General features: G+C 41.3%; 2 protein-coding genes across 4 annotated transcripts; one reads left to right on the forward strand and one right to left on the reverse strand.

Annotated features, from left to right (window-relative positions):
• Positions 1 to 25,893: 25,893 nt before the first annotated feature.
• Positions 25,894 to 38,337, forward strand: SMNDC1 (survival motor neuron domain containing 1). Its single transcript, XM_070432313.1, has 6 exons — positions 25,894 to 26,050; positions 27,711 to 27,830; positions 32,787 to 32,929; positions 33,539 to 33,700; positions 35,058 to 35,211; positions 35,658 to 38,337. Exons 2-6 carry the CDS (start codon positions 27,711 to 27,713, stop codon positions 35,793 to 35,795), a joined length of 717 nt encoding a protein of 238 aa, XP_070288414.1. The 5' UTR covers positions 25,894 to 26,050; the 3' UTR covers positions 35,796 to 38,337.
• Positions 38,338 to 42,173: 3,836 nt separating this feature from the next.
• On the reverse strand, positions 42,174 to 112,782 carry MXI1 (MAX interactor 1, dimerization protein). 3 transcript variants are annotated; one of them, XM_070432310.1, is made up of 6 exons: positions 112,313 to 112,781; positions 92,555 to 92,687; positions 79,033 to 79,062; positions 49,271 to 49,385; positions 48,500 to 48,671; positions 42,174 to 44,693 (listed from the first exon to the last, which is right to left on the reverse strand). In XM_070432310.1, exons 1-6 carry the CDS (start codon positions 112,572 to 112,574, stop codon positions 44,530 to 44,532), a joined length of 876 nt encoding a protein of 291 aa, XP_070288411.1. In that variant the 5' UTR covers positions 112,575 to 112,781; the 3' UTR covers positions 42,174 to 44,529. The 3 variants fall into 3 exon arrangements, with proteins under 3 accessions (XP_070288411.1, XP_070288413.1, XP_070288412.1); XM_070432312.1 differs by lacking the exon at positions 112,313 to 112,781 and adding an exon at positions 94,716 to 94,917; XM_070432311.1 differs by lacking the exon at positions 42,174 to 44,693 and adding an exon at positions 47,613 to 47,767 and having other exon boundaries at positions 112,313 to 112,782.
• Between the last annotated feature and the right edge of the window lie 9,114 nt (positions 112,783 to 121,896).

Genomic DNA, 121,896 nt, shown 5'->3' on the forward strand with positions numbered 1-121,896 from the left:
GTGGTTTTAACAGTCTTTTCCCTGGTGATAGTGAGGCTGAACACTCCTCACATGTTCACTGGACATTAGTATTCCTCATGTAAAATGTCTGTTCATGTTTTTTGCCCATTTTTATTTGAATTGATTCTTATAACTTTCTTAATAATTAATGTGCTGCAAACATTTTCCCCCCATTCTGTGGCTTTTCATCCTTGTATGCCTTTCCATGAATAGAATTTCTTGATTCTAATGTTGGCTACATCATTGCTTCTCAAATTATCTGTGGGTGATGAACCCTGCCCCCCCTTTTCCATCAGTGTCACACCAATATGTTCTAAAATAAGATTATGAATATACATTAAAAATTTGAAAGACCAAAAAGGTACTAAGACAAATTGTCAAGGGAATCTCTATGAATGACTTTTAATTCTCTATTAGGTTTTCTTCAAGTGAAGCACCTGTATTGAGCCAGACACATTTAGACACGCGACAGATGCTGTAGAGTCTCAAGTGGAGGATAAAGATATCCGGCTGGCCTGGAATGCTCAGAACAGAGCGTGACAGAAGAAAAGTTCGAGCTACCAGACATGAAAAAGAAGAAGACTAGTATAATGACAAAATGTTCTCAAGCAGAAAAGTCTGAAAAAAACCAGATTAAGAATGGAATACATCCGTTCCTAGCATATTTCTTGCCATATGAATGGTCTACCAGAATCAACAACAGGGAACACAGTGTTCTTACTCATTTACATGCCATCACTCAGAATGCTCTATGGGTTTATCGTTTTGAGGAAGAAGTCTGCTAGCATCAGAGTTGGGAAATGAAAGTCAATTAATTTTAGATGTAGCAACATCATCTATTCATGGCATTCTTCATTAAAGTTTTGGTTTCAAATCATCCAATGTCAATTAATTTGCCTGTGTGGTAACTGGAATATTCTCTAAACTTTCAAGCTTTGGGGGAGTAAATTCAGCGTGGCCTGTTTTAAGTAGGTCTTGAAAAGCCATAGTGCACATTCACTTTTTGTTGAGCTCAGTTCTAAATGGGTCAATCTTCTGGGCCAACTTTTCCATAATTAGATAGAGACAGAGACAGACAGAGGGGCAGAGACAGGAAAAGAGAATGCACTATGCCAGTTATGCGTGCACGCACAAGAATTACGTGCTCATTTTTCCTGATCTCCTTTCCTCCCAATTCTGATCTGGCGGATAAGTGGCATAAAATTAAAATTGAAAGTGGTGAATCTTTCCTCACTCACTTCAGTTTTCCACATGGTCTCACTGTCAGTTTGAAAGGCAAAGAAATGGGAAGTATCTCAGAGTCCACTAGTGTCATGAATGTTCAGATTGTGCGTGAATGTTGATGTGTTGAATGTGGGAGCTCAATGTGTGTGTGCTGAGTATGTGAGTGTGTGTGTCTTGTCCATGGTATCTGTTGGGTAGTATGTGTTGAGTATGTGTGGGGATTGAATGTGTGTGTCAGTTGACTATGGGTTAGGTGTGTTGAGGGTGTTTGTAGGTTGTATATGTTGAGTGTGTTGACTGTCTGTGTATTAAATGTCTCAGTGTTGAGTGTGTATGTGTGTTGAGTATATATGTTAAGTATGTATACTAGTATGTGTTGAGTGTATGTATGCCTACAGGTGTGCCCATGGTTAGGTCACAGGCGTTGCATCAGGAACTCAAAGGGCTGCTCCCAGAGTCTGCTTTCTTTTGTGTGCTGGGCAGCTCGGCACAGATGAAACCGCAGAGGCCAGCTATTATTTACTTGGAAGGGATTACTTTGAGTAATCTGGAAAATCAGAGAGGTCACCAGGGCTGGTTTCTGTCCTCAGCCCACACTGTGATCTCATGGTTGGGGTCTTAGTCATCTCTTTCTTCACTGGACTCACAGCCCACTTTTGTTGCCTTTCAAGTGAGAAACTAACCCTTAAATATCCAGAGAGAATCACTGGATCGGGCACATTTCACCAAGAACATGCATGGGGGGTAGAGGTTGGGGGAGGGCAATGACAGCAAATTGACTACCGAGACATCGGCTCACAGGCTCTTGCCCAGCAACCCACGTAATGGATGTAAGACGCTTGACTAGAAGGAAAGCTCTTCAAGGCCTGGGATTTTCTCAGCCCGCTTCCCACCTCTCCCACACTGGGCACTATTAACAATGACAATAGCTAACACCGGGCACCTGCTCTGTGCCAGGCCCAGTGCTGAAGCTTCACACCAGTGGACCAGGTGCCATGTGATGAGGCCCCTGCTGACCTCAGCCTTCTCGGCTCTTACCCCCCACCTTCTGTGCTCTAACCACACCAGCCTTTTCTTCTGTTTCTATCTCAGGGGCTTTGTGCTTGCAGTTCCCTCTGCCTGGAAGGCTCTCCCTCCAACTCTCAGCATGGTCAGCTCTGTCAAATGCTGCTGAAAGGCCAACTGAGTTCAGGATAGAGCAGTCAGCACTGGACTGGGGCCATGCAGACATTATTGGTCGGCTGGACAGGTGTGGTCTCAGTGGCTCAGGGACACAGAAGCCCAACCGCAGAGCGGAGAGGAAACAACTCGGAGTGAATAAGCAGAGACAATAATTACAAAAACTTTTCTGGGAAGGTAAGCAGAAAAATGAGGTGATGGCAGGAGAGAGATGTGGGGTCACGGCGGGATTCTGTTTGTTTGCTTGCTTCCTTTTAAGGTGAGAGATAAGAGCCTGTGGATGGAAATGACACAGGCCGCTGGCTCAGGGCCCAGATGCAGGGGAGAGACGGGATAATTTCTTGGAAGACACGTTTTGGAGAGGAGTAAAGTGAAAACAGGATTTGACAGGAAAATTGCAGATTGCCAGGTCCTATTGAATTTTCTCAACAAATTTAATGCTCACAAAATCCTGTGAGGTAGATATTGTTATTCTTTTCATTGTATAGATGAGAACTGTAAAGGCCAGAGGTAAAAAGTAACTCGCCCAAGTTCACACCACAGGAAAGTGGAGGAGTTGGGGTTTGAAGCGAAATTCTGACTCTTGGTTAATTACAGGATCCAAGGGCAGGGTATGAAGGGTGAAAAGTTAGCTCAAGTCAGAAAGAAGCCCGAGAGTGTGAGAGATACACCCAAAGCCCAAGGCTTGCCATTCAGACGCTAGATCAGCCGTGGGCAAACTACGGCCCGCGGGCCGGATCCGGCCCGTTTGAAATGAATAAAACTAAAAAAAAAAAAGACCGTACCCTTTTATGTAATGATGTTTACTTTGAATTTATATTAGTTCACACAAACACTCCATCCATGCTTTTGTTCCGGCCCTCTGGTCCAGTTTAAGAACCCATTGTGGCCCTCGAGTCAAAAAGTTTGCCCACCCCTGCGCTAGAGCAACAGAATAGTTCCCATCGCTTGTCAATAGGGAAATGTTCAAGATTCTGTTTAGTTGCCAAAAAATGCACCTGTTGGCAATGTTCCCTTTCTCAGCCGGGAGGTGGACACTGGATGTTGCTCTGAGCTGCATTTCTGCTTTGTGTGCTTTTCTGTATGTTACGCTTCACAACCAAAGGTGGGGAAGTGAGCCTGAGCTGCCTTATCGATGGTAGATGACATGTGATCACTTCCCCTCAGAATGTGGCCCAGCTCTTCAGTTCCCAAACTTGACCAGTCATCAGAACCACCTGGGGGAACTTCTACCATGAAGAGTCCTACCCAAGAGCAGGGACTCAGAATTCCCTGGCACAGAGCCCAGAACTCGCATCACACCAAAGAGCTCCCTGTGACTCTAATGCTTGGCCCAAACTTGAGAACTGCAGGCCTCAAGCACGCCCATTCCGTTAAAATCAATGTTTTCTGCAATGTTGTTTCCTATAGCCTTTGGAGATGCTCAAAACATGACTCATGCCAGACAGAAGCCAGTTAATTCAACAATGTCCTACATTCTGCCCCACACGCTGAACTTGACCCTATGCTTTACCTTCCTTCTGATCTTTCTCTTGCTGTGTACCATGGAAATAAGAAAATATATGCAAGTACAAGGTGTTATTAAACAAATCCTTTAGCTTACACAACAGACCGTCATAAAAATGATGGCATCTCTTCCTTCTCTTTAGCATTCCCCTCTCTTGACACCTCCTGGGGAAGGACCCCATGCCACCCTGAAAAGAGAACTCTGTACAGATGTTATAGGTGGAGGCACTTACACTCATGTGGGAACTGACCAGCCTCCTCACTGAAACGAATGGAGCATCAGTCGGTGCTACCCCTGCGGAGAAGGCCAGAGCAGGGTGCTGGTGGTTAAGGAGCTCTCCACACTCATCCTTAAGCTAGAGTCACTGAGAAACCATAGTGGCCGTGGCCACTCCTGGGAGGGAAGGCAGATAGGCTCAGATGGGGGTTGATGTCTCAGAAGGCGAGAGCTGAGGCTGCAAGAACCAGCCTGTGTTCATGATCAAGGCTCCCAAAGGCCCCGAAGAAGCCAGCTCTGGGAGTATCACTTTCCCTCATTCTCTAGCCTAGAAAGAATACAATCAAAACACAGTTCCAGTCGCCGCCCTTCCCCGAAAAGGAGGAAGAAAGGAGCGTGAGCTCAGGACTTGCTTTGTGATTTGAATCTCGGGAATGCATAAGAAACAGCGGTGCCTCCTGAGCAGGGATGCGCTATTGAAACTTGACTCATCCTTGGCAGTTTACTGTGCTTCTCCCCCTCTCCTTCCTTGTGACACAGAGGAGTGAGGTGAGTAATGCAGCGAGAGAAAAATAGATCCCCGAAAGCCTTCCATTATGCTGAAAGCCTGTGTCACCAGCGGTGGCGGCAGGGGGTGTGGTCACCATCCATTATGGGGAAGAGTCAGAACTTCGGACTCCCTCTCCAGGGCTATTTGCAGTTCTGAAAGCCCAACAAGCAGGGCCTCAGAACTGATAAGCACAGAGACGTCTCCAGGCCCTGCCGGGGGTCTTGTGGACACCACAGCGGCCGAGAGCCCCTGCATGCAGGAGTCCCCAAGGCCACAACGAGGGAAACAGTCATCCACTGTCTGCTGCCTGCCTTTGCCCTCCCCGCAGGCCGAGGAACTACCTCTTCTCCCCCGAGTAAAAACAGCAAATACTTACCGAGGGCCTGTTACATGTCAGGCACCGAGCAAAGCATTTTCCATGGATTATGTAAACAAATTCATGTGTGTGTGCGGCGCACATATGTACTCAAAGACATACGCACACACCCTGGGGTGGGTACTAGTAATACCTTCTTTTACAGATAAGGAAACTAAGGCTCAGGACATTTCAGTAACTGGCCAAGAGTCACCTGGCTAGTGCAGGCCCCAGACCAAGCAGCCTTCAGAAGGAAGCTCTAAACCAGTGATGGCGAACCTATGACACGCGAACTCATTTTTTTGGTTGATTTTTCTTTGTTAAATGGCATTTAAATATATAAAATAAATATCAAAAATATAAATCTTTGTTTTACCATGATTGCAAATATCAAAAAATTTCTATATGTGACACGGCACCAGAGTTAAGTTAGGAGTTTTTCAAAATGCTGACACGCCGAGCTCAAAAGGTTCATCATCACTGCTCTAAACCAACAGCCATATTGTAGTGCTTATCTAAGTATAGTTATTTGCACAATGAACAAGAGGAATATAGGAACACGTTTCTGTTGCTTCATTGACTTGTGTCATAGCCTCCCAGGTCTTATCCTAGAGACAGGAGCACGGGTGGGTCCAGGACCCCGGTGTCCTGGAAGCACGTTTTGTTCCCTGAGGCCTCTACAGGGAAGAAGTGGCGGGTCATTGCCTGAGCGAGGGGCTTGCTAACAAGGCAGCAGCGGCTCTGAGTCACAGGCAATGATGTGAAGCTTCTTTCTCCATCACAGAAACTTCAAAATAAGATGAAAAGATGAAAGCCTCCGACCTTCTCCTATGCAGGTGTAAAAATATATATTAAGTTCCACTATTTCAGAAACACATTTTCCCCTCCTGGAAAGAATTGACCACAGTATCCTCTTACCCAGCGGGAACCAAGCTAGGGGGAAGAAATAGATGTCTGTCTCAATGGCATTTTCTTATTCAGCTAATTGATTTTTTAAAATAACAGGAATGCCTGAACATCCAGCCGCTAATTACCGGCAGCTTTTTATTTGCACTACCATTAACTTCACAGCTGCCTCGCCGGTGACAAGTGGCACCACAGAGACGTCAGCTGCAACCGTTAGTTTCTGAAAGGAAGGACGTGAAAAAGGCCGGACTCCCCCTCTGCCAAGGTCAGCGAGGGCTTCGGGCTATTTCTGCAGCACAGGTGCCCGACTTCAAACGGAGGAAACCGCGCGTGGAACCATGTTGGGTGGAAGGGAGCTTGGAGGGCATGTGGCTCAATCGCCTCCATTTACAGATGAGGGAACTTGAGGCCCAGAGAGGTTTAGTGGCTTGCCTACAATCACACAGCTGGTGGCCTCCAGTGCTGGAATAGAAGCCCGGGCCTCCTCATTTTAAATTGAATAATACAGAAAAATGTATGTAACTGTACGGCTTGAATAATTAAGTGAACACACTTATGTAACTACCACCCAGGTCAAGAAATAGACCATTTTTAACATCCCAGAAGGCCCCCAATGCTCTCCTTCCATTCACTACACAGTCTCCTCTTTTCTCTGTTCACAGGTAACCATGGCCCTGACTTCTAACAATAGACTACTTTGGCTTAGCTCATGTTCTTTCAATAAAGAGCTGTTTTATGTGAAGTTTAGCTATTTGGACCTAAAATATAAGCCTTCCATTTTTTTGGAGTGTATTAGATAGTGCATTAAGAAAGTATATCCCAGCCCTAGCCGGTTTGGCTCAGTGGATAAAGTGTCGGCCTGCAGACTGAAGGATCCCTGGTTTGACTCTGGTCAAGAGCACATGCCCTGGTTGTGGGCTCGATCCCCAGTAGGGGGTGTGCAGGAGGCAGCCGCTCAATTATTTTCTCTTATCATTGATGCCTCTCTCTCCCTCTCCCTTCCTCTCTGAAATCAATAAAAAAAATATTTTATTTTAAAAAGAAAGTATATCCCAAAAGTAAACTCCACACCCATTAAAGAGTATGGGGTCCCCCCTGGGAGTGAGGAAAATGTTTGGCAACTAGATAGAGGCCAAGATTGGACGACATTGGGATGTACTAAATGCTACTGAATTGTTCACTTTAAAATGGTTAATTGTATGTTATGTGAATTTTACCTCAATAAAAAAAAACTCATCACTTAAGATATGTGCATTTCATTGTATGTAAATTAAACTAAAAATAAGCTGTAAAAATATTCAACTAAAAAAAGAGCATATCCCTACATTGCCACCTGGGTGTCTTCCTCTGACTCCCTTCTCATTGCACTGCCACACGGCTTTTGTCCTTACCCCTCCACTGAAAGGTCCCTATCAGGGCTATCGTGCCAAAGTCAATGGTGATTCTCTGTCCTCATCTCATTCACCCTCTGGGTAGCATGTGACCTAGATGATGACGCTCTTGTTCTTGAAGCACTAGTCTAGGTTTCCGTGACGTCATGTTTGTCTGGTGTTCTTACCTCACTGGCCCTTCCTCATTCTCCTTTGCTCCGTCTCCCCTTCTCTGAATGGTGCAGAGCCCAGGCCTTTGTTTTTGACCACTTTTCTTCTCTTCTCCAGCTGGGTGACCTCATCCAGTCCATCTGTATGTCTATGACGTGCAAATAAGTCTCTCCAACCTACACATCTCCCTGAGCTCCAGGTGTAGCTAACCGTCTGCCCACGTGACATCTCTGCGTGGATGTCTCACATAGCTGAGACAGAAATAGAAATTCTTTCCTACCCCGTTTGCTCCCCAACTCGGCTTCCTCATTTTTGTAAATGGCACCATCATCCATCTAGCTGCTCAAGTTAAAACTTAGTCATTGGGCCTGCACTATCTCTTTTCCTCACACCTCACTTCTAACCTATCAGTGCATCCTATTGGCTCTGACTCCTCAATCCCACCACTTTCTTCTATTTCCATCTCTGCTGCGTCAACTGTGGTCCAGAGCCCCTCCATCATCTCTTGTTTGGACTATTTAATTAGCTCCTAATGGGTCTTTCTTACTTCCCTCTAGTCTTCCTTTAGTCCAACCTTCACCCAACAGTGGGAATGCTGTTTTTGAAAGGTAAGTCAGGACCTGCTAACACTGCAGTGAGTGTCCGTTGCATTCAGAATAAAACCCAAACTCTCCCAAGGTCCAGGGGTCTGCCCCAGCTTACCTGTCCTTTCACCTCCCTCCACGGTTCCCTAACTCAGGATACTCCAGCCATACTCACCTTATTTCTGTCTCCTGAACAGGCCAGTCTTTTTCCTGGCTCCCAGCCTTTACATTTGCTCTTCTTTCTTCTGAGAGCATTCTTCCCCAATCTTTGAACAGCTGCCTCTTCTTACCATTATGACCTCTTCATTATGACCTCAACTTAAATGTCACCTCGTCCTCTGATAGACCATTCCCTGGCTACCCTCACTAAAAACAGCCTCTCCAGCTCATGATCCTATTTAATCTTCTTGATATCTTGTATCTATAGCTAAACTTAGGTATGGTTGACTGGTTGAGTGGCTGTCTCATCCTTCTAGAATGTAAGTTCTTTGAGAGCAAGGACTCTTTTATTCATGGCTGCATCCCCAGTGCTTAGAACTGCCATTGGCAATAGAGGACGCTACATAAACATTAGTTGACTGGCTGGACCTCATCAACTCATCTGAGAAGATGGGAAAGCAAAGTTATTATCATAAGGTGCTCTCCATTATTTATTGTTTCAGGATGCCAAGTTGCAAGTAACAGAAACCAAATCCAGGTTTTGTTAAACAATGGTAACAGAAAGCCAGGAGTAGCCCTGTCTTCAAGTACAGCTGGCATTAGATATTCAAATTATACCACCAGACGATTGTCTTTCAATTTCTCCTTTTTGTTCTCTCTTAGTTCTGCTTTCCTCTGGATTGGTTGCATTTGCTGGCAAGCCCTTTCCATGCAGTGGCTCCTGTCAGCTCTGTGCTCACATTCTACATTGTACAGTTCAGCAACCCCAGCAGGAAGAAAGCTGTCTCTTCCTGGTTGTTCCAGCAAAAATCTCAGAATTGACTTTCATTGGACCAACCTGGACTGTGTCTAGAGGGATGGAATATGCTAATTAGTCAAGTCAAGTCACCCATTCCTAGATGGAAGAGCATGACTGGGAGTGGCATCACCTGAGTCACATGGTTTTGGAGCAGAGGAGTGGTCTTCCAAAAACAAAACAAAACAAAAAAACTGCAATGCTATCATCAGGGAAAGAGATGAAAGTTGGGGTGGCGGGAGGGGGAGGTTTGAGGGGGGAAGATGTCCTATCATGATTGTCTTTTAGTTTCAGGGAACTGAAGATTTTGCCAGTTCCAGAAGAACCTGTAATTTTAGAGCTTAAGAGTGAAGAACTATCTGATTGCTGACATCTTACAGGGCAGCCTGATGAACTAATTCGGCCACTCAACATTTAACACAGTACTGACTACGTACCTTATCTCACAAGGCCTATGGGAAAGCTCCTACCCTAGAAGGAGTAGTGCTTTGTTAGTCTCCTGTCTCTCAGCTGGTGTTGAGTTTTATTACGAAGGCCCAACTTCAAGACCTTACAGTCAATGTAACTGACTCTAGTTTCTTTGATGTCAAGCTTCAAAGTTCCTAAGCTCTGCTCCATGAAGCCCCATCTCTCTAGGTCTAGAGGGTTTACCTTGGTTTTGCATGATAGTTAATCTTCCTGAAAAATATATATATATATAATTTCAGAGAAGGAGAGGGAGAGAGAGATAGAAACATCAATGAGAGAGAATCACTGTTTGGTTGCCTCCTGCACACCCCACGTTGGGGATTGAGCCTGCAACCCAGGCATATGCCCTGACCAGGAATCAAACCATAACCTCCTGGTTCATAGGTCAATCAATGCTCAACCACTGAGCCAGGCAAGCCAGGCTTAATCTTCCTGATTTTGCCCCTCACTTCATTTTGCTGGACTGCTCCTTCCTACCTCATCTGTTGAATTTGCTTTCTGACCACCAAGAATTTGTTTTCTGAATCACTAGGCCTATCACTACCTAAAATCTGTCTTCACCTCAGTCATTTCTCTCACCAGGTAATTCCTTCCTTCATCTTCAGTGATGGGTCTACTCACTCTCACTAGTGTTCGCTTCCTTAGAAAAATAATGAGACCATCCCATCACGTGCACAAAGAATTCATGTAAGGCAGTCTTAAATGAGTCTATCCTTTACTAAAATCTCTCTAAGGAAGGCCATTTTCCAGGTTAAGTTGGCACTGGGCAATCTTTAAGGGGATGCTTTCATGCAGAGGGGAGACCTGGAGATGGTCTGATCACTACCTCATGTGATTACCTTTCACATAGTCAGACTGACACTCAGTAAATCAAGTGCTCCTAACCCTTTCAGATTGCTACTCCCCATCTGGTCCTCTGCAATTACCTGTCTCAGGCTCTGGGGCTGAGATATGGTGATAACAGCACTGCAGTTTTCCCTTTGAATCATAAACTTGGAGATAAAGTATTCTTCATGATCTCACTTGTCATTTCCTTTTCCTTTAACTGCAGAAGTCACTCTGGTGCTCAGGTGAATTCCTAAGCACTGATCCTTTGGCACAGGTGCTCCCATTCTAACTACTTATGTTGGGTGAACCATCTCCTTTCTGTACAAGGAGAAACATAAAGCTTATTTCCCCAGAGAAGCTGCTAACCTGACCTGCAAGTGCAGTGATATTCCCACCACAATATAAAGTCAAGAGGACAGGGACTTTGTTTAGTTACTACTTTGTCTCTAGTACTTGGCATATGTAGGCACTCAATGACTACGAATTCATTCATTCATTCAACAAATGCTTATTTACTAAAGAGGGCATTTTGCCAGGTGGTACTTGGGATTGAAGAAATAAGAACAAGTGTATCTGGGAGGATATTTCAGTCACAAGTAATAGAACTGCCTTAAACAATTAGGCCCTTATTAGTACACATAAATGGAAGTCTAAATTTAGATCAATTCAGGCTTGCTTGATCCACCATTAAAGATCTAGGATTTTTTTCACAGCTTCCTCTTAAGACTCGTTCCCTCTGAGGAAGGGAGAGAGGGGAGGGAGACAGATCATAGGTGGCTGCCAGTGACAACCAGGGTAACAGCAAGAAAAACAGTAAACCTTCCTACAAGAGGAAGACCCTTCCCAGAAGTCTCCCCCACTCCTCTTAACCTCTCAGAGGCCAGAATTGGGTCACACACCCATTCCTGAATCATGGATTTAAGCTCAGACCACCCAGTCTCTCACCCAACCTCACCCTGGGGGTGGAAGAGCTTCCCCTGAAGCAAGGGGACTGTGTTGAGGAAGGGCAGCCTGCTGAACACATGCAAGTTTTAGAAAGACAGGGAGTAGGAACTGGGGAGCTAGGGGTGGGGTTAGGGGTAGCATTCACATTCATTACAAGACACAGTGAGCATTTCTAATTAAAGTCTATAGTTTAAAAAAGTGTCTGTCTCTATATTAGCTCATGTAACCCTTACAGTAACAGCAAAGTGGTAGTTCTCATCCCGGGATAAGTCAGAATCATCCAAGTAGTGATTCTGATTTGGAAGGTCTGTTGTGGGGCCTGCACAGGGCTGACTCTGATGCCCAGCCCGCACTGCACACCAGGGCAATAAGCTAAGTACCACCAGGTATGCCAATAAGATTTCAGCTCAGTCTCTGCCCTGGGAAGCCTACACTAAATGTCAATTAAGAGATTGAACTCTGTGCCAGAGGAGATGGGGAGGGAGAGGGGGGAGGACTCCCTCTAAGCCAGTGAGTTGGGGATGAATAAGGCTTGAACAGAGAACCCGGGGGGAGCAATGTATCCAGAAGGGCCCAGCATAAGCCGGTGGAATAAGATGGAACACTTGTCAAATTCATCAGCCATAGTTGTCAGAGGACAGACTGCTCTCTGGTTTGTTGTCATATCAGTGCACGAGAAAGGGAAGTTTTCTCATCTTGAATGTGGATTGGGGAAATTGAGGTCTGTTTCTAGGACTGGGGGAATCAGCGTTATCTGATATTCCCGATACTTTGCTGGAAGTATCTGCCAAGCTTCCTCTTTGAGCACAAAGGGGATTTTAAGAGACAACGATTGGGGCTTTCACATATTTATGTTTTAAAAACTAGACTCCTTGGGTGGAAAAACCCTATGAGATCACCTCTCTGCTCTACCTGACCTGTGCCAGGGGTGGAAGGGTGAGAGGACTGGGAGGCGGGGACGGGTAACACAATGATCTTAGAAAAGGAGGCATTTAACTCCTCCTCAAAGCAAACTTAAATAAGCCTGATTAGATCTAGCCAGGCTGCAAAGTGATTAGGAGGAAGCTGAGAAACAACCAAGAGAATATGGAGGAAGTTCGTAAATTGGATTACATTTAAAAATTCAATTAGTGATAGATGCAGAATAGTTTCCTTTCATGAGTATTAACTCTCAGGCAAGAGGCTGGTGTTTCGCTGATAGCACAGAAAGTGAGTCATGCAGCACTGGCTCAGCCAGGCAGGGACAAATGTCACCCACTCACTTTGATGGACTCACCCCATGCATAGAAATATGCAGACAGATATTGATTTTTTAAGAACTCTACAATTACTCATTGTTCTTGACAACTTGTTTTCCTTCTTTGGTATACCTTTGTTGTTACTACTTCTGCTGCATCTAAAATGAACTCTCAAGGGGTCTCACACATGTTAAAGGAGTGTCTCAGAGGTAGAAAGGGAATCGGCAACAGACTCCACTGGACACTCTGCTGGAATATTGCCTCTCCCAGGTTTCAAGAGCCCTGCCCAAGTTTATGTATTAAGTGGGTTCAGGGTGAGAACTCTGGGGAGGTCAAGAGATAGCTACAGAAAGTACAAATGTGGTAATCAGATCCAGCAATTTAAAAAAAAGTGCACACTTTTAAAGTAGAGGGTCATCTATAAACTTTCTAAGAGGCTGGTTATTGTCTGGGAACCCTATAAAGAAAACATCAGGCCACAAAGAAGAGGACTGGCATAGGCTGGTGAAGGCAGAGGTAAGAGCTGGCTGGTTCCAGGCCCTGTACCCAACCAGCTTTGGAAGACAGAAGATGGAGTAGAAGCAAGAGCAGGCATGTGTAAGAGGGAAGCTGATGGGGATGGGGGGTTGGGTGATGCCATGGCAGAGGCCTCCCTACAAAGTTAAAGATGACTCTACTTGTTCAGCTGGGAGATCAAACCTGTCTGTGGTCCATCTTTCCTGGTCTGAGCTGGTCTCTAGGTTCAGAGAGAATCATTTCCCTAGTGTCAACTCTGTAGTCTCTCTTCATGGTGGATCTCACAAACTGACAAGCTGAACATACTGAGAACAATAGGTAATATTTTGAAAAAAATTGGGCCTTGTTTTGGCAAGTGAGTTGCTTAAACCCATTCCAGATAGACTTCTAAATATAAGTTAGAAGCAAAGACCCCAAGAATATGAATGATGGGCATGAGAACTATTCCATAAGAAGTAGAATAAAAAGCAAATGAAGGTAGTCTATCACCTATGGCTGGGAAAAATACCAAAAACAAGTTTCACTCAAAAAGATGGCTCCCCCAGTGTAAGCCAGCTGGTCTACCCATGTCATGCTCATGATCATAAGAGGTGATCACCTATGGAGGTGAACCATTTAGCCCTCTTGGTGGGAAAATAAGCCCAGTATGCTTCACTCCCCTCAGGTCTCCTTGCCTAGGCATGTGTACAAAATTCCTCTCAGGCCTTTGCCACAGGTTCTTGTCTGCTTTTCTCACATGGATATTTTCATCTTGGTAACGTTTAGGGCAAGTGTATCAAGATCTTAATGAATAAGATTTAGATAAGATCCATATACTAGTAGGTATTCAAATCATACTCTATTTCATTCAGGCATTCATCAATTCATTCATTCAACAAACATCAAGCACCTACTGTATGCCATATTCTGGAGACCTACAGGCAAGTAAGACTTGACTCTAAAGGTACATCAATGATGAAAGCACAGTGGAACACTAGATACAACAGAGGTAAGTTAGCACAGGATGCCATGACATCAAAAGGAGAAGCATGGGGACATCCAATTCCACCTGGAGAAAGGGGTCAGGAAACTCTTCCAAGAAAAGATGATCCTTGAGCTGAGGATTGAAGGATGAGTACAGGTTAGCCAGGGAAATGAGAGAAGAAACTTCCACACAAAAAACCAAGATTGACAAGGCCTACATCAAACTAACAAGTGTTTGCACAGCAAAGGAAACCATCAACGAAATGAAGACAACCCACTGAAAGGAAGAACACATTCGCCAATGATACAGCTGATAAGGGGTTAATATCCAAATTTATAAAGAACTCAAACAACTCAATATCAAGAAAACAAACAATGGGCCAAGGACCTAAAAAGACAGATGGCCAACAGACATATGAAAAGATGTCACTAATCATCAGAGAAATGCAAATTAAAACCACAAGATATCACCTAACACCTGTCAGCATGGCTATCATCAATAAATCAACAAACAAGTGCTGGCGAGGATGTGGAGTAAAGGGAACTCGGATGCACTGTTGATGGGAATGCAGATTGGTGCAGCCATTGTGGAAAGCAATATGGAGTTACCTCAAAAAATTAAACATGGAATTCCTCTTTGGAGAATATATCCAAAGAAACCCAAAACACTAATTCGAAAAAATATATGCACCCCTATATTCACTGCAGCGTTATTTACAATAGCCAAGATTTGGAAGTAGCCCAAATCAGTAGATGAGTGGATAAAAAAACTGGTACATTTACACAATAGAATACTACTCAGCTGTAAAAAATAAGGAAAGTTTACCCTTTGTGACAGAATGGATGGACCTGGAGAGTACTATGCTAAGTGAAATAAGCCAATCAGAGAAAGACAAGTACCATATGATTTCACTCATAGGTAGAATCTAATGAACAAAATTAACTAACAAACAAAATAGAAACTCATAGATCAGCGGTTCTCAACCTGTGGGTCGCAACCCCTTTGGGGGTCGAATGACCCTTTCTCAGGGGTCGTCTAAGACCATCGGAAAACACATATATAATTACATATTGTTTTTGTGATTAATCGCTATGCTTTAATTTTGTTCTATTTGTAACAATGAAATTGGGGGTCACCAAAACATGAGGAACTGTAATAAAGGGTCGCGGCATTAGGAAGGTTGAGAACCACTGTCATAGATAGAGAAGACTGACAGCTGTCAGAGAGGAGTGGGGTGTGGTGCTGGGTGAAAAAGGTGAGGGTATTAAGCAAAAAAACAAAACAAACAAAAACAAACAAAAAACACCAAACCCACCAATAAACACAACTTGCAGATACAGACAACAGTGTGGTGATTACCAGAGGGAAAGGAGGGTGGGGAAGATAAAAGAGAGTATGGGGGATAAATGGTGATGGAAGGAGACTTGACTTGGGGTGGTGAAAACACAATATGCAATGTAATATAGAATTGTACACTTGAAACCTACGTAATTTTATTAACCAATGTTATCCCAATAAATTTAATAAAAACATTTTTTAAAAGAAAAAAAAAAGAGCCCTCAGGAGATTCAGTGATGTGATTTTCAGCTTTCACCTTCTATTGTAAGATTCAATTTTCTTTGATCTAAAACAATGTTTATTACTTAAAAAAAAAAAGATTGGCAAAGCCACCGAGGTGTGAACCCATGGCTCATTTAGAAACCTGCGAGTGATTTGGTATGACTAAGGCTCGAGGTTTCGCAGGACCCAGATCTTGAAGGACCTTCTAGGTCATGCTAAGCTACAGAAGCTACTTCCAATGGAATGGAAAACCACTGGAAGATTAAAAACTGGAAAGTGGCATGATAAAAGAATGATTCTGGCAGCTGAGAGAGTAGGGTGACAATTTAGGAGGTTTTCAGGCAATTTGCTTTTTTGGACTGAATTACTATTTTTGAGTTTTATCCATGTTGATACATGTACCTTGAGTTCATTCACTTTTATTAATTTTGTGAATATTCATTCATTTATGGACTTAAATGCACTGCATTTTTTCCCCTCTATTTTTCGGTTGGTGGACATTCAGGTTGTGATTTTTAAGTTTTTGTTTTTTAAAATCAAAGCTATAATAAATGTAATGTGTCTCCCTTATTACAAAAGCAAGAGCCTCTCTCAGAGTAGAGCTGCTGGTTTGTGAGGGGAGCCCACCTTCAACTTAATAGAATGCCAACTTGCTCTCTACTGTGGACATAACGATATGGACTCCCATCAGTTGTGCATGAGTGTTACCGTTTTCTGGGGGTTATTTTTCAGACTTTTACATTTTCTTCCATTTGATGGGTTATAGTTTTTGTTGATACAGCCCTGATTATTTATAACTTTGAGTATTTTTGAACCCATTTTTAAAAATCCTCACCTGAGGATATTTTCCCATTGATTTTTAGAGAGAGAGTGGAAGAGAGAGGGAAAGAGAGAGAGAAACATTTAGGTGGGAGAAGCACATGGATTGGTTGCCTCCTGCAGGAGCCCTGACCAGGGCCAGGGCCGGGGAGGAGCCTATAACCAAGGTCTGAGCCCTTGACCAGAATCGAAACCAGGATCCTTTGGTCCGCAGGCCGATGCTCTATCCACTGAGCAAAAAACAGCTAGGACTTGAGTATTTTTAGATATTTATTGGCCATTTGGGGTTCTTTCTTACGTAAACTGTTTCTTCATATCTTCTCCTCCTCTGACTTGTTGTGTGTGTTAACTTTTCCATTGGGTTATTTACCTGTTTTCTTAATGATATATAGGATTTTAAAAAAGTATTCTGGTTACTAGTTCTTTATTGCAAATATCTTCTCATGGTCTGTGGCATGTCTTTACCTTTTTAATGATGCTTTGGTTGTATACATGATTTAAATTTTAACAGTCATTTTTAAAACCTTTCCAAGGATGAATCAACACAAATCATTTTTAGGTGCGTGTGCTGGAGGGGGGAATTATCAAAGGAAGTTGTTGCCAAGTGACCTTTCTTTCCCTGTAAAGTAAAAGGAGAAGTCAGCTCTCAAGAGATAGCTTCCTCCTTTAGCGAACATGTGTTGAGTCTACAATGAACACCTAGATCTTGGAGTTGGCCTGCGTGGGATGGGGAGAGATGGGATTAGATGGAATTTCATACATAGAAATCCCTTATTAGAGCTTACCATTAGAGGACGAATATGGGCCAGTCTCACAGCTAGCGAGAGGCAGAATCCTCACTAGAACTACAGTTCCCAGGTCCAGCGTGCTGTTCCACAGGTAGTCAAGCATGTTGACATGTCTTCCTTTGATCATAAGATAGAGATCTGAGAGCAATGCAGAATAAAAACAGTAAGACAAGACAGAATGTCACTTACAACTAAAAAAGCCCATGACCATTTAATCTAGGCTCACAAACTGTTAGAAGCAGGTATTATAGTCACATTAATTTGTTTGTCTTATGAGACAGGGAAATATCCTCTTTTTTTTTTTCAGACAGAAAAAGTAACATGACTACCCTAGCCACTTTTCAAGTGATAGCAAAGAGAGTAAATGAACATGGGCTTTGTGTTCAATACTCTTCATAAACCACAAGACAAATGGTCACACAGATCTATAAATTGTAGCCACTTTCTTGTCTCATTTGCTTGAGTTTTATTCTTCCATTGACTGTTGGGTTGACTGGTTCTACTTCACTCTGCCTGTGGAGAAAGCATCAAATTAGGTAGCTAATCAGAAACAAACTAACAAACAAACAAACCAAAAAACCAGAGATAACACTGATTCAATTGCTCATAATCAAGCTATTACAATCCTGTTTTTTCTGTATATATATCCTTACCAGCAAACACACATGTCAACTGCCTGGAAAGAGAGGCACTGTTAATTAGGATCAATCAAAAGTTCTCCCCACCAAGAAAATGCTTCAAAACATTAACGCCTTGCATCTCACTACAGTAAGAACCTACGAAGAAACTGATATCATGTGCCCATGTGTCAGAGAAATATAATTACAAGAAATCTTTAGAATATTCTCCAAAGTCAAATACAATGTTCACTGCTATCAAAAGTTGGCTTCTCCCATGTTTTCAATTCTACTAGTGCCAGGCACACCTTGCCAAGTGTTGAAGATGCAACAAAGAACAAGATGTCATCCCAGCCCTTTGGATATAATGCCTAGAGGAACTCTGTTCTAAACCCCAATAGTCCAGGGTGCTCTTACTGGATGTAAAAATACTGAAGGAGAGAGAAGCAAGGTGTTTCGCCTGTGAATGCTGGTGAGCAGTATCAATGTTTAATGGGAACTGACCCGCCGTTAAAGATATTCTTTCAGACAGGGAAGTGGGGAAAAGAATGAGAGGCCAACCAGTAAGGCGAGAAAGAGCAGGGCAGGTTTGTACACGGAGTATGTATGTGGTCAGCGCTCAGGCCGGAAAGCGGACTGTGGCCATACCATTAATGGCCTTCTATGGTGGGCTAACAAGTTGAGATTTTTAACAGGTAGGTGTAGCAGGCATATTTCGTGTTTCCAGAAGATCAATTTGGCAGCCACATGTAGAAGATGCGTCTCTGAGGAGGAATCCCATTCTTAGTCTATTGCATCAAGCAGGTGAGAACTGATGACGGCCTGTTTGCAGCAGGGGGAAGAGGGAATACATCCATCCAGAAGACTCCGAGGTGGTAGAGTTAGTCAAATGGCTACAGTATAAGGGGGAAAGTGATTCCTGAAGCTGAAACGGGCAGAAAGTGCCTCAGAGTCACAGAATACAAAAGGCAACAAAGTCAGGCAAAAATATAAATTTGAAAACTTCTAATAGTCAATTATGCATTTTCTTCCTGCAATTAGGCTATTTTCAGAAAATATGATTTATTTCTCTTTAAAAATACATAAAATGCACTCTAATGGCTTTTGATGTGTTGGAATAAATAATCACCAAATTGTGCCCAAAATTTTTGGAGCATTCTTCAACAGAGGAAATGCTTAGTCTTTGTACCTGAGATGCTCATGCCTCAGTGAGCTCGACACCATAAAATATATATATATCAGAAATCAATTTGAAACAAACATGATATCATCTGCAGGAAGTGCAGAGGTATTTTTCCATTAGCTTTTAATGCGAGGAAAACAAGATTGAGAAGGTGACATTGTTTCAGAGTTTCTAATATGGGTAGCTTCTGCAAGACAGGCAGCATCAGAGATGCCAAAAATAGGGGATGCTGTGGTACCCTGCCCAGATTCCCTGCTGCGGACGGAGGTTCTCATTCTCCTAGACATAGGGAGTGTTGGTGGCTAGCAGTGTTCAATTAAATTGCTCTTAGCCCCTTCACAAGGGCAGCCTGCATCTATTGGCTGATCATTTGGGGCTGGGTATGAAGCCCTGGCTCCCTTAACTTAAGGGGGTGGGGGAGGGGAGCATGTCAGAAGGGCCACTCAGCTCCACAGCTCCTAGAGGATTGCCTGAGGCCTCTTCTGCATATGCATCTAAGCAGCTTCTCCCTCTGTCCAGTGCTGTTCTGTCACCTCTCACTGTTGATGTTCCCAAGGGCATTACCCACAGAAATCTCAGAGTACTTTTCCTTGGAACCCCAACCTATGACCTGTAGCAGGCCCACAAACAGTCTCTCATGAGCACTACTTAGAGAGAATGAGGCTGTTGCTATAAAAACCCATATTAAAGGTAGTGGGGCTTTGAACACAATGAGCCACACTTCACACAAGTGATCTAAAGGACTCTGGATAAAAGAATCATAGCAAGGACAAACAACAACAACAACAAAAAACTGAGTATGTTAAAAGCAAGAATAGGAGTTGAGTACAGGTGACTATCAGTTCTTCATTTCTTGGATACTATAAACCATTGTTTCTTGGCTGTTTGTTTTCCCCTGTCCACTGCCTCACCACGCTGCATGGCAATGTTTCTCCACTAAAGCTCCATCAAAAGATGCCTGTGTCCCCACTGCCACCTAATGGGTTCTTTGGGCATTAAGGTCTCCATTCTGTGATTGTTTTTTTGTTTTCAACTGCTGACACTGTAAGCAATAAAAGGGCTAAATGTGACTATATCAAACTGTGGGCCAATAGTCTTAATGGGGCAAAACTCTGGGTCTCATTTTGGTTTCTCTTTAGGGAACATATATCCTCTACCACCTGTTGTTTGATGTAAGTATCCTTAAAAAAAAAAAAAAGAGTATTCTATTATTTACTGTACAATAAGGGTGATGTGAAATGTTCTAGGCTTTTTCTGCAATAAACTTTCTAGGATAAACTGGTGACATAAACATCTGGAAACATCCAGATACAGAAGGTACTTTCAGGGGCTGTGATGTGGATGAATCCAATTAACTCCAGGTTTAAAAGACCATCTTAAGCCCGACTGGTGTGGCTCAGTGGCTGAGCATTGACCTATGAACCAGAAGGTCACGGTTCAATTCCCAGTTAGGGCACATGCCCGGGGTTGCAGGCTCGATCCCCAGTGTGGGGTGTGTAGGAGGCAGCAGATCAATGACTCTCTTTCATCATTGATATTTCTATCCCTCTCTCCCTTCCTCTCTGAAATCAATAAAAATATTTTTTAAAAATAAAAGATCATCTTAAGACTACCGCTGGAGGCTATTACATGAGAAAGCCGAACAGGGCCAAAAAAAAAAGAAAAAAGCTCTGGTTACCACATCAGAGGGCAAGGCCCACTGGAGTCTCTCCTGTATGTGGGGAAGTCAAAGTAATTCTTTCTCATGCTTTCCTTCCTGGCCTTCAAAGAGATCCTGTGACTGCTTCGGCCTCCACTGCCCACATCTTCCTGCTAAGCCGTGACCCATCTGGCTTTCTACAACCTTCTGTTTCTGACAACCACACATAGGCTTTTATAATCTTCCATATTACTTCTGAGTTGTTAAGCTACAGCGAGCTCCTAGTTCCCCTTAAGTATCTGCTGCTTTACCCCATCATTCTCCAAACATACAACGCCTCTCAAAACTATTCTAGCTAATCTATGAACACTTTTCTCCACCTTTGTCTTTTGAAAAAATTTGAAACATACAGAAAAGTGGAAAGACTAGTACAATGAACACATATATGCTTCCATGATGATTGTTAACATTTTGCCACATTTTATTTTCTCTCTCCATACAAATATATATTCATACACACGTGAATTTTGTACTTCATATAATTTTTTGGCTGAACCATCTGAAGGTATGTTACAGGTGTTGTATTACTTCATCCCTAAATACCTAAATAGGACATTGTAGGTAACCTATGTAAATTTCACAGCTAATAAAATTAATAATAATTCAATATCATCTAATATCTAGTTCATATTCAAATGTCCTAAAGTGTCCTCAAAGTTTCTTTTATAGCTTTGTTTTTCCAAGATGAGACTCACCAAGCTTTACCCATTGTACTTCATTGATATGTCTTTTGTCTCAATCTAGAACAGTCTTCCACTATTACTAATAATATGAACTTGAAGAATTTAGGTCAGTTTTCTTATGGAATGTCCCACATTCTGGACCTGCCCGAGTTTTCCCTCAGGGCTATTTGACTTGTTCCTCTACCCCTGTAGACTGGAAGTTGGGTCAAAAGGCTTGATGGTATTCAGGTTAAGTATTTTGGGCAAGGCTTCTTCATAAGTGAAGTTGTTACGTAACGTTGCATCAAATCAAGAGGCATTTAAAGTCAGGTTGTTCCACCATTCGTGGTGGTAAGTATGATCACTAGGTTAAGCTGGTGACTTGAATTTCATTATATGGTGTATATTCCCCTTTGTAATTACTAAGTACTCTGTGGGGTGATACTGACAGTGTAAACATCTTCCTTTTCCCTATCTCCTTTTACAAGATGGGTTTTAGCGTCTATGGCTAACCTATGCCTAAATCACTGGGGACTGCACATGGTGATTTTTCCAATTCTATCATTCCATTTACAATTATTGCCTGGCACTCCTCTAGAAAGAAAAAAAAGCCCTCCCCCCCCCCCCACCTTCGATTTTGATGATCACTTTGAACTTATGGATTCTAAAAATATATTCAATGCTTTGATAATATGTGGCATTCGTTAATGCTTTTAAAACTCATTGATTCACATCTGGCTAATGGAGTCCCCTCAAGCTGGTCGGTGAACTTTTGGCTTGATCCTATTAGTTTTGGGGCACTTCCTTGCTTTCTGGCAAGATGTTCCGGGCTCACTTTTGTACTTTCTGGGCCTGAGAACTGAAATCAACCGCTTCTTGGAGAAATGCTGTTTCTTTTGTGGACAATGGTATCTAGACATCAAGATATTGGGCACTCTCCACTGGGTAACATTACATCATATATGTCATTAGAGGGCTTCCCCCCCAAAACTCTTTATTTTCTATTTTTCTTTCCTCTTAAGAGTTTTAACTAGCATACATATATTATATACTTTATCTAATACTAGACATGAAAATTTCAAAATTACATGATCAATAGTATATTGGCAATACATCTGTGACGTGAGTTTGTTTTTGTTCTTTTTGCCCTCAGAATATACCCCCACAAAGAATGTATTTTTTTTTTTACTGTTAAACACCACTTTCATATAGGGTCTAAAGAATTGTGAATGACCCTGCTATTTCTGATCCTTGTAAAGCCTCTGATCATAGTCTTCTCCGAGCTGGAAGAACCCTTGCTGTCTGTTTTCAGTGGCAGTTTTCTGTTCGTTAGTGCTACACCTAAAACAGAATAACTGGGGATGCACATCCTGAGACTGGCAAGGCAGTGCAGACTTGTGTGAACAAAGCAGGGATGCTTTGACTGATGAGCACCTGCATTGGTCAGCACCCATTTAAGGTTGTTTTTCCATCAACCTCAAGTGAATGATGTCCTGTAAATCATCCAAGGATGTGTTTCCAAGGCACTGGACCCCCAAATACTCAGTAAGCACAAAAAGCCAGTAGCTTGCCCTGCAGCAAACCCCCATCCAAACATTCAAAATACCTATTATGACTAAGGAGGGCAAAGAGCATAAGCAATTATGACTATGTACACATCTCTAATTCATCTCCTCAGGCATTTGTTGAGGGAACAAAAAAAATGTGGGCAAAACTGGGGCTACGCTTAGTCGGAAGGAATACAACATGGACCAGCAGTCGTCAACCTTTCGGACCTCACGGACTAGTGGTCGTCTACAGACCACCGGTTGACGACCACTGCTCCAAAGGTTTCCTTAAACCAGTGGTCACCAACCTTTCGGACCTCACGGACCACCAGTGATCCGCGGACCACCAGTTGGCGACCGCTGACGTGGACTATATTAGTTTATTGTGCCCTGCAGTGGACTGGCACATTTCCAAAGGCAACTGCTATAGTTTAATTTTAGCAGTTTAAGTGTTTTCTTTGAAAGATAGGTAAAAGTGAAATAGTATATTCTAATGACAATTTTGGAGACTTTACATTTTATTTACTACTGATTTTCACTAAAATAAATACTAGGTTTAAAGAACTAGAGATTTTTAGATTGCTCTTTTTGAAGAATAAACATGACTAAATTTGAATGAGAATTTTTAAAAATATATTTGTATTGATTTCAGAGAGGGAGAGGGAGACAGAAATATAAACATAAATTATGAAAAAGAATCATTGATCTGCTGTCTCCTGCACACCCCACACTGGGGATTGAGCCCTCAACCTGCTTCGATCCTGTACCCTGACCGGAATTAAACCCTGACCTCCTGGTTCATAAGTCGACACTCAACTACTGAGCCACACTGGCCAGGTTGAAAGAGAATGTTTTAAAAATCCGACACTGAAAGCAGATTTTGATACTTCAAAGGAAGTGGGAAGACAGAACACCTATTTGAAGTAATACTCTTAAATCAGTTTATATTTGCTCCAGTTTTGTCTTTAATAGCACATAGAATCATGCCTTTAATAGCACATAGAATCATTGTGAAAATTAAATGAATACATGTAAAAATGGCACCATGTATACAACTATTACCATTTCTTTGTGAGGAACTAAAATTTAAGATAGTCCCCTCCCCCCAATATAACAGAGGGAGAGACTAAAAGCAATCCTGAAAACAAAAACTATCCAGATGAGAAAGAAATCTATACTGGAGCTTATAATAAATATTTTCCTATCTTCTCATCTAGAAGATTTGTGAAGAGTTGTTACTCGAGAGATTTTTACACAACTGCAAAGCTTATTTTATATTCAAGGAAGAGCCTTCTGGCATTAACTTTAATAATACACAATTAGAATAAGAGCAGTTGTCAAAAACTACACTGTATTTTAAACAAACTTCTACTATATATTAAGGAAAAGTTCATCCTTTCTGGTGTGTCTTCCTCCTTAAAGCTAGCTGCATGCTGCTGCCCCCTGCAGCATGTCCAGTTCCTGCAAATTGTCACTCCAGTCACCACAAATTGCCATCTCTGTAGATTAAGACTCAATATGAGGGATATGTGTGTGTAAGTAGAGAAGAAAAGGGAAGATCCCTTCAAAACAAACAAACAAACAAACCCCCAAGAAGACACTAAGGCAAAGATGCCACAGACCAAAAGAGTTAGCCCACTTGGGAAGAGGGCCTTAAGGTTCTAGCAACAGACCCCAACCTCCCAGAGAAAGTTCTTTCCTGGCCTTTTTGTGTCACGGGTCTTTATCTTTTTTTTTTTTTATAACTAGTTTAACTGGAAAAAGGTTACATATGTATAGAAAAAAAGGGTAAATAGTAAAAGGGGTCATCGGTGAAAACATCTGGCTTTCACTCCAATCTCCTGTAACCATTCAGAAGTAACATGGTATATACTATTAGAAACACAACCACTTCAAACATATTCCCTTTTTTGTTGGTAACCCTCACCTGAGGATATTTTCCATTGTTAACCCTCACTCGAGAATCTTTTGCTATTAATTTTTGGAGAGTGGAAGGGAGGGGAGAGACACGGAGAGAAACATCGATGTGAGAGAGAGACATTGATTTGTTGCCTCCCCCTCGCCCCGGACAGGCTAGGGACCGAGCCTGAAACCAGGGCACACGCGCCTTCGATGGGTATGGAACCCGCGACCCTTCAGTCCGCAGACTGATGCTCTATCCATTGAGCCAAACTGGCTAGGGCCACATTCTTTTTAAAAAAAAACACACACACACAACAAGATTTTTATTGATTTCAGAGAGGAAGGGAGAGGGAGGGAGAGAGAGAAATATCAATGAGAGAGTATCATTGATTAGCCGCCTCCTGCACTCCCCACACTAGGGATCAAGCCCACAACCCGGCAGGTGCCCTGACCCTCCTCCTGCTCACAGGTCGACACTCAACTAAGGAGCCACGCGGGCGGGACAGGCCACATTCCTTTTTAAACACAAATGAAAGCGGTCACACCACCGTTTACCACTCAAGACTAGAACTTGAAGACTGTTCTCTACCAAGCGAGATAGAATCTATATAATGAATTTAAAACACATCTGTTCTAACAAAATAGGTTTAAAATAAATACATCTCCAATAGATTGGGCCACAATTTAGGTTTTTGTTGTTACGACTTAGGTTTTCATGATTATAAAAAGAGGTGGTTCTCAAACTTGAGCGGACGACCACACTTGGAGAACCAACTACTAGTGCGATTGCTGCATTAAACCCCGTTACTCCCACCCCCCAGCGCTGCTCGCCGAAGTAGGTACGCGCCATGACTACCCAGGGAACCTCAAGCAGGACGCCGACACCCAGTCCCAAAAGAAGCCCACGACGCCCCGACGCCCAGCCGGAACTGGAAGGACGAACCTGCACCCGCGCCAGGCGCCGTCCAGCGACGCAATTTCCGTCCCATTAAACCCCGCCCACTCTGCGTCCCTAACGCAAGTAAGGGCTGGCGGCCTATTGGGCGTTACGAGTCACGTGACTCGAGCAGCGTCTCGCGATGGCTTTTAACTCTCGCGAAATTTCATCCGCCTCTGTCTTTCCTCCTCCCAGTGCCGGGCTTCCCTCCCCTCCCCCTTACCGCCGACCGAGTTCTTTTCAGAGTCGCCGCCTTGGTGTCGCCGGGGAGATTTTTCTTGCGGCTACTGTTGCCGCAACCACCCCTGGGCTCATTGGCCCCGACCCCTTCCCGCCGCCCCGACCCCAACCCCACACAAGGTAACAAACCCGGTGAGGGAAGGAGTGAGGCCTCGCCGGGCCGCGGCCTCTCCGGAGTGGAAGGGAGGCCCGAGGCCCAGGAGCCGGCCGCGCAGGAGAGGCCTGGCCGCCGGCCACAGTGTCGGGAGCCCCGGCCTCCTCTCCGACCCAGCGTTGGGCCCTGAGCGGCGCCGGTGGGGTCGGGGCCTCCGGGCCGCGGCGGCGAATGTGGCTAAGCCGGGGAACCCGTCGGGTGGGGCTGGGACGCGGGAGGCTTCTGAAGGGCGACCGAGGCCGTTTCCGGCGGAGCCTGTTGGGAGTGTGGGGGTCCCGGCCCCGCGGGCGTCCGCTCGGCGTCCCTGGAAGCTGATGTTTGAAATACTTGGAGGTCTGAGATGATCGGCCACGTTGTGGCGGGCTTTGGGGGGCGGGTGGATGGGAGGCGAGCAGCCCGGCCTGCCCGCACCCCTTGGAGCCCTTCCAGATCCCAGCCTGTCGTTGACGGGAGCTGAGACCGAGGGCCCCGAAGCCCCGGGCGTGCGCTCGTACACCGGGAGCGGATGCGCTCGCACCTTACTTCCAGGAGGAGGAGGAAGAGGAGGAGGAGGAGGAGGACTTGCGGGAAGGCTCGTCCCGGAATGCCCAGATGAGAGTGTTTGTGCTGGTCCTTGCCCGGAAGGAAACAAGCCGGCATTATTGAAGTGACTGGGCGGAAGACTTTAGCTCGGAGAAGAGCTTCTAAACACACTCGTTAATAGAGAAACTCATGTAGAGACAGTTATTTGTGTAGTTAATCCAAAAGCCATTCCTATTTGGCTTTGGAAGAATTCTTTAGTGCTTGTAGTAAATATATTTTTAGAAGTCTTCACTCCAACAGATTACTGTCTTTTGAGGGGGGAGGCCGGTGACGATATAATAATCCTTTTAAATGAACCGACCACAATGCTTTCCTTATTACAGGAATTTAAAGAAAATTAGAATTTCTCTAGTTCCCACATCAGCTTTTCTCTGAAACTAGGAGTAGAGGTGATGGTGATAAACTAAGCTGCAATGAATTGCAATGAGTTGGGAGCGACATTGGTAAGGTTAATTCAGGCAGACAAGGAATTTTTTTTTTAAATGTTTGTGGGCTTTTTTGTTGTTAATCTTCACCTGCGGATATTTTTCTGTCTTTTTTTTTTTCCTTGGTTAATCTTTACCCGTGAATATTTTTCTATTGATTTTTTTTTTTTTTTTCAGAGATAGAGTGGAAGGAAAGGGGAGACAGAGAGAGAGAAACATCCATTGGTTGCCTCCCCCAGGTGCTGGGGGTCAGGGCCTGCAGCCTTGACTGCCATGGAACCCAGAACCGTCAGTGTGTGGACAGAGGCTCTACCCACTGAGCACAACTTGCCAGGGCAGGGGTGGGCAAACTTTTTGACTCGAGGGCCACAATGGGTTCTTAAACTGGACCGGAGGGCCGGAACAAAAGCATGGATGGAGTGTTTGTGTGAACTAATATAAATTCAAAGTAAACATCATTACATAAAAGGGTACGGTCTTTTTTTTTTTTTTTAGGTTTATTCATTTCAAACGGGCCGGATTCGGCCCGCGGGCCGTAGTTTGCCCACGGCTGGGCTAGGGCAATGTTTTTCGTGTTTTTGTTGTTCAGTTTTCAAGGCCTTGCCCTTTTCCCCTCCAGATGTCAGAGGATCTAGCAAAACAGCTGGCAAGCTACAAAGCTCAACTCCAGCAAGTTGAAGCTGCCCTGTCTGGAAATGGAGAAAATGAAGATTTGCTAAAATTAAAAAAAGATTTACAAGTAAGTATGAGGGGTCACTTACCGCTACATTATACAAAAAGAGTAGTTCTGTCGTTTTCAAATGATTTCTTGCTTAGAACTACAGGTGTCCAAGGCACTCCTTGGAGGTGGTGTTTACCCTTTCCCTTTGTGTACATTCGCATAGGCATCCTTGGCTGTAAAAGTAGGGTTGTTTCCTCAGTTTGCATACATCAAAAGGAGTGAAGCATTGTCCTTTGTTATGTAAATCTTGTGTGTTCATTTAATAATAATAAGTTGATTTTAGAAGTCTCAGATTTACTAGAGAAGAGGTATATAACTTTACAGTGGAAAGTACTTTTACATTTAAAGACCTGACAAAGGAAGTTTAGTTCAAAAAGTAACTAAAATTAAAGGAGAAAGATAAAACCTGATTAAAATACTTTTTAATGCCACAAGTCTTTGAAAATGAGAGAGTGTGTGTGTATCAAAGCTAGCAGGTAACACTTCGTATTGAAAGCACATTATAAAAACATAAAAGATACTTGTTTTCTGCATAAATGTTACTTCATGTTTGAACTTAAAGGGTAGGTTTTTCAGTGTAGTTGTTGACACTTGTTGAAGTTAAATTGAATCTATGTGAAAGGGATACTAACTTGTTTTGTTTGTCATGGGAGAGTTCAGTATGTATGAAACCTGCTTTTAAAATCCTGTCCTGGGCAGGGGTTGTCTCAAGACAAATGAAGTCATAATAGTAAATATCTATTATTTCTCAGAACACTAGGTTGATTAATGAAAACTCCACATAAAAGATTTGTAAATATATATGACTTCCATCTTAACAAATTTGAGACTTAAAGTTTTGAACCTCATGTTTTGGAAACTTTTAAAAGGTGTTTTTATTAGATGCTCTTTCTTTACTGATTCAGTACAAAACTTGAATCATCTTTGTCTTATCTAAGTAATTCTTTCCCTCTATCATCTTTTGCTTTTTAAAGTTATTAATATTTTAGGAATATTAGAACTGCAAACAAATGAAAATTATTTTACATGAAGTCCAGATTCAGGATTCTGAAAGAGCTTATGTGGGCATAATTAAGATGTTGAATATTTTCAGGTTCAAATTCTAGATTTAGGATAAACTCTAATGAAGTTGCTGCGATGGTATTTGTTTGTTTGTTTTTAATCTTCACCTGAGGATATCTTTTTCCATTGATTTATAGAGAAAGTGGAAGGAAGGGAGGAAAGAGAAGCATCATGTGAGAGAGATGAATTGATTGGTTGCCTCCTGCACAAGCTCCTACCGGAGCTGGGGAACCTGCAACCTGGGTACGTGCCCTTGACCGGGAACAGAACCTGAGACACTGCAGCCCCCAGGTTGACTCTAATCACTGAACAAAACTTGCCTGGTATGTTATTTTTAAAAACACAGAAAACGGGACCCTTTTTCAATTTGTAGAAGTCAGGCCAATAGATTTTAGGGTGCTAGTCAATAAGAAGAAATGTTTGGAGAGCAATCTTCCCCACTCCGAGACCAACTTCTTGCCTCAAGGGAAGATCCTGGCACGTCCCATCTTTCACCAATTTAAAAGCAGTCCCTTTTTTTTTCTTTAAGAAATAAAAAAGAAACATTGTGTGCAAGGTTGTATATATTGCCTCCTGGGCAGTGGGAGAAAGGGTCTGTGTGGAACTGATCGAGGGGAAGTTGGGGGTGAAGGTTGAAACAGCATGATTATGAGGTCTTTTTAATATTTCTAGAATAAATTGTCAGAGCTTGGACAGAATTGCCTTATACTGACATGATCTGTAGTGGAAGTTCTGATAGGTCTTGTAGTAAGAACACAAATGCCCTGGGGGGCTCATTTATCTGTAAAATCACTTCTATAACCATCAGAACAGCACTGTACAATAGAACTTTCTGAAATGATGAAAATGTTCTGTATCTGCTGTGCAATACTGGAGTCACTAGGCGCATGTGGCTATTGAATGTTTAAAATATGGCTAAAAATCTGATTCTTTAATTTTAGGTAATGAAATAGCCTGTATGACTACCTTATTGGTTGGCACAGATTTAGAAGCTTAAGTTCTAACAGTTCAGGTAGCCATACAGAATGTTCTTCCTAATTAAACCTTATCACAGTTTCTTTTCCTCTTAGTCTATCATGAGGGAAAAAAATCATTTTGGTCACTAGATTTAGGTCTGTGTAAACTAAAAACTGCTAAAAGGTGGAAGGCATCATTTAAGATTAGATAAAATTCTGGTAAGTGTTTGGATATCTGCTTCTACCTATAATTGTTGTCTCTATTGACTAGTTATAGCTTCTATTTAGCATGGGTTTAAAATTCTTTTTTTTTTTCTTTCTCTGCTTTCTGGGATATACCTCAGGTCATTGATACTTAACACGTTAAGCGCCCAGTCAGTCACCGGTGACTGACACTATACTTACCATCCGGAAGACAAAACAGGATGGGCGCTTAACATGTTTAATACTGCCTTTTATGTTTGCTGAAAAGTCTGGTCAGACTGATTGAGTTTGTGGCCTTCTTTGTTTTCTTGTGTTTCTCTTATGGAATGTCTTATTCTGGTTATCAATTTGCCCTTTCACTTACGACAAATACTCTTTCTGCATTTTATCAATGACTTCCATTTTGCCAGTAAGGCTTCCATTTTTATCTCTTTATATACTGTCTTTCCTATAGAATAAAGTTACTCAGCAGGCAGCAAATTGATCTACTGAAGTTCTAGTTGCCTTTCTTTTTTCACTTAAAAAAGTGGGTATAGTAAAATCCAGGCTAGCTAGCTGACTAGCTCCCCAGGCAGTCTATGATAATCACAAAAATAGTCAATTTATTAAGCTGTTTTGCTGAATAAAACTGGTTCTAAAGGAGGCAGGGGTCAAGTCACTTGTCTCATATATTACAGTGGCTCTCTGCATCCCCGAAACGCCTTCCTTCAGTAAGCAGAGTGCTTGAGTGCATCCCCTTTGACCTGCTGATATGTAGATCACAACATCTGATGCTTCCTGGAATTGCCGATTACTGTAACTGCTGCCCATCTGTCAATGAAGGAGCAGTTTCAGAACTCAGACTTGGGGGAGGAAAAGTAATTAATGGTATGTACCTTTAAGAACCCCCTCATACATAAAATAGTTTCTCTCTAATAATTTGGTCAGTATGCACATGTGAAGGAAAAAATTTAGAAGGGTCTTCATAGTTTGTTGGGTGAGGTATGTAAAATATGGCACAGTAAAAGGACAACTAGGGATAAATGCTGTGGATTTTTTAAAACGTCATTTCAGTGCAGGGCTCTGAAAATTATAACTTTTTAGGACCCCTTTCTTTGGTGAAAATGTATTTTCTTATGAAAATAGGATAGGCATCTATCCTAAGAATAGTAGAGTTCTAAATCTTCAACCTACAAATGCAGAATTCACGTTTGTGCATTAGTAGGTAAATGATCATCCCTAGTTAGATGGAATTATTTAATGATAGAGGTTGTATGGGCTCTTGAGTCAGGCTTAGATTAGATTACATTCCTAGCCCTTAAAGTGGTTTATTAAAAACAGGACTGATAATTTACTCTCCTTTGTATAATACATGATATATTTATTTGGAAGGTCTTTGCTTTATTTGCTTTATATGCAAAAGTTCATCTAATTAAATGGTATCTGAATGGCTACTTGGCACCTGATAAAAGTTCATTAAAGATACTACTCTACTGAATTTAAATCTGAGTTTTCTAGTTTTTTATTCACAAAATTTAATTCACAAAACTGATCTTCCTCTAAGAGCTTAACATTCCCCCCATTTTTAGGCTCAAATACTCGTTTTTCAGAAATAGCCAGGAAGATATAGAATCTTAGGTGAGAGGTAATATTTAACTTTCTTGGCTACTGAACCAGAAGTACTATTTATAAAACCTCAATGGGAGCCAGAAGAAACTCAGTGCAGAGTTTAACTTGGTAATGTTTATCCCAAAAAACACATGATATTTTAAGGTATTTTGTATGCAGTAGTAGGGGAACAGTTATGCAGGTTTTTAAGTCAGATAAGATGATACATAATATGGATTGTTTAATTTAGAGTAAAATTATAGCAGATAGGTAACATCTATCAATTTGTACTATTTCAAAAATGTAGCTGATCTATCAATTTGTACTATTCCTTGAGTTTTTTAACCAGCCTTCCCAAATACCTTCAAATGAAGCCAATAAGTATAAGCCTGAATTACAAAAAATATTTGCCACACAGAAAGATATTGCTTGCCTGTGTGTGTTAACATTTATTTTTTTTCCTTTTAAATGAAGATGTGCTAATATGTGTAACATTTAGGTATTGGGATATTTTCAATCTAACCTGGTAACTTGCTTACCTGGATGAGGTAAGCTTTATAATAAATGAATAGGAAGACTAATGGCTTTTTATATATACCTACAGTATTTTAGTAGAAATATGTATGAGCAGGAACATTTTTATTACTACAGATACAAGGCTGTTTCAAGTGTTTTGGGGCTTGGGGGTATGGGGCATGTTGGCTAGGCATTTAATAGTACTGTAATACCCTGTAAAACAATAGTCATGAAATACATATATGACATGATATAAGTGACCTTGAATCTAGCTCAGGCCTTCATAATTGACTATTTCTCATCTTTGCAAAGATCTGGTCAGCTAAAATTGACACTTAGAAATAGTGCATGGTATAAGCTCAAGTCTACCCAATTATTTCTACTAGTTTTTGAGATTAAGTTGAAAGGCAACTGTCTGGGTTTAAATCTCAGCTCCACACTGTATAAAATACTGTATCTCAGTTTATGCATGGGGATAATCACAGTACATACACTATACTTTTGTTATGAACTACAAATAACTGTAGAGTATGTAAGTGCTATATGGTGAGAGCTGTTGTCATCAAAAAATGAAAGAACTTGCTTGTTGAAAATAGGTGACAATGTGAATTATAAAAATAATGTTATGGTTTTTGGTTTTCCTTTCTAGGAAGTTATAGAACTAACCAAAGACCTTCTGTCAACTCAACCTTCAGAAACTCTTGCAAGTTCAGACTGTTTTGCTTCTGCTCAGCCCACTCATTCATGGAAAGTAGGGGACAAATGTATGGCAATCTGGAGTGAAGATGGACAGTAAGTGTAGAAAAAAACTAACTATAACATGAAATATTAATATACAATGGTAAGATGTTTTTATTCAGTTCGACTACCCTGTTTTAATCTTTCTATATAGCCAATGTGGTTAATAGAGCCAATTTGATTCTTGGGTGGTTACTATTAATACAGTTTAGTTTTTAGTTTTGGATTAAATTTTGGGGCAGAAGAATGGCTAAGATCCCAAAGGAAAGAAAACTGAAAGCAGAGGAAAATGGATATTTTAAAAAATAATCTAAATTCTTTTTTCCTCAAATTGAAAATTGAGTGAATGGTTGGCTGTCTTAGATGTCCATGAAGTACACACACTGAAATTATTCCTATAAGAAATATCTTTTCTCAAAGAGATTGACTAAAGCACTGTTAGTAGACATGTAAGAGACTTTCCTGGCAAATATTGATTAGGACTTCCTTTTAGGATACCAGATGGCTAACTCCAACCACTCTTGCATTATCTTTGCCAAAGGGTCATTTGATTACAGAACTTTTATTTTAAGCACATGTAATAGTTGAATCACTACAGTGTAAGTCTTGTAGGCTGAGTACTAAACCTTTACTCACCTGCTTACAGCCATGATATCTTTACAGGTGTTATGAAGCGGAGATTGAGGAGATAGATGAAGAAAACGGCACTGCTGCAATCACCTTTGCTGGCTATGGCAATGCTGAAGTGACTCCACTGTTGAACCTGAAGCCTGTAGAAGAAGGAAGGAAGGCAAAGGAGGACAGTGGCAGCAAACCCATGTCCAAGTAAGTGTGTTTTTAGCATTTTAAGTGTAATCGTCCCCATTTGGGTATTTGAGGTGGTCTGCAGAATCTGTGCAGGCTAGTTTAGGGTAAGAAGGTTATAATACTGCTTACCATTATTTTGAAGATTAGCAATATAAGGTTATTCATTCTCTGTATTTGTATGCCTGGGTAAGGTGAGGACATTTGGGTTTCCACTTAGGCATTTAGTAAGTATTTTTTAAGTGGATACTATATATACTATCACTAACCCAGATGCTGGAGTTCCACAACAGTGAAGAAAACTAACTTGGACCTTGTCCTGACTGAGTTTATGAATGAAACATAATGGGTACTTTAAGGGAACAAAGAACAGGTACCTAAACTGCACTTAGGCATTCGGGGAAATTACTTTAAGAAAATGACATCTAAACTTTAGAGATCTGAAAAGAAAAGGAGTTAGTCATACTAGAAGGTATGACTTTGAGCAAGTTGCCTATCTTCTGTTTCCTCGTCTGTAAAACAGGGAAATAGTATCTACATTTTTGGATTTGTCAAAGAGTTTTCAAAACTTAAGTTGCTACATAAATATATTTGAATTTAAGAAAATTGTCATCTATTAAAATTACATTTGATTTAAGCAACCCAATAAGAAAATCCGATTATAGAGCATCTCTTATTTTTAATTTTTGACGTATGAAAAGCCACACTTGGCTTCATAGTGGTGATTATATGATACAAAGGAATCTAGATCTTATTACCTCTTTTTAAAGACCTCTTCTTCATCCTTTTTTTGGTGAGACCTCAGTGTTAACTAAGCAGAACTTACTATGGGAGCTTTAGGCTCTAATCTTATTTACCGATTTTGGAAAACCCCAGTTGCTTTTGTGTTAAGAATTGTTAGCTCTGATTTCCCTTTGTGCTCCTGTGCTCTTCCAATCTAAATGAAATAGGGATTTATGTTCCTCTAATCTCTTCATACACTATTTGCAAATGCAGCATTTTACACTTGCTAACTGTCCACTTAGAAATTAATAGAAGGTTTAGACATCTGTTGACACTCATCTTATTCCTAAAACACAACTGGCAAAAGCTATGTAAACATCAGCTAAAAAGTCATAGTTGAAATATTTTATTTAGATGGGCAATAGATTACTGTTATGTTTGAAAGTTTCCAAGTATGCGCGATATATTTCAAATAACATTTATTAGTAGCACTGGGTCATTGGCATTGATGTTAGTGCTTTTATTCATGAGAAGAGTATGTAAGTTTATTCATTTTCGTTCTTTTCTTTTTTTTTTTTTTTTGTATTATTAAATATCCCCAGGAAGTCGTGTTTTAAATCTTAAGAGTTGACATTTAGTTGTTATATCCACACAGAAAAGAAATGATTGCTCAGCAGCGTGAATATAAAAAGAAGAAAGCTTTGAAAAAAGCACAGAGAATAAAAGAACTTGAGCAGGAGAGAGAGGACCAGAAAGTGAAATGGCAACAGTTCAACAACAGGGCCTATTCTAAAAACAAAAAAGGCCAGGTTAGTAAATCCTGTCATCATATTTTGTAAATTTGAAAAGCGCGGCTGTCATTAAAATGAAAAAGGAGGTACACAGATTTTTAAAAATACATGACTGGATCTTAAATTCAGAATTCTCTTCAATCTTCAGTTTGGCTTATTGAAAGAATCTACATTAGCCACTGTCTCTACAATAGAAATACTATAAATGAGAATTTATATCAGGAATTACAAAAGATCTAGTTTTTTTCCTTTCTGTAAACTAAAATTTGAAAAAATTATTTGCTGTTTTACCACGTACAAGAGGTTGTGTTGTACCACATTTGCTTTGTTAACATGCCTTTATGCTGGACATCATTGGTAGATTTTATTTAAAAGAGCATTCAGGTTCTTTTTCTCCTAAGTATATTTTGTAATTTTTATTGTTTCCAAAACTAATCAAGAATGGTTTGTTTCATTTCCCCTAGGTAAAGAGGAGTATTTTTGCTTCACCTGAGAGTGTAACTGGCAAAGTTGGAGTAGGAACTTGTGGAATTGCTGATAAACCTATGACACAGTATCAAGATACCTCTAAATACAATGTCAGGCATTTGATGCCTCAATAATCAGAAAAACTGTTGGATTTCATCTCTGCAGGGCTTTACATTTACCTTTTTATCCTTATATTTTTCTAAAGGTAAATTATTTGTTAGATGAGTAAGGAAGATACCATTGTTGTCATTGTTTGACTTCAATAGAATGAAACTTGAAGAAATTGCATTTGATAACCGCTATTCATTTAACTTGGTTCATTACTACTACCACAGTTTCCTCAAAGTTTGTTGGGTAACGCAACTTTTCTAGATAGATGCTGCTTAAATAAAGCACTTAGATGAATTGTTGATCTTCCTGATATCAGGCCCCATACATTTTGTAAAGTCCTAACCTGGAACTTTCAGTACCTTAAAGCTTGCCACATATTCTGAAAGCAATTCACTGGAATATCAAGGCAAAACACCAAACTTTACAGAGATTTTTTTTTTTCTTACCTTCAACTTAAACTTGGCTATTGGCCAATTAAACCTAAAAAATAAGTTAACTTGTAAAAGTCCAATTCTGTTTTCAGGTTTTTCCTTTAATAACTTGTTTCCTAAGCCTGTTAAGACCATCTCTAAAATGTATCTAGCTCTTTTATTCTTTTCATTGAGTTTTAGTTTTATGTAAAAAACCATGTTTTAGCACCAGCTACCTTTTCTAATTTTCGCCTCCTCCTGTGTTGGTTTTTCACATAGGGTAGTGGTACCATTTTTTTGGATGTGAAATGTTTATATGAGAAAACAAAAAGCTGATGTATAGCCCTGTATACAGTGTAGATACTATTTTTGTAAAAAAAAAGAAAAAAAACGGCTAAATTAATGAACAAGAGTACTGAATGTTTCGTCATTAAAAATTGACTGTATTTCTTGTGCATTAATCTGACCATAATCCCCTGTATATTATGTTCATGTAGCTGAGTTTGTAATTTTTGTTTACTAGATCAAGTTGTCAGCATTTGCTGGTATAAGTGAACATCACATTTATCCTGAGTTGAGTTTAAGCCAAATATATGCATAGAAAAGTGTCTTCCTGTTAATGGAAGTCAGTGATTTTCAGGATGTGTTCATTTCAGTTTTTGTATGTTTAACTTTTATTAAATAAAGTGTTTTTAAAATCTCCAGGGTGTGTTATGACAAAGGTAAAATCTTACTAGTAGCTCCCAGCATTGATAATGATTAAGCCTCACTGTACTTGCATACATCATTTCTGCAAAAGAAAACGAGTATGTTAAAGGTTTCGATAAATCCTTACCTACTCCCCTTCCATTAGACATAAAGAATTAGATTCTAAAGGGCAAACCAATTTTAAGGGCTTGTGCTCTGTTTGGATTTTATAAATTTTTGCTACCGGGAAAATAATATTTTTTATTTCATGTATTTTAATTCTTTTGGTAAATTGAAACTTTCAGGAGGATAGTGGTGAGGTAGAATTTTTCATCTTGCCTTTCCACCTCCCAACCCAGGAGATTACTTTTTCCTTTCATTTTTGGGCACTGAGTAGCGCACATATGATAGAAAAAAAGGTGAAACATTTTTTACATACAAGGTACAAATTACAGTAGAAAAAGGGCCACATAGCTTGAAAAACTTATAAATAAAATATACTAAAGCTCTCGTTATTAATTGTAACATACTAATCAACAGTATCCTTGAAGGATTGCAATTGTACCCTTTTAATGAAAAACCACAGGACAGACATTTGGTATAATTGAGTGGCCACACCAAATGGTTTTTGGTGAGATTACCTTGGTATGTTTATCACTCACCTGATGTTTGTGTAGGCAAGACTTGTGTTGAGACTTGTGCTTTGTTTGACCCTATGGGCCTTCCTTTCTGTACATTAATTTTTCTGGAGGGCTTTGCAGTAGGAGGAGAAAAGAGTAAAGGTGACCATATTCTATAAAATATATTTTTTAAAATAGGCATATGTAGCATGAGATCTTGTGTCAAAAGACCTAGATGTGGCTCTGAAAAGTCCGAGATACCAGGATGATGATAGTGTCTTTGGATTAAAAGAAAAGTTAAGACTCCTGGAGAGAGTATCTGTCTTGTGTCATGTTAAAGTCGAGAAGATGCTTAATGGGTAGCATCTCATAATAATACCAATACCTTTTTACAAATGATGGTGGTTAAGCTCTCAATATTCTGAAACCAAATATAACACTTGGTCTTATGAAGCTTAATGTAATTTCCCATCAAGAAAGGCTTGACAAGCTCAGTAACTAACAGATCGTGCTGTCAGTCATTTAGGGCTCCCAAATAGCTATGGTTGCATACATCTTTTCAGAACTTGACATTTGACTTTGTTGTTATTGAACAGTTGAAGAATTCTTCAAGACCAGTTCTAACGTTCCCCAAATATGTAAACTTTAAAATTGTAGTATTAATCACAGATAACATGCTTTTTAAATTAATATGTAGAAAGACCATATTAGAAGAGCAAGGACTTGAATCAGACTGCTGTTTGAATCCTGGCTTCCTTATTTATTACCTGTGTGTATAACTCCTCTTTGATTCACTTTTCAGCTGTAGAATAATTTGTTTCAATAAATTGTAAGGATGAATGAGTTAATATGTGTAAAGTGCTTAGTGGAGTATCTGGCATGTGGTAAGCACTATAGAAGTGTTTAGCTATTACTGTGCAGAGTGGTAATGGTGAATATCTGATCTTCCTTTTTTTTCTTAAATTCTTTATTGTTTAAAGTGTTACATATATCTCCCTTTCCCCCATTGACCTCTCCCTGACCACCCCCAGCCCCTGATCTTTTTTCCTTAATTTGAACAATAATTCATATCAAAATGTATAATGATGCCCATTGCTTACAATTTGGCCCCTAATTATAAACATGCTACTGAAATGTTATCAAACTTTATAAGTACACCCTAGTAAAGGTTAAGATTTTTATATTAGAATGTCTTAGGCATGTTTCTTGATGGGAAGGGGATACAGGTTATAATAAAATCATCCCTAATGCTTGTTTAAAATTAAAGAGGAATTCCTGGATCCTACCTCAGAATCATCTAAGCCAAGATATAGCTGTCACTCCACAGGTGATTCTGATGCACATCTCTGGCTGAGAACCATGTTTTTGGGTAAATACAGGGGTGCACAAAAGTAGGTTTACTATGCCATTGTGACATTCTTTTGAGTTAAAGCTATTGTAACAATCATAACTTGCATGTCTTTTACCATACGGATTTGTCCACCCTGTATAAAAGCAGTTTTTGAAATGAAGGAAAAATTACATTAATAAGTGGCAGTTTTCTTAGCCCAGTTATGAAGACTAGGCATCAAACTAAAATGAAATGCATCCATCTATTGTAATAACTCATTTTTTAAAAAATGCTTGTTTTTCACAAAAGGGTGCCATGTGTATGTTTCCACTACAATGCAGTTCTAATACTGAGTGAGCCTGCCTTTACTGTAGCAAAGGAAAACCAAATAACAAAGGAAAAACCATAGTTTTGTAAATTGTGTGTCTGTAGATTGTAATTCTTGAAAGAGACAAAACCACTTGCAAATTCAGGCAAAAAATATTTTTAAAGCTTTGATTTGACTTTGCCTTAACTTTGATATTAACTGAAATATAAAATTATTAAAACCCAACAAGGTTTATATTTTAAAATCTTTAGAGTTCTATAAATACCTGTTGAATTGTATTAAGTATTTGTATTATACTGTGAAGCAACCAATTACTATAAATGGTAATTTACAAGTAAATATGAACATTCTTTGTATCTAGGATTTTTGAGTTGCAAGCTAAACACTGAATTTTTACTGCAGTGGAAAGGAAGAGCATAGCAGGCAAAATAACAGGTAATACCGTAGTTTAAACAAACAAAAACCCAAGTAATTGAATCCCCTTACATTATGATATTTAACAAGCATATCTGTATAGATATGCTCTTAAGAGGTTCAGAAACCAATATTGACATTCTAAGAATTTGTTTTGGCCTGGCTAAAAATAAATAGCAAAAGAAAACATCAGATGGAAGATATTAGATTTCTGTGAAGTTCTTTGATCGCCTCCTCTTGCCTTTCAGCTTATGTACATAGAGGTGGTTCTATTATGGCCTTGAGGTAAAGCAGATCTGAGACTAACATGGCTTGTGGTAGTTGACAGCTGAACTAGCTAAAAATATCAAATTATGGATACTTAAATTCTCTGTCAGTTCCCAGAAATAAAAACTGGTAGTTTACTTCCACCAAGCACCTCACCAGTTCATTTTTATGAAACCAGTACAGACTTAGGTTACTGGAATTAAAATTATAATTTGTATCCTCAGTCTTTTTTAAGAGCACAGCTAAAGAAGCCATGGTTATACTCATTATGAGAAAAGGTTTGCTTTCTATTTGAAGAGCTACCTTTTCAACTTGAGGCCCAAAGTCATGGTTGTGATTTTGCTGGCTCATGATTTCCCTTTCTTGGTGAAACTGATGTGCTTTTGTTTTGTTTTTCCCCCTTTCAAGCCCTGTACTCACTTTAGCAAGATGCAGTGAATTTCTGACCAGAGAAACAATTCAGGCTTGGAGGAAACGCTTGACTTTTAAGTCCTTGGAAAACTAAGATTTTGAATCCTGAGGTCTGCAGCTAGGCTAGTCTTTAATAGATGGTAATTGTCCAGGTGTTCATTGCTCAGAAGTATGCAGGAAGGAGTAAGTATCCCTTTGGTTCCTTTGCCCAGTTTTTCCCTCCAAAAGTATTGTTAGACTTAGTTGATTCTAGCTTTCAGAGTGTTGATGAAGCTAATTGAGAAGAAACTGACTCCTTAAATTTGTATTTTTTATGGCTTTTATGTTTTTACAGTGCTATTCTGTGCTTGGTTTGAAAATCTAAGCTAAGTGCCCCAAGTACTGCCCTATTAAGCATTCCTCCATAGCAAAGAGCTTGAGGAAATGGGAAAAATTCCAAAATTTCAGAAAGTTAGCTGGCAGTACTTAAAAAGAGCTTCATTTAAGCCATGTCTCCTAATTTATGATTCTATAGAAGTTAAAACAACCAAGAAATGGCCAGCCAGTACATATATTTTGAACTATACTGATTAATTAAAAGGATCAGATGTATTCCACAAGAAAACTAGTTTTCTGTTAGATCTGGTAAATGGGCCAGGAAGAATTCTTTCCCCCCCTTGGCAAAGCCAACACTAAATGTTAACTAGGACGTTCAATTATGCAGTAGCGACTATCAGTGTATATATAGTATTCTCAAGCTCAGGGTAGTCATGCCCGCCCCCCTTTTTTTAGATCCAGATAATTACTAAAACTGATGATCCATCAATCTTGTAAAGGCTTTATTTTTAAAAATTATTAGGACATAAAAATTGACGTCTTACAAAGTAACCTGCTATGTAATTTTGTGAAAATGAGCTATTTCATTTACTAGAAAGACCTAGTCAGAATAACTTAATATTCAGGATTAAGGATGAAGAGATTAGAAGATTGCATTCATCAGAGAAAGTAGAGAAGTTACATACCTTAGTTTCCTTTTGGTGCTACAAACTCCTAGATTGAGGGGGTGGTATAATTTACATATGTCAGTATTAATCCTTACAACCTTTTGAGATGGGTATTTATCACAACTTTTTAGGAGGAAATAGTCCCTATGAAGAAATTAAGCAACTTGCCCAGGGTCCTTAGCAAATGCTAGAACTGGGATTTAAAGTGACCAAAACCTTTTTCTTACCACATGATGCTGTTTTTGACAGGGAGTATGGAATTTTTTAGGTGGAAGTTAAAAAAAGGGGAAAAGGCAGCTTGTTGCTTTAAGCAGAAGAGAAACTCACCAAAAAACTTTTCCCAAGGACTAAACAATTTTCTCATGAGAAATGACCCAGGAAGCAGTGTGGCCTTCGGTTAGGAGTTTTGCCTCAGTAATCCTCACCTAAAATTCCTTTATAATACTAAAAGCTGTCATTGTCACCAGAGGAGTTATACCTATTCTAATCAGAAACTAGAGAAACAGTGGCATCATCACAATCTTCTTTGGTAATATGCACTAAAATAAAATTTACCTGCACCATCACTCAGGCTTTTCCATACAGGGTACCTTCTCAGGTGAGCTTCCAGACTAGGTTTCAATGTGAATTATAAGTGTAGCCAAAGAGATTCCTTAAAAAGTTATTTGGAGAACAGCTATGCATGACATGGCTTTGTGTCCTACCTGAAGCAGTTAAGTATCACATACAATAAACTATCTGCAATTAGGTTATGTGGAATTATCAGTCAAGAAGGCACCTGTTAAATTATAGGAAATGGCATTGATTCAAATTGCCATTAATTCTGGACTACTGAAGTAGTATCAACAGACATTTAGGTGACAGTTGCCTCAAGGTGTAGATGCTCATTTATATATTTTTCCTTCACAGAGAGGGGTGGTACAAAAAGCACTCGGTATTATTCATTCACAATTTTTATTTCTTGCAATTAACTTTTGTATCTTCAAAGTCGATTTGTCTTTTAAAAAAGTAATACTTCTTACTCATCATACAACCCACCCCCCTCCCCCAGTAAAACAAACCCAGGGAAGGAGTAATTTAGGGGGCAGTTGAAATAGGTACTCTAGGTTCGTGACAAAGTCTTCTCAGCCCACCATCCAATACACATACAACAAAATGGCAGCACCTCAAGTTCACCTGAATGAATCGTCCCAAATTCCAGCCCTAGGCAAGTGATGCAAGTGAATGCCATGGGAGTAAAAATGGCAGCTTAGTCATTGGCTTCCATTTACTTTCCATGGTAGTTAGCAGAGTCTTCAAACTGTCTTACTCGGGAAAGTCAAAAGTAAGCAACATAAGAGCAACATTTTGACCCAGCCAAGAGGAATTTAAAATGAAACCAGAAATAATTTACCTGGGCCACAGAAATGAATTTATATTTTTCCTTGAGTCCCCAGCACCTGAAGTAGCAAGTTCTAATAATGGGCTTCTAAAGGCATGCAGTTTTTCACACATGTACTTGAAAGAATTTCTTCCACTCAAACAGCACAATCAAGGATATAATATTTTTGAGGCACAGGAAGAGCACAAGAACAAGTAAGTATATGCTGAGGCCTTGTGTATGACCGAGATGGTACACTTCATACATAGAAGCAGTGAAAGCTGTTAAAGTGCTACTTACAAAGGATAGTCTAATTATTACACACACAACTCAACTGCACTGCTAAATATGGGTGTCTTTATTTTCTTTTTCCTTGCCCAGCCCTATCTAAACAAAATAAAACTACAGGACTGAAATTAACAACCCATTAAAATCAGCAATAAGTTATGAAAATCATAAAGCTTTTTAAAAAGTAATTATGGGTAGTTAAATTATTTAAAGTATACAAAGTTCAAAGAGCCTTTAAAGTCAAAGGGGTAAGGAGGTCTCCAAGAAGGTTTCCTGGGGTAAGGGAGAGGTGAGGCCAGGGAGAAAATTTGGGAATTTGAAGGACAAAGGGAACACACGACATCAAAGTGCAGGCTAGGAATTTCACTTAAAATAACATTTCTGAAAATATTGATAAGAGCAACAATAGCACCTGCACAGTGGGACTGTGAGGAAGGAGAGAGTCTGCCTGTAGGAAAACGGAAGCAAATCTTTACATTAAAATGAGACAAGTCCAGAACTTAACTATGTTAACTATGATAGTGTGTCTACTATAGATATCAGATGGATAAAAGCTGGTAATGATTCTAAAAGAAGACAAAAACAGCATTGACCTTTTCCTACCTAGCTCAGACCTCATTCACTTTGTGCACTATAAAGAGTGAGGCGTTTTATCATTATCAAATGCTGCATCAAAATAGATGATTTTTCCCCCCACATGTTTTTCCACTATAAAAGACATCTGTTTTTATGGACAAGCTTTAAAAAGATGTCATTTTGGTTTTTAACACATACAAACAGTTATCAAAATCTGAAATAAAAATGCTGCCGTGGCTCAGACCTTGGCCTGCTAATCTGCGTGCACAACTCTTCTGGCCCATGCAGACACAGAGGCACGTGGAGCTTTTTCCTTCTGGCCCCTCAATCCGAACTCAGGCCCTATGTGGGAGAGGCTGTCACGCATGAACTGCCCCAGGGTGGCTAACGAGCTGGCGGCTGGGTGCCCTAGTGCTAACAATGCAGGGTAAGGTTGGCTTGCTTAGCATGGAATCCAACAGATGGCTGAGCTGCACGATGATCCCTTTCAAAAGGCTTCATGGGAGTCTCTCCTTTCGCAGAGCATGAAATGAATGTGTGCGTTTTTGTTGTTTTTTTAATTAAAGAATTGATCATCCACAGGCTTCATGATAAGCTAGCCCAGGCTAGGTTTTAATAGCTGTGTAGCTATCCAAGATTAATGCCTGATTATCTTGTCTTGCCATTATTATAGATCTGATTTTGTTTTTAGGATCATAAAGCTCAGGGAGGGTTCAGAATACCATTCTTAAATGTGTCTACACTATGAGCAATCTAGGAAAGAAAAAAAGAGGATGGAATTTCCAATGTCCTTTCAAATCAACTAAATCAAGTCAAGAAAATTTCACACAAGTTTTCTGCTGCCATTAGAAATTGTGATTTTCAAAAATGAATATTAATGAATATTTGTTCTGCTGGGGAGGCTCTGCCCCACATTTTGCTAAGTATTTGCTTAAATAGAGGTCTTCTGACCCTTTTGTTCAAGTATGATTTTGTTTAGGTTAGTTTTAAAGGAGACTGCATCATGAACCCAATTTAAGAGATTGTTTGGATTGAATTGGCCCAGTGAGTATTTTGCCCTGCACTGTTATGTCATGCTGGGTTCTAGGAAGTGAACGAAAGTTTGACACTGGCACTGGAGTAACCCTCGTCACTCCCAATACTCTGCAGGCTGCTGTGGTCATCAATGTCACTGATGCTGGTGGTACTGATATTGTCCACTTCTCCATGGGAGAACTCTGTGCTTTCAACATCCACTTCAATCTCCTCTGCCAAAGGGGAAAAAGAGAACATTAGTAATCTAGTTTATGGGCACTTTAAAAAACTAACGAGGAAAAGTGATTACTTTTTATAGTATAAAATAATTGTTAAACAAGTTTATTATGAGTGATGTCTGGAGAACAGAAGGAACCATAGGTGAAGAGACATGGATATATTTTACAAAAGGGAATGTCTGGTGTACAGTGGTGGTCTCAATTTAGGCAGCAAGTTTACTAAAGCCTTTGACGCCAGTCTGTCTGGACCTCCCACCAAAAGCACTTGGCCTATTTGGGAATTAGTGCTTAATATTAAAAGATCCCAACCCCAAATGGTTTAACAACATCTGTTTTGCATTAAACTAGAAACTAATTCTCAGTCTGTTTATTAATCAGAGTTGCTTTAAGGGGGGTGGAGGGGAGGAAAGCATAAACTTAATATAGACAAACTAAAAAATTTATCCGCCCAGGCCTTTGGTAGTATCATTCTACCAACAGTGCTTCAGACTTCTAAGATTCATCATAAAGATATTTGACTATTCAGTAACCAAAATAAGCCTGTCATTATAAAGTAGACTATGGGATTTGTCTTCAATTTAATTTTCTTGCATCAAATATAGCTTGAAATGAAGGTCTAATGCTTAAAGTCTCTGGATTATAGTGAGTTCTATAGTAAAGGCATGTCAGTGGTAGTATTTAACTTCAAAAATCAAATTTGATGGAAAAAAGTCTAAATACATATTACCCAGCTATCGGTTGATATCTCAACTGTTAAGTACTACATATACAATCACCAATATTATATAAAAAGCAATACACATTTTAAAAAATAAAAGGCAGTTGAAAAGCTGTTTTCTTCCATAATAGCTAGAATGAACTCAAGGTTCTTCAATTCTCTTAAAACAAATTCAAAGCCTAATGTTTCACATTTGGCACTGACTTTAAGGGTTCACACTGATCACAATTGCTTTAGGAAAAGTGGATTCTTGCTGAGCCCAAGAAGACAGAGTAAGTTAGTTCAAAGAGTATAATTTTCAAAAGGGCTTGTTGCTTCAAAAGTTTTAGAGATCTGTTTTTAAAATGCAGGCAGCTGTCCAAACAAGCTGTACAAATAATCCTATGAATTCATAACTATTTGTTTCATAACCACAATGCTTCACAGGCTATTTAGTGTTTCCTAGTATCACAGAATATGCATTCAACCTCCAATTGCAAAATAAAATGAAGACACCCTATCTAACAAAGCATGCTGAACTCAAATCAAAACAAAGTAAAATGAGACATGCTCTAGCCAAATGGAATAGAGATTGTTACTAAAAGTTACTGGGAAAGAGGGCTGTCAGGTAAGAACAAGAATAATACGAGATAAGGTAACTAATATACTGGGGATACTAAAAAAATGAGAACTATAGTGATGAAGATACAACCTCTAAAATTTGGAGGTGGGTAGGTACAAGGAGGAGATAACATCAGGAAGAGCAGTTAAAGCGTGAAGACCTGACAGGTCACAATGCGTAAGCATTAGAAAAAAAGACTAGGATCAGGGTCTGCCTCCTAATTCAAGAGTATTTCTGCTATACCTCACGGTCACTCATAAATGTAGCATGTCCTAGAGGTTCTTGCTGTTGCCCCTAGTAAATTTTTGTTCTTCAAAATTGAGTGCCACATAAAAACAAACTTTTACATAAGAAAAACAACAGACCTAAGGACTCCTAGTGTGTGTTAAAAGGGATAAAAAAAAAACCAGTTTAAAAGGCTCCTACAGAATATAGAAAATTTGAGTATTAAAAAGAAAAAGAATGACTACAATGGACTTGAACACATTCAATACATGAAAACTGAGTTCATAAGGTAATAAAAAAGAAATAGCAAAACAAAATGCCCTATTACCAAGGCACCAACTTATTCAGAAAATTGATAAAACAAAAACAAACATCCCATTTTCCCCATGTGGACTTTATTTCAGAGTAACTGTAACCTCTAAAGGAAATGTTCTTCCTTATAGAACAAAAAGTTAAACATAAGAAGAATGATAAAATTAGAAAATCACTATTTTGTAACATCCATTGAAATAATTATCAGGGCAATAATGATTGCTAAAACTATTAAGTGAAAGGTTGAAACATTCTCATAAAATTATCAAGATGACAATACCTGAACCCACTAACCAATGTTTTCACTAGAGTGAGACAACTGGACACAATACTGATGCACCAAGAAGTGCACAGCACCACCTATGAAGTATTCTTGCCTCAAAAAAAAGGAACCTGAATTTAATCAACCCAACGAGATCTACCAACTAGTTTACAGGAAATAAGACACCATGAAGTGACACCATGAAGACTCAATCATCCAAATCTAAAATGTGGGAAATTCTATAAGAAAAATGGCCCACCTAGTTTCTATAATAAATAAATGGTACTCGGGGGAAAAAAGTGGGGAAGGGAAAATTTTATAGATAAAAAGTATCTTAAAAGGCACAAACAAATGCTATGTGGACTTTGGATTCTAATTCATACATACCAAAGGTAAAATGCCATTTTTGAGAAATATCTATTATGGCATTGAATAAGAGCATCTGATTTTATTAATTTTATGGGATATTATAATAATATAATTATTTTTAAAGTCCTATTTTTTTAAGGTACATACTGAAGTATTTATAGGAAACATGATAGTGTTCTCTGGGATTGATTTCAAACATTCAAGAGAAAATGGTGAGGGTGAGAGTGCGGGTGACGGTGGGAGAACAGATGAAATAAGAATGACAGAATGTTGACAGCTGTTCAAAACTGGATGTTAAGGTACATGAGAGTTCATTATTCTACTTTTGTATATGTTTGAAATTTTCCATAATAAAAAGTCAAAACAAGAAATCTTGCAAAAATTTTTTTAGAAACCTCAAGAATCTCATGAGCTCAATTTTCCCAAATGTAAAGTTTAAAATCACCAGAGTTTACCTCTGGGATCCTTTACTGTGGTGTGAGTTCTGATGTAGTAAGAGCTACAGATGAGTAGATCAGTAAAATTCAAATAATTTCTTTTTGGTTGATTTTTCTTCTTAAATTCTGCCAGAGACAAATGTTCTGGGATAGATGGAAAGAGAAATGACGGATATGGCATTTTAAAACACAGGTATAAAAATTAATATCACCAGTAATAAGACATATCAACATCATGTATCTTCTTGATACAATAAATTGAGAAAGGCATACTATCACTTTCTGATTTTTCTTCCCCCAAATATATAACTTCAATCTATTAATAGAAAAATATCAGAAAACTCAAATTGAGCAACACTATATAAAATAACGAGCCAATATTTTTCAGAAGTGTCATGGTCATGAAAGAAATACTGAAGAACTATGTAATGCAATGTAGAATCCTGCACTGGATCCTGTATCAGACCAAGAACATTAGTAGGAAAACTAGTAAAATTTGAATAAGGCCTATAGATTAACAGTATTGCATGAATGTTAATTTCCTGGTGTTGATACTGCATTATCGTTATATAAAGATGTTAACATTAGGGAAACCTAGGTAAAGGATATATGAGAACTCTGTAATTTTCTACAGAAAAATTTTCTCTAAGTCTAAAATTGTTTCAAAGTAGAAAATTAAAAATACATATATAATCAAAAAAAAGTTCTATAGTTCACATGGGCATTACTAGACAATGTTGTGATTGCCTAAAATCTAGAATATTACAATGTTGGCCAAAGAGTAAAAAGCAAATACAGTGCCTCCCAACCTATGTTCCCTAAATACAGACACAAGGGATTCTTAGTATTTCATTAGGAAAGTAGCACACTGCTTACCTCGCTCTGAATCAGAGCGATCTGAAGAAATAGTTGATCCGATGCTGTCCATTCGTATTCGTTCCATCTCCTGAGGACCCTGCAGCTGTTCCAGTCGCCGCTTTAAAAATCTCTGTTCTCTTTCCAAGTGTTCTAGCTGGTGCTGGCTCTTCCTTTCAGCTTCTTCAAGTTTCTAAAATGATATTTAAGTTTGTGTATAACCCAGTACAAACAGTAAAACTGATTTTTACCTAACATCTCAAAAGATTTCTTTGTTAGACATGAATGAATATACTACAAATACGTGTGTGTGTGTATTAAAACACATAAGTACATCAAAAATAGTTATTTCTTTACTTTTTTGGGGGTGTGTGTATAATGCATGCCACATTTACTAGAACAGTATGCAATTCTCAAAGTCTGTAAAGTTATCTCCACGAAAGAGAAACTGGCTCTGCAGTGTAGTTTGATGGAAAAATACTGAGGGACACAGCCAAATGAAGTCATCTCCACCAGAGGGCAGAACTGCCTTCCTTCTGGGTATCACCAGAGTAATTGTTATTTTCCTAAGTATTCCCAGCTCTTCAAACGGCCATGCTGTCAAAACAATTACTTTCATCAGGTTATGTTGCTCCTTCCCATCAGATTAGCTGATAAATTTTTAGATTTCTCTTGATTCAGTTATTAAGGAGGGCACGGTGAGCTAGTTGGTGTAAATGAATAGGAATCATTGCTTCCAATAAAACCAGGACCAAGAAAATCCTGTGCAAATATGAAAGTAAAGGTTCTCACCTTGATGTGTGCTTTGGCTTTGTTGAGCAAACCAAGTGTTGTGTGCCTGGTGCAGTCTGGTCCTAGTGGAATCAGAACTTTTAAGCGTTCTAAACATAGGCGCAGATGAGCTCGTCTAAGAAAGACAAAAAAGTCAAATAAGCACAGTCTGAATATTCCACTAGAAATATCCTAAAACCTATTTTAAGACAAATAATAATTTGCACATTATTCAGTCTATAACCATGTTACACCCCTACTTCCATATCTGCAAGTGCAGGCATGCCTACTGATTTTCAACCTGCCATTTCTGCTGTACTCCACAGCTACCAGCCACGTCAGATTATTATCCCCAATGGTAATCTGTCAGAGATTATTTCATTTTAGCCTGCCCCATAAACTATCTCAACTGTATTAATGTAATGTGGAAGTCGGAAAGCATACTAGGGCAACTGTATTTGATTCTGAGTAGCTAAAACTGAAGGCTAAAATAGGGGTTTTCAGCGGGGTAACCCAAGGAAGTATAAAATCCTCATAGATTTCCATATCCTCCCTTCCACCTTACACACACACACACACACACACACACACACACACAGCTGTCCTACAGGGTTATATGTTATTATGTATCATGCTGATATTCAACCATTTCTCACTTATAAAAACAACTTCATATGATCCAACACAATAGGAACAGCGAAATTCTGTGACCAGCTAGGATAGGATTAGGCAAAATATATGGCTCTGTGGTCAATTCTAACTACTGAAACCACAACCTATAAAACAGTTCCTTGCGTACCAGCTCATTAGTTGTTTTTTAAAGATAATCTTTTTTAAAGTATGTTTTTATTGATTTTTAGAGAGAGAGGAATGGAGAGGAATAGAGAGATAGAAACATCGACGAGAGAAGAACATCTTCAATCGCCTGCCTCCTGCATGCTCCCTACTGGGGATCAAGCCCACAACCCAGGCATGTGCCGTGACTGGGAATCAAACTGGCGACACTTAACTGCTGAGCCACACTAGCTGGGCACTCATTTGTTTTTCATTTTATTTCTGTCTCTCTCCCTCTTCTCTTACTACCCACCTGCAATTTTCTACATATGGGAAAAAGCCAGGTGAAAAATTCTTTACTAAAAGTCATTTGCATTCTTTAATCCACCTATCCTATGGGCAAGTTAGGAAATTTTTCCTGGAAATGCTAGCAGACAACCTTATAGATTTACCTTCCCTATACCCTAAAGGAACTATGATCACTATGATGAGAGTTCTGGGTACAAATTTCCACTCTAAAATAATACTAGTCTGCATCTTTGGCCCTGTGTTTCATAAGGCATAATGTAATTCAGCAGTTAATCATATATCTGGAAAGAAAATTCACAAATGTGTTCATGGTTTACCCCTATTCCTTAAAGAGCTATAATTGAGCATTTAGCAGCAACTGTCTCAACTGTACCAGGAACAAAACACATCTTCCATTTCTCCTCAAAGAAGGCCAAAATGGTTTTATTAGCATACTCACCAAACTATGCTTTATCTATCTTAATATACATGAAATAATGTCAAGTGAAATTCCAAATGCTAGCAAATCTGAAAGAGGGGTAGGCAAGCAAGGATGATTAAAGGTAGTAAGGTCAGAGACTTGGCTGATGAATTGTTAAGATTCTTCCAATACCCACTAGCCAAGCTAGGAAGGTCTGTTAATATTTCCATTCCAAATCTCTCTCCTGAGTTCAATAACTCAAATCTAATAAATTAGTTCCAGGCTGAAACCTGGCATACCTGATGTGGATAAAATATTTTTTTTATTTTCCCTAAATCAGAGATCCTCAAACTTTTTAAACAGGGGCCCAGTTCACTGTCCCTCAGACCGTTGGAGGGCCGGACTATAGTTTAAAAAAAAACTATGAACAAATTGCTATGCACACTGCACATATCTTATTTTGAAGTAAAAAAACAAAACGGGAACAAATACAATATTTGTATTTGCATGTGGCCCGCGGGCCGTAGTTTGAGGACCCCTGCCCTAAATCAATGGATTCCCCTTAAAGTGATTTAATAAAAAGTCACTCTCCCCCCCCAAATCACAGAGCCTTTAATAAAATGTTCATTTTTAACTGGAAAACCTCATAGGTGAAGTCTTTCACATGATCACAGAGTGCTCATGCTGAGCAGACTAAAAAAAACAAAATCCACAGTAAAAAAAAAAAAAAAAAAAAAAAAAGCCTTTAAACTCTTCATTAGGCTCATTACAGCATAGGCTTAACAACTGCACTCATGATATGACGTTGGAGAGACTGGTGGCTCTTTTACTATTAACTAGAGGCTCCCAATAGGGAGCTCTGAATTAAGTCATGTAAATAAGTTTGCAAAGCAACTAACCAGTAAAGTTAACAATTATGTTGCCATAAGAATAACTTGCCAATTTTGTTTAAATTCCTTTAAACAAGAAATTCAGTGTACGTATAGGAAATATCTCTTAGAAATTCAGTGTACATATTGGAAAAATAACTTCAGAATGATTCTTTACATCAAGGGGAAAAATGGGTGGGTCAATATCCTATTTTTGAGACAAGTAAAAGTCATATTAAAATCTGGGCAGAAACCCACTAATATAATATTAAAATGTTTATGTTTTCTATCTCTTTTTTAATCATCCAGTTGAATATTTATTACATGACTTTTGTATAATCAGCAATGATCCAAACACTTGCTTGAGTGGGAGGCGTAAAAAAAGAAATGTACACTTCTAACAGTGTAAAATCTAGACTACAGAACAAAATATATTGTTTTGTTTCATGTGGTTCATAACGAAATGAGTCATACAGCTAGCAAGGGCAACAGAAACTGAATAAAAGGAGAGATTGTAATTGGAGGAGGTAGACTTATAAAAGGTTGAAACTTGACTTTGGGCTTCAGGGATATTGAATTTGTCTATGAAAAAGCAAGGATTTTTCAAGGGAATTAAAAGAGTAAAGGAAACAAGTTCATATATTGAGATCAAGTTGAATCCTAAAATTTAAAATACCTTAGTTTTTTTTCATTCAAGGGAAAACAACTGAAGTGGAATTCTATTTTTAAAAGTTATAAGCCAAGTTCAGCAGTCTGGTGATCTGCAATAGTGCAGTCACATCAGGAAATGCACAAGCCATGGGAGTCAAGGAGTAAGTAATGCCTCACTGAACAGGGAAAGCACACTGTCCTCTCTAATATTTGTTTGTTATTAGCCACTACTGAACATTCCTTCAGTCAAGTACCACAATTACAAGCGCACTCCAAGATATGGCTTACATGCGATATCACGTCCCGCAAAGGCCAATGGTGTCATTTTCTGTTTCGTAAATACAGTTCTCCAAAATAGGTAATAGTGTAAAGGATGAGAGATGAATCATGTCCTCTCTCTCCTGTGGGAAGAAGTGTATCTGTGGGAGCCAAACGTCATTTCTTTTTTTTTATTATTTGTTTTTATTTTATTTATATTTTATTGATTTTTTACAGAGAGGAAGGGAGAGAGATAGAGAGTTAGAAACATCGATGAGAGAGAAACATCGATCAGCCGCCTCCTGCACATCTCCTACTGGGGATGTGCCCACAACTCAGGTACATGCCCTTGACCGGAATCGAACCTGGGACCTTTCAGTCCGCAGGCCGACGCTCTATCCACTGAGCCAAACCGGTTTCGGCCCAAACGTCATTTCTTACAGTTTTTGTATTTGTAACTGAATCAGGCATTTGGAGAGTAGAATGACAAAGGGTTAAGGGCAGCTACAGGATAGTAGCCAACCAAGGGTGGGAGCCACACTTTCCAAGTTGCCATCCAAATACTGCACACAGCTGTCCACATGTGCTTAGATGCCACTTTTAGGAGCACACCTCTAAGAGCAGTGGGCACCTTGTGACTGTCAACTGCCTGGCACAATTCTTCTTCCCTGACAATGGTGCTGTGCTCCTCTCCACCCTTTCTCCCATAGTCTCCCTGCTGGTAACCAGATTGCAAGCTTAACCACCAACGACCTAGAAAGGCGTATCTTTTGATGCCATCTGCTCCTCTCTCTTCTTGCCTTCATTCTCATGTGACTGGTGGCTCAGGAGCCTCCTGTGTGTGCCTGACAAACCATGGGCTGTACAATACTGGAGGAAGAAAAGAGGACAAGAGACAGAAGAAAAAAGCTTGGTTTGATTTGAGAATCCTTACGCACTGAGAAAAAAATTGCAAGTATCATAAAGATGCTGTTTTTCATGTCCCCAAGGAGTGGAAGAGCTGGCAGACAACAAGGATTCCGAACAGGTACAATCCTGCACCTTTAATCAAAGTAGGGTAAGAAGGCTGGGGAAAGTTAAGGCTTTTGTGCTGACTATTCTGATGAACACTAGACTAGCAACCAATAGAAAAAATCCTGACACTGTAAAATCTATGAAACTAGACTTGATCAAAACTGAGAAAAAAAAATTAGCTCCCTGGTTAGCATTTACTTAACTTTTCACAACACATGGATGGCATAACAAAAACTAAATTAGGAAAAATTTTAGTTTCATCGTTTTTATTATGCTATCCATGTGTTGTGAAAAGTTCAGTAAATGCTAACCAGGGAGCAAAGTTAGGATTAGACACTGCAGCAGGAAGTGCCCTATGAGAAAACTGAAGTTCCCTTGCTGAGCGGGAGGGGGTAAGACAATGGAGAGATACAAAAGTACTTTTATTTTCAAAGATACTTTGAGGTCTATTTTAAAATGACATTTAAAAGTGGGTTTTACCCAGGGGAAGAGGCAATTCTCAGTGCCTAACCCTGTTAGACAGAAGGTCCTATCAAAATTACCCACACCTTCAAAAAGGGCAAGCCCCTTGTGGGAAAAGGAACAATTACACTCTGTTTGGCTCTTATTTTGGTAGATTGGGATCAGTTTTCTCTGAAGGAACCAATGCTGCCTTGATTTCAAACCTTGTAAACTCTACTGCAAAACTGAAATATCACAGAATGTGAGGGGAAATGATTTTGCTATTAAATGGACCCTCCGAGTAGCTGTGATATTTTAAAGCATAGGTATGTATCAACCACAAGAAGCAAACAGTGTTGAAGGAGAAGAAAGAATTCCCTTTCAGGAAAAAATTGCAAGTATCATACGACAATGTTTTTCAAGTCGTCTCTGGAAACTCTAATCCCTCTGCCCAACAATAAGAAATTTAACGAGCCTGCCCAGCCTCCCAACCCATCCACTGGCTGATGCCCTTGAGGGCACGGTCCTTCACTGGAACTTCTCTTTCATTCCTCCACGACGGGATGCCAAGACTTTGCCAAGTAACTAAATAAAAATGGAAAACAAGTCAAGTGATAGGGACAGTACTTGCATTTTCCTCTCTGCTGAACGTTACGCAATGGGCTTTGAGTTCTCCCTTGAGCCACATTCTTCAAAGCTGCAGTGGCTTGTGGCCAGGTTTCCCAACTTGCTACACACTTTTGCACATGACATCAGCTAAATGCTTATCCTACACATTTTATATTCCAACATTTCTCTAAAGTTTAATGTGTTGAGAATCTTATGAATATCTCCTAAACTTCAAAACAACTGCCTGCCTCCTTTTCTTATGAAAAATGACATTAAAAATGGATCCAGATAGCAAGCACACTCATGCTGCTCATGAATTTTATTTAAAAAAATAAATATGATCATATTCTACGATTCAGCGTATTTTGTTTGTGAACTACGAAAGTGTAGACAAGCGGTTCCCATAAAATGGCATATGGTAATTATGTTTCACTTACAACGTATGTATCTTCTCCTTTGCAAAACATACATGGACTATTAACTCCCAGGTATTAACTTGGTTAAGTGGCATTTTCCTAGAGTTATACCTGATTGTGGTATCATGGGGCTTGATGACAACAAAATAAAAACTCAGGAGACTATCTGGGACCCTCTTCTTAGTTTTCAAAAACAGATGCTTTCATTAATATTCCTCTTAATTCAACTGGCATCTTGTAAAATAACCAGAGAGGAATATCAACAAGTGTTATAGGGAAGTTTCAAATTATATACATTATATATACTACCTAATACACACACACACACACACACACACACACACACACACACACTGCCCACCTAAGCACTAAAAGGACTCATTTATATACAGATAAGTAAAATCAGAAAAGCTGAGATACATGTTATTTATTCTTGGAAGACTTTTAAAAATCACCTTCTCCTAATAAAATCTTAGTAGTTCTTAGGGTAGGGAGCCAGAGAGTATTTAAAGCCAGAAAGTTAAATATAATGTGCCTTCCAGAAGTCATAGTTTTCCTCAAAGATTTTGAAGAAAAGCAGTATTTTATATAAAATCAAAGACGATGCAAAGTATACTTTTATGATGAAAATAAGACTTCAAATTTCATTATTTCACACTGCATCCGAGGACCCCCAGGAATCTATGTTCAAACTACTAGAGCACATTACTGTAGATCACTATGACAGCTCTGGATCTCAGAACCTCACTTCCGAGTCACGGCTGGGATCATGTCTTTCCAAGGTTTAGACAGGAAGGAAGAGTGGAGAAGAGAGGGGAGGTGGAGAGGAGAGAGGAGAGAGGAAGAGGAGAGAAGACAGAGGAGAAGAGAGGGCAGGAGAGAGGAGAAATTGTGAGTACTCAAATTAATGACAAAATAGTAACATATTCTTTCTCAAACTACACAGATTCCGTGTAGGCTGACATTTATTTAGTCTTTCCATCTCAGAGATATGAGGAAGATGAAGTGGCCACTCAGGCAATAACAATGATCATCAGTAAACAATGAACTCCACCCTATTATGTCACTGAACTAGATGTAAAGATTTTTAAAAGATGTCAGTAGTAATCTTTATTCGTTTGAAGATGCTATAATTTACCCTTCTGTCTACCACCTTCCCAGCCCTACTTCCCATCACTTCTTGAAAACCTCTTCCACAAACCAAATGCGCTTTCACATTTACTGATTTCTTTACCTGGAATGCCTTTCTCTCCACTGTCCAACTAGCGCGCATCAAACGCATTTGTCAGCCCACAGTCAAACTACTGTTTCTCCCATGAGGCCTTCCTTGCCATACCCCTTTCTCAGATAATTAATAATTGATTTTCATACCAATCACATCATATTTTAATTATCTTCTAGGTAAGACTAAATCCATTCTTTTAGTCATTTCAGGTCTTCAAATACCAAGAGAAAGACTGGCCCACCGTGGGGAGGAGGTATGTAACGATTTCCATTGGATTTATCTAGGACTCTCTAAGCTCACCAAAGCTGAGGTACAATACTGAGGCCTCTAAAGACTATAATCAGGCCAACATTCATTAGAGATCTGCTTATGGATGCCAGGATTCTACACTGGGTTGTTTTGTGTGCAGCTGAGGTCACCGCCAAAGATGACCACATGTAGAGTAACCAACAATCTCCAACTTAACTCTTGATTAGAGTCGACATCTCGTATTTTATTTTCAAATTTTATTTTATTTTGTCCAGCACGTTTTATCCTCTCTATACCCTTTACCACTTCCACCCATCCCCCTCCACCCCCACAGTCACCACACTGTTGTCCATGTCCTGAGTTCTTTTTTTTGCTCAGTTTCTCCACCCCATACCCACCCCCACCCCCCAAGCCGTGTGCCTGCTCTCTAACTATGAGTCTCGACATCTCTTTTAATAGTGAAGCATAGGGTTAAGATTTGCAGACACTACAACAGAGTGAATTATCAAAGGATTTATAGTGATGGGGACTAGGACAACAATGTCAAAGGAAATTCAAAAATAAATTTTTTAAATTAAATTTTATGGCACCAATTTTGACTTTTAGAGTTTATTAACAGCAGGCTTCCTAGCAAATAGAAAATATAACTGATATAAGTGTGGCCTCTGTTCCATCTGTTGTTCAACAAATAAACAGTGATAAAAACAAGTGTAATAATACTAAGGCAATTACTAAGAAGAAAATAGAAAAGAAACAGCTAAGAAAACTCAGGTATGTGAGGGGAAAGTCTAAAAAGAAGTACTTCACAATGCACAGGGGCAGAGGGAGGGGGAGTTAAATGAATAGTTTTTATCCCATCTGGTAACATGAGAAATTAGTGTTTGCACAGTTTTACAGGATCCCAGGACTGCTGATCAGATGAAGGCTCCATAATGCAGAACACAAAAACAAATGGTTTTTTCACTGTCACGCTTTCATCTCTAAGGAAGACTTGGCTTTTGACAGCCTCATTTGAAAAAAAAAAATTACATCTGGTTCCAAAGGCCTATATTCTTCACTGAAACTCCCACAAGGAACCCAATCTCCAAAGTAACTTAACAAAAATTGCTCACTTGACGTCCATTCTGAGCTAAATTTACATTCCATGCATACATCTCATCCCCTCTATGTTGATGAGGATTTGTGTGTGTGTGTGGTTTTTAAAAACAACAACGAAAAACAACAAAAATGTATTCATTCACCATATTTCTTCTTTGGTCACACAAGAACTTTCTGTATCCTAAGTCCCAAAGTCTGGGGAATAGGGCTACATCACTGGGGAACACAGTGGCAATTTGTTCTAAATACAAAATAGCTTATTTTCCTTTGGCAACCCTCCAGCGGTGGCGGTGGAGGGAAAGGATACTCTTCTCTAAAGAGATCAGGAGAGATCAGGCTCTGAACCTGGCCTCCTGTCAAAACTTAGCTGTGAGTGCAAGAGACATTTTAAAAAATTAGTTACCTTTCACGTCAACTTGGAAACTGATTAAAGGCTTTTTTTTTTTTTTTTTTTTTTGCATTATTGACTGTTTTTCTAATCTTCAGCCTTTTGTTGGTGTTCATCCCTATTCTGGCAGCCCCCATTGGCTGCTTTAATGGTTCCAAGGGGCTGAGAAGTGTTGCTCTCCAAAAGAAAAAGCATTCTCACAGGGACTGGGAAGGCAATCAGCAATCACAACAGTAGCTACTTGTTAATTTTCTATTTGAAACCCAGTGATGTCAATAGTATTGTACCCTACCCGCCACCATGGGGTAAAAGTACATTTTGAAATCAAAACAGACTTCCTACGTGCCGGCAAGTCAGCTCGGAGACACAGTGATAATGTTCTGTAAGACCCTGCCCTAGTTTCATATGCAAAATGCACGTAACAGGCATTAGTCTACTCTTCTCTAAAAATCTAACGCTCACAGCCCATTCTACCCCACAGCCCAGTGAAGTTATTTTATTAGATCAAATCATAGTCCGGAATGGCAGAGAGAAAGGAAGACACATTGCTACTGATCCCTAATAAAATGGTGAGCCTACATAACACAAACAGCACACTCAAAGAATGTCCCATTGTAATGTGAATGTTCATGTAGAAGCATAAAATGAAAATAGCACAATGCCTTTTAAAAAATGGCCCTGCTAATAAGATGATTAGCATAATAGTTCACTTTAAGGGGGTGTGTCTACATAAAAGGAAAGACACATTTTATTAAGTGGGACAGGAACACTCTGGCCTAAGAATGACTGCATCCCTGGAAAATGAATATTCACAATGTATACGGAGTATGAGCAACCTGAAATAAGGAACTAAATGATTAAAAGTGGTGACCATGCTTACCACTGGCAGACGGCAAATGGTTTGGCATTGCTGGATATCTGCCAATTCAGTCAAGCCAGCCAGGGATTATTTTGAAAGTCCTATTTTAGTACAATTTCCCCAGAATTAAAATGCAGGGGGTTTTGTTTATTTTTTATTTTGTTTTTTGGGGGGAGGGTAAATTTTGGGGCAGGAAAAGGTAACAAAGAGAAATTGCTGGCCCATCTGTAATTAACCCATTGGGCATTTGGAACCTCTGGAAAAATAAGATTCATAGAATTTCAAACATCACAGTTCTGACAATGACAGATAATTAATGTTTTGGTATATCTTTTTATTTCAGAGTTACTTAAACTCTTCTGATCTTTCTCTTTCATAATACTATGTCACACTTTTTTTTCTGACCACAAAGGGCCCAACTGAAGAGTAGTTTTTGAGAGTAACTTTTGGAGGCAGCCTCACACAACACCTGGCATCAATCCTGAGCATGCTCTCCTCTGATAAAGCAAAAGAATTTTTCAGTATTGTATTTAGACACTGACAGATGAGCATTTTTAGGTAGGTAGAAAGTGAACATGCCTTAAGAACTACTTTACTTTTTAAAACCCTTCTGAAAAGGAAAAGGTATTCAATGGAGTAACAACAACTACAATAGTCTCATAAAAAGCAAACTCTTTCCAGTAAAAAACTGGGTTCAAATTATAACTAGGTTGCACCACTACGCTTTTTTTTTTACTTGTTTCTATTTTTATTGTCTAAATTTTAGTTTGATTCTTCTCTGGATCAGCCCAGGAAAAAAATTAAATGAGAAGAATCAGAGATCTAATATATATTTTGTGTGATTCCAGCCTCAACTCCATACCATTACTAGAGGCTCGATGCATGAAATTCGTGCATGGGTAGGGTCCCTTGAACTGGCCAGCAATCAGGGCCAGGGGCGACCGTCAGGGTGATGGGGGGATCCCCCCGGGGGGATCCCCCCACCCCCCTGCTGGCACCTGCTTTGGCTGGCCTGGGGCCTGCGGGCTGGGGGCAGCTCCTGTGTTGAGCGTCTGCCCCCTGGTGGTCAGTGCACATCATAGTGTTCCACGGGTCGTTCTGCTGCTTGGTCAATTTGCATATTAGGCTTTTATTATATAGGATATTTTTCTGTCCAAGAAGGAATGTTATACAAGTGCTATTACACTTTGATTCCAGGAGAACAGCCCTGAAAAATCTATATTGCTGTGTGGCTTTGAGAAGAAGGAAAAGCCAGGATGAGGGAACATGTTCCCCTTTGTTACCACAGCCAATCAAAATCCTGGCTGCTCATCTGGGCAGGTTGCGTGGCTCTCTTGCCTAAGTACATCTCAGCAACAAGAACACAAAAACAGGCGCTCCAACCAAAAAGAAGGTGGTTGAGTTGGGAGAATAAATTTGCCCAACTTGGCTACATTTCCTTTCAGATATTAGAGATATTATAGGCTGAGAGTCCTAAAGCATCTTCCAGGATTACCAACACCTCTAATCTCAGGGAACAAAAGATAAGATGAAGGGTCCTTTAAAAGATGAAAAATAAGACCCCAAATCTATTCATTATTTTTTTTAAGCACACCAATATCCTGAACATTCAAGACAGCAAATACAGTTCCTATTTCCTTGTCACCTGACCCAATCCATGCAGCAGTAAATTCCGACTGCTTACGGGAGTTCTCAGAGCCCAGGCTCACCAAATCTCTCTTTAGGAAAACCTCCTCCGTTACAAAAATAGCAGTCTTGCAAAGTTGCTAGGCTCTATCTAATTTGTGTTATGTTTACAAATGTTTTTAACTGCAAAGATGAAATTTCCAATAGAAAAAGAACCTTATGTAGAAGAGACTGGATTTTTTTTTTATAGTTATGCCAAATACAAGCTGTTCTATAATTTGTGAATCAGGCTGGAATAAAGTGAATCAAGATAGAAAAAACATACAGACGTTACAATCTTAGAGAAAAAATGTCATAACTGGTCATACCAATGATTCAAACAGATGGCTCTGGGAAACTATGATGGTTGTCCTCCATGACAATACATATATATTACAAAAACATACCCCTAACATATTTTGTAATATTTGATCACAAGTAAAAATGCAAAAGGTGGGGAAGAGGACAGACTTAGAGAGGAGGTCAAATTGTACTTTAATGGAAATAGTAAAACTGTTGCTAAAAGATGAATAATTCTTAACTATTGTTTATTCCTAACCACTGTCTATTGCACCTGTACTAGCATCTAACCCCTCTGTACTAAAGTACTCAAAGCTCTATAAAAAATATTGAGAAGCCTGGCCAGTGTGCTCAGTGGTTGAGTGTCAACCTGTGAACTAGGAAGTCAGTCATAGTTCGAATCCTGGTCAGGGAATATGCCAGGGTTGCGAGCTTGATCCCTATTGTGGGGTGTGCAGGAGGCAGCTGATCAATGATTCTCTCTCATCATTGATGTTTCTATCTCTCTCTCCCTCTCCCTTCCTCTCTGAAATAAAAATATGTATTTTTTAAAATGGAGAAATCTCTAAGCTTCACTTGACAAGAAAAATAAGGCCATTTTGCAAACTGAAGCTGCCAAGTTCAAACATGTATTTGAGCTCCACTTTGCTATGTCTAAACTAAGAAATCCTAAATAGATGTAGACTATAATTCTTTATATTGTTTCTAGAAAGTTTCTCCATTGAGGACTACCAACTGAAAAAAAATATTTTTAAATTAAAACACTAAACCAGAAAATGCCCTAACGCTAATGTTTAAAAATCAATTTTTTCTATTTCATTCAAATAAATATTACTAAACTAAGCATTATTGACTACAGTTTTAAAATAAAAAATTTTACTGTAACAAATTCTTAAACATTTAGAAAATGACTGGCAAATGCCTATTATCTTTATCACAAGTAAATTAATCTACATATCTATCTTCATGAAAATAAAATCCATGATCTCAAGAATAATGAAAATCTAATCACAAATATCTTTTCTTCTAAGCACAGCAGATCAAAATGTGTTGAACATATTTTCCCCTTTTTATTGAATTGATTGGGGTAACAGTAGTTAACAAAATTATACAGGTTTCAGGTTGCACAATTCCACAACACACCATCTGTACACTGTATTGTATGTTCACCACCCCACTAAGTCTCTATTCATCATCATTTATTCCCCCTATACCCTCCTCCACCTTCCCGAACCTCCTTTCTCCCTGGCAATCATAACACTGTTGTCAGTGTCTATGAGATTTTTTTTCTCAGTCCCATAATTTTAAAAAATTTCTAATAAAATGCTCAATGGAGCAAGAATATGTTTTAATATACCATATTTGAAATACACTAAAGGAGTCACAGATAATTTTCTATTTAATAAATTGTTATCTCTATTTTAATTACTTCACAGCTTTCAAAAGAGCTAAATTCATAACTGCTTTTTTAACAAAGACATACATATATATATTCATATACACATATACACATACATATTTTTAAATTCTGGCATAATAAAAATGGCTCTAAATGAATACCTGTGAGCACCAATTGGCCATTTCAGTACAATCTCTTTGGCTAGAAGCATTGATGGAAATTCCCAGCATTCTATGATGTTTTCCTAAAGCTATTAATTCTAAACTAAGAGAGATGTTAGCTTTCCAAAAAAGAATAAATCTTCCTAAGGCTCCACCCAAGAACAATCTTCAGCTAATTATGGAAACTTCCATGAAATAATCTGTTTAAATAATTATACAAGCTTTTAATGATGTCAAATTAAACAGCTATCAAAATAAGCCACGCTACCAAAAAATCAGAAGCAAAACAGGATGAACACAACTGCAGACAAAAATCATAGGGAAGAGTCTCTAGCCCAAAAAGCAAGCTGAAATTTAATAAGATGCTAATATCAAGTAACAGAGCTATGCAGACAAAAAGGGTGACAACACATAAAGGGCAAAACCTGTATAAACTCCAAACAGTTTGAGGAGATACTTTCACAATTAAAAAGGATGTCACAGCTTTTATGGCACTGTATTTACAGTAAAATTTTAAGTCATAATTGAGTTTCTTGGTCTGCTGTGTAAATTCAAATACAGAAAGAAATGTACTTTCATTTGTATAACCAGCACACTCAAGAGGCATTTTCCTGTGGTACAACTTTAGTTGAGGTCCCATTATGAAGCACAATCACCACATATTTCCTAAGTGGGTCATATTACCTAGAATATCCTATGGGGACAAACTGTTCTGAAGCAGGAATGGAGAACAAAACTATTTTCCTTGGAAAGGGAAGATATCTGCAGGGTAGCAAATATCTAACTATGTGCTTTCCTAACATATTTTCTATCTTGGAGTGTCAGGTCACACACACATGCACACACATGCACACACACACTAAAACAAAAAACAGAGCTATTTATTTGACATGGAATTTGACTTTTTTCTCTCAATCTAACACAAGGTGCATAGCCTACTACAAATATCAAACAAACAAAAATGTTAATTATTAATTCACTAAAGAACCTGTTATGTACAAGACACTGTATCAGATACAAAGACAAATTACAGTCCCTCCCCTCACAGAATCTATAATAATAAAAGCATAATATGCTAATTAGACTGGACAGCCAAACAACTTTCTGGACGTCATTCCAGATGAAGCTGCGGGGGGGGGGGGGGGGGGCGCGTGCGAGGCAGAGGTGGTTAGGGGCGATCAGGCAGGCAGGCGAGTAATTAGGGGTGATCAGGCAGGCAGAGGGGTTAGGAGTGATCAGACAGGCAGGTGAGTGGTTAGGGGCAATCAGGCAGGCAGGCGAGCAGTTAGGAGCCAGCCGTCCCAGATTGGGAGAGGGATGTCCCACTGCTGGACATCCCCTGAGGGGTCCCAGATTGCGAGAGGGTGCAGGCTGGGCTGAGGGACACTCCCCCTCCACCCCCACCCCCTCCTGTGCACTGGGCCTCTAGTATGTTTATATAATCTAGAAAGGGAGAACATTACAGAATAAGGTAGTGTGGATTAAAATTCCTAAGTGACACAAACAGTGAACAGATAGGGATTTAGAGGAGATACCACACTTTGCAAAATCAGAAGAGACTTCATAAAAAATGTATGTATTAGCTGTATGTTGAAGACAGTGTGAAAAAGTTCTGGTTTTGGGATTAGAATATTCTCATGCTAACTTTGTCATTAATCAACTCGGTGAAACAGACAACTTGGAGGGACTTAGGCTTTCTTATTCATAAAATAAGGATACTAGACTAGGTGACTTTCTAAGATCCTTTCTAGCTTTATTGTCTATGAAAATATATGGGTAGGATTACCCATACGTTATTGCCTTTTAAAAATCTTTTTTAAGTAACACATTCTTACTACAAAAAACTCTAGCAATAAAATCAACATGACAGTTTCTCCTTGACTCTTGCTTCCTTTCCCATAGAAAGTTTATCAGTTTGACATGTATCTTTCCAGAACTTTTCCAATATATTTACATATATGAATGTGGTATTTTTTTTAAATAAATGAGATCATACTGGAAATATTTTGCAATTAGCTTTTTTCACTTAATGTGTCTTGGAAACCTCTCCACATATACACATAGAGGTCTATATCATTCTTTTTATCTGCTCCAAATTTATGGATGTAATATCATTTATTTAGCCATTCCCCTATTGATAGGAATTCAGATTACTTCTAATTTTTGGTTATTATAAACATTTTTGTTATTCTTGTTCAAAAGGGGAGTGGGGGGAGAGGGGTCAAGGAATCTGAACCAAAAGTATAAAGATAGAAGAAAATATAGGGGAAGATGAAGTTTGAACCAGGAGTCTATATTTTCAGCACAAGAGAAAACAGGAGTTAATAATATACAGAGAAATATCTTTAGACCAGGAGCCAGGAGATATGGGTTCAAAAACTAGATCTGAGAGTAAAAAATGGGACTGAGTACTTAAAATCTCAGAATTTTTTCAGACTAGAAGAAATCTTAATGATCATTCCATTCTACCACCTAATTTTAGAGAAACTAAAGCCCTACCCTTAAACTAGAATGCGATACTGATAATGCCTAGCTTTGTGCTTTTGCCTCACACTCTGCTGAAGGGATTTTTGAAAAGGGGGGTGGGGGCATCTGAAGTACTTTCAACAATGAAGATAATTTTTTTTTAAAGTTTGAATAGTCACTGTAATAAACATTATGGGAAAACAATAAGCAAAAGGCCTAAGATAGAATTATCCAAAGAGGAACTGAAGGGCCATGTCAGCAAGGGCACGCTGGGTACGTTCAGTGCCTATGCTGAAGGAAGTCTGCAGGAGCATGGGCTGAAGGGTGGGATGAGGAAGTGGGACTGCTGGGCACGCTCACCAGGCACTTCCAGGACCGGCCAGAGACTGTACACACAGCCACCTTTCCACACTGTTGCCGGGCTGCCTAGTTTTGCTCTCAAGTTGAAAAATGTCTCTCCTGAGCCAGGAAGGGTCTGCCTCACAGAAGCAGGACTTTACATTTATGAGACTCTCTGCTGCTGTGGAGACAGTATAGCCTGCACCACCAGCCCCCCGCCCCCCGACTTTGCTGTGTCTTATCCTACTGTCTGAAAAAAGAGCCCCAATTTTGTACCATAAAGAAATGTTCATAGAACTATAAAACTTTTCATGTAGGGAAGGAATTCGGAGATCATCTAGGTCCCCTCCTTTTACAGCCAAGGAATGCAAGACCCCAAGAAGTGAGATAACTGAGATGACATCCACAGTCTACCAGTAGTAGAAATAAAAAGAGAAATTATTATCTTCTGACTTCTGGTACAATTCTCACATCAACGTGTTACCTATCCCCAAAGAAGTCACCTGTGTTGCTGCCTGTGTTAGCTCTTAAACCATGTATAGTATTAAAATCTACTTTTTTTCCATTTGCTTTTCCCAAAATAACAACAAAAGTCATTTACTTATGAGTTAAGTGTAAACTTTTCTTGATTTAGAAGATATAAATATAAGCAATATGTTATGTGTTTGTCCTGGAGCTGAACTAATTATCTTCCAAGCAAATCTGCCTTCAAGAACTGGTTAGCAAATAGCCATATTAGGAAATTCTATTCTCATTAATGAATCATACCCCCTGAGACTTGTGGTTGTTCACTAGTAACACCCATGGGACTTCCAATTGGCATTATTTACTAGAATACGTAGAAAAATATAAGCAAGTACAAAATAACTACCCTCTTCTCTACAAAAGCTAAAATATAGCAAAAGAATCTGAATCTCTTCATTTTTAAAAGATAAATAAATGCAAGATACTAAAGAAGTCACTCATTTAATAAAAAGATTTCTTACTGACATATCTCTTTGCATGTCTAAATTGCCAAAATTTACACCAAAATAGAAATTTATTAAAATGAAGATGCTAGTTTAAGAAAAAGTGTTTGAATTGCATTTATTATTAAAACAATGTTTATCAAGAACATTTACACTGCAGTAATTACTATATGCAGCAAAGGAATTTAGCAAACTAGCATATTACCTTAAAATCTAGAATTCTGCTCCTGTATAATTATTATGAGCATTAATATAAAAGGTATAGTCAGTTGTATGGATCAAACACTGTCCTCAAAGTTGCATATAAGATAAAGTTTTTATACTGCATTATCTAAAATATATCAGGAAAATCTAATTAAACTATTCCTTTTTTAAATTACCAATTCATAATTTGAGAGGAAGTTGGGGTTTTGTTTCTTTTGGTGTGTGTGTGTTTTGTTGTTGCTGTTGTTAATCCTCACCTGAGGATATTTTTCCATTGGTTTTTATAGAGTGAAAGGAGGGGGAGAGACAGAGAGGCAGAAACATTGATATGAGAGAGACACATCGATTGGTTGCCTCCTGCACACACCTTGGGGGTCCGGGGATTAAGCCTGCAACTGAGGTACGTGCCCTTGACTAGAATCAAACCCAGGACCCTTCAGTCCATGGGTCAACACTCTATCCAGTGAGCCAAACCGGTCAGGGCAGGAAGTGTTTCCTTAAACAAGGTACAGCTACACTGAGATATAGACTCTGCAATCACTTGGATAAAAAAGCTACTACATACATCTTCACTATCATGTCTACCATATAAGTTATTTAAAATCTGATTTAATTATTTGTTTATTTCTAGAAGTTTCAAGTTATAATATTTCTGGGTTATTTTTAAGACTAATGATCTCATCTATTTCCATGTGTCAGTTGTAGAATTGATTTAAACTTTAGGAATTGGATAACTGAAGGTCTGAGAACACTTGGTTTCTAGAATGCAATCCTTGTCTGAGTCAGCCTCTGTCACCTTGCAGTCTGGGTCAGGGAGTACAAAGCTTAGCCTTAATGAGCTATTTCTGACAAAGGTCAATATAGAGACTGTGAATCTATCTAGAAACTACTGCAATGACTTCATTGCACCGGCTGCATTTTAGATGTGTAATTTCATCCTGGCTATGCTTCTTCTATTAACCATAAATTTTATCTCCAAAACCCACCCATTACTTCATCTCTATCTCATGTAACATTCAATTTTTACTGTAACAGGTGCCTATCTCTGTACTCTAACAGCTATTTTTAGTTTGTCTACAGTTTTCAGCATTCCTACCCATATAAAAATACAATTAAAATATTCATTTACTTGCATACAAAAATAAATGTACCAATTGCATGTCTCTCTGACAAATGATATTACCCTGCATACTGTTTAATAATGTAATTTCTATATTTATCTGGTTCCATAGCTTCATAAATAGTCAAATTCTATTAAATAAGTGTCCTATACTTCCCAATGCTTAGCTACTTTTTAGTGTTTTATAGTTACCCTTGAAAATTCAGTACTATAACTGGACTCATACTATGTATTTTAAAAAGTACAAAGAATAAATTTCTTTTCCTTAATATTTTAACATAAATTAAAAATAAGGGTGTCAGTTTCCCATCGTTAGACTAAAAAAGAAAAACAGCCATCATTTTTATATGCCAAATCAGAAAACTAGATCAGTAGCTATTTCCTGGTTTCTGGGCAATGCTGTTTCTCCTTCCCACACAATTATACTTATTAAACTTTTGTTGTTCAAGATCTAATAAATACAATCAAGTTTTATTTTATTATACCTTAGGTGGAACTGATACAATTACCACATTCGTTCAATATATGGTCTTAATTTTGTTAGATTTTACTGTTAATTAGAGGCTTTCAAAAACCTTTAACTATATACCCTTTTTATATGCCACAGAGGCTCAATCTTTCCTCATTACCAAGTAAGTTACATTAGGTAGTAGCACCATATAATATATTGTAAACTTATGTGTGGTTAATTACATGTCTTACTTGTAAAATGTGGAATCATTTGTGCAGTGCCATCAGATGATAATAACATCAGCAACTTTTAAGGGCCAAAATGCAAGGTCAGTAGACTTTTAGGACCTTCCCCCCCAATCAATGGTAGCTGGTATGATGAATGGATGGGCACAAAGTTGCTGAGCAACACTAGTTCGCCATTTTAGTAAGTATGAAGTGATATCCTGCGTTTTCCTAATGACTACTGATGTTGAGCATCTCTTCATGGGCTTACTGGCCTTTTGTATATTTTCCTTGGAGAAATACCTATTCAAATCATTTGCCTGTGTTTTTTTTTAAATTGATTTCAGAGAGAGAAAGAGGGGGAGGAAGGGAGAAAAAGAGGGAGAGGGAGAGGGAGAGGGAGAGGGAGAGGGAGAGGGAGAGAGAGGGGGAGAGTAAGAGGGAGAGAGAGGGGAGAGGGAGAGATGGAGAGAGGGAGAGAAGGAGAGAGGGAGAGATGGAGAGAAGGAGAGAAGGAGAGAGAGAGAGAGAAAACATTGATTGGTTGCCTCTCATACACACCTCGACCAGGACCCAGAACCTGCCACCTGGGCATTTGCTCTGACTGGGAATCAAACCAGCAACCTTTTGTTGCTCAACCAACTGAGCAACAACAGCCAGGGTCCTTTGCCTGTTTTTTGTATTGGGCTGTCTTTTTTATCATTTAGTTTAAGAGTTCTTTATATATTCTGAATATAAGTCTCTTCTCAGATATATATTCTGCAAGTATTTTCTCCTATAATTTGTTTTCACTTTCCTAATAGTGATCTTTAAAATACAAATGTTTTCTATTTTGATAAAATCCAATGTATCTATTTTGTTGTTGTTGTTGCTTGTGCTGTTGGTGTCATATGTAAGAAATGATAGCCTGGTCCAAAGTCATAAAGATCTCCTCTTATGTTTTTTTTTCTAAGAATTTTACAGTTTTAGCTCTTTAATTCAAATCTGTGGTTCATTTTTTAGTTAACTTTTGCATATAGTGTGAGGTAGGAATCCAGCTTCACTATTTTACATGTAGATTTCTAGTTGTATCAGCACAATTTGTTGAAAACACATTGACTTAACACCTTGTTGAAAATTAATTGACCCTAAGTATGAGGGAATAGCTTTAGATTCTATTTTATCCTATATAATAAAAGGCTAATATGCAAATTGTCTCCTTGACTGGGAGTTTGACCAGGGGGGCAGGATCAACCGGCCAACCACTTGTGGCCCCTCCTCCTGACAGGCCCCACCCCCAAACGCCCACCTCCCCAATTGGGGGGGGGGGGCAGCCAACTGCCCGCGGCCCCTCGGGGCAGGCTGGCTGGACCCCACCTGTGCATGAATTTGTGCACCAGGCCTCTAGTTGATTTATAAGTCTATTCTTAGGCCAATATCACATTGTCTTGATTACATAGCTTTGTAGTGTTTTGAAATTGGGATTATTAGTCTTCGAACTTTGTTCTTTTCAAGATTATTTTGGCTACTCTGGGTATTTTGTATTTCCATGTAAACTTTAGAATCAGTTGTTAATTGCTGCTAAAAAGAAAGCTTGGATTTTGATAGGGCTTGCATTGAATCTGTACATCAATATGGGAAGTACTGCCATTTTAACAATATTAATTAACTCTTCCAATCCATAAACACAGATGTCTTCTTTAATTTCTTAAAACAGTGCTTTGTAATTTTCTCCTTTTAAAAACTTTTATTGATTGCTTTTAGAGAGCGAGAGGAAGGAAGAGAGAAAAAACAACAACATCTACTTGTGGTCCCACTTACTTATGTATTCATTGTATATGTATATGCCCTGACCGGGGATCAAACCCACAATTCTTGGTGAATTGGGACAGTGCTCTAACCAGATGAGTTACCTGGCTAGGGCTAGTCATTTTCAATGTACAAATCTTTCACCTCTTTGGTTCAGTTTATTCCTATGTATTTGATTCTTTTGGATGCGGTTGTAAATAGAACTGTTTTCTTAAATTTATTTCCAGATTGTTCATTATTGATGTATAGAAACACAGCTGGGTTTTGTGTGTTATTCATGAATACTGTAACTCTGCTAGGTTCGTGTATAAGCTCTAATAGTTTTTTGTGGATTTCTTAGGATTTTCTATACATAAGACTATGATATCTGCAAACAGAGCTTTTTTTCTTCCCTTCAAATCTAGATGCTGTTTATTTCTTCCTTTTGTCTAATTGTCCTGACTAGACCCTCCAGTATAATGCTGAGGAGAAATCATGAGAGCAGACATCCTTGTCTTATTCCTGATCTTAGGGAAAAGCATTCAGTCTTTTACTATTAAATATGACATTAGCTGTGGGTTTTTCATAAATGTTATTTATCAGGCTAAGGAAGTTATTATAAGGTATTTTCATACTGAGATTTATATCTCAGTAATAAACCAAGGCTACTAAGAACTTTTGATTAAACTTTCCATAATTACCAAACCCAATTCAAAACTGTAGACTTTTGATCCAGCTCCAGTTATATCAAACCTACAATAAAGGTTTAGTTTCCTTAATCCCATAACTTGTTTTTAATGCAAGTTCTGCCAAACTACCCTTGCAATTTATTTTTCACTCCTAACAAAACAAATGTACGTTTTTTTCTTGAATGTGCACACTGTATATAAAAGTGTATGTTCTTTTTAAACAAATGTCATCCAAGCACCCAAAATATGCAGCTAAAACCAGTTATGTTCCTCCTGCCAAGGAATCCTAAATAGTCAGGTGATGTACTAAGAAACCACTGCCTTACCCATGGTCATAAAGATTTCCTTTTATTTGTTCTAAGATAAGGTAGACTAAAACACTGTCAAAATTTCCATGGGTCAATGGGTCAAATGGGGACATGTGAATAATCTAGAAAAAAGTACTGTATTCATTATCATGTCCAAACCATTAAGATCAACATGAGTAATATATTAAAAATTCTAACACAAAAAACTTGAAATTATTTGTGACATCTAGTCTCCAAGTATATATGCATCTTTACCTCATAAAAATGCTTCCCATTTCAACTCATGGAATGAGAAAAGAATAAAGACCTCACAAGTGGAGCATAAACTCCATCAAGTAAAGTGTTCTCCTTTACAAAACCTCCCGTCTTTATTTTAGTGTACTATATACTATCCTAAAGAACTGAAAGAATCAATTACCCGGTTTTAAAAAGGTTACTCACTCTTTTCTTAATAGCAGGATAAAGTCCTGCATAGGAAAAATCCTTTAAGATGTTGGTACTCATCAAGCTTTTTCATATACTGTACTTTTTTCTAATCCTCACTCGAGGACATGCAGAGAGGGAGAGAGAGAGGGAGGGAGGGAGGGACAGAGAAAGAGAGAGAGAGAGAGAAACATCGATATGAGAGAGAAACATTGATCAGTTGCCTTCCTTCTATATGCTCCCCAACTGGGGATCAAACCTGCAACCCCAGCCAAGTATGTGCCCTGACTGGGAATCAAACCAGCAACATTTTGGTGCCCAGGACAATACTCAACCAACTGAGCCACTCCGGCCTGACCATATAATTTACATCTGAAGAATTAATTAAATATTCCATTTACCTCCTTTGAAATTATTTTATTATAATGCCTGTTACACTTTCAAGAGTATATTATTTGTTATTTTTCACTTATCCTATCTAATAATAGACAAACATGGTAATTGACCGTACCTTCGCTATGCCTCCCATTGGCTAATCAGAGTGATATGCAAATTAACCACCAACAAAGATGGCGGCTAATTTGCATACTGCAGACGGGGCGGGTCAGCGCCATCCCGCCTGCCCCGCCGCCATCCGGGCCTGCTATCTGCGACCCGGGGCGGCGGGCGTCCCGTGTGCGACCCGACCCGGAGCGGCCGGGAGGGGCAGCAGCGATCGGCCGGCCCGCCCGGGCATCCCATGTGTGACCCGACCTGGGGTGGCCAGACGGGGCAGCAGCGATCCGCCGGCCCACCTGGCCACCGTCCGGGTGTCCCATGTGCAACCCGACCCAGGGCGGCGGGGCGGGACAGCATGGCTCCTCTGTCACCCCAGCTTCCTCATCACAGCTCCCTTGGGGGCCTAAGCCTTTAGTCGGACATCCCCCGAGGGCTCCATGTCTGCCAGAAGGATGTCTGACTGCAAGCTTAGGTCTGATCCCCCGGGGAGTGGGCCTAAGTCGACAGGTGGACATCCCCCAAGGGGTCCTGGACTGCAAATGGGCGCAGGCCGGGCTGAGGGATACCCCCCTCCCCCGAGTGCACAAATTTTAGTGCACCGGGCCTCTAGTGTTATTATAATTCACTAACACATATTATTGGTTATAGATACACTCAATAGTACACAGAATCATTTTGTCACTCAATGATATTTATTGAATGACTGCTATATGCTAAGCCTAAATAAAGCCCCTCCCTTCCTGAAATTTATGGTTTCGTGAAAGAAGTCAGGTAACCAAAATAATTCAGAGATAAATGTTAAGGCAACAGAAAAGACAATGGGATAGAGAGTGACTGGGCGGGGGGGGGGGGGGAGGGGGGGGGGGGGAGGCGGGCGGACGAGGCAGCGAGCAATTACTGTTCTCTAAGGAGATGACCAGACAACTGAGAACTAAATAATGATGAAGAGTTAGAGCAAGTTAGAGCAACCTTCTGGCCCTTTAAATACAGTTCCTCATGTTGTGACCCAACCATAAAATTATTTTCATTGCTACTTCATAACTGTAATGTTGCTACTGTTATGAATCATAATGTAAATATCTGATATGCAGGATGGTCTTAGGCGACCCCTGTGAAAGAGTCGTTTGACTGCCAAAGGGGTCGCGACCCACAGGTTGAGAACCGCTGTAAACCAAAGGAAGAGCAAGTGCAAAAGCCCAAGATGAAAATGAACATGGTATGTCTGAGGTGGGGGAGGCAGTGCCAGCTGGACTGTAGATGAGAGATAGAATGGTAGAACTTGGTAGGCCATAGATTTTTCCTAATTGCAATGGGAAGCCAATGGGAAATTATAAACAGAAATGACAAAATATGATATATCCTTTGAGAAGATCCCTGTTGCTGCTATGTGAAGAATGAAATGTGAGGAGTTGATGGAAAACAATATTCTTTCTTTATATGGTTTCCTAGTCCTCTCTCTTCCTTTTGGTTCCCATTTCTATCACCTGACTGCTGATTCTTATATCCTTTCACTACAGTCTCCCTGCTTCTGTAACTAGACTAATCTTTTTTTAATGCTTTAATCATGCCTATCTTGTTGCTTCTAAAGCCTCAAAAACTCACTACTGTCAACAATATAAATTCCAAATTCCTTGACATTCAATAACATTCCACAATTTAATTCTAAACCACCTTTCCAGCCTCATTTTCCACTATTAATTTGACTGACTGTTCTTCCCCTCCATATGGTCTACTCACTGTTTGAATACAGCTTATGATGCCACCTTCCTGCTTCCAGGGACTGCCCCCTTTCCTTAGATTCAAATTCTATTTCTTCTTCATGGCCCAGCACATATTCTCGACTATCCAGAGCAGTGGCTTTTTTACTATGACCATAGTATTTTACATCATGTAACTTTACTTCAAGCAATGCACTTTGATATTTTCTATTCTATTCCTTTTTTCAAAATGACTCACTAAAATGACTACACAGACCACAACTGGGTTTCAACGTTCAGTATGAAAACCAATTTTTGTACACCTTTCTAGAATTCACTGCTAATTTAACTAGATACTGGTATTGAAAGATGCAATCTATGTAATTACCCAACTCTAATGACCGTAACCTTAAGAATAGGATAGGGTCAGTATCTTATAGTTTATTTGACCTACCATGATGCCAAGCACAGGTTTTATTAATCATTACTGAAGAAAAAGACTGCTATTAAACACAGCTATCATATTTATGATCAGATAGGATCATGATTAGGTCTGTTTTGTGTTTCCATCATCTTACTTCAAAATGTAGTGATGCTGGTCAAAATGGCTAGTTTTTAGTATTGCATAGCGGGGGAACACAGTAAGTACTCTATAAATGCTTATTTTCATCTTTGCCTCAGAAGTACGACAAAGGCTCTATATGGAGGATACCTATTGCCCCCATTTATTGGACATGCTTTTTTTTTTTTTTTTTTTAATCAAAAATACTCAGGCACTTCTGCTCTGCCTAGGAAGGCATTATTAGTCCATTATCCTCCTTTGGGCCTTCTAGCTTTGCCAAGTTTGCAATAAAGGTGAGCCTTTTGTTTCAATGTAATGACAGATATTAAGGTTGGATGGCATCTCTTGCCATCAGCACTAAGGTTCCTGACCATTTAAGTCCTGTTAAAGTTGTTGTTCTTTCAAAAACATCATCAGTAATTTCAATTTAATAAAATAAAAAACAATGAAGCAATCTAAAATCTGTAACGGTTTCTACTCTGGCAAAGGACCCAACACATAAGGTAAGTTAATGTAAATTCTTAATTCTTAAATCTCAAAGATTCGTTCATTTTACCATGAGATGATTCATACAGGTACTTGGGGAATGCAGAACAGTTAGAGGTATCCTAGTGACCTTTTACCTCTACCTCCTTGTCTGTTATGACCTATTATGGGTCTAGGGAGACAGGATGAGTATGCAAGTAACAAATGCTCTGAACCATCTAGACTAGGCTCAGTGTAGCTGTCAGGGTTTTAGGCAGAAATAAGCCCATCAGGACCTATCTAAAAAAGGATCTGAATTTCTTCATCAGTCCTGGGACTATCTACAGCTCCCTAATCGGCTGTAGGCATTTTGGGGTAATTTTGGACCAGAACAAACTTCTCTGGGCCAGCCAGACCCAAATCTCCACCATTAGGCTTCTTTCTGAGATCTGGGAATATGAACCTCAACATTTGTTGGCTTTTGTCTCCTCAAGGACAGATCCAGGGCTTCAACAATCTTGGGGCTTTAAGTTCACTAACAGTTTAAAGCCATCTACTCTAATTCTCACTGCATTGCCCCAGTAGAAAACACTAACTCAAAGCAACTTTATGTGCAAGATTTTAGAACCAAGCTAAAAAAAAACAACAACGAAAAAACTTCTGACATCAATCCTATATAATAAAAACCTACTACGCAAATTGTCCCCTCTGGAGTTCGACTGCTTGCTATGATGTGCACTGACCACAGGGGCAATGCAGAACATGGTGGGCTTCAGCAACATGGTGCTGGCAGCGGGTGGCAGTGGAGGTGCTGCCAGCCCGATGGACTCTGATGAGAGCAGGACCGTGGCAGGATGGTGGAGCAGGTGAGGAGGTGGTACCAGGCCATGGCGGGGTGCCAAGTGGGGCTTTGGGGCTGTGAGGCTGGGGGCTTGAGCTGGGGCTGCGAGCCTGGGGACGGGAGCTGGGGTCTGATCCCTGCAGGCCACCCTGAGGGACCCCACCTGTGCACAAATTTGTGCACCAGGCCTCTAGTATGTATATAAAGTGGCAACATTTCAAAACTATGAATTACTTCAGAAATGTATTTTCAGAATGAAGACCAACATCAAATTGCCCTTTTCATAGTGAATTACTTTTCTCATATGGGCTCACACTCAAAAGCAAATGAAAGGTAAAGCCAAAATTCTATTTATTTTAAAGGATGCCAAAGCTAGATTAACTTTTTTTAAATTTAAAATGTCAAATAAAAAATGGTGTCTTGGGGGAAAAAAACCCACCATTAAATAGAACTAGATAAAGGCTTAAAAATGTAATTACAATACAGGCTTAAATTTTTAAAATATTTTTTATATCTGGCTTCTTGCAAATTTGGCTAAAACACCCTCCTCCCTTAAATCATCCGTTATCTACCAACATGTCTGTTTTTTTTTTTTGCTGGATCAAAAGCCAAATTTGTAACTTTTCAGAAGTGAAGTAGAGGTTATTGAACTGGACTCTTCCTTTGGCACTCACTCTCTGACATATTCCATTAAATAAGATTTATTTATGTTGATAAATACCCCATTTAAAAACAAATTCATCTTGGAAAAGTGAATTCTATATTACCTTTCAATTAAGCCTCAAGGAAGAGAGGGAGGGATGAACGGACAAAGGAAAGAAGGGAAGAAGAGAGAGAGGGGAAGAAATAATTTGAGAAACAAAGGCTATCTAGGACTATCAGGATAGGACAGAAGAGGATGGGGGAACCATGCCTTAAGTGAGGTAGGGTAGGAAACCAACCAGAAAGCCTTAGGCTTAAGTACATAAAAGGAGAACAAAAAACCTTCACTGGAGACACTGGAGATTGTGTACAGTCCAGGCAACAAAAGCCACACACGTTACACCAGTGCCACAGAAAGACACTAGATTAAACAATTTATAGAGTATAGCAAAGTAATATTATGGGTGATAAAGTTATCAGTAAATCAGAACTGGTATGCAGAAGGCATGAAACAAAGTTTACTCAAAGATTTAAAGAGCTCCATTCTGAACAGTTTACTGAAGATTCTCTTTACTCCAATGTTAAAAGGTTTTTTGCCAGGTTTCCAATGAGAGTCTCACCCAAGGACCACATATTCAGGTGGAAGAAATAATTACAAAAGCCACATGTTTATCAGTATTTAAAGCATGTGGCCCAAAATATACTCTGAGCTCTAATTTAAAGTTCAATGTAAGGTTTTATTTGTCGAATCCTCAGAGCTGTTATTTATTGGTCTTCTTGCTATGTTTTAATTAGCCATAATATAAGGCAGAAAAGAGATTCTTTAAAATGAAAGGTTTCCTGCCAAACTGCTTTGCTACAAACCAGCAAACATCTTTACTAAACCACGAAACTTTGCTCCACTTCTATCCTTCACTCAATATTGAAGCCATCAGCTACTACATGCATTAAATGCTAGGAGCTGAAGATAAAAAATTGAACAAAACAAAACAAAAATTGAACAAAACAGAATCCCTGCCTTTGAGGCAATCATAGTCATATGCAGAAAGAGACATGAACAGATACTACCTGATTAAGTTTTACAGTAGGAGATGAACAGAGTATAACACAAACAAAGTGGGAAAAGCCAAAGTCTGCCTGGAGCACTACGTTAAGCCTGTTCAGGAGAATTTGACATTTAAATTCATCTGCAATGAGGCAGTTAGGCTAGTCAATCTGTAAGGTCCCTTCTATTAAAAAAAAAGGGGGGGGGGGCGGGCAGGACAAAAAGTTGAAGGTCACAGAAATCTTTTTTGTCAAAAATGACTGGTACAGCCCTAGCTGGTTTGGCTCAGGGGCTAGAGCATCAGCCCTCGGACTGAAGGGTGGGGCTCTATTCCAGTCAAGGGCACATACCTCAGTTGCAGGTTCTATCCCGGGCCCTCCTCGAGACTTGTACAAGAGGCAACTAGTCAATGTGTCTCTTTCACATCAGTTTCTCTCTCTGTGTCTCTCCCCCTCCCTTCCACTCTCTCTAAAAATCAATGGAGCCCAGATGGCATGGCACAGTGGTTGAGCATCAACGCATGAACCAGGAGATCACAGTTTGATTCCCGGTCAGGGCACATGCCTGGGCTGTGGGCTCGATCCCCCAGTAGGGGGCATGCAGGAGGCAGCCAATCAATGATTCTCATCATTGATGTTTCTATCTCTCTCTTCCTCTTTGAAATCAATAAAAATATATTTAAAAAAAAATTTTAAATCAATGGAAAAATATCCTTGGTAAGGATTATCAATAACAACAAAATGACTGGTGCAGACAATTCCAGTTTGTTGGTTATTAATCTAATGTCTATCAAAAAGAGAGTATTTGTAAAACCTTCACCTTCTCTGCCAAACTTGTCCTCTTCCTATACTCCTTCTCTCAGTAAATACTAATACCACCTAAAACTTAACCTTCTATAGCAAACTAATCACCTATTCCTATTGCTTATACCCTATCCTATCTCTTTATTCTGTCTACTTCTATCTCCAATGGCCTCTATCATCTCTTACCAAGGAGGCTTCCAATAGCCTCCAAAAGAGTGTTCTTGTCTCTGAGATCCCTTCTTCTAATCAACCAATTCTTCAAACTGCAGCCAAAGTGAACTTTCTAAAACACAAAGTGGATTGTATGACAACCCATCTTCAAATCATCCAACTGCCCCCTATTGCTCTCAGGAAAAGTCTAAACTCTTCAGCATAGCTGTCAACCTCTGGCCTGGCTTGTCTTAGGCAACAATTTTTCATACTCATATTGAAAATTTTGAAGTTCCTTCAATATACAATGCTCACTCACCATCCTCTGTAGAGCCTTCCAAGACTCCCTCAAAAAAGAATCAGGGGACCCTCCAAAGTAATATTTCAGCATCCCTGCTTCTCCATTACCATACTCACCATACTTACATAGGATTTTTAATTACCTGTCTGTCTCCCCAGGAGGTTGTAAGTTCCTTAAGGACAGAAACTATTTTATGCATTCTTATATTCTCTAGGTAAAGCATTATGCCTGTTTTCACAGACAGAAACAAAGGCTATACCATAAATGCAAAACTGAAACAAACTTAAAAAATGTATTTCCAGTTTGGATAGTGTAAGCTTAGTATTTAAGGCATTTTTTGGAGAAAATACATATATAGCAGAATCATGATATGCTATACATTTTTAAAAATATATATAACTACAGCTCTGTCCGGTGTGGCTCAGTTGATTAGGTGTCATCCTGGGCACCAAAAAGCTGCCAGTTGGATTCCTGGTCAGGGCACATGCCTGGGTTGCAGCCTCAATCCCAGGTAGGGGACGTGCAGGAGACAGCTGATCAATGCTCTGCTCTCACATCAATGCTTCTCTCTCCCTCTCCCTCCCTCTCTCTCTAAAAATCAATAAAAAGATTTAAAAATGTAATATATATACATATATATATGATTACATACGCATTATTACATTATTTTCACAGGTAAGATGTTGAGTTTGCTTTTTAAACATAAATGAAAACTGCACCTCATCAATGACTCACCGATTCTTTTCCAGCTCATTGTGTGTAGACCTAAAAGGAAATGAAAAAAAGAGCATTAGCCATGTTTTGTTTCTAAGGCTTTAGAAAGGAGGAATTAGTTTAGTTACCTGCTATACCACATTCAGTGAATTTATTTAACAATGTAATATATGATCAGACTTCTATAATCTCACTCATCAAGAAGAAATAGACTGTTCACTCAGATACAGTATTTTCAGTTAATATCTCTAAATAGTCTGAAACTGGAGTTTCATTGTTATTTTAATAAAGTTAATACTAGCACATGTTCTTTTCTATTTCTACTATCCCACATTTTGTTGATTTGCAGACATTATATCAGAAACTTTAATTCACATATAACCTCATTTTTGTTTAAAAGGAGAAAAAAAGTGTATGTACTTCTATGTCCTCTCCCATCTCCACTTACTCCTAAACACAGGGAGAAAAGGTTTTGACAGCTCAGAAGCTGAAACAGCCTTGCCTTACTCCTAAGTTACACAGACAAATTCAAGTCTTCCTGCCTTTTGTGTAAAATATAAACAAGAAAAAGTTATAAGAGAGAAAAATAACATAAGCAGAAGATATAATAATAACATAAGGGAACACATTTTTAAGAGACTGGGAGGATATACCTCAAAGTGCTAACAATGGCTGTTTTCTTTTCGTGACTTTTTTCATTTTGCTTATCAGTATTTGTTATAATAATACCATCTATTGAAGAAGCATAGTGTCTGCTAAAGAATGTGCCAACCAGTTAACATACATTATCTCATTTTATCCCCTAAACAGCCCTTGTTTTATAAACAAGATTACTAAGGCTCAGAAAGGTCAAGAGAGATGCTCTTGTCCCAAGAGTATAAGTGGTAGCCACGACTTAAGCCCAGGTCTTTCTTATTCCAAACCCCAAGTTCTTAACCACCTGGTGACAAGGAACACTGAAGGGCACAGATTCTACGGCCAGACTGCCTGGGTTCAAATACTGTGTGGCCTTGTCAACGTCCCTTAATTTCTCTGTGCTCAGTTTCCTCATCTACGAACTAGGAAAAACAGTAATACTTGCCTCATATTACTGTTATGAGGAATAAACAAGATTACACTGGACAGAATATAATAAACTCTAAAGTTAGCTACTATCAGAACTATGTTATACTAGTTTTCTTGAGTGAACATGTATTACTTTTACAATAATTTAACATTAACAATAGCAGGACTTCTATAAAGGAGAATTTAAGCTCCTATCACTAGAACTAAAACTTTTAACCATTTAATATAGTGTATTCTGGTTAATGTTAAATGCCTTCACAATATTACATTACTGATTACTTTAATCTGATTTTTCAAATGGATGTTTAATAATCAAATTTCTAAATTTTAACAGTAGGAGCGTTTTTGTCAGTCTCATAGTTTTGTGGAAATTTTACCCACTGTCTTAGTTCAAGAGCCACAAGGCTTCCCTGAGTTCCTGTCTCCTGTCCATCTTTTGCTTCCTTGGCAGTTTCATAAGGTCCAAGTGACACAGGATAAAAAAGACTGACATTCATTTTTAAGAGATTATCTTAATTCAAGGACTTCTCCATCAAAGGAGGTAAAAAAAAGAATCTTAGGATCCTTCAAGAGTTCAGCCAAATTAAAGGCAAAGATATGTACAATCCAGATGGAAGAAACTATAAAAACATTGAACTTTTAGTCTAACAGAGACTCAAGAGTTCAATACCCAATAAGTAAATTATATTACAACTAAATATCTATTATCATATATGTATTTATAAAAAGTTTTTATGTTGTTTTTTGTTTGATTGAAATGTCAAAGTAAGTCAATAAGTTAGAATAGAAAAAAGGCATTTTAAGGAGATTTAAAACAAAGAAATATTATTCAAAATTTGAATGGGCAATCAATAATAAAATTCCCCACTCCCTCTTAGTAAGTTTTGGTTTAATTACCATTATCTGAGAAGAAAACTCAGAAAAAGTAAAATGAAAACAATGTAATACTAGAGTAAGTAATAAATGGTAACAATCTATTTAGAAAGAAGTAGACTGTGTACCATAAATGTATTCTAAACAGTTCGGCAATCCCATATATGGCCATAAAAACAAAATATACCCAAAGATAACCAACTGTTGAATTCCAATATTATATTGAGCCTATTATCAAAGGAGCACCAAAAGAACATAATTTGCCCCCTTGCTGCGAACAAAATTTTAACAGCAAGTTCTCACCTCTCTCAGATTTTTATTTATCATTTATCCTCTATCTAAAAAATATAAAATGACAGCTAAGAATATGAACTTTTTCACCAAACCAGGAAATACATACCATATCTAGTTATACCACTAGCAAAATTAAACAAGATTTCCAAACACCAAGAAGCAAAAATGATCACATATGTACAAATCTTTATCATACTGCCATGTTCTTCAAATTAAAAAAAAACTGCATCAGTAGTGTTTATTCCTATTTTGATGGTTGTTCTTTGCCTGTAATCTCAAGTCAACAAATACTGAGTATCTTAAGTGTTCAAAGCTGTCTTAGGCTGTGAGGACAAATTCTAACCTCGCTGATTAACAGTTTCCTCATATGTAAAACTGAAACATTAGCTACTGCAAATATTCTTATTATTTTTAATAAGTACTGGTATTATTAAGTATTATGTATACTACATGGGACAAACTGACAGGCTCCCAGTAACACCCGGAATTAGCTTGAAAATAAACAAACCACCATGATGATGAAAAAAGAAACTGAGAGAAAAGATTGATATTTTCATTATTTAGTCAGCCGTGAGGACAGTACAAGATTTAGGGTATGACAGAGAGAAAGACGCCTAACTATATGTACACAGAGAAAATAATAATCTAAATAATGCTAGCAACAAATGAGTAATTGAACTTATCACATACCGCCACACTCAGAAACAACCTCTTTGCTCTTCTGAGCCTGTGTGTCCAACCAAGCCCTTCCAATAATGTGCCACTGAAATATTCAATTATGATAAATTCCCTATAAGGTTGAGATGTACTGAATAATCTATCTGGTTAACCCACTCTTCTTCTCCAAATAAAATGCCCCTCTGAGCGCAAACACTAATTAACTGTCTTTCTTTCAGACATCCTTACTCGGAATGCTTAACTTCCAAGGACAGAGAGAATGGCATTTCTATCATTTTACCACTGAATCACAGGCAATCTTTTTCACAAATAACATCCCTATAAGACAGACATGTTAATACATTCCCTATTTAACTGGGAGTCATTAACTCAACCAGATCTGTGACTTTTCATTGTTTTCTTTAGGGGGCAGTTTGGTGGCAGTTAATAAAATGAAGCAAGCATAGAACTGAAACTGCAAAATATAGTAAGAGTAGTGCCACCATGGAAGGAAAATAAAAGCCCCCATTCTCAGAATTAATATTCACTTCTTGTAAAAGAAAAGACCTCTATATTTGTTGAATTAATGAGCCAACTCCCAATTTACCAACATATTTCTTTCACTTACTTTCTAATCCTGAAGTGCCTAATGGATGTTGCCCCCCACACAATGAAAAGAACATATCCTATGAAGCTACTAGTAAATGAGTATCTCCTAACTGTATCCTAAAGCTTATACTTCATATATATATACATATGTATACACATACATGCACGCACACACACTCAAAGGGCAAGAAAAACAGAAACCTTTAGAGAAAGGGTCTGCCAAGTATATGCCTGAAGGAGGTGAAAAAGAATTAGTGGAATAGTAAAACTGCTATTTATATTTATTCTTCTTAAACTTTATCTTGTATTTATAAAACATTAGTACAATAATACAAGTATACAATTATAAATACATTCTCATATAGTGGGGATATAGAATATTTTTTTAATATTGCAGACTTTTCGGAAAAAATGCACCATAAGAAATTTATTGCTATCTTTAACAATGACAAAACCACATCACCACAATAACTAAGACCACAAAAAAGCAAGTGCCTAAAAGGATGCATAACAAAAACAATAAAATTTTGCTTAAACCTTATACAGGCAGTCCTCGGGTTACATCGTACTCGACGTACTCGTTTCGTGGTTATGTCGCCATCTCCCATTTATTTATAAAAAAAAAAAAAAGTTCTGTCATTTCGACGTATGTACATATGTGCTTTATGTTTTTTATTATTTATTTACCACAAGTAAAGGTCAGGAATTGTTATCTTTCTTTTAAATTTTTTTACTGTTTCACTTCATTACTGCTGTGTATGTGCTCCATGTGAGTGACGTAGGTGCTTATGTAGGCGCGTTATGTCGTGCCATAGGAACGGATCTCCGATATAACCCAAGGACCTACTGTATATCAAAGCTGAATATATATACACCTTATGACTAAACATTTCCACTTATAGGAATACACCAAACTAATATATGTTCACCAAAGGATACACAAAAGAATGCTCATTCCTTTCACTGGCCCCAAACTTAAACAACACAAATACCCATCAATAGTAGAATGAATGAGTTAAGTTGTGAGATATTCACATAATGTAAGACTGTATAGACAGGTGAGAATGAACAACTACTATGCAATAACATGGGAGAATCTTCATAATTTCAACATAATGTTGGATGAAAGAAGGCAAACCTACAAAAATACATACCGTGTAACTCCATTCATATAAAGTTCTAAACTGGCAAAATTAATTTGTGGTATCGAAAATCAGGGAGGGGGTGACAGTGACTGGAAAGAGTTAAGAGAATGGCTTCTAAGAAGAGTCTGTAATATTTTATTTCTTCACCACTGTGAAAACTCATCAAGCTGTAATCTTAAGATCTGTACATTTTGTTATATGTACATTTTCAATAAACAGGGGAAAAATTACATATAAACTGAATTCTGTAAAAATCAATTCATCTTCAATTATAGCAAACACCCTAATTTAAGTCTTTGACAAATCCTTTGGCATACTGCATAAATATTCCTAAGTTATGCACTTTGTAAAGCACAATTTTTAAAATAAATTTATAAGTACGAAAATCATACAGAGTAAGTTTTCTAAGCACAATGGAATTAAATTAGAAATCAATAATAGTAACATAACTACTGGTAGAAAAAAAAATCATTACTTGGAAGATGTGTCACAAATCAAAGAATGAACTGCAGAGAAATTAGAAAATATCCTGAACTGAAAAATAATGAAAGCACAACCTAACAAATATGTTGGATGCAGCTAAAACAGTAGTTAGAGAAATATGTTTAGCTTTAAATCCTTATGTTGCGGCTGGAGGAGCCCAAAATCAGTGCCCTAAGATTCCATCTTTAGAAGCTAGAAAAAGAAAAAAAAAAAAAAAAGAACCAAAAGAAGTCAAGCAATGGTTCTCAACTGTGAGCTGTTTTGTTCACCAGAAGACATTCTATTGCATCTAGAGACATTTTTGATCATCCCAACTAGGGACACGCTACTGGCATTTTCTACGGAGAGGCCAGGGATGCTTTAAACAACCTATGATGCTCAAAACAGAATTATCTGGCCCAAAACAGTGCTGAGAATAAAAAACTCTGAAGTAGAGGAAAGAAATAATGCCAAGAACAGGAGTGAACAAAACAGAAAACAGGAAACAATATCAATAAACCTGAAGGCTGACTTTAAAAAATCAGCAAAACTGATAAACTTCTTCTAAGACTGATGAAGAAAAAAAAAGACAAAAATTACTAATATGTACAAATAAGAGTGAAAGAGGGTCTATCACAACAGATCCTATATACATTAGAAGGATAAGAGAATATTATGAACAACTTTAATGCCAATAAATTCAACAACTTAGAGGAAATGAACAAATTCTTAAAAACACATGCTATTAAAACTGACTCAAGAAGATTTAAAAACCCTGAATAGACTTGCATTTATTAAAGAAATTAAATTTGTAATTAAAAAAAACACCTTCCCACAAAGAAAACTATAGGCCGGAAATCATCATTAGTAAATTTTACCAAGCACTTAAGGAATAAATAATACCAATCTTATAGAAAAATTTTTCCAAAAATAAAGAGAGAGAGAACATTTCCCAACTCATTTTGAGGACAGTATTATTACCCTGATACCAAAAACCTGACAAAGAAACTACATTGGGATAACAAATAAAACAAAGCAAAAATGGACTACTATCCCTCGTGAACATAAAAATTTTTATGTCTATTTTTATAGACATAAAAATTCTTAACAAAATATTAGCAAATAGAACCCAACAATGTATGGAAAGTATTAGTTTAACAATAAAGAATTTGTCTTGTCGTCTTTGTCCCAACTTCCTGAGACAGAGCTTCTAAAACCTTAGAATTTCCCAAGTGATAGCAATGTCTCCATTATTCATGGTGGGCCCTGGCCCGGACTTGAGTTTATGCTAAAGAGATGACTCACATTGGAGGCTGACCATGCCAGAAAGACCAACCATGTGATTAAAGGTTTGGAGCCAGTTTAACATACATATAACTTTACATATTACTTTATATTACTACATACATGTTACATATATTACTTTTTTAAATATTAAGTGGATTTAAGATAACTATACCTGGCTTGCTTTCTAATGTTAGTAATGCCAGAAATTACAAACCACCCAATACATACTAAAGTTTATACATTATTAGGGAAATAATCACTTCTTAGGTGAGAGAACAATATTGGAAACTATAGAGAATTTTTAAGATTACAATTACTGCTCTTAAGCATATTTTCAAAGGTTAAAACAGGAAATTTAAGAAGATAAACCCCTAATTATCTAGACTACTTCATTAGTTTATAACATTCTATTACAGAGCAACATTCTAAAAACCTGTAAAAATGGAGAAAATATTAATGCTCCTTATTCACTTGAGTTCCAAATTGTAATTCAATATTTTCAGGAAAGAGGCATGAAAAAAACATTCAACAAGTACTTGCTGGGGAGGGGGGGGGGGGGGTTGATGAATTGTAACAGCATTACCCATAATAAATATAAAGTCCATTTTTTTGAAGTTGGTCCTAATTTTTGTTAATATACTGTTTCTCCCTATAGTACTAGAAGCAGACACCTATGTTGTACATCTATTTCAAAGAATCACGGAAAAGTGGTTCTCAAAGGGAGTGAGGGAGGTGAGGTTGGCAGTATAGCTCAATTTTCTTGCTCTGGGAGCTTCAGGAAAGTGGAAATGCCTTGTTCTAACCAGCTATACTCCCTACTTACTAGTTTATTTCAAGTGTTAAAGGAATCTGCTTAATCTTCATTCCACCTTTAGTTCTTTTTAGCATTTGTCACATGTTCAAGGCTGTTCATTATCTTATTGTAATAAATAACAGTTAATCTTTTCTTTTAAACCATTTTATTCAGGCGTACATTTAAATAATATAAAACTCACCCATTTTAAGTGTACAGTTCAATGAGCTGCAGTAAATTTGTGCAGTTGTGTAACCTTTACCATAACCCAGTTTTAGAACACTTCTATCATCCCAAAAGTTCCCTCACGTGCATTTGCAGTCCATCTCCACTCCCATCCCCTAGCCCACCACTGGATAGCTTTCCATCTCTATAGTTTTGGAATCATATACTATGTACTCAAGTGTATCTGACTTTGTTTACATAATGTTTCTGTGGTTCATCCATTTTGTTATATGTATGAGTAGTTTGTTTCTTTTTATTGCTGGCTAATATTCCATTGTATAAATATACTACATTTGATTTATCCATTCACAAACTGATGGGTATTTTAATTGTTTCCAGCTTTTGGTGATTATGAGTAATGCTATAACCATTTACATTCAAGTCTTCCTGTGGACAAGCAGAATAAGAGACCTTCACCTTCTAAGACAGTGCCTCACACCTGTTACACTTACTTGACCATTAAGATCCAAGTTATTTTTCAAACTTATGAAAACGGCACATACTGGTACTTACCAAATCAATATTAAATTCCTAGTGATACTTAAATATTTGCTAAAGAATAAAAGAAACACATTACTCAGCTATTTCTCATAATATGGGCCTCAACTTCAAATGTTGTTGAACAAACATAACTTTGTCTCCAATAAGTGTACCTGCTAAAATAAACTGACAATGAGAATAAAAATATTAAACATCCCGAGATCAGTTTCACACAAAGCAATCAATTAAGCCCAAGTTTCTTTAAAAGTCTTCTCAACATTCATTCAATTAATATGTATTTATTAGGTATCTACACTGAGAATATAAACACTCTAACTAACATTACAAAGTCCTTGTCCTAATGTAGCTCACGTTCCATCATCCACTTTTTGCAATAAATAAACAAACAAGGCAGGATTTACTAAGAAAATTACAACTAAATACTCAGCACTATTGGCCCAAAATGGGGTCTAGAAATATATTTTGTCAAATCATACCATCCAGCCTCTCTGATTAAATTAGTATCTGGAAAACAGTCTTCACTTGAGAAATAACAAAGAATCATGCTATATTCAAAATGAGGCAAGGCTGTTTCATTTGTAAGAAGAAATTTAGAAGAGAAAGCTTTCTTCAGGTCAACAATCTTGTCTAGTTAGTATATACCACTTAGAATCCAATTTGATACTAAAGTCAACCATCACCTATACCTATCACGCTTGGGCAAATCACTTACCATCTCTAGGCCACATGTGCTTTAATCATAAAATGAGTGGTAATATCGTACCTTCATAAAGCAGAGAACTATGCAAGATGAAATCTTGAATTCTCTTTCTATGATTTGTGATCTTATCCACATCATATATTTAATATTCTGGCAAAAGGCCTCTCATCAAATAGGAACAGAAACAGTTACCCCACTGACTTACAAGGCAAGATCATTTAAGTCTCCTTCAAAATATATTTCCACAGAGGAATATATCTTTAAGAAACCCAGCAACAGCAAACTTATGCTTCAATGAAGCATTTAATGAAAAGTCTGAGTTTGTTTAGAGGTATATAAATAATTATTGAGAATTTTTCATTTAAACTCAATTTTAGTGGAAGACAATATCACAGAACATATCACACAGACTGTGTTAATCATTCAAGATACTAAAGAGAAGAAATTTTTCATCAGCTTGAAATTCAAACATAAATTTATACTCACTACTTTCTAGATCACTTTAAAATAATGTAATTACTATGTATATGTCACAGGTACATATCAATATTTGACAGACATATGGTTCTTTGCATACACAAATTTTGAGATTTTGTTTTCACATGACAAAGAACACTAAGTGTTCTTTAAAATTAATTGTAACATTCTATAGAACTGGTCGTTTGAAGATTTTTATTCTTTAAATATTATGTATTGTTTTCCTTTCCAAATGTGTTGTCATTAACATCTTTAGAATACAACGTAATCAAAGGGTTTGCTAAAGTTAAGAGTTGCATATTCTTCAATCATTTCTCCTTCAAGAGTCTAATATGGTACGCAGCACAAAACAGAAAGTCTGTTTCAACTAACAGTCTACCTGGAGTCTTAAAACCTTCCATTCTTTAAGAAACATCTACTGTATACAGGGCGCTGTGATAGGTACTGGGGGTACATTTTTAAGTAGAGGAGATTCAATTCCTGCCTTCGTGGAGTTAGCACAGCGAATGAGACATGAATTAATCAATCAGGTAACTATATTTCTGCATACTATAAGAAGGAAAAATAAGGGTGCTATGAGATATGTGAACATCTGATTTACTTTTGCGGGTGAGGAGAAGCTTTCCTGAAGAAGTTATGAGAGAGAGAGGAAGTAAGAGTGTTATTAGGCAGAGATAAATTGGCCAAAGGGGAAGAAAAATTATTCCCCAGCAGAGAACAGAGTATGGGCCAAAAGATAGGAGGAAACATCAGAATTATCTCTGGGGTAAGGGTGGTTGCAGAGATACCAGTTAGGAGGTTATGGCGGTCGTCCAGGTGAGAGATGACGGTGTCTTAGATTAGGAGGGTAGTAATGAAGACGGGAGGCAGACGGAAGAGATACTGAGGAAGAAATCAGTGTTACACACTGAAGCCACAGAGTTAGCAGCATTTTTAAAGATGACAGATCTTGAGATATTTTTTCCGTTGTGAAACAAAACAGTGAATAATCTGGGAATTTGAGCTTATCTGATGCTCCTCAATAAACCAGATAGCAACTGTAGCCAGGCTCTCTAATAGCAGTAACATCTTAGCAAGGGTGATTTCAGGTAGTGTGCCAGAAGCCCAGGACCAAGACTGCAGTAAAGTCGACCATGTATTTAAAAAATAATTACGTATCACCGATTCCAAATGTCAAAACTACTGGGATTTCCAAGGGGGCAGTTTATAACATTACATTATAGCGCTTATTTTCTCTCCCTTGTACTTCTGTGAAAAGAAGATTTCAAGACTTAGGGGAAAGAAGGAATAGAAATGTATACTAGTAGGAATCAACCAGCAACATAAGTTTGTACAATAACACTTGATATCAGGATTATCTTATTATATCTGAAATTATTAGGGGAAAAAACTCAATCAACATTGTATCTTAAAGATGTTGCCATGTCAAGGAAACAAATGTCATTTTATGACATAAAAGACCAATGTTTGAAATGCATAACAGGAACAAAAACTTCCACAAAGATAGCTTTTTTTTTGTCAGGAAAATAAGACATATATACGCATCAACTCTATTCCTTTCCTTGTTTCAGATTACTAATAAATGGAAAATTTGTACAAGTTTTCTTTCTTTCTGCTTTATGTAACCAGTATAATAAAATCTCTATTAAATCCAGTAACAGGCTTAAAGTTAACAGGAAGTCTACAGTTTCCCCTTACAAAAGGACTAACAACACTATTTCCCAAGTACTCCAGCATTGGAATTTAATTCTTGGCTCCCCTACTTCATGAAGCAGAAATTTTTTTTAAAAACAGTAAGGAGGAATAATTTCTAGTGTTTCACTTTAACATACTAATTTTTATCTATAGGCCCCAGTTTAAATCTCACCCATGAGAGAACCTTGATGTAATATATTCTAAAATCTATTTCTCTCTCTACTTATATTCCCATGAGAAATTACCTTCCTTAGTCTTAGGTGGTCCAATGTGATGTAGTTATTTTCCCTTGGGTACTATAAGAACATAGAATGCTTCTAGTTTTAAAAATTTTCTGACATGCTATATGAAAACACACAGTAATTAGCACTGTGGTCCCACACACAATAGTAGAATCCTGACAGGAACACTAGCGTGAAAGAGAAATACCACTTAGTCAAAACCCCAAGCTGAGCAAAGTAGGAGTCAAAAGATGACAAAGACTTATTAATGACCTGTAACATAATAGGTAAAAATCTAGAAATGCACATTTATTTATGTCTCTGTAATCTTTGAGCTGTTAATAAAAATGTCACATCTGAAATGATGGGGTGGTAGAGTGAATAACTAATAGAGGAACTGATCTCTAAAACTGTCAATAAATCAGTGTCATAGAATTTGAGGGAAGAAAGGACTTGGGGAATATGTAGTCTATCCCCTTATTTTAAAAATAAGAATGTCAAGGGGCAGGGAGAAAATGCAATGAGGTCATATACCTGATTTCTATTAGATAAAAGACTCAATAAATACTTGTAGCATGACAGAATCCAAGTCTGGTGTTCTATCTGGTACTCTTCTCAGGTCTCCAAATTTAAAAAAATTTTTTTTTTAATCCACCCATGGATTGAAAAAACACACAAATTATTGAATATAGGTCTTAATTGCCGATTCCTTAACCAGAGAAACTATAAAGAGCAAGGAAATTTACACTTACATTTTTTAAATGATGCTTATCATATTATATATTTTCATCCCAAACCTACTACACCACAATAAACCCTCTAGACCAGTGATGGCGAACCTATGACACGTGTGTCAGAGGTGACATGCGAACTCATTTTTTTGGTTGATTTTTTCTTTGTTAAATGGCATTTAAATATATAAAATAAATATCAAAAATATAAATCTTTGTTTTACTATGGTTGCAAATATCAAAAAATTTCTATATGTGACACGGCACCAGAGTTAAGTTAGGGTTTTTCAAAATGCTGACACGCCGAGCTCAAAAGGTTCGCCATCACTGCTCTCGACCCACACATAAATGTAAATACGGTATATTAAGCTTATGGTTAATTATTTTTAAAGTAAGTTTAAAAAATACAGAATAATCTTGAAGAAGAAAAGCAGCCAAAAAAGGAAACATACAGCTTTATAGACGAGTCAAAGGGAGAAGAGCGAATCCGAGTTTTGCTTCAGTGATGTTATAACTGCAGAATGGGCAAATCTAACCTTTCTAGCTCTGTCCTCTACAGGAGTTTTAGGTTTCCTGCATCAATCAGTAAGAGTCCCTGGTCCTGCTGCCTTCCTAAGTGACTATCCGACCGCTTGTCTGGCGTTCTCCAAAGCCTTCAGAGATTGCTCTCTGCCCCTCCAAAATGCATGTTTATATCCAGTGGTTCTCAACCTTCCTAATGCCGCGACCCTTTAATACAGTTCCTTATGTTGTGGTGACCCCCAATTTCATTGTAACAAATTGAACATAATTAAAGCATAGTGATTAATCACAAAAACACTATGTAATTATATATGTGTTTTCCGATGGTCTTAGGCGACCCCTGTGAAAGGGTCACGACCCATAGGTTGAGAACCGCTGCCTAGACAAAGCTTTGGGACTCGGGGAAACATCTCAATTCCTCTCACCCACGGAAAAGGCAGCCTCTGCTGATTTCCTTTTAAGACAGCCTTTTGAAATTCTCATGAGATGAATCCTTAGAATTCACTGGCCCTCTCGAACAAGAACACTGAAAAGACAGCCAGTCACCACCAGAAATTTTCAAAAAAAATGGAAGTCAACTGTGTCTGAGTACATCCAGACAAGCATTTTCTAGGGGTCTGTTCTGCCTGAAGAATAAGCATCTTTCCTTTTTTTTTCTTTTTTTGCTCCCTTACCAATTCAATCTTATTAAGTAAAAGGCAAAACCTTCATAGCATGTTCTTCCCCTTCATCCGTAAACAACCAACAGACCATGCCCACTAACTTCCTACTGTACCTAATACAATATGTCTATTCCTTTAACAAAACCCTTGATTCTGCTTTATGTCCTGCCTGCGATATTTCTGATTTTAAAAAAATTCTTCTTGGATCACCCCAAGTTTAAAGCTGGGCCCAAGCTTACGTTTAGCATGTCGCTGCATGCATGTACACATGCTGCAAAGCCTCTCAGCCCACTGCCCCTCCAAATCATAGACCTCCCACTCAATCCCATGACATACAAGACCAATGTTTGAAATGCATAACAGCAACAACTTGTTTGGTTGTCTTTCCAGGTTCTATTCCTTCCCTTCTACACCAAGTCAGGTTATGGTTCCTACACTTCATTATGTTAAAAGGGCCACATCCCCAGGGGTGCTGGTAAAAGGACCCATCTGGCTGAGCAGTGTTGCTCCACACTTGGTGTTAGAGACCTGCGGTCAGCAGGCCTGGCACTTGTACCTGAGTGTGTGCCCCCTCCCTCCCTCCCTCCCTCCCTCCGTCCTCTCTAAGCCTCCCCAGCTTGCTACCTGTTGGCAGTGCTGGTGGTGCTGCTCCCGCTGCTGTGTTTCTGTGCCCGGCTCAACCTCCGTGGGGGCTTCGAATGCTGCAGCCGGGGGCTCGGCATGGAGGGAAACGTTGAGGCGTAGCCATGTTCACACTCTAAAGAGACAGCGAGAAAAAAAAAAAAGATATAAGAGAAATATACCCAATTCCATGGATCCCTAGCGCTGAAGTTCTTGCAGTAGCAGGTTGTTAAAACAGGAGAAGAAAAAGAGGCACTACTTTTCCATTCTTTGTGGTTGGAAGATAAAATCCCCAGCCCTTACCTGGACATCAGTCCTGTGACATTACACGCAGACCCAATCAACCGCCTGGAAGCGTGTGGAGACGTCCTTTAAATCAAGTCGTTTATCCCTCTAACAAAGTCATTTTCTCCAAGAATTCCTGACTTACCCTAATTTCTGAGCCAGGTTACCGTTCACCTCACTCATTTCACTTGTCTCACAATTTCCCCTTTCCTTGAACTCTTCCCAGTCTAGAAGGTGGCATTCTAAGCCCCACGTTTTCATGTACTTAAAATGACTCCATCTCCTCGTCTCAGGGCATTTTCTCTCCTGACACCACAACTCCCACTGCTCCTACTCTTCATATCCCCTCTCTTGACATCTCCTCTGGTCTCCATCCCTAATGGGATCTCCCGTCATGCCACCTTGATGGCTCTCCAGAGGCCCCTCCCCAGTGTGCGCGGGCCCTAGCTCTCAGCCTGGCCTCCCAGCCCTACCTGTGCAGCTCCCACCCCTGCCTCCAGGCTCCTGGGTCCCATTCCCCCAGCTTCAGGTTCTCCCTCTCCAGGCGCCTGCTCTCCAGCCTCCCAGCTCCCACCCGCTCCCTGCCCCTGCACCGCCCTCATCCTCCTGCACAGACCTACATGCGCCTTCCCACACGTGTGTCCACCTCCCTCACAAAGGGCCTTCCACATGCCGCTCCCTCACACGTGCATCTCCTCACACGCGCACAGTCCTCACACACACTCCTCCCCTCACACATGCACGCTCCTTACACATGCACCCTCCTCATGCATGCACCCTCCTCATACATGCACGCTCCTCACACACGCACACCTCCCCTCATGCGTGCACACTCCTCATACATGCACCCTCCTTATACATGCACGCTCCTCACACATGCACGCTCCTTACACATGCACCCTCCTCATACATGCACCCTCCTCACACATGCACGCTCCTCACACACGCACACCTCCCCTCATGCGTGCACACTCCTCATACATGCACCCTCCTTATACATGCACGCTCCTCACACACGCACACCTCCCCTCACACATGCACGCTCCTTACACATGCACCCTCCTCATGCATGCACCCTCCTCATACATGCACGCTCCTCACACACGCACACCTCCCCTCACACATGCATGCTCCTTACACATGCACCCTCCTCATACATGCACCCTCCTCACACATGCAACCTCCCCTCACACATGAACGCTCCTCACACATGCAATCTCCCCTCACACATGCACCTTCCTCATACATGCACCCTCCTCACACATGCACACCTCCTCTCATGCGTGCACCCTCCTCATACATGCACCCTCCTCATACATGCACGCTCTTCACACGCACACCTCCCCTCACACATGCACCCTCCTCACACATGCACACCTCCTCTCATGCGTGCACACTCCTCACACATGCACCCTCCTCACATGCACACCTCCCCTTACGCGTGCACACTCCTCACAGATGCACCTCCCCTCACGAATGCACCCTCCTCACACCTGCAGCCTTCGCACACACGCACACTTCCCCTCACATGCGCATACACCTCACCCACATACGCGTAGTCATAGGCACCTCCTCACATGCGCAACTGCCTCATGCACACACGACTCCTCATACACGACTCTACACATGCACTGCCCTCACATGCGCACCCTCCTCATACATGCACCCTCTCCACAGGCACACCTCCCCTCACGCGTGCACTCTCCTCACACGCGCACCTCCCCTCATACACGCACCCTCTTCACACGCGCACCTCCTCACACGCGCACACCCCTCCTCTCACGCGCACCTCCCCTCACACGCGCATCTCACCCGCCACACCGCACTCCCCGCGCGGAGCGGGAGTGCGCGGGCTCCGGCGGCGGCGCCCAGCCGTTACCTCGGTCCCGGCGCTCCAAAAACTCGGCTGCCTCCAGCAGGCGCTGCACATTGATCATTCGCACCCGCTCCATGGGCACCGCGGTGGCGGCCTCTCCGCGCTCCCTTCCCCGGCCCACAGGAGGCGCCGCAGGCGGCTACAGTCCGGCACTGCCCTGGGACATGTGCGGCGGGGGCCGGCCAGCCCGACCGCGGCTCGGCGCGCTGTCCGCCCCCGGCCCCGCCGTGCCTGCGGCCCCACCGCCCCGGCCGCGCTGCCTGCAGCCCGCGCGCGGTTTGTTTACCTCTCCGCGCGAGCACGGGGAGGGGCGGGAGCTGCGCCGCGGCCCGCCCCCTCCCGCCCCTCCTCTGCCTCCTGGGAAATGTAGTCCCGCCCCGCCTACTGCACGCCGGGAGTTGTAGTACGCGGACCGCTTTGGTGCTCCTGCGTGCAGCCGGATTCCGCAATGGCTGCTGGGACGTGTAGTCAGTTTGCCTGCTCTATAGGGTAGAAAGCCCAAGGGGTTACCTGAACTTGCTTCTGCTGGGGAAGGGTTTGAGTGAGCTGAGTGTCCACCTCCAGGAAGTCCTTTTCTCAGCGACTACCAGCGGGTGCCCAGAGCTGGAGCATTCTTTTTCCGAAGTTCCAGTCCTCTATCCACTCCCACTCTCCTGTAACTTCTGTGCCTTAGTCTCCCCCTCTGCAAAATGTGCTGCTCAGACAGCACACACAGAAACACTTGAAAAGCCAAAATCAGCCTTCAGAAACAAGGGACGATCCCTTCAGAAACAGAGAGGGCTCCATAAGGCCCTTCTTCCTACCTCAGTTTTCACGTAGAGGTGTTTCCTTTTTAATCTTCTTTGTAAAAACTCCCCCCCACCCCTCCTTCACTAGTGATTTTAGAGGCCAGAAAACCGCTCTAGTGCTGCAAGTGAAGGATATAATTCAGCGGGTAAGGGATTTGGTGCTGAAGTCACACGGGGTCAGTTCAAATCCTGACTCTGCTACTTACACATGCTGTGTGGTCTTTTCAAGCCTCGTTTTTCTCATGTGTAAGATGGATATAATTACTCCACTGATCCACATGTTGAAGGCCTGCCACATGCCAGGCACTGTACTAGACATAAAGTGTACAGTAATGAGAGAAACAGACAAGGCCCCTGCTCTCAAAGAATGTATAGTCAGCACCAGCTTATTGTGAAGATGAAATAATTCCAGCACTTGGTACATGACACTCAATAAATGGAAGCTATGATGACTGTTTCCTCTCATGTTTTCCATAGAGCGAACTGAAAGCAGTGGTTAACGACAGCTGGGACCACATTAAAAGACTGTCAATGGCTGCCCTCACCATCACCCTCTTTCCAAGTCCTCAAAGTCTAGACCAGAGTTTCCCAGCTTCAGCATTATTGACATTTTGGGGTGAATAATTCCTGGGGGGGAGGGGGGGGGAGCACGAGGCAGTGGGTGATCTGTGCATTTTTGGATGTTCAGCAGCATCCCTGGCCTCTACCCATTATATGCTAGTAGCACAACACCAACCCCAGCCAGTGTGGCATCCAAAATTGTCTCCAGACATTGCCAATTGTCTTCTGAGGCACAAAATCATCTCTGTTTGAGAACCACGGGTCTGGGGAGGGGAAGGGCACGAAGGTCATAACTGCTGAATGCTCTAGGACCAAGTTGGTAATTATGTAAACATCCACAACTTTTCCCCACCCTGATTATTTTAACCTGCTGGTGGACATCCAAAATAACAGGAAGCTCTTGGTGAGGGGAGAAATTCCAGTGGCTACTGAAGAAAATACCCACTCAGAATGAAAATCTTACTCTCAAAAATGTCATGGGCTTCATACTGCATTTTAATACCTTCTCTCTCTTTTTTTTAAAGTGAACAAGATTTCCAATGAGGTCAAACACTGCAAAAGTCTGCCAGCCCTTTTAAATATTATACTTGGCACCACATTTAAGAACCAAAGAGATGGTCCATCAAGTGCAGGGAGACCCAAAATGAGAGGTGTTCACAAGCCACAGGAGAATAAAATTTTTTTGTAAAGGCTTTAAAACAGGGACTGTGCTTTTTCAGCTGTTGGCTGGGTCACTTCAGATCTGGACTTCCACATTGGGTATTGGTTAACAACCACCCTCCACCCTCAAAAAGGGTCATGTTGGGTAGGGGAAGAATAGGATAATTTAAAAGACAATACCTGTTCACTCATAACATCTGTTAGGTCAGGGTAGAAATTATTTCTACCACTCACAGAACCCCTTTAAGCTTTCGATCTCAAATTGCTAAGAGCTACCTGCAGAACTTAAAAGAGGTAGTTTTATGACAAATAGAAGTTTACCCAATGGGAATTAAGCCATGTGACATGCACTCAAGAAAAAAAGTTCAAACTGAAAATACATATGGGTTCAAGATGGGTTTAATGCATAGGTCATAAGCCCTAGGACGTTATTAAGAGAAAGTGGGATGCTTGGTGCATGTGTCTGGCCTTTCTTAGTTGACCTACAGATGAATTAACCAGCCTTTCTTTTTGTTTTTTTCTCCTGAAATTGTTATTGTTCACATTGGGCGGGGGGGGGGGGGGGGGGGGGGGGGGGGGGAATCAGTTTTTCAGTTGAAACATATTGGAAATTTTAGTTAGCCTAGAAAGAATAATTATTACTGGAAATCTTATAAAGTAGATACATAAGGATTAACCTGGATCCATTATGTCTATAGTGATTTTTAATAATATAGTCTCTTAAGTGAATATATATTATATATTACATATTATATTATATTATAAGCATAAAATAAGAGAAACATACAGATAACTAAAAGTCACAAAATAACTCTATATTCTTGTCTTTTAGTATATATTTCAGAACAGGTGAGTATTATAAACCAGAAAAACTGTTGCTTGAATCAGCCCTTCATTAGAGCCTTGGCCAAGAGGGAGATGGGGAGATAGAAAGTAGGCCAAGAGCCACCAAAAGGCCACCTGCATACATGGAAGAAGAGGAGAGATGATGTAATGGTGGGCAGTGGAAAGTGTTAACAGCTGGTTTATATAGAGGATACCCAGCCTTTTCTCTTTCTTATTTTTATTTTTTATTTTTAGGGAGGGTAGAAGAGAGAGGGAAAGACACAGAGAAACATCGGTGTGAGAGAAACACATAAACTGGTTGCCTCCTGCACGAGCCCTGACCAGGGCCCAGGCCAGGGAGGAGCCTGCTACCAAGCTATGTGCCCTTGAGCGGAATCGAACCCAGAACCCTTTGGTCTGCAGGCCGACACTCTATCCACTTAGAAAAACCAGCTCGGGCCCCAGCCTTTTCTATCAGCAATTGAAGCTCCCACTTTCTTCTCCCTGCTCGGGGTAACTGCAGAGTTCTTGTTTGGACATTGGGCACATGGGCCTCCTCCAGCTCCAAGCTTGGGGCTCTAGCCTCAGGAAAGGGATGCCGCCCACCAGCCATCCCCCAGCATCAGTCCCAGCCTGGAGGAACCCAGGGGCAGCCGTGCCCTTTCTTTTGCTCACATGATTCCATGTTTGCACTACACATGCAGGTGGGGAAACTGAGGAAAAGCATTTGCTTCCCAAGTCTACTGACAAAAGAACCCGGACTTCTACTGATGTCTCTGGTTCTGTCCCCTCCTGGAAGCAGCTTTCTCGGGGAGTCTCCCTGAAGGTGGAAGAAGCCCCCAGGCCTATTACAAACATAGCCCCATGAGGACAATCTGCCTTCTGGGGGAAGCAGGCCAAGCTCTCGGATCTTAGGGGTCCCTTCCCTGTCCAGTTTACTCAATGCAGGTTTTCAAGTGATTTATTGCATATTCACGAACAATGGAGGAGGCTGGTCTGTGTTCTTATCTTTGCTGCAGGTAGAAGAGATGGAACAAGGGGAAGGGAGCATGAGGTGAAGGTGCAAGTCCAAAGTCACTGTGTTGACGACACCGGGAGCTTAAGAGAACTCTGAACTGCATGGTGCTTCCTGTGCAGGGCAATGTTTTCTGCACTTATCTTTAAGGGTGGGGGTTTCAAATAATCAAGGTTGGGGGCAGGGGAGGGTGAGTCCTGAGCTCCTAAGTGAGAACCCTAACAGTTCTACATCTTTCTATTCCCCTCACCCCCAAAATGACAACCGCAGCCTCCTCCCCTGCCCTCCCCTCGGAGCCCAGAAACGTGAAGAGCAGCAGAAAACCTTTCCCTCCTCCCGGTGAGTCAGCCTTGCCTAACTTCATGCGTAAGCTCTCCTCAAGTCAGTGGCAGCTCGGAGCTGCGAGTCTGTGTGCAGCCGCGATAAATTTGGGTCTAGAAGGGATGACGTAATGCTAGACCCGAGAGGTAGCTGCTGCCTCCCAGAGCTCCAGTCGCCAGGGCTGTCGGCTGGCATCCCAACCACAGGGGAAAGCAGCAGGCGGCCGACCCAGGTGCCTGCGCCGGGGAGAAAGGGACAGAAAGGTCGAGGGGGTGGGAGGAAACAGCGGGGGGCGGGGAAAGCAGTACTAAGCAGAGCTTTCTGAATCTGGAAGTTTGTTGTTTTTTAACTTCAGTTTTCTGGTGAGATCAGGCCACTGGCAGAGGCTCAAACAGCTGCACTTGACTTGCATCCTGGCCTATCTCTTCCCCCGTATAGAAAAGGGCTTCTTACATTGTATTTAATGGTCCTTATTACAGCAGCCCATTTCGGTGGCTTCGTTATTTGTTCATCTCTCAGATTTCCCTTTCCTTCCAAGAAGAAATCTGCATTGCAGGACTCAGCACTCACATCTAAGAGGCTTGCTTATCCCCAACTTGGGGGTGCAACTGATGAGGTATTCGGGAGGATTTTGCGAGGTCCGTGCCAAGTTCAGGTTCCCCCAAATAGCACTTTGTGGTTTATTTCATAGAAGTTTCTATCGTTAAGCTTATTGCTTAATCCAGTCTTCATTTATCAGAAGGGAAAACTGAGGCTCAGAGAGGTACGGTAACTTACCCAAGGCCACACAGCTGTCTATCAAACAAGGGTTAGGACTCAGGGCTACAGACTCTTGCCTTGTGCTCTCTGCCCATCTCCATAATTCTTTTTCAGACTTATTCATGTTTTTAAATATATATATATATATAATGGAGTGAGTTTTCTGGTCTTTTAAATTCGTAGCACCTCACTCCTTTAAGTATCAAGATCAAGCTACATTCCAAAGGAAACCAAGACCTGCTTTTGTTTTCTATTCAAGGTTCATTCTTCCCTAAGGGAAGGATGGCCTCAGAATCAGCTCCTTCGCTGGTGAGGACCATGAGCCACGGTCCCGTCGTCACACTACACGGCTTTAATTAAAAGACCACCACAGGTAAACAATCTGTGTTGGATGGAAGGACGTCGTCTCCTTCATTACAGATGCCTCCCAAATTCTTTTTTTCAAATGACATTTCATCATTCGTTGCTGTGGTCAGGTATTGTACTCCTTTAATGTGTGGTTATAATCATTTATAGCAGTAGACTTGGTGACTTTCAGCCATCTCTGGCATATCGCCTGATCAGCCATGGTATGTTATTCTTCTGAAACGCTGCCATCCCATGAGTTAATATTTTGTTTAGAATGTTTGCATCTATATTCAAAAGCAAGATTGTACTATAAATTTTTGTGGCATTTATTGGGTTTGGGATGCAACGACCTGTTCTTTCAAAGTTAGATACACTGTGATTTTAAAACCTTAAAAAAAAAAAAAAAAAAAAAGGTTGACAGAGGCCTTCCCCTGCTGCTAAGAGGATGCCCCACATTCTTGCCACAGCACTGGGTAACCCTCCATCCCCTGCCAGGATCGTGCCTAGAGTTGCCCTGCCCCCAACTCTTGGCATCACCACTCCCTTCCAGGCAGCAGAAACTTGTGGAGGTCGCCCTTAAGCCCAGCCAGGCCCGGGACATTAAATCACACACCCAGCCCTGCTGCCCTGTGGCTGAGTTCTCAACCTTAGGTGGACCATTTAGAATAAAAATACCAGGTCCTTGCCTGCCCAAGGACACTGGCATCTCTTCCAACTCCAGCGTTCTGATTCTAGGCTTCTGGGATTCTCCAAAGGTCCTGGAACAACTGCCTCCATTTGCCTACTAGTCGTCACGTAATGAGAGCCAAGTATGTGCGTGGTGTTGCTCCTACAGTCCGTTCCTTCAATTCTCAACATGCCTCTGGGGTTCCTGTTTCACAGATGAGGCCCGGAAAGATTAAGTGATTTAACCAAGATCACAGAGTGAATGGATTCAAACCTGGATTTTCTAACTCCTGGACCCCGTGGTATATATACATCAGGGTATGTTCAATTGGACAAGGTCAAACAAAATTAGTGAGGGCAACGGTCTCCACCAGGGGTAATGTCACCCCCCTAGAAGGCTTTGGAAGATGTGTAGGAGTATCTTTTTTTTCCCCAATAGGTTTTTATTGATTTGAGAGAGAGGGGAAGGGAGAGGGATAGATAGAAACACTGATGAGAGAGAAACATCGATTGGTTGTCTCCTGCACACACCCCCACTGGGAATCGAGCCTGAAACCAGGCATGTGCCCTGACTGGGAATTGGACTGGTGAACTCTTGGTTCGTGGGTCAACGCTCAACCACGGAGCCACCCTGGCCGAGCAGGAGTGTGTTTCTTGAGTATCACAATGACTTGGGGTACTGCTGGGATTTAGTGATTGGGAACCAAAGATGTTAAATCCTGCCATATTCTGGACAAATCGACACAAGAACTGTCTCACCAGTAGCTCCCTTGTTGAGAGACACTAGGTCAGAAGGTTAAAGGCAAAGAACTCATCATTCATTCAGCATCTATTGCTTCAGCATTGATTACGTGCTAGGCACTAATCTAGACGCTGAAGATAGAATAATGAGCAAAATTACTTATGGTCCCTGTCCTCAAGGTGCTTGTATTCTAGCCTAGCAGACTGATGATAAGCAAGTAAAATCATTGTAAATTGTGGTAAATTTGGATAAGGGATAAAGAAAAAATAGGTGGGGTAGCTTTAGGTGGATGAAGTAATTAGGGAAGTCACAAGGGCCAGCTTCTCTAACTTGAATGGACACACTCATCACCTGGGAATTGTAAAATGCGGATTCGGATTCAGCAGGTCTGGGTTGGGGCCTGGGAATCCCATTCCTGACAAGCTCCCAGGACACACCTCGGCTCCCCATCTGCAGACCCCACTCCCTCTAAGCAGTAAGGGTGAAGGCCATGAAGGAATCTGGATTTTATTCGAAGCGAGGCAGGAAAGAAACTATCGAAGGGCTTTAACAAGTAAGTGACTTGAACCCAGTTATATTTAGGATTACTCCAGTTTCCTAGATCTCCACCGAGGAAAGGAAGAAGGTGGTTGGACCTATGCCGTCTGACTGGAACCAGCTGGCCCGCGCTGTCATGGTGACAGCCAGGGCCTAAAGCTCATCTGTGCGGCTCACACTTGCCTCTCTCCTCTGGCTTCTCTGGCAGAAGCCCTTGACTTCGAGCATGGGCCAGACCAGTTGCCCTACGAGCTTGGGCGCCTTAAGGAAACCTCGTACAGCCTGATAGGGTGTGGGTTCACACCCCCGACACCCTAACACGCAGAGCCACAGGTGAGCCCTACTGGTTGGGTGAGTTCCCCAGGGGGTGCTGGGCAAGGTAGTACTGCACGTGCAAGTAGCAACACCCTAGCCTAGACCATTGTCCTCCAGAAAAAAAGGGTCCGATCTGGCTTCAGCGTCAACACCCAGAGTGGTCTGGAAGATTTTGGCTGCCCTCTCTCTGCCCCAGGATGAGTGGGAAGTAAAGGAAGTCGCTCCAGGGAGGCATTCCCAGGGGACCCTCGGCCTGGACTTCAAACATTCTAGATTCCATTTCTTGCCTCTTGCTTCCGGAGGCTTCTCCCAGAGCCCGAAGTTCTCCTAGAAAGAAAAGCCTGGGTTTGAGTCTCAGCTCTACTCTCTGTTAGCATGTGGCCTTGGAATCCGTCAGCCTTGCTGAGGCTAAGGTTTCCCTCATCTATAAAATGAGGATAATTATAGCACCTATCTTCCTATAGGATGGTTGTGAGGATTTAATATAAAGCACTTAGCATTGTGCGGGCACATAGTAACTGCTCAGTAAAAAGTGGGGCGCCATTATCACTATTTCTTTGGAAAACAGAAAACTTGACACAGGTTACCAGACTCCCAGGAGACAGACCAGATGTATTGGCCTCTATGTGTCTATCATGGACACTGCAGTGTAGAACTGAACACCATACATAGTGCATTTGGGAAGGACCGAATGCTTCCATAGAACCTGGCTCCTGGCAGGTTATAGACATTGTTTATTGAATCGAGCTAAATTTTACAGCTGGTGGAAAGAATGATAGAAAGTTGTATGCAAGGCACTCAGAGTCTTGGGAATCAAGAACTATGGTAGGGATGGTCAGGTGTGGTGGAGATAAGGAGATAACACAGGGACACCATTGGTAGTTCTGGGTCCCCGTAGAAATAAAAACAAAGGCGAGCGAGCTCCCACTTGCCACCCACGGCCAGAAACAGAGCAGCCCTGGGCCTGCCCTCTATTAATACTGTTGTATTATCTTTATTCGGGTATCCTCGCTAGTGGCAATAAAGATGCAGAGTAAAATATCTCAAATAGTAGGTAATCCAAGTCCCCTTTTATTGGCCTTAGTTTGAATTTACCAATCTTCCTCTCTCTCAGGACGCTGTTTGTCTTTCTAATTTTGCTGTGTTTAAATTTCCTTAGCAGACGCTGGAGTTGGATATTAGAGGTATGTGGCCAAGGGCATGTTGCATGAGAGAGCAGGCTCGGTAGGAACACTGGTAGGGACAATCCTCCAAGTACGGACTGCACCAATCTGTAAAGAACTGAGAGTGGAATGTGTTTACTTCCCAGGCTGCTTACACGGTACTTGGTTTCCTAAGCTCGGGCAGTTTTGTGTGTGTGTGTGTGTGTGTGTGTGTGTGCGGTTTTTTTAAAGTCAGATCTGTAAAAATTACAAGGACAAACACAAAACGCAAAGGATTTTAAACATGGGGGCCACAAAGGGAGGTACAGGGAGGAAAGAAACTATTCCTTTTGGAAGCCCAAGGTAGAGTTTTGTTTTATCTATCATGACAGCCAGAACCAAAGACACAAAACCCAAGTCAGATGCATTCCCACCTTGTGGAGGTTCACTTTAAGACAACTGCATTTCTAAAACCTGGTACTGGATTAGAGTATACACTCCGTGAGGAAAGAGACTGGGACCTAGCACGGTGCCTGACATGAGCAACATGGGCTCCTTAAATACCAGTTGAATGAATGAATGAATGAATGAACTCATAGAATACATTAGGGAGAACTCCTGACACATAACATAATTCCATATTTTATAAACGTATTTGCCACAAGGGCCTTTTAAAGAGAGGTTCTCTAAATTTAAAAAAAAAAGGGGGGGATCCTATTTACATACATTTCATGTAGATTTATTGCTCAAGCAAGAGGCACCTGAACTTTTAAAGTATTTCATAAGCAAGGGGCCCAGATGAGGAAGCAAAGAAGGAACCTCCAGCTCAGGAGGATGGCAGCAAATGCCCCATCATTTTTGGCCGGAGAGATCAAGTCAGCTGTTGACAGCTTTAACACCTCCAGCCAGGCCACTCAGGGACAATGATATCAGAGACAATTACTTCCCTTTAGTTTAGCAAGAAGAGCTGGTGAACAGGTGTCTGTCCCTGCAGAACTGAAGTCTCCCTCCAGGCTGAGCCCAGAGCTCCACCCTCCACCCCCAGGAGAGGCCCCTCTGGGAAGACTTGAATTCCTCCTCCTCAGTGAAGGCTTGCGTAGCCACTGTCACCGCCTTCCCACTCCCCACCCCCAAGAGAAAAGAAAATATTCTTTTCTAAATGACAAATTCAAATTAGCTTCATTTTGAAAGACCATTGCGAATGTTGCAATGACCTTTGCAATAACTGGACACACCCTAGAATCAGTAAACCAGGTTTGAGAGCTGCTGACTTTATGAGCACCTGACCTGTAAAACACAAGCCCAGTTTGGGGCTCAGGCTGGGACCATTCTCATATCAGGCAGGAGAGAACCCAGCCCAGAAGGACCTGGTTCTGCCTCTGCTGTGTCCTCTGGAGCAAGCCACTGTCCCTCCTTGGGCCTCAGCCTCCCCGTCTGTATAGTGAGGATGATGGATGCTCTGTGACCTCTGGGGCTCCTTCTGGCCCCAAAGCTGTGTCTTACCACCTGCCTCCGTTCCAAACAAAACCCAAAATGGAGAGGAAGGAAGAATGGGAAAGGGAAGAGAATAGTTCAGAAGGCCAGACGGCAGTCAACCTCCCTCTATTTCTGCCTGCTTTCTTCCTTCTGCAGGAGGATTCCCATTTTTCCTGGGTTGTTGCTTTTTTACTACTTTTTATTTCTCTCTCTTTAAACTCAAAAGCCACAAAACCACAACTCAACTCCCCCGAATGGGTCATTTGGAAGCCAGAGCTGTCTGTCAGGGCTTAGGTGTGTCAGGCCTGGCGTACTGCTGGTATCTAAGTGAAGACCAGGCCAGGGCAACCATGTGCTCCTCCTCCAGAAACCCAGTTTAAATCAATATTTATCTAACTGTATTTATAGAAAGTGGTGGTGGTAGGGAGGAGGGGGCGGGGTGGAGAGGCAGGGGGATCTAAAACAGAACAAGCCACAATGACTGATGCAAATCCTTGTGGCCAGTCGCTTCTGCAGGGCAGGGTTTGTTGTTGTTGTTGTTGTTGTTGTTGTATTAAGGAAAAAGACCCAGCTTTTGATGAACCTGCTGTTGGCTCGAGTACCATAGCAACAGCCCCAAGTCCTCTAATATGTCCAGAGGGCAGACTTGGGAAAGGCAGAGGTGGGGGGTGGAGGGGAGGGAGAGGGTGTTTCCTGGGAGCATAAACTTGAGTTAGGGCCCAGAGTGTTGAACAACTCTTAAAAGCAAGAAAACTCTCTTGTTGGCTATTCTGTTTCCAGCCTAACTTCTCAACTTTGTGTAAGCAAGGTGTGTACAGGAAGACTGTGGACAATCAGCAGGCTATTTCAAATAGCAGCGCTATTCTAGGTGGCTGGGTGACCTTGAATTAGCCATTTCACCTCTCTGGAATTCATTCCTTGGCTGTAAAATTCATAGCTGTGTATATGGTTAAGACCTCAGGCTCATTCTGGAATCAGAGGCCTAGGTTCCAAACTCAGCTCTGCCACTTAACCAACCATGTGACCTTTGGGTAAATTACCCGGCATCCCTGCTCCTCGGTAAATGAGTGTAATAAAATTGCTTGTGTCAAGGGGTGTTGTAAAGATGGAAGGAGATAATGCATGTTTAGCCCCATACTTGGTATACAGTCAGTGCTCAATACATGATAGCCAGTATTGATATTATGCGGTACATTTAGTTGCTGCTGCTGCATGCTGGTACCCTCTTCATTTCCTTCATTTTTACCTCCAGACTTTTGTTCAGCCATCCTCAGATGAAAACCCCATTTCTGGGTATGACAGTAGGAGAGTGTTTTGGTCATTAAGGGAAGGTAGGTGAGCAACTGTTGTTTTGCCTTGCGGCTGATGGAATATCCCTTTCCCCCAAAACCAGGAATGTCTCAATTAAGCTTCAACTTCCTAAGGCCCTTCCCCCTTTCCCTGGGTCCCCTCTGCAGGGTACCCAGTCCCTGGGACTCTAAGAGCCACAATAATATCCTTGAAAGCCTACTTCTGGCATTTAACCAGTGGGCAGAAATCATATTAAAACCAGAAAAAAATGTTGAATGGGGAACATAATTTAGGATGCAGAGGAAATATGAGTCTGATTTAAGAATGTTCTTTATACAACCAAAAACAAATATCCCACTCTACCCCCAGCATAAATCAGCCCAGAGTTTTCAGAAAAAAAAAGGCAACTGCTTATAGTAGGTGCTCAAGGAATATTTGTGGAATGAATGAATGATAAGACACCTGCCATGCAGAAATGTGACCTGCTTGAACATTAGTTGCCATCAAAGCCCTCAAATTTAGCATAAGTCCCTGCTCTTTAAGCCAGTAACTAATGCACTTTCAAAGTCACAGCTGATCTCAGTATGCACTTTCAGCTCTCCAGGCCTTACCTACCATCTCCTTGCAAGCTCTGTTCTTTACAGCCCAAGAGCAGTGTGTGGATTATGCGTGCAGCAGCAGCAACTGATTGCATTGCATAGTACCAATACTGGCTACCATTTATTGAGGACTGACTATATACCAAGTATGGGGCTAAATATGCATTATCTCCTTCCATCTTTACAATGCCTCTTGACACAAGCAATTTTATTACACTCATTTACAGAGGAGCAGGGATGCTGGGTAATTTACCCATAACCCTCCCTTCTTGGAGAAGGTCAACATTTCCAATTATTCTCCAAATCTTTAGAAAGTCTGTCACGTGTACCCTGGCCTCCAAACCTGATTGTTCTGCCATAGCCAATAAATGACAAATCCAATCAATCAAAGAATGTATATTAAGTGTCTACTGCAGTGGTTCTCAACCTTCTGGCCCTTTAAATACAGTTCCTCATGTTGTGACCCAACCATTAAATTATTATTGTTGCTACTTCATAACTGTAATGTTGCTACTGTTATGAATCGTAATGTAAATATCTGATATGCAGGATAGTCTTAGGCAACCCCTGTGAAAGGGTCGTTCGACCGTCAAAGGGGTCGTGACCCACAGGTTGAGAACCACTGGTCAACTGTATGTCCAGTGGTATGCTATATGCAACAGTGACATAAGCTGAGAAACTGCAGGTGATCTTTTTCCTTAAGATGCTAATCATCTCCCTGTGAGGATAAAGCAAATGCACAGGAAACAAGTAGAAAATTGCATGGTACTGATTATCAAAGCTAGGAGGTGTGACTATTTATTGAGCACTTACTGTATTCCAGGTACTTTAGATGTTTAAAGGGAGTGCCTCATTTAGTGGTTCAACAATGACATAAGGCTGGTGCTACTGTTATTCCCATTTTACAAAAAGGAAATGGAACCTCAGAGAGATTCACACAGCCAATAAGCAGCAAAGAAGGAATTAGTTCCCTGCTCTGATGACTGTAAAGCAAGCATGTCAAGCTCAAAGGCTAACACAGGCCAAATAAACAAGGCATGTGGCCCGCGGGCCTCGAGTTTGACATGCTTGCTGTAAACCTTTCACTGTCTCAACTGCCCTGACTTAAGAAATAGCCAGGGGAGGCTTCCTGGAGGAGGTGGGAACTGACCTAGGTCTGGAAAAGTAGGTAAGATGCACCTAACCCCAAGGGAGTAAGAGAATGAGGGCATACTAGACAGAGGGAAGAGTCTGAGTTGCACACAGAGGCACCAGGAATGTCTCAATTAACCCTGCTTGCTGGTAGACCTGCTGGACAGGAGCAGAGGAGAGATTAAGTCAGGAAGGCAGGGTGGGGCCAAATGATACCACACAGTAGCAGCTTCCTCCATTAGAAGGAACAGGCTGCTCCTTGGCCTGTTGATGCCCCCAGAAAAGTACCTCACCCTCAAACCCAGGTAATCCATCCCAGACCACGGCTTCTACTCCCATTTAATCATTCTTCTCTATCCTAAGCATTGTCCCAAAAGTCACCTTCCCCAGGCACTGAGAAGCTCATTTCTGTCCTCTACTGAGTAGACCTCTCCTTGTTTCCACTTGCCTACTGAAGGGCTTTTATGCACACAGCACCCCTTTGTGAATCTTTCTCTCTCAGTTTTTCCAAAGCAGGAAGCAAATATTTGTTTATCAGTCCATCCTAAATTGCCACCCCCCCCACTGGACCCCACATGGATTTAGGTGATGATGCCAGAGGTTATTTATATATAAGTGCTGAATGTGTGGTAACAGAGCCACAGTCTCCGCGATTAATGTTTCTGGAGGCCTTTGAGATTCTTAAGGATTCACATCAGTTGGAACTTCGGGAGAATGTATCTGCCTAGGGAATCCTTGCCTTGCACAGAGCAGTCAATACTGGGTGACTTGCTTTGGATCCCCTGCCCCCAAGAAAACTCACCATATCTGCTGGGAATAATTCAGCACGGTGGCCACAACTTGGTAAGCACTCCTAGTATGGAAACCTCAACTAGGCAATGAAAAGTAGTTCTGGTGAGAATGGAAAGTAAGGGCAAGCTCCTGCCAAATAAGTACTTTGCAAACAACAGTGAAAACGGAACGTGTGGACTCATGACCAGGGTCTATCGGGGCATTTCAGGAAGTTCTTACAGAACCTGAAATGGAGAATCGAATTGAGGCTCTACAGCCATCTCCGGGGAGAAGGGCGTCCCTTTAAGAAGGGATTGGACCAGCTGGCCGCACTACAACTCCCAGAGATTTCCTGGCTTGCCTCCTGGCCCCACCCCCTGTCTCTGGCCTCAGCAACGCGTGACGTCATGTGAAGCTGCCGCTGCCGATTGGCTAAGCGACGCAGCTAGGTCAAGTCCAGTCAGAGGAAAGAAGTTTGTCTCCATGTGGAAACCATGTGTCTCTAGCTGGGAGGGGGTTGGAGGAGAAGGCGGAGAAACTAAGATCAAGTGATTACAGGGGAACTGGCTGAAATGAAGGCGGGGAGGTTGTGCACCTGAGCCGGCTAGCCATGCCCTTTGCAGTAGTGACCTGAAATAAAAGAACCAAAACTTGCCCCAAAGACCAAACTTGAGCCCTCCCATCATCATCATCATGAAAAAGCTAGGGTCCCTGCTTCCTTCCAAAAACCAGGGACCTAGGAAACGCCGGAATCCTACCGGAACGCCCTGATCCCCATCCCTCCTCCCAACGACGAATGATGTAAGCTTTTCGGAAAGCGGGGCTCTGGAGCAAAACAAGCCCCGCGCGCGCGGAGCGACCCGCAGTGCCGGAGCCGGGAGCACGCACGACCCGCCCCCCGACTCACGTTATTGCTGTGCACACGCGGGCCGCCGTGACGCGCGGGCATTGTGTGCAGCGAGCAGAAAACAACAGCGAGCGCCGCCAGCGCCAAGGAGCGCCCCCAGTAAAATGAGGCCGACGTGGGGCCCGCGGGTTTCCGGACCCGGACCGGGAGCGGGTGGGTGGGGGGCGATGGAGTGGATCAAGTGGCCACCGTGGGTCTTTCCCGTTTGAAAGGGGGGTAACAGAGGGCCCCGCAAAGGGTCGCCCGTAGTTTGCGGGAGGTCGCCCTCGCCCGCGTGAGCTGCTGGGGTCTGGAGCGGGGTCTCGGTAGCCGAGCCGGGAACGGCGCAGCGTCCCACGCTCTCGGGGAAATCTGGGGGCTGTTGACATCACGTCATGCTGAGCCAAACAGCGGCGGCGAAAAGAGGCAAGAGAGCTAAAAATACTCCCGCGGGGATCCGGCCCGGGGTGGGGGTGGGGGGGGGCGGTGTGCAGCGGGGCCGAAGGACTGATTACGCACTCGAAGTTGACTTTGGGGCGCTGAGGTTCCGAGCCCCTCCGGGGGGCCGGCGGACGTGCCGCGCAGACGCCTCGGGAGAGGGACCGGGAGGAAGCCCTAGGCGTTCTCAGCCTGGGGAGCCCAGCTCTGTCGTTGCTGTCCCGCCCCGTGCGGGGCAGCCCGGCCCTCTGCTTACGTGACTAGTGGCCACGCCGGAGCCCCGTCCTGGGGTAAACAAGGAGGTGGCGGCGGCCAGGAAGGCCGGGGGTGGGTAGCGAGGGGGTGGCTGAGGTCTCCGATTGTCTGCGGGTGCAAAGGGGTGACGGGACGCGGTGGAAGCTCCAGCAGCCTCCTTAGTACACGCCACTGGGGGAGGGGGGCCAGCCAGGTTCGCCACCCGCTTCCAAGGTGCCCTCTTAGGGTGGACCCCCCCCCCCCCCCCCCCGCTGCAGATGCCGGCGCTACCAGACGGGCTCCAGAGAACAGGGAACCCGGGCGGGGGGCTGCCAGAGAAATCGCGCCCCTCCCCCCTCCAACAAAAGCAAACACACCAAACAAAACCAGGTCTTCACCCATTTCCCCACCAGCTCTGGCTTTTCAGTAACTACCCGCCTGACAAATGCACAACCGCCACCACCATCACCCCCCCCCCCCCCCCCCACACACACACACACTCCGAATAATAACAACAATCTGATTTGGCTACACAGCCGGCGATGCGCCTTTCTCGAAACCCAGGCAGGCACTCCGAGAAAACAAGAGAGAAGAGAAAGAAAAGATCGCACCACCGACCTCCCAACAAACCCTTGGGTTTTTGCCTTACAGCTTTTGAAAAATTGCGTTGCCAACACAGGCTTACTTTCCCCCTGGAGGCCTGAGGTGTCGGTCAGCTAAGGTGTTTTTGTGTTTGAGGGTTGTTGTTGTGTGTTGGGGAGGGGGGGGAGGTTACAATATCTGACACGTTGCAATCGGACCATCCCCCCCCCCCCCTTCTTATTGATCTTCCTACTTCCTCAGACAGATTAAACAGACTGGTCTTCTCTAGTCTGTCGTTCTATCTGCCCCTGCCCCTGCCCCTGCCCCTGCCCCCTTCTCGCAGCTATTATCTGTGAGGACCGTGCTGGCGACACCGCACACGGGTGCCCCCGTTAGGGCGCAGAGTCGACTGCCTGGGGAGGGCTGGGGGACCTGGCTGGAAGGAGCAAAAATGAAACAAACAAATACAAAAAAAAAAAAAAAAAAAAGGAGGCCAGGCCGGGGTGGGGTTCCCAGCGCGGCCCCCCCCCCCCCCAACGCATCACTCTCCACCTGAGCCGGGGTGGGGAGGTGGGGGTGGACGGTAGAAATCGACCAGAAAGGCGTTTGCCTTCCTCGCCCTGCGCCCTAGCTCGGGAGCCGTCTCCCGGAAAATAAAGAAACCGCACACAACAGCCCACACCTTCTTCCCCAACTATTGTTTCCTGCGAGATCCCAAAGTTTCCTTCTAGCTGCGTCCCCCTCGCCAAGTTTCCCCGGAGGACGGCGGGTTCGGGGCGAGCTGCTGGCGCTGCTTGGCCCAGCCGGCCTGTTTCTTAGGGGGAAGGGGGGGTGGCACCCCAGGGCACCAGAGGCGACGGGGCACTGCACCGGAGGACGCGATGGCCTGAGCCCGGCCCTGCTGCGAGAGGGGAGAGAAAAGCGAAGTGCACGGGAGGGAGAAGCCCAGCCGAGCCAGCCCGAGCCCACGCCGCGAAGGGCTTTTCGGTGGCTGCTGCTGTTATTGTTGTCGTGTATGTCTGTGCGTTCTCCTTCTGAAACCGCTGAGCACTGCCTACGGTTTCCAACTTTCGGCTTCTAATCCTCCCCACCCCACCCAGGAACGAGCGACAGAAAAACAACACTTGTCTCCCCGAGAAGGCTCCGGAAAAAAAAAAAAAAAAAAAAAAAAGGAAGAAAGGCGACCTCGAAGAGCTGAGCTCTCGGCTCAGTTGTCAGACAACAACAACACTCTCTTGCTCCTCGTCCAGGCGATCCTCCCAGCCTGCGGGAGACGGACAGACAGATGCACGGACACCCCCCCCACCTCCCTCCCCCCCCCCGCTCGTCTTTGTTACATCTTTAGCAGCTTTGTGCGTGCGTGTCCTTTCTCCCGTGTCATCGGTTTTTCCTGCCGAGTGCTGGATGTGTGCTGGGGGGAGGGAGACGCGGCCCGAGCAGGCGACAGGGGTCGCCCAAGTGGGCGAGGAAGAAAGAGCCGGGCCCCGAGGAGGAGCGGGGGCCCCCAAACTTACTTTTGTTTTCTTTCTCGATCTGCTCCAGGTAGCTGGCGGCCTCGAGCAGAATCTGCACGTTCTGCAGAAAAGTGTTGATGTGCTTCTCCATCGAGTTCTCGCTGGTGTTGAAAATGTCCGAGAAGGGGCACCTGAGCTTGGCCCCCGCGGGCTCGTCCGGCTGGGCAGGGGGCTGGGGCGCGGCCACGGCCGGGGGCGCGGCGGGGGCCAGCCCCGCGCCCTCGCAGCGCGCCTCCTTGCGCGGCCGTCCGCGTTTGCCCATGGGGGGACCGGGGTCCGCCGAGCTCGTCCTCGGGTAGGGCTGCGCGGCCCGGCTGGGCTCGGGCCCAGGGAGACCCGGCTGGCTGGAGCGGAGGAGGCGCCCGGGCGAGGAGGCGATCTGACTTCCCGAGCCTCACTGCGTGCGGTTGTGTGCCCGAGTGTGAGTGTGTGTCGGGCTCGCAGTGGGTCTGTGTGTATGGGAGATTGAATGAACCTACAGGACAGACGGAGGCGCTGTGGCGCCTGGGTCCTAGCGCGAGCCTGCCGCCAGCCGGCCGGTCAAAATAAAAGGTGGAGACTAGGGAGGCCGGGACCGCCCCCTGGCCGTCCCGCACCCCTCCCCGCCCCTCCGCAGATCTCACCTCGGTGTAGAGCGCCGTGTTTTAACCCGAATGGAAAAAATACCCGATGCCTCTGATTGCACCTGCATAAAAACAAACTAAGTTATTTTTTCCTCCACCTCAAAATAGTACCTCGAAAAGCGTCTAGCTAGCACCAGGCTTGGCACATAATAGGTCTCCAAAAAATGGTAGCAGCTATGACTTAAAAAAATAAATAAATAAAAACCCAAACAAAAAAACCCATCACGTGTAATCTGAAGTCCACCCCCCATACACACACACACACACACACACACATACACACACACACACACACACACACACACGCAAGGCATTGTGCCTTCAAAGGGCCAAATGAAATCCCCAAGCCAACAAATCCCTGGTTACAGATTTACTCTCTTTCTTTCTCCCTTCAAATGCAAAGTTTCGTCCAGGAAGGGGAGGAGATGTAAGCATATCTCCATGCTCCTCTTCCCGGCCCTGGTCCAGCTGTGCAAAGCTCACACTAGGGTGCCATCACACCTGGCCCTTTTATTTGACAGAGAGGCAGAAGTGGCAGCCCAAGGCCACCCCACTCCAGCTGAATCCCACCTTTTGGCTCTGAAGATCCTTACCCCAGTTGGCATTATTTTTACTGCTGCTGCTGTCACACAGTCAGGGTCTGCGGGACCCCTGGGTGCTTTGAAGGCCTCTGGGGAGTGCCATAGAGAAGGGTTCAAGTCCCACCTCTGATGCAGACAGACTGTGTGAGCTTGGACAAGTCCCCTAACCTCTGGTCTAAGTTTTCCCACCTGTGAAACTCTAATAAGAGTCTTGTTCTTGCCAGGCCTGTGTGGCTCAGTACTTGAACGTCGACCTATGAACCAGAAGGTCACGGTTCGATTCCCAGTCAGGGCACATGCCCAGGTTGCCACTCCATCCCCAGTGTGGAGCATGCAGGAGGCAGCTGATCAATGATTCTCTCTCATCATTGATGTTTCTCTCTCTCTCCCTCTCCCTTCCTCTATGAAATCAATAAAAAATATATTTTAAAGGAAAAAAATTAGGAAAAAAAGTTATGTTATGATTAAATTATATCTACATTGCACACACTACCCGGCCCATAGTAAGATATTTTTCTTCCAATCCAGACCCAGACAAGAGGTTGGGTCCCCGACTGCATCCAAGAGAACATAAGTTGCAGGAAACAAGACTTCTCCACTTTGTTGGAAAACATCTCTGCAACAAGCCCATCTAAATATTGTCACCTAGCAAGGCCACCTGGAGTTTTCCTCCCAGGGAACCATTTTCAGAGAAGACCCAGGAACACTGCCCCCTAGAGTTGTGCCACCCCAGCCACCCCACTCAGAGGCAGCTTCATACACAGGTGTCAGGAAGACTCTTACTGGGAATGGAAACTTTTTGGAAGAAGGAGAGAAAGTGCATTTCTTTGTAAAACATGCACTAATAGAAACTTTGGAGTGCACACACCCTCACAGAGCCTTCAAAAAAGTCTTTTGTACTTTTATAATACAGCAGGTCCTAAATAACGTCATTTTGTTATGCTAGTGAGATGCTGTAGAAACTTAACTCATTTATATTAATTAGCCAATGGAAAAATGGGTTGTCTTGTAAGGTATTTTGCTTAAAGTCGCAGAACTTATGGACAGGAACAATCAGTCAATTGACATTGTAAAGCCAATGTATTCTGAAGAGCTTTGAGATAAAAGTTCACCTTCCATTATCACAACAATCACCGACTTCCTTGTTTCTATCGGAACCACAACCCAAGGTACTCATGTTTAAAATCTACAAATGTGTGAGGGCTTTAGGAAGTTACAGTTTCAAACAAGTTTTATCTAATACCATTTTGCAAAAACTGGCATTTGTGTGAAACAGCCCTGATCTTCCGCAGCCCTAAATAGAAGATGATAGTGAGACCATGAACTAGGGAAGCCCAGACCCCAAAAATCTTGGTCTAATTCCCAGGTGAAGGCCTGGGCCAATGTGCACATATGCAGTCCTGTGACCTACATGTACATACACACACATGCACATACACACACACACACACACTCACACACACACACACTCGCGAGACAGGCACAGTCCACGAATGAGTGCAGGGGTGGTGGTAGTAGGGTGTGTTGTAATTATTTATTTATCCTTATTTCATCTCTCATAGGTCTGTGAGCCTCAGAAAGCCCAGTGGGAATCTTCAAGCTGGGCCATGGGTCTGACCAAAGCCAAAATAAACAATGGCTTGAAGAAAATCTACCAAAAGTGCTGATTTGCACTCTTCCCACAGACGGCCACAGCCCCCACTGCCATTCCCATGGAAAACACCACCGCTGGTGCCAAATCAAGTTTTTCCCCCATCATAGGGGCATTGTTTTTTGTTATTATGTGAGTGCTTAGCATCAGACAATGGCACCACAAGAGACACAATGGAGGCAGGAGAAATGCCTTTTTGTTTCACGAAGTCTGTGCTATTGTAGCCCAGAGTCTCACATGTAGTTTCGTCGCATATATTCATTTTGGTAACATGTATGTGGAAGGATGAATGTGCCAAGCTAAATTAGCTCAAAGCCCCTTTCTTGGTTTTGCAGAGCCCATCAAGTGTTAAATCATGTTAGCATCATATTGACCTCCCCTCCCCCACTGCCCCCAACTAACAGATTTCTCTAATAAAATTGGCCTCAACAGAAAGAGTGGTGGTTCGGGGGTTATATCATGGGACAGGCCTCCAGGATGCTGGGTTACAAGCTCAGCTCCATTCCCGATTAGCTTTGCTTCCCAGGAGGAACCATTCAAACCCTTTGCACCTCGCTTTCCCGGAGGCTTTGACTCCATAAATAAATAGGCCTCTTTGGAAACAGGCCGAGAATTTGTGCAGAGAACAGGTAGGGGGTGAGAAGGTAGGGGATGAGAAGGCTGGCGCAGCCCATGAGGGACATGGCGCTCTCTGAAAGGAAAGTGCGACTGCAGTGCCCAGCAAGGCCGGCCCCAGCTCTCCTAAAGGCCCCAGGTGTCTTGGGTGCCTGCTCAGCACGGGTCTTACCTTCCCAACCTTCTTTTTCTTTGTTCAGCCTGTTTGTCTGTTTGGTAATATTTTTCCATCAACCTTGTTTGCATTTTAAAGCAAGATCACTCTCTCTTTTATTTGCCCCTCTTGCCCCTAGACATTCTGTACTCTTACTTCAAAGGAGTTGTTTTGTCTGTAATCCTGTCTTCAGGTGCACAGAGGCTGGTTAATTACCGAGATGGCGCTAGGACGGTTGTCCAGACCTCCCCATCCTGCGACAGGATGGGATGCTGGGATGCCCTTCCCCACCCTGGACCGTTCTGGCTCTCCTGGGCTCCTTAGCTCTGCTCTTCCTCCTTACCTGTCCTCCCCTCGCTAGTCCTTCCTGCCTAAATCTGTCCCGCCAAAGTCTAGCTTTTCTGTGGACCTTGCCAGCATGGCCAAGTCAGGTTCTTCCCTGCTCTTTGACCTGTGGTCTTTGTACTCAGGTTTGATAAATACCATCAAGAGATCTCCTGCCCCTGCATTGTCACTTGAGTCCTAACCCCCAGAGAGTCCAGCCAGGTTTTCCCTGGGCACCCTTCCCTTTGACAAGGCATCATCCAGCAAGAGTGGAGGAGCTGGCTTGGGGCTCCTTCTCTCCTTAAGAGTCTTCATCGTGTCTTCATCGATTAGAAGGGAGGAGTGGCTTCAAGGAAGGCCCACGACTACAGTCAGGAGCTGTTAAGACACAAGTAGCAGGTCAGGAACAAGGAGAGCTGTGGGACTCTGCCTCTCCCTGTGGCTCCTGGCACAGCCTTAAAAGTGTTGACCAGGCCTCTTCCAACCACTCCCCACCCCCACCCCCACCCTCACCAGCGGGTGTAGACATGGGCAGAGGATAAATAGCCTCCACCCTTCACGGCCGCTCGCCCGGGTGTCACCTGCTCCTAAGCATTATCTCTGCTCTTCTGGACTCTGCCCTCCCTCCTTCTGGACCTCTGAGGCTGGCAGGCCCTTCCTGTCTCAGCCTGGGCTTCTTCTGTACAACGCCCAGTACTTAAAGGGTTCATTAGACTATGAGCTCATCAAGGACAGGAAGCATGCCTCGCTCCCCCTGGCATTCCCAGCCCTGGCACCTGGCACAGCACATGCATGACACACAACAGGGGCTTGGGCCATGGGGGTCGAAGGCAGGAATGCCCTGGCCTGCCTGCCCGGAATCGTGGTGCTGGCCCTTCACGGCTCCCTTGCTCCAGCGAGGCAAGAAGAAGCATTTGACACTGTCTGCAAAGCTATTTCTGAGTCACTCAATTAAAGTTTAAATATCAAGATGCTGTCTCCGTGGAGAAGCCAGAGACCCATGGAGCCAGATGGTTGAAGATCCCTGCCCCAAAAGTACGGAGGCTCAGCCTCCCTCTCCCCATCCTCACGGCTCAGCCGAACTGGTGCCATGACGGGTCTCCTCTGTAACAAGATGCCTCTGAGGGGGAATTTTCAAAATCACCAGGCAATGCAGGCGGTGGCCTGAGATCACGGTGAGAGTCGTACACAGCTAATTTTTGGGGTTTTTTTTACATTTTCTCCCTCTGGGGTGTCTTCTAGATGGATCCGTCAGGCCCCTACTTTTTTTAATGTCTCCATATTTTTTTAAAAAGGGGAATTCATCAAAGATTCTAAATTCATATACATTAAGGTACCAGTGAATGATACTAGCTGAAATGCAATCATTCTCAGAGACATTTGGCATTAAAAGGTGGCCAATGCCTTGAGCTAAAAGAAGAAAGTTTTACCCAGCCAGTGTGACTCAGTGGTTGAGCGTCGACCTATGAGCCAGGAGGACGTGATTAGATTCCTGGTCAGGGCATCCAGGAGGCAGCTGATCAATGATTCTCTCTCATCATTGATGTTTCTCTCTCTCTCTCCCTCTCCCTTCCTCTCTGAAATCAATGAAAATATATTTTTTAAAAAAGAACAAAGGAGGCCCATTCCTGTGTTCAGAGCGGTCTGGGGGCCCAGGACCACAGTCTGTGAACCACTGGGTCAATAATCTTGGAGGCAGCCCCCACATCGGGGTCATACAAAATCTACAGGTTAGTCCCTGACCTTCTGCCTGGACACCTGCCCACCCCCATCCTCTCCTCCCTGAAGCCTATTTTCCCTTTCTCTGTTTCCATGTCTCCTGCCTGAGCCCTGGAAGTTGCCCTCTCCCTTTCCCGACCCAGAGCTCAGTTCTCATGGGTGAAAGGTTGATGAGCAATGAAGTGGGTACATTTATCATAGATAACACACATGAGCACGTACTCAACATACAGATTAATTCCACTAGTCAGAAGACGTATTTTACATGTGTCAGCCTTGTTTTAGGTTTAGGGACAGAGCAGTGAGCAAAGAGCCCAAGCCCACATTCTCATGGGGCTTATTTCTGACCCAGGTATACATGTAGACATAGGACCAGTCCTCTGCATGCAGATATGCATGTGAGCACATACATGCACACAAAGACAGTCCCCTTTACTCCTGTGTCTTTCAGAAAATGAAATTAAATGCCAAGTTGAAGACAGAGTAATAGGATTCATCCAAAGGGACTGTTATATCCTCTTATGCATCACAGAAATAGTCATAAAAGAGAGTGTGGCCCTAGCTGGGGAGCTCAGCTGGTTGAGCGTTGTCCCGTGCATCAAAAAGTTGCAGGTTCGATTCCTGGTCAGGGCACATACCTACGTTGTGGGTTCCATCCCTGGGAGGTAACTGATGAACATTTTTCTTTCCCCTCGATCTCTCTCTCTCTCTCTCTCTCTCTCTCTCTCTCTCTTTCTCTCTCTCTCTTCCACCCTTCCTCCTCTCACTAAATCAATAAACAGCCCTAACTGGGTTGGATCAACAGATAGAGTGTCAGCCTGTAGACCAAAGGGTCCCCGGGTTCGATTCTGGTCAAGGGCGGGTTCAGTTCTAGTCAAGGGCACGTACCTTGGTTGCAGGCTTCTCCCCTCCCTGGGCTCTGGTTGGGGCACATGCAGGAGGCAACCAATCAATGTGTTTCTCTCACATCAATATTTCTCTCTGTCTTTCCCTCTCTCTTCCATTTTCTCTAAAAATCAATGGAAAAATATCCTCCAGTGAGGATTTAAAAAATAAATATATCACTGGGTGAGGATACAAAAATGAGTGAGGAAGGGTTTGCCTTCATATTTCCCTTTCTGTCTTCTTGCCTACATTGGAAATTAATTTTGTTTGCATAAGACTGACCCTTTGCAGGTTTCCACAGTAGTAAGACATACCACATTATGTACCAGAATAGTTAAATTTTTAAAAATGTCATATGTCATTCTAATTGACATAGTCCCGATGATCTCACGGATATGTGTGGCCTGCCAAGGAGTCACGTCAAAACAACCGTCTGAAATTATAACCTACCTGGAAAAGTCAGAAACGTAATCAGAGGCTATTTTCATATAACTACACCCTAAAACACCCACCCCAGACAGGCAGGCACATGAGAATAACATGTTGGCATACAGTTGCAAGAATCTGCCTTAGACTTTTGATACTTAATTGCATTAAAGTAGAATTGAGTAAAAAAAAAAAAAAAATCCCAGACACAGAGGCTAGAATTGGGAAATTCTTCTTCATTTCCTGTCCATGTTTCAAAGCTGTGGAAGAGCTGGGCTCTGTCAAACCTCTGGCTGAACGAATGTTAAGGAACATCTTGTTCATTTAATTTTATATCCTTTGAACGTGAACACTTTTAGGCGCATCATATAGGGGTGGGCAAATGAGAAACAGTTTATTCTTGTATTATTATTTATTAATTATTGTATTATTTATTTATCTTATAACCATAAACTGGCTTTTGCCCATCCCTGTATGTATGTGTAATGTGGTCCCAGATTGTCTTAAAGATACTGTTAAGTATAAGAGCTGCTATTCATAAAGTGCTTATAATATTCCAGACCTGTTTTCCACACACAATTTTATTTTATCCTCACACTCCAGAAGGTATTATGATCACCCCCATTTTACAGATGAAAAATGGAGGCTGAGGGGAAAAAATGCCTTACCCCAGATGGCACAGCTAGCAAGTGACACTCCCTGGTCCCAGCCTGGCAGAGCAGAAGGTCCTTCTTCCTGTTTAGAGCCACTTACCTTCCTTTGGTCCTGTCCAGCCACATGCCCTGTGGGTGTAAACTTATGCTGTGTGGCTAACTGGGGTTATGCGCATGACAAGGGCACTTGTTCCACATCCTCATCAGATTGTAGAGTGAAAATGTCTCCAGTAAAGGAACTTGGATTCTCCCTTCCTAGGCTGTGGTTGTTCCAGAGCGTCCATGGCGTCTCTGCAGTGCCCAATCCTACATAGCTTACCTACTAGGAACTCAGCACAGGACCAACCCAGGGAGCAGGCAGCAACTTCAGTGTTATTACCAGACATCACTGGTTTCCCAGTGGCGCCCCAGCTAACCTCTCATGATTTGTCCTCCCCTGTACACAATTAGCTCTGCTGCCGAGTTAAAGGCCAGACACGGTGCCACAATAGACCCTAAACACACACACACACACACACACACACACACACACACACACACACACATTGCCCTAGCCAGTTTTGCTCAGTGGATAGAGTGTCAGCCTGCGGACTGAAGGGTCCCAGGTTCAATTCTGGTCAAGGGCCTATGCCCAGGTTGCAGGCTCGATCCCCCAGTAGGGGCGTGTAGGAGGCAGCCAATCAATGATTCTCTCTCATCATTGATGTTTCTATCTCTTCTTCTCCCTTCCTTTCTGAAATCAATAAAAGTATATTAAACACACACACACACACACACACACACACACACACACACACACTTGCTGCTGGGGCCGGAAGTGGTGAAGCTGAGAGCAACCCGTGAGTGCCTGTGGAAGGAAGGCTTGCCATCACCTAGGACAGAGGTTCTCAGCTTGCATCTGCACATGACAACCTGAGGATAGGAGGACCAGACTTATCAAATGAAAGTACAGGGTGCCCAGTTTAATATGCTTTTCAGATAAACAACAACTAATGTTTTAGGATAAGTATAACCCATGCAACAGTGGGGATATACTTATGCTAAAGTTTTTAATAAGCAGCTGTTATTATTATTTCATTGGACTACCTTTCCCATATGCCCCCTGCAGCTCTTCCTCCCCCAAAGCTTGGCAGCAATAGAGCAACTGGAGCTCCCCAAGGAGTCCCTCTGCTGGATGGAACATGGGCTCAGACCCTCTTGTTCTCACCTTCCTGGCTTTGAGCCCTTGACCAAGCCTGGTAAGATAGGATTACTCACAGCATAAAACCATGGCTTAGATTGCACTATAGGGCCCCGACTCTCTGAACTCCAGTTGTGACTTTGTCACCAACTGCTCATGATGTAGGCAGGTCTTGGCCCCTCTTGGGGCTGTTTCTTCATTTGTAAGATGGATACAGGCCAAATGGTCACTTCCAGACATAATACTCTATGATCAGCTTACTTGTAAAAATTCTGGCCTTGACTCCATAGCCACTCTCTCTCCCCAGAGAATTAAGATTCCTTTTCTACCTATTCCCAGGGCCCTGAAGTTGAACACTGGGGTCCTGCAGGGTGAAGAGGAGATATTCTGCCTTCTCTTCAGGTACATATATTCTTCTGTTTTGCTAAAGCACACATACCTTCTCACTTGAGTTGTGTATTAACCAATGCCACCCCAATAAATTCAAATAAATAAGCAAATAAAGACAGAAACATCATGTTTTCAAGCTAAATGTGAGTCAAATAAAAAAAAAAAAGGGAAGGAAACTTCTGTGCTCATTCTACCTTTGCCCTTCTGTAAAATGGCCACAAACTCACCATCACTGGCCATTGCCAATGTCCATGGGTGCAAATATAACTGAAAAGCAAAGGGGCTATTTTGAGGTCATTCGAAAGCTGAAGCCCCCCTCCCAGCCCAGCCTGGAGAACCCTGGATACACCTGTTCCTTTTCTCTTAAGTAATCCTTCCCTAAT

Source organism: Myotis yumanensis, unplaced genomic scaffold (assembly GCF_028538775.1).
Source record: "Myotis yumanensis isolate MYYU_CA2020_CCGP unplaced genomic scaffold, mMyoYum1.0.hap1 SCAF_13, whole genome shotgun sequence".
NCBI lineage: Eukaryota > Metazoa > Chordata > Mammalia > Chiroptera > Vespertilionidae > Myotis > Myotis yumanensis.

Bases quoted from the DNA above. Each gene is read 5' to 3' on its own strand.
- MXI1 (XM_070432310.1), bottom strand. From the start codon at position 112,574: ATGGGCAAACGCGGACGGCCGCGCAAGGAGGCGCGCTGCGAGGGCGCG. The intron at 92,688-112,312 runs GTAAGTTTGGGG...CTGTCTCTTTAG, and splicing joins GATCGAGAAAGAAAACAAAA to AGTGTGAACATGGCTACGCC. The intron at 48,672-49,270 runs GTGAGAACCTTT...ATATCATTTTAG, and splicing joins AAGCCAAAGCACACATCAAG to AAACTTGAAGAAGCTGAAAG.
- SMNDC1 (XM_070432313.1), top strand. From the start codon at position 27,711: ATGTCAGAGGATCTAGCAAAACAGCTGGCAAGCTACAAAGCTCAACTC. The intron at 32,930-33,538 runs GTAAGTGTAGAA...ATATCTTTACAG, and splicing joins ATCTGGAGTGAAGATGGACA to GTGTTATGAAGCGGAGATTG. The intron at 33,701-35,057 runs GTAAGTGTGTTT...ATATCCACACAG, and splicing joins GGCAGCAAACCCATGTCCAA to AAAAGAAATGATTGCTCAGC.